The sequence below is a fragment of the Mustela erminea genome, chromosome 17 (genome assembly GCF_009829155.1).
Source record: "Mustela erminea isolate mMusErm1 chromosome 17, mMusErm1.Pri, whole genome shotgun sequence".
In the NCBI taxonomy this organism is placed as follows: domain Eukaryota; kingdom Metazoa; phylum Chordata; class Mammalia; order Carnivora; family Mustelidae; genus Mustela; species Mustela erminea.
The window spans coordinates 69,649,242-69,770,922 of record NC_045630.1 but is presented as its reverse complement, the minus strand read 5'-3'; the positions used below and the strand labels follow the sequence as shown (position 1 = coordinate 69,770,922).

The 121,681-nt window shown below is 64.6% G+C and overlaps 12 protein-coding genes across 33 annotated transcripts; 7 read left to right on the top strand and 5 right to left on the bottom strand.

Annotated features, from left to right (window-relative positions):
* Positions 1–7,476: 7,476 nt before the first annotated feature.
* Positions 7,477–14,843, bottom strand: PMVK (phosphomevalonate kinase). Its single transcript, XM_032317412.1, has 5 exons — positions 14,648–14,843; positions 13,365–13,428; positions 10,829–10,981; positions 8,597–8,726; positions 7,477–7,858 (listed from the first exon to the last, which is right to left on the bottom strand). Exons 1-5 carry the CDS (start codon positions 14,740–14,742, stop codon positions 7,638–7,640), a joined length of 663 nt encoding a protein of 220 aa, XP_032173303.1. The 5' UTR covers positions 14,743–14,843; the 3' UTR covers positions 7,477–7,637.
* A 6,033-nt stretch (positions 14,844–20,876) lies between these two features.
* On the bottom strand, positions 20,877–30,125 carry PBXIP1 (PBX homeobox interacting protein 1). 3 transcript variants are annotated; one of them, XM_032317407.1, is made up of 11 exons: positions 30,030–30,125; positions 27,923–28,006; positions 26,313–26,439; positions 26,015–26,088; positions 25,781–25,946; positions 24,295–24,534; positions 24,179–24,202; positions 23,861–23,943; positions 23,658–23,771; positions 22,018–23,204; positions 20,877–21,620 (listed from the first exon to the last, which is right to left on the bottom strand). In XM_032317407.1, exons 2-11 carry the CDS (start codon positions 27,971–27,973, stop codon positions 21,575–21,577), a joined length of 2,112 nt encoding a protein of 703 aa, XP_032173298.1. In that variant the 5' UTR covers positions 27,974–28,006; positions 30,030–30,125; the 3' UTR covers positions 20,877–21,574. The 3 variants fall into 3 exon arrangements, with proteins under 3 accessions (XP_032173298.1, XP_032173300.1, XP_032173299.1); XM_032317409.1 differs by having other exon boundaries at positions 23,888–23,943; XM_032317408.1 differs by having other exon boundaries at positions 25,781–25,937.
* Positions 30,126–30,903: 778 nt separating this feature from the next.
* Positions 30,904–34,816, bottom strand: PYGO2 (pygopus family PHD finger 2). 2 transcript variants are annotated; one of them, XM_032317411.1, is made up of 4 exons: positions 34,518–34,533; positions 34,109–34,158; positions 33,709–33,817; positions 30,904–33,578 (listed from the first exon to the last, which is right to left on the bottom strand). In XM_032317411.1, exon 4 carries the CDS (start codon positions 33,528–33,530, stop codon positions 32,514–32,516), a length of 1,017 nt encoding a protein of 338 aa, XP_032173302.1. In that variant the 5' UTR covers positions 33,531–33,578; positions 33,709–33,817; positions 34,109–34,158; positions 34,518–34,533; the 3' UTR covers positions 30,904–32,513. The 2 variants fall into 2 exon arrangements, with proteins under 2 accessions (XP_032173302.1, XP_032173301.1); XM_032317410.1 differs by lacking the exon at positions 33,709–33,817 and having other exon boundaries at positions 34,518–34,816.
* Positions 34,817–35,000: 184 nt separating this feature from the next.
* Positions 35,001–44,766, bottom strand: SHC1 (SHC adaptor protein 1). Of its 4 annotated transcripts, none has more exons than XM_032319321.1 (13): positions 44,590–44,766; positions 41,269–41,436; positions 40,604–40,674; positions 40,013–40,076; positions 39,735–39,854; positions 39,477–39,530; positions 39,256–39,307; positions 38,964–39,090; positions 38,029–38,224; positions 37,871–37,940; positions 37,658–37,792; positions 37,279–37,517; positions 35,001–36,571 (listed from the first exon to the last, which is right to left on the bottom strand). In XM_032319321.1, the coding sequence occupies exons 2-13, from the start codon at positions 41,431–41,433 to the stop codon at positions 36,443–36,445; spliced, it is 1,422 nt and encodes a 473-aa protein (XP_032175212.1). In that variant the 5' UTR covers positions 41,434–41,436; positions 44,590–44,766; the 3' UTR covers positions 35,001–36,442. The 4 variants fall into 4 exon arrangements, with proteins under 4 accessions (XP_032175212.1, XP_032175214.1, XP_032175210.1 ...); XM_032319323.1 differs by lacking the exon at positions 44,590–44,766 and adding an exon at positions 43,797–44,161; XM_032319319.1 differs by lacking the exon at positions 44,590–44,766 and having other exon boundaries at positions 41,269–43,769.
* Positions 44,767–44,994: 228 nt separating this feature from the next.
* CKS1B (CDC28 protein kinase regulatory subunit 1B) lies at positions 44,995–48,220 on the top strand. Its single transcript, XM_032319328.1, has 3 exons — positions 44,995–45,143; positions 46,575–46,702; positions 47,704–48,220. The coding sequence occupies exons 1-3, from the start codon at positions 45,085–45,087 to the stop codon at positions 47,754–47,756; spliced, it is 240 nt and encodes a 79-aa protein (XP_032175219.1). The 5' UTR covers positions 44,995–45,084; the 3' UTR covers positions 47,757–48,220.
* A 2,457-nt stretch (positions 48,221–50,677) lies between these two features.
* Positions 50,678–57,377, top strand: FLAD1 (flavin adenine dinucleotide synthetase 1). Of its 4 annotated transcripts, none has more exons than XM_032319315.1 (10): positions 50,678–50,766; positions 51,204–51,397; positions 52,776–53,520; positions 53,995–54,142; positions 54,603–54,701; positions 54,785–54,974; positions 55,755–55,828; positions 56,183–56,376; positions 56,830–56,882; positions 56,971–57,377. In XM_032319315.1, the coding sequence occupies exons 2-10, from the start codon at positions 51,317–51,319 to the stop codon at positions 57,211–57,213; spliced, it is 1,827 nt and encodes a 608-aa protein (XP_032175206.1). In that variant the 5' UTR covers positions 50,678–50,766; positions 51,204–51,316; the 3' UTR covers positions 57,214–57,377. The 4 variants fall into 4 exon arrangements, with proteins under 4 accessions (XP_032175206.1, XP_032175208.1, XP_032175207.1 ...); XM_032319316.1 differs by lacking the exon at positions 50,678–50,766 and adding an exon at positions 50,773–50,935; XM_032319317.1 differs by lacking the exons at positions 56,183–56,376; positions 56,830–56,882; positions 56,971–57,377 and adding an exon at positions 55,917–56,057 and having other exon boundaries at positions 50,680–50,766.
* LENEP (lens epithelial protein) lies at positions 56,500–56,855 on the top strand. The gene has a single exon (XM_032319329.1). The coding sequence runs from the start codon at positions 56,659–56,661 to the stop codon at positions 56,842–56,844; it is 186 nt and encodes a 61-aa protein (XP_032175220.1). The 5' UTR covers positions 56,500–56,658; the 3' UTR covers positions 56,845–56,855.
* A 5,522-nt stretch (positions 57,378–62,899) lies between the features above and the next one.
* ZBTB7B (zinc finger and BTB domain containing 7B) lies at positions 62,900–79,338 on the top strand. 4 transcript variants are annotated; one of them, XM_032319324.1, is made up of 4 exons: positions 62,900–64,437; positions 64,593–64,693; positions 75,783–76,951; positions 77,214–79,338. In XM_032319324.1, exons 3-4 carry the CDS (start codon positions 75,789–75,791, stop codon positions 77,677–77,679), a joined length of 1,629 nt encoding a protein of 542 aa, XP_032175215.1. In that variant the 5' UTR covers positions 62,900–64,437; positions 64,593–64,693; positions 75,783–75,788; the 3' UTR covers positions 77,680–79,338. The 4 variants fall into 4 exon arrangements, with proteins under 4 accessions (XP_032175215.1, XP_032175218.1, XP_032175216.1 ...); XM_032319327.1 differs by having other exon boundaries at positions 64,360–64,420; XM_032319325.1 differs by lacking the exons at positions 62,900–64,437; positions 64,593–64,693 and adding an exon at positions 69,065–69,151.
* Positions 79,339–79,392: 54 nt separating this feature from the next.
* DCST2 (DC-STAMP domain containing 2) lies at positions 79,393–88,237 on the bottom strand. 3 transcript variants are annotated; one of them, XM_032319311.1, is made up of 15 exons: positions 87,865–88,237; positions 87,557–87,727; positions 87,253–87,354; positions 86,851–87,048; positions 86,558–86,623; positions 85,947–86,160; positions 85,636–85,793; positions 85,001–85,165; positions 84,133–84,315; positions 83,902–84,002; positions 83,103–83,233; positions 82,670–82,797; positions 82,236–82,329; positions 82,014–82,154; positions 79,394–79,631 (listed from the first exon to the last, which is right to left on the bottom strand). In XM_032319311.1, exons 1-15 carry the CDS (start codon positions 88,130–88,132, stop codon positions 79,586–79,588), a joined length of 2,166 nt encoding a protein of 721 aa, XP_032175202.1. In that variant the 5' UTR covers positions 88,133–88,237; the 3' UTR covers positions 79,394–79,585. The 3 variants fall into 3 exon arrangements, with proteins under 3 accessions (XP_032175205.1, XP_032175202.1, XP_032175204.1); XM_032319313.1 differs by having other exon boundaries at positions 84,133–84,300; XM_032319314.1 differs by lacking the exon at positions 86,558–86,623 and having other exon boundaries at positions 79,393–79,631.
* A 16-nt stretch (positions 88,238–88,253) lies between these two features.
* On the top strand, positions 88,254–101,787 carry DCST1 (DC-STAMP domain containing 1). Of its 4 annotated transcripts, none has more exons than XM_032319307.1 (16): positions 88,254–88,503; positions 88,812–88,937; positions 89,006–89,080; positions 92,984–93,112; positions 93,424–93,563; positions 94,229–94,448; positions 94,540–94,683; positions 95,120–95,241; positions 95,626–95,783; positions 97,701–97,800; positions 97,917–98,012; positions 98,132–98,258; positions 98,485–98,623; positions 98,937–99,079; positions 99,187–99,300; positions 101,285–101,787. In XM_032319307.1, exons 1-16 carry the CDS (start codon positions 88,443–88,445, stop codon positions 101,572–101,574), a joined length of 2,184 nt encoding a protein of 727 aa, XP_032175198.1. In that variant the 5' UTR covers positions 88,254–88,442; the 3' UTR covers positions 101,575–101,787. The 4 variants fall into 4 exon arrangements, with proteins under 4 accessions (XP_032175198.1, XP_032175200.1, XP_032175199.1 ...); XM_032319309.1 differs by having other exon boundaries at positions 88,734–88,937; XM_032319308.1 differs by having other exon boundaries at positions 88,255–88,503; positions 98,485–98,601.
* A 71-nt stretch (positions 101,788–101,858) lies between these two features.
* ADAM15 (ADAM metallopeptidase domain 15) lies at positions 101,859–111,879 on the top strand. 5 transcript variants are annotated; one of them, XM_032317954.1, is made up of 23 exons: positions 101,859–102,051; positions 103,174–103,271; positions 103,878–103,954; positions 104,314–104,392; positions 104,526–104,602; positions 104,693–104,891; positions 106,150–106,215; positions 106,297–106,365; positions 106,441–106,610; positions 106,723–106,807; positions 107,085–107,233; positions 107,323–107,497; positions 107,665–107,757; positions 107,889–108,193; positions 108,270–108,471; positions 108,704–108,781; positions 109,159–109,231; positions 109,391–109,529; positions 109,880–109,949; positions 110,557–110,628; positions 111,037–111,108; positions 111,354–111,472; positions 111,566–111,879. In XM_032317954.1, exons 1-23 carry the CDS (start codon positions 101,973–101,975, stop codon positions 111,606–111,608), a joined length of 2,589 nt encoding a protein of 862 aa, XP_032173845.1. In that variant the 5' UTR covers positions 101,859–101,972; the 3' UTR covers positions 111,609–111,879. The 5 variants fall into 5 exon arrangements, with proteins under 5 accessions (XP_032173845.1, XP_032173849.1, XP_032173847.1 ...); XM_032317958.1 differs by lacking the exon at positions 108,704–108,781; XM_032317956.1 differs by lacking the exon at positions 110,557–110,628.
* Positions 111,880–113,005: 1,126 nt separating this feature from the next.
* Positions 113,006–116,785, top strand: EFNA4 (ephrin A4). Its single transcript, XM_032317963.1, has 4 exons — positions 113,006–113,136; positions 115,076–115,371; positions 115,740–115,808; positions 116,118–116,785. The coding sequence occupies exons 1-4, from the start codon at positions 113,024–113,026 to the stop codon at positions 116,252–116,254; spliced, it is 615 nt and encodes a 204-aa protein (XP_032173854.1). The 5' UTR covers positions 113,006–113,023; the 3' UTR covers positions 116,255–116,785.
* Positions 116,786–121,681: the final 4,896 nt, after the last annotated feature.

Here is a 121,681-nt window from a genome sequence, read left to right as displayed (position 1 = left end):
AGAACGCCAAGTCCTTGACGGGTGACCTTCAAAGAGCTGTGTCTTAGAGATGGGAGCAGGGGTTGGACTGTGTTCCGGAGCAAAGGGAGGATAGAGGTGGTACCTGCTGGTCAGCAGACAGGGAAGACGGAATGTCTGCAAAAGCCAGGGGAGAGGGGCTGCTCGAGGTGGCAAAGTCGCAGCTCAGGGGACAGGTGCGAGGGAGAACCAAGGGCAGAGTGCAGGCCAGGAGGGGCCTGGGCACACAGGCTGGGGCTCAGACCCTCCCACACGGCCACACCAACACTGTGTCTGGGGTCTGAGCTAAGGGACCAGTGTGCCCCAGAGCCCAGTCACTCCGGGGTCCCTGCCACGGCCTCCTGACCACCTCGGAACGGGCTCCAGTTCGGCGGGACCTCACGTGATGCACTACCGCTTGCCAAGCTGGTCAGATTCAGGCCCAGCAACGCCACAAAGGCGAGGCCGGGGGAGACCAACCGACAGCAGGAAACGGGAGCGGACACGCCTGGACGTGCACGTGCCCAGAGCCTGTGTGTCCGGCGCCCGCCGAGCGTGGACCTCCCAGCTCGCTGGTCATTAGAACACCACCGTGTGCTACGGCGGGAAGCGGGTCAAGTCCCAAAGGGCCCGGCTGAGCCCACGCCAGGCCGCAACCGCCCAGCTCAAGGCGGACTCAGTCCATCCGGGGGTCGTGCTCAGGGCCCACTCCCAGAGCAGCTGGCAGGAGGGCGGTCGGGAGGGGCGGTGAAAGCCAAGGCCTGCCAGACAGGCTGAGAGGGGTCCGGCCTGGTGAGTCCAGGCCAGCCAGAGGCTCAGCATCCCAGAGCGGGCCCCAGCCCTCTGTCCGCGCTCACACCCATTTCTATCTTCTGGGTTTCCCTTTACTACTTCTTCTTCTTCTTTTTTTTTTTTTAAAGATTATTTATTTATTTATTTATTTGACAGAGAGAGAGATCACAAGTAGGCGGAGAGGCAGGCAGAGAGAGAGAGAAGGAGGCTCCCCGCTGAGCAGAGAGCCCGATGCGGGGCTCGATCCCAGGACCCTGAGACCATGACCTGAGCCGAAGGCAGAGGCTTAACCCACTGAGCCACCCAGGCGCCCCTCCCTTTACTTCTTAATAAGAACTCATTTTCCAAAAATGCCAACTTTGCCCCACATACATTAGATGGAGGGATACACTGAAATTGCAGTAGAGGAGCACCTGGGGGGCTCAGTGGGTTAGGCCGCTGCCTTCGGCTCAGGTCATGATCTCAGGGTCCTGGGATCGAGCCCCGCATCGGGCTCTCTGCTCAGCAGGGAGCCTGCTTCCCCCCAACTCCCTCGGCCTGCCTCTGCCTGCGTGTGATTTCTCTCTCTGTCAAGTAAATAAGTAAAATCTTAAAAATAAAAAAATAAAATTGCAGTAGAAGTTCAAATCCAGCCCAAGCCCCGTGTCTGGCTGCAGGGTCTGGGAGAACCTGAGGGGCAGGACCCCCCGCCCGCCATGTGCAGGGTGAGCCGAGGCTCAGAGGGCCCTGACTTGGCCCCCGCAGACGCACCGCCCAGAGTCTCCTCACCTTCCTGTGTCCCCCGTGTCTTCAGTTTTGAAATGGGAACAAGACGGGCGCGATGGCAGACGTGAAAGCGGATCACCCCATGAGTGCAGGGAGTGGCCAGCACAGCGCGGCGCCCACAGCGTCCAAGCCCCCCACGCGGCGCTGGCGGTGAGAAGGCAAACACTGTGGGGCTGCAGGCGGCTCCCTGCCCGTCCCGGCCGGCGCGGCCCTTGCTCAGCAGGACCGGCTGCCTGCACGGCCCCCCGCACATCCCAGAGTGGCGGGAACGGTGCCCGGCCCTGGCCCACAGTCCTGTCCAGGACCAGCCGGCTGTGGCAGCTGGAGCCCAAGGGACCCACGGGCCACGAGCTTCGGTCTGGGTGAGCTTCAGTCTGGGTGTCACGACAGAGGGACCGTGCTGGGAACGTCCCTACAAGGCAGACACACCCTCCGCCTCCCGAGGCCCAGCCCAAGGCACAGCCCCAAAGGTCCCCATCTCTCCACTCCTTGTCCCCAGCATGCCAGGAGTGTTCCCCTCTGGGAAGTGGCCCCCGTGGCCAGCTTGATTCGCCTCCAGATTCCTCAGGGGAGCCTGGGAAAGCCTGGGAAGCAGGGACCCAGACCCAGCACCCCCGTCTCATGCCAGACCTTCTCTGCCCCCCTCAGGTAAAGGGCACCACATCCCAGGGCTCCCAAGTCCCCACCCAGGGCTTTTCTGTTTTTCTGGGGAGCCATGCTGGGTGTCGGCTACTTCAAGGCTGTGAGCTCAGGAATGCCGCATTATTTCCCAACACCTCTACAACTCTTCCATTTCCACACACTTATCAGCACCAGACAGATTCGAAAAACAGAAAACCATTTCCTGCGTGGCTCACAGGTGGTAGGGAGAACACACAGTAGGGGACCCTCTGGGAGTGACTGGTCCAAGCTCGAACCACAGGAGGGACACTCCCAAAAGAGGACGGCATGTGCAAAGGGACTGAGGCACAGATGATGAAAAAAACCCTTAGATCTGGCTTGGAGGAAGCTGTAGTGTTCTTCCTTTCTGGGCAGTGTTTATTCTAGCCAAAAAGTACACGCCTCACCTGGCCCCTCTCACAAGAATTTAGCACCAAATTTCCTTTGACTTTTTCTAAAATCCAAATCCAGTTTCAGGAGTGAGAATTTGCCATCCCAGAGACTAGTTCCTCAATGCAAAGAGCATCCAGATGCCTGGTACAGGCTACAACCCCAAGGACCCTGCGCACCCCAGGGCAACTGCCGGGGGAGGCGGGCACGTGGACGTCCGGACCATCCGGCCAGCCATCTCGTGACTCAGTCACGCTTCACAGGGACCAGCGAGCTCCACCCGTTTTCTCCTAAGATACGCCCATGTCAGGCCCTGGGGAACGCCAAAACTTGAGTTTCAAAAATGAAGGTGAAAAAAGATTTTCACAGGCCTCCAGAGAAAGGACGTGACCTTCAAAGGCACCAAAGTCCAGGCGGCCTCAGACCGAGCAACACCGACCGCGGCGGCCGGTGGAACCAGGCCACGATCCCACACCCGCCCCGGCAGTGTCCACACGGATGGGCAACACTGTGCAGGGCTGTCACACGCAGCGGCTCAGAAGAGAGCGCGCCCACGTGCCCTTTGCGAAAAAAGTCTTTGAAGGCACACTGACTGCCTGGAGAGGAATTAAAATACAAAATTCACAAATGAGGAAGCTGAGGCATCGTGGAAGGACCAAGATGAGCAGTAAAAGTTACATCTTGGAAATAAACCGTTGTTCTAAACATGTTTTAAAACTGGATGTTAACCATGCATGAGAAATCCTAGAACAGGCGACACCGTCCTACGCCTCCAGGAGGCGGGGACTAACAGCGAGGTGGTGGGAACACGCCCCTGAGCTCAGCCCACTTCAGAGCTGCCGCGGGACTTCCCCCGTGTGCCGAGTATGAGAAACAAACACAACAAAAGGCAGAAACAGACCCACAAACGCAGGGAACAAACTGGTGGTCGTGGGGTGGGGGGGGAGGGGAAATGCGGCGGGAGGGGTGTGGGGGGAGGGGTGGCCTGCGAAGGGGAGGGGGAAGGGCGGGAGAGACGGGAGGCACAGTCCAGGGCAGAGTCAGGGGTACACTCGTGCCCTGACGACACTCGTGAAGCTGACGTAACACCGAGGGTCAGACGTACGCCGCCGAAATGATTCTTGCTTTGTCTGAGACAGAAGGAGACAGCGCGCACGTGGGGGCAGAAGGGGAGAGCCCCAAGCAGACTCCTCACTGAGCAGAGAGCCCCGCGCGGGGCTCGATCCCACGACCCTGAGACCACAACCTGAGCCGAAATAAAGAGTCAGACCCGTAACTGCCTGAGCCACCCAAGCACCCTGATAAAAATAACTTTTAAAAAGATCAGTACCTTTCACTGTCATCACATCTCCGTGAGACCCTCCACACGGAGTCCGTCTCTGGGCGCAGCGGCATCTGTCCGTGGGGTCTCCAGCCTCCCCGGAGCACGGCAGCCTCCGGCCTGTCTTTATGACACTTGTCTCTATCTCACGTGCTTGCGCTACTCTAAGAGCACGACTCGTTTCCGTTTTGGCTGTCCTGTGCTGACACGACCAACACGACCCACTTTTACAAAGCGACCTCACACCCTACAGTCTTGGTGAACTCACCCGTCGGCTCGACAGCCTTCCTGGCCGTTCCGTCCGGGTTTCCGCACCAGGGACCCCCATCTAGGAACAGAGGTGGCTGCGCATCTTCCCTCCCGACCCGATGCCCCTTATTTCCTCTTCCTACGGTGCCCAGGGCTGGGACCTCCACGGGCAGCATGCAGAACAGGCCCTGCAGCGGGCACCCCGGCCTCCCCCTCGGCCACGGAGGGGGGGGGCGGGCAAGGGGCGCGGTCTTGTCCCACGAAGGGTCCCTTTGAGCAGGGCTTCTGTAGCCGGCACTCTGTCCGGCAGAGGGCACCCCGCTCTGCTCCCAGCCGGATTCGATCAGAGCTGAATGTGGGGTTTGTGTCAAATTACCAGGGAACCCCAAATAAAGTCACACCGGGACGGCCGCACTCAGACCCATCGACCCAAGCACCGGTGAGGACAGGGGCGATCGCGACCACCTCATAGGCAGGCGTGTGCCCCGCGGAAACCAAACGCATGTGCATGCAAAATCCCGCACACGGATGTTCACAGTCGCTTTACTGGTCACGTCCAAACACGGGAAACAACCCAAATCCTCGTCGAGGGGCGAACAAACCAGCCACAGGATCAAACACGGAATCGCCGCGGACCAGCAGCAAGAGGGCACACACGGCGGAAACCAGAGGTAACCTGACGGTTCTCGAAATAATTACGCTCAGCGAGACACAAGACCCAAACGAGGTTCACAGTGTAGGATTCCTTGACGTAAAATCCCTGAAAATGCAAACTTACCTACTGAGACAGAAAACAGACTAGTGGTGGCCTGGGGTGGGGGGGGGAGGTGACGGCCACGTGTGCACCATGACGGTGGCCACCGCTGCTGGTATATTCAAACGTCAACATGTACCAAAGTGCACGCGTCAACTACGCACGGTTACTACGAACAGTTCCATCTCAGGAGAGCTGCTGAGACGCGGAACAGAGCACGTGTGCACGGGAACGTCGCTGCTACAAGCCGTTCCTGGAAGACCAGACGTGTGGTAACAAGAACACTTCCTAGCAGGACAGGGTGCCAGGACCACAAAGTCAGTGAAGACCAGCCCGGCGGGGGGATCACCTCAGAACCAAAGCCGCGAGAGCTCCTGTCGCCACAGAGAATCAAGAGTCGGGATTATCCTTGACTCTGCTATTTAGACAAATATCCTTTTTTAAGTATAGAGGAACTTCAAATCCAGAAGGGACTGTTAGACACCAGGGCCTCCTGTTTTAGGACGCATCAGTGCCAACCCGTCAAAGGGTGGGGGGCGGACCCCCTGGCCCTCCAAACCTCCCCGGAGCCAGGGGCGAGGTGAGCCGCGGTCCCGGGGTGGGGACGGGGACAGGCACCAGGACAGGGACATGTCAAGCCCACCAGCCCCACCCTGCCTCCTCAATGTTAGACATAAGGATCCCCCGGCGACCACCCAGCGATCCCACTGCTGGACACGTGTCCGCAGGGAAGGGAAGCCCCACGCCGAGGACACAGCCGCACCCCACATTCACGGAGGCCAAGACGCGGAAACGGCGAACTCTCCACGGCCGGAAGAGCAGGTAAAGAAAACGGGCCTCCCGCGGGCACGACAGTGATGTGCGGTGACGGGGGCCACTAACGAGCCTCCCTCCGTGCCGACGAGCTCACGACACACACGCGCATCCCATCGCCGACACGGTGTCCCGTGGGCCTCACGTCACCACGCCAGGAGAAGCATGAGGAGCGAACCCTCTCCAGGCTCACACCCCCCCGAGTTCCGAGTCTCGGGTGCGCGCAGGGACGGCCACCCTCCCGGCGGGGCGGGGCGGGGGGGGACACAGCATCCCTGACCCTGAGGGACACGCACCAGGGAAGGCGGACACAGGCTTCCGGGACACAAGCTGACCCCGTGCAGGTTCTGCAGTCCGGGGCCCTCAGGCTGCTCCCGGCTCCGTGGGGGTGAGAACGCCCCAGTCTGTGAGGCAGACGGTGACCCTGACCACACAGGCCGCTCCACGACCACCAGGGCTGCGGCTGCCGCGCCCACGCCTCCGAGCCCCAAGTCCAGGCGGCGCCTTCTGAGCCGTCCTCATTCTTCGCAGATTCTTAAAGTGCTTGAGGGGCGCCTGGGGGTCTCCACGGGTCACACGTCTGCCTTCAGCTTGGGTCATCATCCCGGGGTCCTGGGGTTGAGCCCCGGGTCGAGCTGCTGGCTCAGCAGGGCGTCTGCGTAGCTGCCCCCACCCCCATCCCTCTGCCCCTCCCCCATCTCTCTTTAAAGTAAAAGAAATAAAGTATCTTTTAAAAATAACAAAATAGGTACGCCTGGGGGGCGCAGCTGGTGAAGTGACTGCCTTGGGCTGGGGCTGCGATCCCGGGTCCCAGGTCGAGCCCCGCGTCCGGCTCCTGGGTCAACAGGGGGCCTGCTTCTCCCCTCCCTCCGGCTTCTGGTCTCTCTCGCTCTCTCAAATACATGAAATCTTTAAAGATAAGTAACATGGGGCGCCTGGATGGCTCAGTGGGTTAAAGCCTCTGCCTTCAGCTCAGGTCATGATCCCAGGGTCCTGGGATGGAGCCCCACATCGGCCTCCATGCTCAGTGGGGAGACTGCTTCCCCCTCTCCCTCTGCCTGCCACTCCCCCTGCTTGTGCTCTCTCCCCACACGCCAAATAAATAAATTTAAAAAAAAGAAAAAAAACCTTCGGTGCCTGGGTAGCTCAGTGGGTTAAGCCTCTGCTTTCAGCACAGGTCATGGTCCCAGGGTCCTGGGATTGAAACCCCGCATCGGGCTCTCTGCTCAGCGGGGAGCCTGCTTCCCCCTCTCTACCTACTTGTGATCTCTGTCTGTCAAATAAATAAATAAAATCTTTAAATAAATAAATAACAATATAAATAACATAAAATATAAAATAAAATAAAGTAAAATAAAACAGGTCATGTCCAAAGCCCACCATGGGCAGGCAGAGGCTCGATTCAGTGACGTGACCAGCCCAGGGCCACACCACGGTTCCAGGGAGTCCATGGATCTCCAACACTGCTGTGGCTCTATGGCACCCCAGGCCCTCTGGGCACTTGCTGGTGGTGTAGCACCTGGAGCCTCTGGTGGGGCCGTCCCTGAAAACGAGACCGCCAGAACCCAAACCTGCCTCCCTCACACGCAGGCCTACCTCCCACGTGGCCCAGGCCGGGCTCTGCAGGACACGGCCACCCAGATGGGAGCCACAGCGGGGCCCACAGCGCCCCCGGCCATCCGGTCCCCACACGGCTGTGCTGGCATCTGGGGAGTGAGAGCCGTGGGCGGCTGAGTGCGCTCCAGGACGGTTTATTAGGCTTGGGAGCCCTGGGCTGAGGGCGTCCAGACAGGGCAGCCGGGTCGGCACCGGGGCCCCTCTTTGCCCTTCGGTCTCCTCCTAAAGAGGTGGGGTGGTCCTGTGCCCGAGGCGAGGTCCTCGCAGTGTCCTGGCTTGTCAGGCATCGGCCGGGCCCTCAGCCAGCGTCGGAGACCACACGTCCGGGAGAGGCGCAGCGTCCGCTGCTCCCGGGACCCGGCATGGACGCCGGGACTGGACAAACGCCACCAGGTTCTCCAGCTGCTCCTCCAGGCGCCGCTCGTCCCCGTGGTTCTCAAGGACCCAGTCGAAGGCCCCAAAGCCGTCGAGGCCACACTCTGACTCGGCATCATCAACCCCTGCGCAGGGGCATAATGAGGTCAGGCCCCGTCCACGCAGGCGGCCCCTGGGCATGCGGGCCTGCTGGCCCCAGATGGAGCTGCCCCTCCTGGCCTCCCTCGTGCCACCGGAGAGCCTCCTGCACCCACCCCCAGCTGGCCGAGCGCCCCCAGAGTGTCCACTGACTTTGCCCTTTGTGGCCACTGTCCACGGAGTGTGGATGGGTCTTCTGGAACCACAGACCCAGCGGCACAGGTGGCTTCCAGCTTACAGGAAGCCTCTGATCCCACCCTCTGGGGAGGGTCTGCTGGGCAGGTTCACGAACCGCAGTGAGATGGTGCGTGCGAAACGCCAGCACAGGCCTGCCTGCAGCAGACACCCGGGGGGCAGCAGCCTCCCAGAGCAGCGCCCGCTGGGTCCTGGGACCTCGGGCACAAAGAAGCCACAGGGCAGGACCCAGGATCGCCTGCTCCACACAGACATGCTGCTCATCAAACAACCAGAGGCAGAGGTAAAGGACCCAGCAGCGGGTCCCACTGGCCTAGAGGGGCCAGCCCAGGTAAGGGCACCAGGCCACGGTCATGTACAAACCGTCAGCCCCAAGGACACCCTCCCCAACCCCACTCCAGTCTTTTACGGGGCAGTCTTGAGCTCCAGGCCCCAGATCCCCTTACCCTGCTTGGCTCCGTCCCCCACAGCCTGCCAGGAAGAGCACAGACGGGGCATGGGGGCTGGGACAAAGGCCGTGTGCGGCTCACCTGGGGTGAACTCCCAGCCGCGCTGCTGTCGGCTCTGCTCCGAGGCCACCACGCGCACCGTCTGTGTCATAGCCCCATAGGCCTCCCGGAACCACTGGATGTCTGACAGCCTCCGTGTGTCACTCACCAGCTGCAGGAAAGAGCACAGGCGGGTGACCAGTGGACAGAGGGCAGAGGGACAGGGCCCCTGGCGGTGGCGGGAAGACGCAGCCCCCCACCCTCCGACACAAGCCAGCATAGAGAGCTAGGAGGGGCTGGCAAAGCCAGACAGGTGTCCCCCGTGACCCCACGGTCACCGCTGTCCCCCACTTGCAGGTCACCCTCCCAGTCGCCATGGACCCGCCTCATCCTGGGGCCGCTGCTGAGCTGAAGCAGAGGCTCAGGCTTGGAGGTCAGATCAGCAGGTCCAACACTTGTGTGTTGCAGATGAACAGACTGAGGCCAGAAACGGAGATGCTCCCAACACTTTCTAACACCGAAGACAGATCAACTGCCTAAACCCCTCAGAGGCCTCTCATTGCTCTAAGAAAATCTGAAGTCTACGGCCAGCTTACAGGGCCCTACACGACCTGGAACCCACAGTGTTCCTGCACCCCCCACCCACCGGACCCCTCTGGTCTGTCCCCAGACACACCACCCACGTGCTCTTGGGGACGCACGCGGCCCCTGCTGCCCGGCCAAGCGCGGGCCAGGCTCCCTTGCCGGCAGAAACCTCTGTCCCGGTGTTCCTCCTGCAGGACGCTTCCTACCACCCTGCCCCCCACCACCCCCGCCCCGCTGGGGACGTCCGGCCAAGCAGCAGGGCCCTGAAACCATCACCATCTGTTAGGCTGCTCGTCAGCTGCCCTCCCCGGAGTCCACTCCACAACGGAAGGCCTTGGGGACGCTCCCAGCAGCCGCACGCGCTCCACGAACCAGCCAAGCGGCAAACGGAGGGACCAGCGGCTGGTGCTGATGCTGACACACTCGCTCCCCAGGAGCCACGTGCACGTCACAGCGACACTGGTGTGCAGGCACTCGGCCGGTGCAGGGAAGGCACGGACCTGGTGCTCACCGCCTCAGAGCCCAGACATCAATCTGGCAGCTTCCAGCCCAGCCGTGCCATGGTGCCCCTGAGCGACACCGAGCTCCCAATCCTGTCCCCACACCTCCCCCAGCTCAGAAAACCCTTGTCTGTCAGGCTGCGCGGAGCCAAACCCTCGCAGGGCCTCCCGCCTCGCACCCACGGTCCGCAGCCCGTGCAGAGCCTGCCGCGTCCCCGCATCGGAGCCCCGGCCCCTCCACCTGTCCAGAAAGACCCGCCCCCTGGCCTCCACTTCCTCACCTGACCCCCATGCCTCTCCCCCGTTCAGGTGTCTCCCAGGAGCCCAGACCCCGCTCTTCCAAAGCACCGGCTTAACTCAGCCTCACCTCCTGCCGCTTGCCCCCCACTCACGAATTCCTACGTGGCTCAGGCCCTCGCCTCCTACAGGCCCTGCTCAAGTGCCGTGGGGTCCGGGGAAGCCTCCTCACAGCCCTGGCCTGCTTTGTCTTGCTGCTGCGTATCGACCCCCACCTGACGTGTTCTGTCTTCCTAACTCCCTCCAGCCTGAGTGATAACGGAAGTTCCCCGAGAGCAGGGACTTTGGCGTATGTTCGCAGTGACGAACCCTCCACATTGCCAGGAGCCAGGCCGGTACATAGCATACGGGCTGCCAGAACGAGGAGGTCGGAAAGGGGTTTGGTGCTATACGAGCACTGGATGGCAAGCATCAGTCCAGGCCCGGGTATCAGGGAAGGCTTCCTGGTGGAGGCGGCGTGCAAGCCAGGGTGGGGTGAACGCAGTGAGGAGGGAAAGAAGGGGCGTCTCCAGCAGGCAGAACACCCACGAAGGCCCCGACTCCAGGAGGAGGCTGACTCGCAGGACGGAGAGAAGCTGACGCAGCTGCAGCATAAGGAGCAGGGTGGCTAATGGGCAGCAGGACCGGACGGCTCAGGGCCTGGAAGTCTGTTCCGGATGTCAGTGTGGTTCAACAGAACAATGGACAAAGGTTCTCAGCAAAGCAGTGACTGGTCTTGGATTGTCCCCAAACTGCCCTTCTGGCTGCCTGGTGGGGAAGGGACCGTAGGGGACGAGGACGGAAGCCAGGGCCAGGGCCAGAGCTCACACCGCCGGTGAGATTCAGCAGGAGGGAAAGGCAGTGAAGACGCGGACAGAGAGGGCGAGTGGCCAAAGGCCGCCCAGCCACTCACCCAGATGGGCTGAGAGACGCCCTCCACGACCTTCCGGCAGAAGAAGCCTGGGTCTGCCCGGCGCTTCTCCTCCCCCCAGCGGATCATGTCCCTCCGGTAGGCCTCCTTGTAGGCGCTGGCGTCCAGGAGTCTCTGGAAGTCCAAGCCATGCTCCTGCCCAGAGAGCACAATGTCCACACCACCGGCCTCCGCCTCCCCGGTCTCTCCTGAAAGAGGGAAAGGCCATCCCCGCCCTCCCCCTCCCACCCCGCAGGGGCAGTGCAAGGACCAGGAGGCTGCCACCAAGACCCAGGTCTGCAGCGACAGGGAGCTGGAAACAGAAATCCCCAAGAGCAGCAGATGGACGACAAGCCTGGGCGATCCGGAAGTCGTTCCGGTTTAGCTTTAAAACGTGTGATGTGGCTTTTCCCTCTTGCAACAGCTTTACCTCCCCAAGTATTTCTGGCTTAAACTAACTCTGAAATGAGTCTGCATCCCGCTGGGCACCGGCTTGGCCTCCAGCAAAGCAAGAAACCTGAACACAGCGCATGCCCAGCACACACACCCCCACCCCCCACCCCAGGCTTCGTCCCCAAGGTCCAGGCTCCTCCATCTGGCTCCAAGGACTCCTGGGGGCAAGAGGGGCGGCTTGGAGCATCCGCTCAGGCCACCCTTGCTTGCATTCCCTTTCCTGGGGACACAGAGGACAGGAGGGGTCCTCCCAGGGGCACCAGGGCGGGAAGGGGTTGGAAACTCGCCACTCCGGGCAGCTTCTGGCTCCTCTAACTCGCTGCAGCTGGACCTTCCCAGACTCAGTTTCTTTGTCTGCAGACTGAAGGGCCTCGACCTTCCCATGCCCCGCTCCACAGTGAGGCTGGCCGCCACCCCACGCAGGGAAACTAGGTCCCCACGTACTCCAGAGCACGGGAGGAGCGGCCACCAGGAGCATTGTGTTCTGCTTTTCAATTACAGTCCCCGCTGTGACTTAACAAAACAACACATTAACACTCGTTCCAGAGGGTTGTTTAAAGTAGGCTCCACACCCACCGTGGGGCTCGAACTCCCAACCCTGAGATAAGGAGTCACAGGCTCCACCCACTACGCCAGACAGACGCCTCGGATTTTGTTTTTTTAATGGGAGTGGGAGATGTAGGGGTGGCTGACCAGTTAGTTACCTATTGAGGTTTTAAAAATGTAAACTCCTGGGATGCCTGGGTGGCTCAGTGGGTGAAGTGCCTGCCTTCGGCTCAGGTCATGATCTCAGGGTCCTGGGATTGAGCCCCACATCGGGGTCCGTGCTCAGCGGGGAGCCTGCTTTCCCCCTCTGTCTGCCTGTCTCTCTGCCTGCTTGTGATGTCTGTCAAATAAATGAATAAAATTTTATAAAAATAATAATAATAAATAATAAATAAATACAAATAGCCCCCTGCCCCCGTTCTCCTCAGGAAGCCCTCCAAGGCTGCCATCCTACCAATGGGTCTGTTCAGCTGGAGGACAAAGATCAAATGGAAGAGAATACGGACAGGGCGGCCGATGCATGGAAGGCGGCAGACGAATTCATTTTGTGTCGCCCCAGAAGGCCAGACTCAGGCCAACTGAACAAGGGGCCGGGCGCACAGGTCCCTGGACAGGCGCACCCAGAAGCCAGGGGCAGAAATGTAAGCAACGAGCGCCTCTCCCAGTCTGAGAAGCTGGTCTCGCCCTCACCGCTTCCTGCCTGAACACCAAGGCTCTAAGAGGTCCCGTGTGTTTTTTTACAATGCTTTTTTTTTTTTTAATCCATACGGTTCAAAATTCAAAAGATACATATTTGTTTACAGTGGAAGATCTCTCTCCCACCACTGCTCCCCTCCCTGGAGGCCGACCACATAGCCTCCTACGTACCCCACCCTGGCTTCTCACACCCCAAGCACCCCAGAAATACTTGTTATGTGGCTGAAAATATAAGCAAATATATTTACAACTTTTCTCCTTTTATTTTTTTTGATTTAAAAAAAAATTTTTTTTAAGATTTTATTTATTTATTTGACACAGAGAGATCACAAGTAAGCAGAGAGGCAGGCAGAGAGAGAGGAGGAAGCAGGCTCCCTGCTGAGCAGAGAGCCCGATGCGGGGCTCGATCCCAGGACCCTGGGATCATGACCCAAGCCGAAAGCAGAGGCTTAAGCCACTGAGCCACCCAGGCGACCCTTTTCTCCATTTCTATACAAACGTAGCGTTCTCTGTGCACGGTCCTACATCTTGCTTTTCACTTAATGAGATATCTTGACACCCCAGATGATTCAATGTCTCGGGGAAGAATCCCAGGCCCTCACAATAACCCAGCCTCAGATCAGGCAGCTCGCTTCTCCAGCCTCTCCTGAACAGGCTTTCCTGAACCTACTCTTGGGGGGTGGCCAGAAGCTTAAGGAGCAAATGTCCCCAGCAGTCACGCCACAGAAAAGCAAGAGCTGTGCACCCCCTGCCGCCAGCGCTCGTGGGCACTGTGCTCAGGATGACAGCTGGCACATGAGCAGGCTCCTCCCGACCCACCCGCCGCCACAGAGCTCCCGCCTACCTGAGCGTACTGTTCCTTGAGTGGACCCGAGAGTCGGAGGATGGCACAGACATCCTCGCCGAGTCTGCAGGACGGGCAGAACCAAACCCAGTTAACCTAGTTTCCAGGACCCTAACAAGTCCAGGGCATTGAGGTCCCCTTTCCTTTTTCCTTCTTTCTTTCTGTTTTTTTCAGGAGGCCCTACCAGGCTTGAACTCATGACCCTGAGAGCAAGAGTCTGAGTCACAGGCACTACTGACTGAGCCAGCCAGGCAGCCCTCTGAAGTCGCATTTCTGCTGTGCACCTCTGTGACTGTCACACCTCCTCCCTGACGGTAACCCTTCACCTATACGGTGGGGACAGCACTTTCTGTTGTGTCCTGCAGGATTATTGGAAAACAGGGGCATGTCAACAGTCCTGAAACTAACAAGTAGGACAAACAGGACCAGAATTCCACTGGCCATATTCCCTGGATGAGGTTACTGCAGGGCCCCTGGCCTAGTTCTCGCACAGCCAGGGTCTCTCGGTCTCCACCAACGAGGTCACCACAGCATGAATCACTCATACACTCCCCTGTTGAGTTACTCCATCGGCCATTTGTGGGGCTCGGGATCTGGACCCCGGGAACACACCGCTCCTGCCCCGTCCTAGAGGAGCTCACAGACTCTTCCACACTGACCAGGGAGACCAGCGCTCTGATCTCCACCATTCAGGTGAGGAGCCGGAGGGTGGGAACCGATGGCCCCAAAGCAACAGGGCAGGGAGTAACAGCCACCACCCCGCTCCCGCCTCTCCCCGGCGCCAAGGACTGTTCTAAGCTCTTCGCAGGCATGACTCCTGGAAGCCTTATGAGCAGCCTAGACCGATCTCCATTCGCAGATGAGGAGACTGGGACGCCAGTGGCTAGGACTCTGCAAGATCCCAAACGAGGAGGCGGAAAGTCAGGCTGCAAACCCCGGGGGTGCACCTGCACAGGTCCTGCTTCTGACGCCTACCTGACTCGCGTGTGCGGGGTGGGGGGGGGGGACAAGGAGAAATGCAGCTAAGGGAAAGGGGTTTGGGTCCCTGGTGTGAGCCCAGGGCGACCTCTGCCCGGGGCCCCCACGACCTCGTCCAGCAACTCCTCCACCCCCGGCCCGGCCCGGCATTACTGCTCCGATCACAGCACCGGGAGCTAGACCAGAGGGGACGCACTCCCGGCAGCCGCCGCTGAAGCTGTCACCTGCTCCCGGACGCCCGCGGACGCCTCCCCGAGCCCAGCCCTCGCGCCACCGGGCGCGCCTCCGCCCCGCCCCGCGGACACCTGCTCCGCAGCGCCTCGGCCACGAAATCCTTCCCCGACTTCCTCTTCCCGCTGACCAGCAGCACCAGGCACGGGACTCCTCGCTGCGGAGCCATGCGGCCGCCTTCCCGCCGCCGTCCAGGATCCCGCCCGCGCCGGGACCCCGGGACCGCGCCCGCGCAGCCGCAGAGAGGGCCGCCGTGGACACGCCCCCGCCGCCGCACGCCGACGGAGGGCGTGGCTCCGCCCGAAGGACGGTCCCGCGCGGAGCTCCCTCGGAACGGCTCGGCCCCGCCCGGAGCCTGACGTCATCCGGGCACAACCATTCTCTTTTAGGGGGTGAAGCCCTGAAATGCCGCGAGCTGAGCCTCACGATTGCGCCACGCAGCCCTGGAAACCCGGAGAGAAAGAACAGCCGAGATCAGGCCGAGCCGGTCTGCAGGCTTCCCTCCTCGGGTGCGCGCCGAGGCGCACGGACTAAAAGCGACCTCGTCGGTGCCCCGCGGTGAACGTGGGTCCTCCCGGAGGGGCGGGAGGGGGCGATTCCGGGGCGTGTCTGTGACGTCAGGCGGGGCGCGAGGGGGGGGCTCGCGGGTTTGCGGACGGGGGAGCAGCCGCTGCGGTTCTCCGCGCGGGCGGGTGGCGGGCGCTGGCCGGGTGGGACGGACCTGGCGCGCCGGCGTCGGTGGGGTGCGCTGAAGGGGGTGGGAGTCAGCCCGGCCCAGACGACCTCGTGCTACCCGGAGTCGGGCCGGGACCCTGGAGGTGCGGGGGTCCGCCCGCTCCCGGGAAGCCCGCGGCGGGAGCGGCCGGCCCCGAGCGTGGAGCGCCGTCGCCCTGAGCTGGGACCCGCCGGCCTGCTGGTCTGCGCTTGTCCGCTGCTGCGCGCCGCGAAGGCCAAGGCCGTCGGGGAGAGAAGGGGGCGTGGGCGGGGAGCCCCGGGCGCGCCGAGTCCTGGGCGCAGAAGCCCAGCGGGGCCTGGGCGCGGCCGGACGCGGAGAGAACGGGCTCCTGGAAGGTGCCGTGTTTGGTCCGGTTCGAAGCAAGCGTGCGGTCCCCGCGCTCGTCCGTGGCTCGGCGCTGCACACCGTGGGGCTCCCTTCCAGCTCGGACCCGCTCGGGCCTTGGGCGAGATCGCGGGCTGCGGGGCTGCGGCAGAGTCGCGGCGCAGTGGGGCAGGCGCTCCTTGTCCCGTCGTTCCGGGTGCAGCGCGCCCTCAGCAGGCACGTCGGGGCCCACGGAAGGCGCAGAGCCTCCTCCCCCGCTGGAAGGACTCGGGACTCCCCGCGGGTCCTTCCTCCACCGGATTCTCTCCCATCCCCGCTGCGCGGAGCGCCCAGGAGTTCCCGCGGATGAGCCCATCGGAAACACCCTCCCCGCCTCTCAGAGTCGCCTCAGTGCCCCCCGCTGCCCTCTCAGATGGAGGGTTTATCCGCCCCCAGCCCTCCTACCGCAGCACAGACTTCGGGTCGGAGGCCTCCCTCCTTCCCATGTCGGAAAACTCCAGCTCCTGCAAGGCTCCTAACCACCCGGCTGGGCGGCCTTTTCCCAGGTCAGTGCGGGCAGCCGGCAGCCCCGCACTCCTTCCGTCACAGCTTGGCCCTCGGCTCCGAGGCCTCATTGCAGGCAGGGTGACCCTTGACCTCAGGTGGCCAGAGGGTTCTTCCTCCTCCTCGCCTCAGACACGGGCTCCCCTGGAACACTCTGGGCCTTGTCCCCCGAAGCCGGTCAGCCTGCTCTGTCCCCCACGGAGCCGCCCTGCTCTCTAGGGCTGCTCACTCACCTAGTCCCCAAAGCGGTGCTTTCCTCGCAGAGACACCAACAGCCCTTGAAATTCGGGCCTCGCCACACGGGCTCGTCCTTCCTGCCACCACCAAGAGAACTCACATACGTTAGTGTGCGTGAAAAGCGTTTGCGAGCTGTGCGGTTCTGCACAAACGTGAGGCCCTCCTCCTAGGGTAGGAGGCCTGGTCTGCCAGCTGGGGGCTGGGGAGGGTGAGGCGGGGAAGAGGGGTCCACCGGGATTACCAGGCAGACGCAGCATGAGCCCAGAAGGCACAGCCCGAGTCCTGGATGGACGCCAGCCCACGCAGCCTCCTGTGGTTCCGGAAGACGGGGCTTGAAGAGGCCAGGGCCCACCTCCGATGACAACACCCTTACACCTGGGAGTCACCCCTCACTAAGAAGGCAGACCATATTTTTTTAAGATTGTATTTATTTATTTGACACCGAGAAAGAGGGAGGGAGAGAGAGCAGGCAGAGACAGAGGGAGACCCGTGGGGCTCCGTCCCAGGACCGTGGGATCACAGCCTGAGCCGAAGGCGGATGCTTCACCCACCGAGCCGCCCCGGCACCCCTAAACAAGACATTTTTAAAGATTTCCGATTGAGGGAATCATTTTTGTCCTTCTGTTAGGTGATTATGCACTGATTTCAGCTTTGGAGGTGGGGAACTGACCCCACAGCCACCGAAAGAGTCCTTTTTTGATTTCATTGCATGGTCTTCTAGTGACAGAAGCTCGCTTTTATTTTATTTAGGGGTCGGGCCGACGGGCCTCAGTCGGGAGCCATGAGCAGAGGAGCTGGGTCTGCGTGGCTCGGGCACCCCGGAGCTGCCTCCCCCGCTCCTCCCCAGCACCCCACTCTCCCTTCCCAAACACAGCGGTGACACCAGCCTGGGGTCCCCGGGACCTGCTGCGCCCACAGCCATGCACTCGAGGGGGAACGAGGGGGGCATCCTGTTGCCGGGAAGCCCTCATGCCAAGGTTTCTGCCCGCTGCCCCCCGCCCCCGGCCACGGGCTGCCTCAGTGACGGCCCGAGGCCCCCTTCCAGAGGCAAGCATGGCAAGTCTGTGTGGCCCATGGGTGCGGGGCCTTCCAAATGGGGTTGTTGCTTTCCTCTCCGTGGCTCCTGGTTTCAGTTCCCGCCTGCCCTGCGCCAACCTGACAGCTGTCCCTCTGATGGTGGCCAGGGTCTCAGAGCCGACCTTGGAGGTCACTCCCCTTGGGCTCTGTAAGGTTAAGCGTCTGACTTCTCCAGCGGGGCCCTGCCTTGGAGGGAACGGGGAGGGGGGCACCCACGTGTCTGGAGTCGTGGGTGACAAGCCCAGAGGCCGGCGCTCCCCCTCGCCCTCATCCTGTGGAGTCCAGCCCCGCTGCCCTCTCCTCTCCGCCCCACTGCAACACCAGCACCTCCTTTCCCAGCGCTGCAGGGGTGCAGGGGAACGTGGTCACCCACCTGTCCCAAGGCCGGAAAGCTGGAGTCCTTGACGCCCCCCCCCCCGCAGGTGCCCCGGCCTGGGCCCACTCAAGGCTCGTCCAGTCCGTCGCATGCTCCAAGTCAGGCCCGTGTCACCTCGCTCCTGGGCTGTTGGCGGACACTTCCCAGTTTCTCAGCTGGTCCCTTCCATCCTGGCGGCCCGCACGCAGGCCCGAGCACACCTTCCCTCACACAGGCATCCTGCCCCAGTGCCCTCGGTAGCAACCTCCCCCTTCCCCCCGCAGAGCTCCTCCGGCAGCCTTGCTGTGGGTCTGTGGCGGGAGAATCCTAACCCGTCCCCTTAGCCATCCGGCCACGGGGCTTTCCCCCTCCCTCGGGCCTGACCGCTGTCGGGTAGGAGGCCCCCTCCCCCGTCGCAAATCCTGTAATCCCTCCCAGTTCCTCCTGGTGGCTAGGCCAAGTCCTCCCGGTGGCGGGTGGAGAGGACCAGTGCGGTTCTGCTTGTCGGACTAATCCGGTTAGCCTCAGGGCCTGGGTCTGCACAGCGGCCAGCGCGGAGCTGGAGGCAAGAGCTCCTCCCACGGGCCAGCTCCCACCCTGTGTTTCGGGAACCAGCCCTTTCTCCTCTCAGAGCCCCAGCTCCCCGCTTAGAGCTTGGCTAAACCAAGAAAATGACTCTTTGTGATGGCTACTGTTTGAACCGTTTCCTGCTTGTCCGTAGTGACTGATTTCCCCCTTGGGACAACCTCTGGGGTGTTGCTCACAGTCTCCGCTTTACTGCTGGGAAAGCTGAGCCCCAAAGCACCGGAGGCCCACAGGTTGGGGGGGGGGGGGCGCCTCGGTGTTCTGACCTCAGAGCCTGCTCTGCCCCAAGGACTAGTTAGGAGAGACCTGGGCGGTCTGGGCCTCCATGTGGCCCGGAGTAAAGAACCAGTGACTGGGGCAGGGCCTACTGCGGCAGCCAAGGCTTATCAGAGAGATGGGCCATTACCTCCCACGAGGCTGGGGGCAGAGGGCTCAGACAGCTGTGCAGGAGAGCAGGTGAACAGGGGCTTCTGTGGCTCAGACAGCTGAGGGGTCAGCTGGGAGGGAGGGCCCTGTTGCTGTTTGGGTTTAGGCCCAGCGGCCACCCTGCAGCATCCCTACTTGACCCGCAAAGAAGGTGGCGTGTGAAAGGACCAGGAACACGTGTGGTCCAGAACAAGCCCGATGGGGGGACATCCCTGCATCAAGGTGACCCTGGCAGGTTCCCAAGGTGACAGCCAGCCAGGCCACGGTTGGGCCCATGGGGGCGGGGCGGGGGGTGGCTGGGAGAGGTTCTCAGGGGGAACACATGGCTTTGACCTTCAAGGAGCTCATGGGGGTTATACAGGCCCAAAGTCCACTCACCACCACAGTCTCACATGCACCCCCCATCCCCTAGGAGGGGTGGGAGTGGGAGGCAGTAGGGAGAGACTGGGGCCTGGGGACCTGGGGTGGCAAGCAGAGACAGGGAGATCCCAAGGGTGCTAAGGGCCGGCGGGGGCACTGGCGAGGGAAGGCCAGGCTGAGGGCCCCCCGGAAGGGGCAGGGCCTCGAGCCCAGGAAGGAGAGAGGCTGGACAGTGAGGAACAGGGAGGAGAGGGAGGTCAGACCAGGGGACAGAGGGGACATGGGGACGGGCCAAAGGAAGTAGAATGTTTCTACTGAGAGCAGAAGACCCAAGAGAGACACCTCCGACTTGAGTAACTCCCCCAAGTTGCCCCCCGGCCCTGGAGCCAAGCTCTGAGCTGGGGGTTCTTAGAGAAAAGGCAGAAAAGCCAAACACTTAAACGGGAAGGTCCAGGCCAGAGTCTGGAAGGCCAAGCAGGGCTGGGCAGCAGAGTCCAGTGGGCCTGTCCCCAGGGCGCCCCCCCCCCCGCCCTCAGGACAGATTAGCGGTGTGTGTGAATGAGTGTGGAAGTGTGTGTGTGTGTGTTGGGGGGGGAGTGCTGCCACCCAGCTCTACCCTCCCTTGGCCCACATTCACTTGCAGACCTGGATCCGGGGTTCGCTGGTTCCCAGTGCTGCCGCGGGTGCACGGGCTGGGGGCTGACAGGGGCCTGCTCACCTATGACCTATGACCCGTGCTCTAAGCATCACCTACCCAGGTCAGCCCAGGGACGGGGTAGCCAGCGGCCACTGGCCCTGCTGTCCTGGGCTCCCCGGCAGACCCCTTGGGTTCATGGCTCTCCTTGTCGCCCTGACTGGACAGTCCCTGAGATGGCCAGCTCAGCACGGCCACTCCCTAAGGAGCCGGTAAGAAGCGGGGCTTGGGGGCTCTTCCCAGCCTCCCTTTGTCATGCAGATGAAGGAACCGGCCCAGGAGGACCTGAGGAGGCCAGGCTGTGCCCCCTCCCTGGGATGAGGAAAGTGGCCTCCCTTCTGGCCAGAATCCCAGCCCCGGAAACCCAAGCTGACTGGCCGACTGCGAGCCCGCGCAGACTCTGAGCACCTGCGGAAGACGGGGGACTCGAACAGGCGAACACAGACCTCCTCGTGGGGGTCCCAATCCAGGCCCTTGGGCCAGCCTAGCCAGCATCCTCCCAAGGCCCCTCCAGAAGACCCGGGCCCCAGTCACTGACCCCCTGCCGAGGCCGGGGGACTTCCTCGAGTCCCTCCTGCCCCAGAAGGCTCCACCGACGCGCGGCCTTCGCACCGCCCCACACCCCCCAGACCTCACTACGCGGCCCCGCCCCCCAACTCCCGCCGTCCACCCCAGCCCCGCCTGGACCTACAGGCGCTCTCCCCTGCCCGCGGCCACACCGCGTCATTCTGCCCCTACACGCGCGCGCGGGGCATGTCCAGGGCAATCAAGGAGCCCCGCCACGATGGACGAGCCCAGCGGGGTCTGCGGCCTGGGTCTGCGGGAGCGGCCGCCCGCGGCGGGGCCGGCGGGGTCTGCGCCCAACCCGGAGCCGGGGCGCCACCTAGCGGCCACCCCGCGCCCCCGCGCCCCCTCCTCCGAGCCCCGGGGACGGACCGCTTCGGCGCGCAGGACACGGAGCAGGCATCGAGCTTCCGCCGCTTTATTTAGTCTCTCCGCCGCGGTCCAGGCCCGTTTTGAGCCTCGGAAACCCAAGGCTCCCCGGAATGAGCCGGCCCGAGATCACACAGCCGCAGGCTCACACCCGAAACCCATGGTCATCTCCATCTCGCAGGGGCCCCAAGGCTGCGAGCAGAAATGGGGAGTTCCAGCCCCGGTCCCGGGGTGGCTGGGAGGGTGGCGTGGGGGATAAGGCGGGTGCGGGGCCCCTGTGCTCGGACACCACCCCCACCCGCAGCTCCAACGCATTTTACTGGGGGTGGAGCCTACAGTGCGCACGGGAGGTGCCGCCACGTGAGCAGCACAGGTAAAGAGGGGACCCCACCCCCCGCCCCCGGGGTGGCTGCTTCAAGTCTAACGACACTCCAGGGAAAGCCCTAGGCTGGGCCCCCATCCCCGGGGACTGGGGTCCGTGCATGGAGCCAAGGGGCCCGCTGTGGGGGGCACACGCGCAAGGGTGAAAGCTGTGGCTGCAGAATGAGCATTCCGTCACACACCCCGCCACCTGCTCGGGCTGTCACGCCCGCATTTGCACACATTTGCATAGACAGCAAGGCCAAGCCAGCTAAGGCCTTCTCCTGCAGAAGTGGCCTCAGTGCTGAGTGATTCTGCTCCCCTTGGAGCCAGAGGAGAGCGTGGTCCCTGGGACCAGGGGACGCCAGGCCTCAGCCCCTCCCCGGGCTCCGCAAGGGCCTCTCCTTCTTCCCAGACCTGTGGGGAGACACGGGGTGGGGGCAGGAAGACAGCTTTAGAGGATGGGGCCACACGGTGAGACAGGGCTCCTGGGAAGGGGGGACCCTGTTCCTCTGGAGACAGCCAACACAGGAGCCAGAAGGCTACCCCTGCGTGAAGTCAGGGCGCCAGGAAGGCAAGAACAAAAAAGGACAGAACACCCCGGAGGAAAAGTCTCCCCAGCACAAGAGGGGCCGCCCAGACCACTATGGGGTGAGCTCGGGCGGCTCCCGACCTCCTGGAAGGCAGGCAAGTCTGTGGACGCCGCTCCACGGGTAGGCAGCTACAAACTAAAAGCGGCTCCAATGAAGACCCCTCCTCAGGGCCCCTGCTCCTTCAGACACCCTGTCCCCCTCCCCTGGGCCCGGCCGCCCACCTCTTCTTCAGCGCTGCGTCTCCAAAGAAGTGGCTGATGATGAAATGCTCAAAGTCATCCACCTCATCGTCATCCCCCGTCTGCCTCACAGCCACCTCCTCCAGGGTGTCCTCCAAGGCATCCACAAAGTCCCGGAAGCGGAGGCGGTCGTGGCGGAAGATGCCGTCCTCGCTGAAGTAAGCAGGTGAGAGGGGCAGCTGCTCGGTCAGGGGGCCAGCCCAGGGCAGCCGAGCCAGGTAAGTCCTCAGCAGGGAGGCCAGCTCCTCCTGCCGCACCGGGGCCAGCTCCACACCGAAGGCCCGGCCCTCCTGCCGGGCACACTCAGGCACACCCGAGCAGCCCTGGGGCGGCCGGTACTTGTGCCTCGACAGCTCTGCCCACAGGCCCAGGGGGTCCCGCCGGCCTTTAGCCCCCTCCTTCCACTGAAAGTGCTCCTGCCGCCCCGCGGGGGGGTACAGGCCCCCACTCCTCCTCGGGGGCTCCCCGGGGCCCTGCCGCTGGCCGCCCTTCTTGCTGCTCCACTCCTGGGCCCTCCCCGCGGCCTCCCTGTCCTCCTCGCCCCCCCAGCTCTTCCCTCCCTCGCGGCCGTCCTTCCTGTGCTTCCAGGGCTCGGTGTTCCGGGCCCCCCGCCCATCCCGCCACTTCTCCTTTCCACCCCCTGCCCTGGAGCTCTGGAAGCGGGCCTCGGAGGCATTGGCAGGGACCCCCGTGTGCCGGCCCCATTTCTCCAGGTCCTGTAGCTTCCGGGCCAGTCTGTGGCCCAGCGCGGTCAGGCCAGCACGCGCCGGGTCCCCGCGGCCCACGTCCCTCAAGCTCTGCTCCAGGTCCCGCCGCACGGACCCCAGCAGCTCCCGCTGTCTCTCCAGCTCCCGCCGGAACGCCTGGGCCTCGGCCTCCAGCCGCTGCTTCTGCTGCAGGAAGCCGGCGCCCGGCTCCCGCTCCCCGGGGCCTCGCTGCTCGGTGGCCCCGGCTGGCGCAGAGCCCGGGCCCCAGCTGAGGCACACCCCATCTGCGCCGCGGAGGCAGTCGCCCTCCAGCCCCTGCAGCCGGGCCCGCAGCTGCTGCAGCTCTGCCTCGAGGGCCCGCTGGGCCGCCTCGCCCCGCCGCAGGGCCCCCCGCAGCTCAGTGTTCTCCTCCTCCAGCTCCCGGGGCTGTTGCATCAGGCTCTGGAGCTCCTCCTTCTGGGCCTAGGGTGGACAGGGCCACAGGGGGGTCCCGTCAGGGCCGCCCCCCATCCACTCCAGGAGCGTGGCCACTCAGAGGCTTCGATCCTCCTCTCTGCCAGCCACAACCCGCACCAGAGCCTGCATCCCCAAATCCTGTCCCGGACCTCCGCTTCCGTATCCTTCTAGAAGGACCCTCTTCGACCCACCTGCCATCAGCCTTCTGAGACCCGCCTCCCCCACCCAGAACAGACACTATTAACTGATGGCCGCTCAGCCTTCCCTCTGAGTCCCCGCAGGTGCTGCCATGGCTCCGAACAAAGCAGCACCACCTCCAAGGGGGCTGCCAGGCATGCGGCCTGGGCCCCGGCAGCAGGAGGGATGAGACTCTCCGGTTGGAAGGTGGGGGTAACAAAGACGACTTCCTCCGAGGGAAGACGGTCAGCCCCTGGCCGAGGGAGGGCCCCGCGCACGAACCTGCAGCCGGGCCTGCAGCAGCCGCACATCCTGGTTCTCCTTGGCGAGCCTGTCCAGCAGTGCCCCCATGCTCTGTAGGCTGGGGATGCTGTCCGCCGGTCCCGGGGCCCCATCCTGAGGGCAAGGAAGACAATGACCCTCCTGCCCCATGGCCTGTGGTCTCCCTGGCAGGCCCTGCTTAGCTCTGGGCCCAGGAAGCCGACCTGCACATGCCCTGCGGAGTCCCGCACCTCCGTGTCCAGCCCCGTGTCCGGGAAGACCTGCAGGTCTACTTCCTCCGCGGGCCCTGCAGGAAAGCCACATCCAGAATTGGCCTCTGCGTACACCAGACACCCCCCTCCCGCCCACTCTCACATACACACACGCGTGCGTGCCCTCCTGCCCCGGACCTGGAGCCCACGGCTGAGAGGGCCGGCAGGGAAGGGGCCCAGGATCAGCACCAACAGCCAAAGGGTCACTGACTGCCCCCCGCAGCCTCCCTCAGACCTCCCTCGGACAAGCCAGGCCCCGTCCCCACTCACCACTGTCTGACTCTGTCAGGGCACCTGAGAACAGACACGGAGAGCTTGGTGAGGGGACGGGGGAGACGGGGAGGCCAGACGGGGCCCCAGGAGCCCGCAGGTGAGGTCCCACTCACCGGAGAAGAGGAGGGTCCCTAGCCCCAGCATCACCAGGGCCCCAAGGACACACACGTTGAGGGAGACGCCCAGCTCCCAGGCCGCACCCTCGCCTCCGGCCTGGCCCTCCGCGCGCAGGGGCCCCGCGGGCTGAGCAGCGCGAGGCTCCCGGCCCCGCCCCCGCCGTCGCCGCAGACCTTCCACGTCCACTTCCGGGTCGTCCTCGCTGCTGGAGCCTCGGGCCTCCTCCCTGGGCCGAGCTGGAGGAAGGGACGGGGACGAGGCAGGGAGGCAACCGGAGAACAGGACACGGGCCGAGACCACCCACAAGGACACGTGGGGACCCCGGGTCCCCGTGCACCTGGGCAGCCGAGAGCGGGACACTGGCCCTTCCGTCTGCAAACCCAGGGAGCCACTCTGCATGGCGCAGCCTCCTTCTGCCCACACGAGCCTCCCACCAACTCCCTCACAGCTCGGGGGCCGCCCCGCTCTTCCTGGCCTGACGGTGAGGGTGCTCGGGGGACCGGCCACCCCACCGCACCATGTCACCCCCACGCTCCCCAGTCTGTAGCCCCTGACCTGTACGACTGACCGGCCAGCCACTCCTGCCTGCCGCCCCCCAGGGACCAAACTCTCAGCGCACTGCCCTCCACGCTGGTCTCTTTGGGGGCCCATCGCGCCCCACGCCCGTTCGGAGAAGCACCCCTGCTGCCATCCGGCTGCCTGCGCCCCACCCCCTGCGTGCGCCCCACACCCAGATAATTCAGCATCACGTGCCTCGAATCTGCCCGTCCCTGGTCTTTGCACTTGTCCCCTCCAGGGCCCCGGCCTCTCCCTCTACCTGTCACCCTTCAGAGTCACACACGCTGTCCTGGGCCCCACCTCCTTAGCACAGGACAGGTGGCCTCATCCCACAGTGGATGCTACAGCCTTGGCCTGGAACCTTCTGTTCCTCCAACCCTACCGACCCAGAGCCTGGAACATCCCCCCCAGTGTGAACCCCTCCCCAGCAGTGCTCCCCCCAGCCCTTCCCTCCACCCGTCCCGGGACTAAACCCCCTCCCCGCTGAGGGTGCACAGTGATCCCACCTCAGCCTCCTGCTCTCTTGGTCTGACTTGCATTTGGCTCAGACAAGACAGCCTGCAGCCTCTCTTGCCCAGGCCATGCAGCCCCCTCCCTCTCTCATCTCTGGACACAGGATGGAGACTCATAGGGGGCGAGAGCTGAACCAAGGGGCTGGAAGAGAAGCAGCCCCGGACGAGGGGAAGACCCGGGCCCTGCCACTTCCCTGCTACGTGACCTTGGCTGCATCACGTAACCTCTCTGAGCCTCGGCGTCCTCGGGGGTAGGGGGAGGATTCACAGACACAGCGTAAGGAGACCCCCAGCTGCTCAGTGCCAGGGCCCGGACCACAGCCCTGCTCGGCAGCGAGCCCTCCAGTGAGCACTCCTTCCCCCGAGCCTGCTCGTTCCTTCCAGAAGGAGAGTAAAGAGGGGCACATCTCACCTATGTTGGGCAATGAAGGCAGGTTTCCTGGGGGGCTCTGACCCTCCGGGTCCTCTGTGTCCAGTCCCAGGCCTGCCACCCCAGGGCCCTCGTCCGAGTCTCCCTGGACCAGCGTGTCTCCCAGGCCAGGGGGCCCCCCAGCACAGCCATCGCCTTCCTGGTCACCCTGCGCAGACAGGGCCATAAGCACTCTGGACCGTACCCACCGCCCCCCAACCCGATGAGGGTCCTCACCTCGGCCACAGTCTTCTCTGGCAGAATGGGCCCAGACTGGGAGCTTTCCCCAGACTGGAAGACGGTCTCGGTCTCTGTGGTGGAAGAAAAAGTCCAGGAGACACGCCACCGCCCCCCACGTGAACTCCCTACACAGCCCTGGGGCTGCCGCAGGCCCTGCAGAGCTGGAGGGGCAGGAACACGCCAGGCCGGTGGGGGCAGGAAGGCTTCAGACCACGACTAACCCCGGAAATCAGACGAACCCAACGCCCTTTCCCTGAGGAAATGGGGCCCCCCGCCCCCAGGGGAGCCCTGTTACCTCCTCCCTCCTCAGCTCCAGTGGACTCTTCCGCAGCAGCCTTGGAGGGGCTCCTGAGTGCCCGGGGAGCTCGCTCTGATTCGGTGTCCACCGCGGATTCCGGGCCCAGGGTCTCCACGGGCAGGCTCTGGGGAAGGGGCGCAGGCAGAAGGCCACTGCAGAGCACAGATCCAGGGCCATGGCGGGGGGTGGGGGGCGGGCCTCTGCTGGGGGTCTCCGGACCCTGCCACACCGCTCAGCGACCCCCACCCACATCTCACAAAAACCTACAACACTCAGTCAGTCAGACACTCAATCAGTCAGCCGTGAGCAGAGGCAAGCTGGTGGGGAGGGGCTGGGACGTGCCCCCACATCTCTCTCTCTCTCTCTCACACACACACACACACACATCGGGTGCCCCCCACCCTTCCAAAGAAGCCAGCTGAAGCCTGGGTCTCCCGCCTCCCCACAAATGAAACCTGGAGACTGGCGGGAGACGGAAGACGGCAAGAGGTAAAGCCCCCTGGGGACTAAGGGTCACCACACGCCCCCATCGGGCTTCTCTGCAGCTGCTCACACCACGGGGTCTAGGTCATCTCTCAGGCTTCTCCGTCTGCCCCACACAGCCCTCTCCTGCAGCCCCGCCCCAGCCCCACCCCGGCTCCCCTCCCTGCACACCCCTGCTCGGCAGCTTGCCAACCGCTCCCCTGCCCAAGCTTCCGCCGCCCCTCCAAGAACTGTTCTCCACCTGAGTACGTTCTTGGCAATTTTCAAACCACTCTTCCCTCACGGCCTGCCAGGCACATCAGGAGCCACGCCCCCGCTGCTACAGGGGAGGACCCAGAGGTAAATGCCCCTCGGTTAACAAAGATACCCAACAGGAGGCAAGTGCATCGGACAGATGACAGGGTCCGCCCCTCTCCTCCCCCGCTGTGCCCCAGGCCCTGTGTCCTGGCCCAGCAGCTCCTGGAGCCCAGCCTCCTCCCTCCCCTCTGCCCCTTGTCCCCTCCGCCCCTTCCAGCAGGGCCTGACACACCAAGTAGCCGGGGCTGGGACCCTTGATGACGCCCTTCTCCCTTCTCAGGGGCTTTGGGGACACAGGCGTCCACAGCCACCAGCTGTGCTGCAGATGTTCAGAACGGTCCCCTCTTCACCTCACCCGGGGGGGGGCTCTGTCCAGGGCAATGACCATCCAAGTCCCTCAGACCCAAAGCCCTTCCATGACCCACCCCTCAGGAAGACACCCGTGTGCCTGCATCTGTACAGGTTCCCAGGCTCTGCCCCCTGCTTCATTCCAGCACAACCTAGCCCACATCTCCACCTCACTCCATGGACTGCCTCAGTCTCCCCCAAAATGGCTTTCCTGTTGTTGCCCCAGGCCCTCTGCTCACACCAGCCCCTATTTCTTGCAGCTGACCGCATGGTACCCTTCTTTCAAGGCCCAGTCCAAGCCCCACCACTTGACTCCTGGGGCCCCATCTCTGTCCTCCTGGCCCTGGAGTCCCCTCCCCTGGCAGCCTGAAGGAGGTGACACAGGTGACCGTGGGCACCAAGGAAGGGCACAGACCCAGGGAGCAGCCCAGGCCTGCCAGCACCTCTCTTCTGTGGGTTCCCAGGCCTGCTCTCCCTACCTCGGAGCCAGCCAGCACCCAGCTGTTGTCAGAGTCTGGGCAGGAAGCCATGGTTGCTGGCGTCCCCGAAGCTGCCGCCGCCACCTGCAGAGAAAAGCGCTCTTCAGGACGCCAGTTCCCTTCGGCAAAGGCAGGATGCAGAGGGCAGTCTGGGCCGGGTCCCCAGGGCTGGGCAGCAGCTTCCAGAACCAACCCTTCTAACCCTAACCTCCACTGTTCTGGGCAGTACTAGCCTTGCCCATCAAAACCTACCCACAGCCACAGAGAAGGTCCCTCTCCCACAGACCAGCGGGGCCACTCCAAAAGGTCAAAACACATGCCCGGAGAGGCTCTGGGGGTGACCGGGCCAGGGCCCTCGGGTTAGTCAGGGAAGATGAAGGCCACACAGGCTGGCTAACTTGACCTTGCCGAGGACGGGCAGCCGATGAGAGGAGGTTGAAAATAACCATCCCAGACTCTCCCACCATCACCCCTCCCCCATGGGGGCGCAGAAGACAGGACTCCCGCCCAGCCTCAGCCCTTCACGCAGTCTGGTTCGGGGATCCCCAGCGCTGGCTACCCGCCAGAATCACCCAGGCATCTGACCCAACTGGGCCTGGGTCCTTTTTAAAACCTCCCCGATGGTCCTCATGGCCGCCAGGCCTGAGAAGAGCTGGCAGACCCGTCCGTGGGGACCCTTAGTGAGGCTCCTTGTCATGCTGACTCTCCTTCCCAGATTCTTTCCGTGCTCTGTGATGGGCAGAGTGTCACCTCAGGGCATGTGAAGGCCACGGGGAGAGGTTCTCGTGACCGCTCTCAGTTATAAAGACTTCACAGTTTGCAAAGCAACGGACAGCAGAGCTGTGGGCCAACGGTTCGATAATCCACTCTGCCCTGGCCCGGCGGGCTGGGAAGTGGCTCCAGCTTCCAAAGCCTGATGAAAGACGGCTAAGAGGAGGGAGACCTATCCCGTCATCACTTGGGCCCAGGACTGTCGCCTCCGGCTGGGAGCTGCAGCTAGGACCCAGCATGAGACAGGAGGGGCAGAGGAGCCGACCCCCCAGTCTTGGACCTAGTCCTCCAGATGATAAGTGGCTGTTTCCTGTGGGGCCAAAAGGTCGGCAAGTGGAAAGGGCTGACAGCAAACCCGGGAAGGGAAGGTGGGCTTGGGAAGAAGTCTGGCAGTAGGACTCCCCCTCTCGGCCCCCTTCTGTCTGAGCTAGGGTGAGACCAGCATGCAGCCCGAACGACCTGCGGCCCCTTGGGATCCACGGCTGGGACAGACACTCATGGTGTCTTCCCCACGCCCATGCGTCCCAGGCACAAGCAGCATCCCCAGGACACCCCGGCCAGCTTTTGCAGCGTCCCCAGAGCGGCGGCCCCCCCACGCACTGGGCTGTCATAGTCCCCTGTCCCCAGCTGCTGCGTGTGACTGCTAACAGGTGGTGGCAGGAAGGAAGTGCCGGCAGCTTGGGCTGAAGTCCCCGTTTATCCCTGGCTGTGTACTGCCTGCTCCGGTCCTCCAGAACCAGGCGCCATGGCAACCAGGGTGATGTCAGACCCGCCATCTCCACGGAAACCAGCCCCGATATCTGGGTCAACAAGACGGACGCTCGGGAGACCCGAGAGGAGACAGTCCGGAACCCCCGCACTCGGGGCCTCCCACTCGGGCACCTCTCTCCCCCGGCGGAGCTCATCCCAGACGCCACCGGGGAGCCCCGCTCTCCCCCGCCAGCGTCGCTGGGCCTTATTAGGAAGTCCCCCGCCGCTCCCCGCCGCCACCCCTCCGCACTCGCAGGCGGGCAGGGTCCGGCCCAAACACACTTCCAGGCGCGTCGGGCCCTTCTGCGGTGTGGAAACGGCAGCTAAAGGGGGGCCTTGCCCCTCCGACTCGCTCAGCTCGGCGCGTCCAGGAGCCGCCCCCCAGCCCTCTAAGGCGGGGACCGCGGCGCAGCAGGAGCCTGCCCGGGGCCCCAGCGCCAACTCCGTCTCGGGGACGGACGCCCGGGGCGCCCCCCGCGCCGGCCCCGCGGCGACACGCAGCGCCCGGTCTCCGGCGGAGCGCACGCCCGGCTGCGCGTCCGCGTCCCGCGGGGGTCCGGGGACCCCAAGCCCCGTAGGGCCTCACCTGACCGCGCCTTCGGACCCGCCGGGACCTGTTGCTGCCGCCCGGGGTTTCCAGTCCCCGGAGGGAGGGAGGGAGGGAGGGAGGCGGAACCACGTGACCGGGACCGGCCAATGGGAGGCCGGCGTCCCTGAGGGGGCGGAAACTTCGGGCCAATAAGGTCTGGAGTTGGGAGGCCGGGCAGAGAGGGGGCCTGCTGGGGTCCCGGACCCCCGCCCCCTCCCGGGGCGAGCGGCGTGAGGGGCGACCTCCCCTCTTCCCGGCGTCTAGACAGCTTCTCTGGGGAAGAGCCGCCGCTGGAAGGCGGAGGGCGGCACCTCCCGAGGCAGCAGGGGCGAGGGGCAAGGTCGACCCTAGGACGGACGGACACAGCTGCAGGGTGGGGGAGGGGACACGGCGCGCCGAGGGTTGGAAATAGCTCTCCGGCCGTTCTCCGCCGGCCCGGGTGCCGAGGGAGGGTTCCACGGCTACTCGTGCCAAAGGGGAGGGGTGGCGCCCCCAGATGGAATCTGCTAGCCCGGGGCCGCCGCTTCCCGCTCCGCTGGACCGCTAGCGCCGGCCGGGGTGCGGGAGGGAGCGCTGAGCCTAGAAGCACTCAACGGCACTTGTCTCCGTCCCCGAGGCGCTGGCTGCCCGCCTGGCCCAGGAATGTGCCCAGAAAAGAAACACGTTCTCCCGGCGGGGACGCAGGGGGAGGGGTGGCGCGCTTGGGCGTCCCTCGGCTCCTCGACTAGGATCAGCTCGGGGCCCTCAATCTCTCTGCCAGTCCCGCTGCCAGGAACCCTGGGCCACATACCCATCCTCCCCCGGCAAGCGTTCCCGCCGGGGCGAGGTTCACTCCAACCTTTGTGCCCAGAAAGAGCAAGGAATCCTTGTCTGCGTTTTCAAGTCTTTTTATTAACCCAACGGTACAAAAAAAACCCATCACCACATCTCTGCCACCCCCCCCTTCCTTCCAAAAAGTACTGGAAAGGGAGAGAATTGAGCAGACCCCGTCCCCCAGAAGCCACTTACAAAAGGCAGAGATGGGAGGCAGGGGAGGAAGCACAAAAATAGCAACAGATGGAGGAGGGCAACAGAACCACAAACACAACACGGGGGGAGGGGGGGGCGGGCAGACACTGGAAGAGAGAGGCCCAGAACCCCCTCCCCTCTTTCCCACCGCCTCCACGCTGCTGCCCACCTGGGCAGGCAAATGCGTTCTGCAGTACGCTGGCTAAGTCTTCCGAGGGGACCTGGGGCGCCTCTCCGGGCCACAACCGTGCCTGCCTTCCCCGCCCCACCGAGGAACGTGCCCTCGAACCGCAGGGAACCGGGGCGCGGGGCTCCTCCGTGGGCGCAGGGCCAGCTCTGGTAGGCGGTGCAAAAAAGTAGAATATGAACACACAGAGCCCAGTGCCAGCCTCTGGGAACGAAGGGATACTGCCAGATCTCCCGGGCCCAGCAGATACACAGAAAGGCAGGGAAAGAGAAGCAAAACACCAGTCTCTGGACTGCATCTCAGGACCACCGCCCTGACCACTGCCCACTGCATCTCAGTGACCGGCCCGCCACCTCCCTTACCCACGCGGGGACAGAGATCCTTCTGTCAGATGAGGTATAAGTGGTCTGTGCCTGTCCAAGCTTTCCTTCGAGCCAGGGAGCCGGAGGAATACAGACGCCAAAAGCGCGAGACCAGCGCCATGGCCGCGCTGCCAGGACCACGGAACAAACGGGCGAGGCAGGCAGGGCCGGGCGAGCAGGGTCCCTGATCCAGGGCAGTCTAAACTTCAAATATCCTGATCCGTTAGACCGCAAAGCCCAATTTTTGGCAAAAATATGGTCATTGGGAGAAAAGCCCAAGAGAGGCTGAGAAAGGGCCAGTGGCTTTGGTATGAGGGACACACATGTCCGGACAGCGTCTCTTACCCAGTCTTGAAGCCCCGAATCACCAAGAAACCGCCCCAGCCAACAGCTCTCCTGCTTTCTCAAGCTATTTGGTTCTCTGACGGGGGTAGGAGTTAGGTAGGTCTTGGGAGGAAGCGAGGGGAGATTCCCCATCGATCCCCTACAGCTGTCTCCTAAGGCCCACAAAGAGGTTACTGCAGGGCTGGGAACCCACTCCTCTAGCCAGAACCCTTTAACAGATCACTCCAAACACCAAGGCCACGGGGAGGGGTGTGTGGCTGGCCAGCATTCATGGCCTGCATGGGGGAGGCCCCTGCCCTCCAGATCCTCCTTTAGCCCCTTTTCCCTCACAGCCACACCCCTCGGCCTTCAGGACTGGAGCCACCACGATACTCAGACGGGCTTTGGTTCCCCGGATCTCTGTGGATCTCAACGTGTCCGTGTAGTTTCCAGAAGGGTGAGTGATCCAGGCGCTTCTGCCTGCCCACCTCGGTTCCTTCTCTGGCCCCAGGAGCCACTGTGTTTCTGCCCCACTGGGACGGGAAGCCAGTGGAAACAAGGACCGAGAGCCAGACTTGGAGACCACGCCCCTGGCTGGCGTCACCCATCGTTAGCAGCCACCAGCTGCCCCACACCCTCGCGGATGTACACAGACTGGATCTCCTTGGTCTTGAGGCAGAGATCGCAAGCCCAGACGGCAGAGGCCTCGGTGGTCAGCAGCCCGTAGGCACTCTCCGTCATGCCGGTGCACTCGCGGTGGAACCACTTCTGGCAGGAAGCCTCACACAGGATGGCGTCCTGGTCATCGTTCACCTCGCTGCGACAGGCGCCGCACGGATACACCAGGCCCGGGGGAGGCTGAGGCCCCGAGCCCCCACCCACCTTGCTGGGGGGTGCCAGACTGTTGGCATCTGGGGGCCCCCCACCCCGCCCACTGCTATCTGGGGGGAAACTGGGCTGATTCCCATTCACAGCAGCAGCTGGGGAGCCTGAGTGAGGCTCCTGGGGAAAGGCAGTGGGAGCAGGTGGATTCAAGGGCTTTCCCCCATCCTCACCACCGGGGCCAGGAAAGCCAGGGTCTGGGCCAGGGAAGGGACTTGTGTTGGGGGGCAGGCTGGGGAGCCCCGGACCAGATCTCTGGAGAGAAGGGCCAAAAGGTGCTCCTGGCTGGGTAAAGCGTTGGGGAAGAGAAGGGGGGCCCAGCTCTCCTCTGGGAGGTTGACCCATGGTAGGTGAGATCATGGGCCCAAATCCCCCCACTGGGCCTGGCATCATCTGCCCACCAGGAGGGCTGAAGTTCTGACCCAGAGGCTGGTTGAAGGGCTGGCTAGGAAAGTTCATGTTGCCTGGGGGTGGGTAGCCAGGGCCCTGGGGCGGCATGTTGAAAGCAGGGCCCATAGGGTTGGGAGGAAAAGGGGGGGGCTGTCGACGAAGAGGCTGGGGGCCCCCTCCACCCCCAGTGCCATAGCCTGGGGGTACCTGGCCTGCCATGCCCCCCTGTACACGGAAGCCTCCAAAGGGGACAGGACTGCCCAGGAATGGAGGGGCTGCACCCCCCACCTTAGGGGCTCCAAAGTCATCCTCAAAAGGGTTGGATGCAACCAGGTGGTCCACCATGGGAGTCGGGGGTGGTGCGAACTCCGTCAGATGTGAGTATGCAGGGCCCTAGTGGGGAACAGGTGAGGGAAGGAGGGTCACAGAGGGAAGCACACAGCCACAAAACCACAGGAGGGCAGCGAAAACCGCGTGTTCTGGACGTCCCGGACGGCCAGCTCAGATGTAAATGGGGACAGACCTCAGACTGTAACAGAGCAACAGAACCGGGCTGAGTCCTCGCTCTGACAGCCGGTAAGCTCGAGACCCCTAGGCGGGTGTTCCGCTTTTTAAGGTCACGGATCCCTCCTCTGTAAAACGGGGACGGTGCCTATCTCCCCAAACCGTCAAAGCGTCAGGAGCACAGAGGGCCGGAGAAGTCACCGAACACACCTCGGTAAGGGGGAGGTGTCGCCTGCCAGGAGGGAATCGGGACAGGAAACGTGCAGGGCGAGGAAGCCCGCTGGCCGGACCGGGAAGATCGGCGGCCCCCCGGCGCCCACCCCCATCGGTGAGGAAGCGGAGGGACAGGGCGAGCCTCGGAGCCGCCGTGCTCCCCGCACCCGAGGCAGGTGCGCGCACGGGGGGGCGGCACCACCCACCTGCGTGCTGGACTTCCTCCGCTTCTTCTCCGGGCTCTTCATCTGCAGACCTGGAAGCGCAGCACAGGGCACACACAAACGCGTTTCCCCGGGGCTGCCCCACCTCCAGGGTCCCGGACGCGCCCGGAGGGGCTCCTCCAACTCGGACAGGCGCCCGCTCCCAGACTCGGTACGAACAAAGGTGCCACACGAGACACGCCGCGCGACCGCACTCTCGGCCGCCTCCTCCCTTCAACGACAGACATGCCCTCCGACTCCCCCGGGGCTCCGGGGTGCCCCATCCGTGACGCCAGACCCCCACCCCTCCCGCCCGAGCCTCCCTTCGGGCCCCCGGAACCACCCCCCGCCCCCCGGCCCCGGCCCCCGGCCCCTGGAGTGCTCGGCGGGCCCAGCCCCTCGGCGCTCTCACCGGCCTTGCCCTGCTTCCTCCCGGTGCCGGGCGGCGCAGGGGGCGGTGCGGGGCCGCCACCTCCCTCCAGCTTGTCCGGTGGGGGCGGCGCCGAGGCGGCCATGGGGCGGGGGGTGGGGGCCGGGGTCAGCGGCGGCGGGGGACAGACGCGCGCTCGGGCAGCACCATCGCCGGGAGCGGGGTCGGGACGCCCGCGAGGAGCGGCCAGGCCAGGCGGCGAGGCCCGGGAGCGAGCGCAGCGCCAGCCGCCGGCCCGCGGCCACAGCAGCAGCAGCGGCGGCGGCGGCGGTGGCGGCAGCGGCGGCCGGAAGCGGAAGTCGGCGCGGCCGCCTCCACCGCGCGGCGAGGGGGCGGGGCGGGGGCGGGGCCACCGGGCGGCCCGGGCCGAGGGTCGCTGCGCGGACGCGTGGGTGCGGGAGACCCCCACCCACCCCCCGCCGACGGGGTCGCGGACGGGCAGCAACAGGGACCACGAGGCCGAGGTACAAGAAATAGGGACTTTAATGAAGACGATTTCCCTTTGGTATCATCGCGACCCGTGGAGACGCGCGAACGACACGGAAAGGCCGGGACAGAGACCGCGGAGACCCAGACTCGCAGCGGCTGGACGCGCTCCGGGCGCTCCGCGAAGGGCCGGCGAGGCGGCCAGGCCCCGCCGCTGCACGAGTGAAGCGGCTCGCACCCGTGGGGCCTCCCCGCCTCGCTGACGTCCTGGCTCGGGACCCCTCCTGGAGCCCTGCGTCTCTGCCGGAAAGGAGATGCTGGGGGCCCAGCCGCCGCCCAGGCCGGGCGGGAGGGGGAAAATGCCGATCATTGTAAAAGGCTTTGAAAAGTCAGAGGTGACGTGTACACGTAATTGATTATTGTCATTTGCCACGGAAAACACATGAGGAAAATAAATCTACAGCCCTAAAATATATGCATAAAAAATAAAAATAAATCCCTTCCCAAGTCTACAGATGGTATTTGGGGATTGTCCACTGCTTTCTTCTCAACGGCCCCGTTCCTGCCTCCACAGATGCCCCTGGGAAAGATACCAGGTCAGGAGGGCTGAATCCAGTCCCTGCCACCGCCCCACCAACACCTCCCCCCACCCCGAAGAGAGGAGGGTTGTAGGACCCAGGGCTATGCTTTGGCTGTAGAGTGTAACATGCATGCAACATGGGGGAGGGGGGACCAACGACACAGACTTACGAAATGTATGTACAGACCCCTTGGGTGAGGGGTGCCCCCTGGCCAGGAGGCACTGAGCAAGGGAGGGGTCCATCTCCCCGCTGGCCAGGAAGGGGGCTCTGAGGCAATATCTAAGGGTTGCCTGTCCCCGGGCAGAAGGGACAGCTAACATTCCTGCCTCTGTTCTCCCAACCTCAACTGGAGGGGGGTCCCAGAGCCAAAAAGATGTCAGTACCCCCACCCTCGACCTCAGGGGCTCAAGAACTCTTTGCATAAAATATCTTCAGACCTAGGAGATGGTCAAAGGCACAAAGTTTAACCACTGGGAGGGAGGGTTGTTGAAAGGGGTCTGGGGTACCCTGAGCCCAGGGGTAGACCAAAGGTGTGATTCATTCCCCTTCCTTGGAAAGGTGACTGCCCCCATTAAAGCCTTTCTCACTTCAAGGAGACACACTGCCCACGCCTCAAGCACCCACCTTCTTGGGAAAGGGGGTATCAGATTGGCACAGGAAAGGCCCAGGGAAGGGAGCCACTCTGTTCAGTAATACTTTGGTAAGGTTCTGGAAGAAACAGGATTCTACCCCCAGCTTCTGACAAACCCTCTCATTCAGTGAGTGCTGAGCCATGTCCACACTATCCCCAGCTCCAGCACAAGGCCAAGCCCACGGAATGCTCCCACAGGAGGTCCTGAGAATCAAGGAGTAGGGGAGAAGGGGTGGGAGGGCCCCTTCGGGGAGAAAGCACTGCGATGGTCACAGCTTCCGCTCCACGGGCTGCTGGAGACACAGTTCACTGCCCGCAGAGATGATGGGCAAGTGATTGTCCACGTGGTAGCTGATGAGGTGACTGACACTCTCAAAGCGGTGGTCCTTTGTCCGAACCTGAGCAGCAGGAAGGAAGGGGTTAGTTCAGGCGCAAAGTCAAAGGCTGCAGAAGGGAGACAACTATACTGCGGGATGAGGAAGGGGAAAAAGACCGGGAGGACTGTCTGCCCAGGCCCCTGAGACTTCTCGAGAAGGGGTCCCACAGCTAGCTCTGGCAGCAGGCCGAGAGAACATCAGGACCAGAAACGGAGAAGCTGAGGGATACCGCCTCTCCTGACCTGTTAGGTGGCCCGTCTCAGAGGAGGACACCCACTCCGAGAAACCTGGGGCAGGGAGACGGACACTGCTGTGGAGAAGAGCCCAAAGTCAGGAGGGACAGTGGGCTGGCGACAGGACGCCAGGTTGAGCCCTGAGTCGGGAGGGGCTCCAGAGACCCCTCCATCCTCTTGCAAAAGGAGATTTGGGGTTTCTAGGCCCCAGGCCTCCGACGCCGGGCGCCTGGCACCACCACCTCTCTGGGAGGGTTTCCTCGTTTGTCAAGATGGGCTCGGGCAGGCCGAACAGCGTCGAGCTCAGATGGAGAACTGAGGGCCGAGAGGAACAGAGCTCGGGCCCAGGGCTGCATGAAGAGAAGGACACCGTCCCGCCGGGAAGGGGGCTGCACAGGCGAGCCACACAGGGAAAGGGGGCGGCAGCGAGGGGGGACCGGGGCTCCGCGGGAGCGCGCCGCAGCGCCCCCCAACACGTGGCCCCACGCCACTCACCACGCCCTCTGGGTCCACCAGCAGCAGGTGCTTGGGCTGCCCGCTCTGCAGGCCGGTGAGCACGTACTGGCCCGGACTGCTCGCGCTCTCCCGCACCAGGAAGTCCCCGTGCAGCTGCAGCAGCGCCTCGGCCTCCCGCCGGCTCAGCTTCCCGTGGAACCAGGCCTCCCCTCGGAGCTGCTCAGCCATGGCCACCGCCTGGGGGGGCGGAGGCACCCGAAGGGCATCTTCGAAGGGCTCTGGGGGTTCAGAGAGAAAGGGCTGAGAGGGGCCACTGGCCCAACACAGGCCGGGATGCACACCTTCACGGAGGGGAGGGCAGAAGAGCAGGAACCGCGGGGTAAGAGGGAGGCGCAGAAAAGGAGACAGGAGAACTCACTCATGTCAAAGAGGTCTCGGGGCGTGCTGCCATTGACCGCGGCACTGGGAGGCCCAGCCCCACCCCCTGCCTGCCGGGCCTTGTCCAGGTTCTGTACGTTGACGTAAGAAGGATCATCAAAGAGCTCTTTCCCTGCTGAGGAAGGGCAGCGTCACAGTGGCCCCAGCCCCGCCTCCTGCACCCGGACTCCGCCCCTCCCAGCTCCCTTCACACCTGGGCAGGGTGGTGGAGGTGGCATCTGTTTGCGGGTTTCCGGGTCTGCCGCCACAGGCTGCCCCACCGGCTGCGGGGACAAAAATAAGATGAGACCAGAAGCCCGGGCCGGCCACTCCCATCCTGGGCCCCAGCCCACCTCCACCCCAGCGACTCACCAGCGTTGCTCCCAGGTGGCTGGAGGTCTGGCCAACAGGTGGGGGGGGTCGAACTGCCCCGGGGGCTCCTTCCCGAAGCCTCATGTCCACCACTCCCCCAAGAGGGGGTTCCTTTCCCGGGAAGTCATTATAGTACTGGTGGCCAGGTGGCTCTTCCTCTTCCTCATCCCAAGCCGAGCCATCAAAACCGGCCATCCTGAGAGAACAGGTGGGAGGGGCACAGGCAGTGGCCACGGGCCGGGCACTTCCTGCAGGCCAGGCCTGAGGTGGGCTGTTTCCTATGCACAGTCGACCCTCAAGGTAGCCCCACAAAGTGGCTGTCACTTCCCTCTCCAGTGACAGAGCGGAGAGATGAGGGTCGGAGGTGCAGAAATTTGCCTGTGGTTTCCCAGTTAAGGGTGATGGACCTGAGCTGCAACACCAGATTTGATTTTAGGGTTCATGGCCTCGATTATCGTGCTGCCTCCCCAGACGGAGGGGAAGCAGCAACACAAGAGCAAGAAGAGCCGCGTTCCAGAGCGCCAAAGTCTCCTCTAAATGCTCCACAGCTAGCGGCCTCGAGGGGACAGAGAAAGGCAGAGACCTCAGGAGGAAGACATCCTCCCTCTCCCAAGTTCGTGATGGCTCCTGGGGGCAGGAGAATGAAAAATTACGGATGGAGAAATGGGCAAGAGAGGCCGACAGGCCGGCAGCACAGGAGCGCGGGCCGCGAGAGGAAGAGTGGGCCTACAGCAGGGCAGGGCCTGGCCAGACTTTCCTGCCGGCCGCAGGAAACGTAAGAATAGCAGGAAGGGGGAAACGGGCCTGCAGGTTGCCCCCGACACTCGCCGGGCCCCCGACCCTCTCTGCTCAAGTCTGGGCAGTGGAGCAGACCCGCTCTCTCGGCCGGGGCCCCGGGGCTCAGGGGCTGCCCCGCCCCCTCCACACCCACTCACCTGTCATGAGGGGTGACCAGCTTGGGCGGGTTCCTGAGGTACTGTTTGAAGCGCAACTCGAAGGCCTGCCCGATGGTGCTGATGACGTCCTGAGCCAGCCCCTCGGGACACTCCAGGATGTGGCAGGCTGGGGACACAGCGGAGGTGGCCCGTGAGCCCCGAGGCAGACCACTGGGACGGGCACTGCCGCGGGGCCCTCATCTTCCCGGCCGGAGCCCCCAGTTAGCTCCCCGGGTCCTGCTCACCTGCCTCCCGGACAGCCGGCCCCACCCAGCTCCCCACCATGCCTCACCTCTCTGATTCACCGGGTCTTTGGCAACATAGGCGACGTACTCAGCTGTGTCCTGGGGTGGGCAGGGTCAGAAACAGCCCCTTAGCTCAGTTTTATGGCCCACCTCGCCCCCGACCCCCAAAAGCCCAGGCCCTCCAGACACTGCCTCGACCCCAGCGTGGCCTCTTCTCTGGCCGCCGCAGGCCCTGCTCTTCCCCCGTCCACCCTGTTTCCCAACTCACCGGGTCTCCACCGGACGCAAACGAGATAGACTGCATGTGGTGGTTGGCGATGATCTGAGGGTCAGGGCAGGGGCCAGGGAAGGGACGGGTCAGGCAGCCTCGGGGCCCAGCTGGGTGCGCCCAGCCCCGGCCCAAGCCCCGGACTCGTCAGACCCACCCTTCCGGCTTCCTAGCCCTGGCGCTCCGAAGCTCCTCCTTCCTGTCTTAGCTCCTAGCCCTCCTGGCAGGGCTTCTGGCCCCTCGCCCGACCCCACCAACCTGTTTGCAGTCTGCGGCCATGAGGTTGAGGCTGCTGGTGGAGACGGTGAGCGTGATCGGCATCCCGGCAAACTTCAGGTTACTCCTCCCCAGGATGGAACTGAGCGGGCGGCTACAGGGCTAGCCAAAGATCCGAGGGTCTCAGAAGCCGGGGGTTCCCCACACCAGAAACCCCCACCCTCTGTCTTTTGACCTTGTCCCCACACGTCCCCATGCCTGTCTTCCCCCACTCCCCCACATTTCCCAACAGCACCCCCAGCCCCATTGGCCCCAGGTACCTTTCTCCTCCTCGTCGCCCCCTTGGCACCGGGCACAGCATCACACACCAGGCTGATGGCCTCCCTGGCGAGAAAGGGGTCCTCAGACGCAGAGCCTGTCTCCCGCTCCGCTGGGGCGGCCACAGGGCAGGGGGAGGGGAGGACCAGGCCAGACTCCAGGGGCACTCCAGGCTCTTTGTCGTGGTGGATTGAATTAAGGGCCTTTAATATTTGATGACACGGAGAGGCCACTTCCTGGCTGATTGGGTTAGGGCCTCCATGGGTCTGGCCCCACCTCCTTCCAGCTACCAAATGAATGTCCCGTGGCCTTCCCAAAGCCAGCAGCAACCTTCCATCCACCCCGTCCGTCCGGCACTCAGGCTCCAGCTGCCAGCTGCTCTGCCGCCTCCCCCACAACCCACAGGACTGGAAAAGCGAGCGGGATCCAGACCAGAGGCGCCTCTTTTCATCCAGACTTAGACTCACTCCCCGAACTCTCTATCCCCTTTACCTAAAGCTAAGCCGTGGCTAATAAGCCACCAAGACCCACTCCCCTGCTCCCCTCACTAATCCAGCGCGCTCCCCCCCGCCCCGTCCCCCCTGCCCGCTAACCTGGTGACCTGGGTGCGGGTGTTGAAGTCCAAGGCGCGCATTGACTGCAGAACCTCCACGCAGCCCATGTACTGAGGGAGGGACGGAGGGGAGCAGTCAGCCGCCTCCCCCCACCCCTTCACAAAAAGCCCTGGGCCTCTTCCCTACGTGCTCCCTAAAGGAAGAATAAAGACCGAGAAGTTTTGCCGCTGCTGGCAGCTGCGCCCCACCACGCCCCACAACATGCAAGACCGCAGGAAAGGAGGAGCGGAGAAGAGGGCAGGCTGGGAGGGCCTGGGCACCTGGGAAGAGACTGCGGAGGGCAGTGACAGGCAAGGGGGGGGGGCGGGGGCGGGCAGTGACATCCACAGAGCGGGGAGGCTGGAGCACGCGATCGAGGCTCACTCGTTCCCACACTAAGGGCCAGCGCGTGCTGGGCTTTGTGCTAAGCATGGCAGGGGGGGTGGTCACCAGAAGGAAGGGGCCCGGGCAGAGCTGCAAGGGGGGGTGCGCAGAAGCGGAGAAGGAGCAAGAAAGGTATGAGAAACAGGACCCTGAAACCAAGGGCGGTGCTGGGAAGAGCAGGAACCAGAGGCTCCAGAAAAGCCCCAGTGAGACAGAGGGGTCTGGGAGCGCGGGGGGGGGGGGGGGGGGGGGGGGGGGGGCTTGGCCGGACGTTCACTCACCCGAACCAGGTAGGAAACCCCGGGTCCCATGACTTTGTCGTTGGGATGCAGCCAGCCCCGTGTGGGCTTATTGACAAAGCTCCCGTGGCGCGTCCACTCCTCGCCCCCCAGCTGGCCGCCTTCCACCCGAGTCCTGCGCCCGCCGCCGCCACTCAGCTTGTTCATGTCCTGGAGGAGGGGCGGGGGGCCTGAGTCCGGCGCGGCCACCCCTCCGGGCCCCTCCCCATCCTCAGCTGCCCTTCCTGGCTCCCCCTTTGGCCCCGGGCGCCCCCCGGCTGGGTTGGCCAGCTTCAGGTTGCTCATCCGGGGGAAGAAGGAGCACAGGGTAGTGGGACTGTCATCCCCGGGCAGAGGTGGCAGGGTGGGCCCCAGAGACGAGGCTGATGGGGAAGGCGGCTCCTCCAGTGGGGAAGGCCCTGAAGCCCCCTCCTCCAGCGATGACAGAGACTCGTTCCGGAGTGGGTTGTACTTGGACTTGGGGGGCAGGAGATCCATGGCTGCTGCTGGAGGGAGGCTGCTGCCCAGCCCGGCCCCCCTGCCAGTCCAGGCAAGGGGGCCAGGCAGGGGGCATCCCCAGGCCCTTAGTCTGACCGGACCTCTAGGGCCCAGGGATCTCAAGGATCCTGGAGAGGGAGAGGGACAAGTGGCGCCAGCGCCCCCCGGCTCAGACCCAGAGAGTTTCCGGCCCCATCCCCGCCCAGCGTGGAGCCTCTTCTCCAGCTGCAGACAGAACAGGCTGGACCCGGAGCTGCCTTGCTCCTCCCCAGGGGCGGAGCGCTAAGGCCGGAGACCAATCCCGGGGACAGTGCTGACTCACAGGCTGGACGGGGCTAAGCCCCCAGCACAGCCACAGCCCCAAACTCGGGCTGGGATGGAGCTCCCTCCACGCAACCCCCACCCCGCCCCGCCGCTGCCCCCAGACAAACCACCAGTAATCTGGGGAGGAGGAAAGTAGGGGTGGGAGGGAAGGATGTGGGAAAGAGAAAGAAAGGAGGGAAAGAAGAGGAGGTCTGGATCAATCCACACAGGACGCCGGCAGGCCAGAGGGAGCAGGAAGCTGCAGGAGGGTAGGGGGAGTGAGAGAGGAAACAGGGAGCTGGAGGTGGAAAAGGGAGGGGACCCCTGAGCTCAGCACTTCCCTTCCTGTCCTGGTGGAACACTCAAACGCCCCCTCCTCCAGGCCACCCCCCCAACACACTACCGCACGGTGGGGGGGGGGGGATTGGCCCCAGGGAGTCTGGGCCATTAGCACCCTCTGCTACTACAGCTGTGGGCAGGAGGTTGGGAAAATGGGAAAGGATGGAAGAGGTCCCAGCGGACCAGAGAGGGGCCGAGAGGAAGAGCAGAGCTGGAGAAGTGAGAACAAAGTCCAACCTGGGCGGTGCACCCGGGCAAAGCTGGGGCAGAGGACAGGCTGATGGAGCCCTCCCACAGCACCCACCAGGCCAAGGAGCAGCAGCCCCCAGGCAAGCACTTCTCTGTGGCCCCTTCCACAGGCCTAGTCAGCAAAGCAAGCTGGCAGGGGCGGCTGGCTGGTTTGCGCTCCTCCTCCTGGAGTGGGGACAGGGGAAGTCGCCTATGTCCACCACGGAGCACAATGCCCCCCAACACCAGGGGCAGAGTCTGGCTGGAGGAGGCGGAAAAGTGAAAGTGTTCTCCAGGAGAAGTGGGGGCTGCAGGCCAGGAAGGGACAGAGGGAGCAGCAGACAAGGCTGTGCCAGGGAGGCTGGGGCTGGACACGGGGAACAGCATCCCCTCCACACCCGGCTCCCAGACACAGCTCCGCTGGAGGGGCCATGGAGGAACCAAACAATTAGTTGAAGATACACAAGACCCCCTGGCTCATCTGGGGATTACCTCCTCTTAAACTGCAGAAGATACAAAGATGCAGACTACAACGACTGGTAACACTAACACTTAAATGGTGTTAGATACACAGCTAACTCTCCCCTGGTCTCAGTCACTCCATTTCCTCAGGCCTTCAGCGCTCAGGCCCCGAGAGATGGAAGAAGGGGTTCTGCCCTGGCCTCGCATGCCCAGCACGCAGGGCAGGACGTCCTCGGCCTGCGGGAGCCGGCACGGACCAGTCAACAGGTGTGGGCGTTCGGAAGTCGGGCGCTTTAAATCTGCATAGGAAAGGGGACTGGGAGTCGGGGTGCCTGGGTGCGGGGGAGAAGCTGCTCGCGGCAGCCGGGCCAGCAGGGAGGAGGAGGCAAGTAGCAGGAAATGGCGAAGGCCTCAGGAATGTTTCCAGAAGGGAAGGCTGGGCGAGCGGGACCAGGAGGAATGCCCCGGCGAGCACTCTGGATGGGGGGAGGGGAAGAGCCAAAGAAACGACGGAGACCGGGGAGTCCAAGAAAAATTAAAATAAAATAAAAATCAAACAGCAAAAAGGTCACTGTCCCCTCCACCCACGCCAAGCCACCGTTTTCTGGCAGCAGAGAACTTTCGCTCCTGTCGCACCCGCGGGTCACACGCCAGCAAACCCACGGCCCTACCAGCTCCCGAGGTGCGGGTGTGAGACCTACAGCTGTCTCTGGGGCGGAGTCGGTCCTGGGCAGGGAAACTCCGGGGCCGGGCACCCAGGAGCAAGCCTCCGTCCCCCTCTAGCGCCCCACCCCAAGTCCTGGCAGGGGGCAGGGGAGGCGGAGGTCTGCCCCGGCCCTCGCGCCGCTCAGAACCGGGGCACCTGGACGTCCCACCCGCCGGGCCAAGAGCGCTCGGGACAGCCGGGCCCGAGGCCCACGCGAGAAAAGGGAACTCTGTCTGCCAGGGCCCTCGGGGCCCAAGACGGCGCTTCTGAGGGGGCCCGGGTCCCACTCGGGGCGCTCCCGAGGGGGCGTGGCCCCAGGTCGCGTGCACCCGGGACTTCCCGGAGGCCAGGCTCCCGCTCGGCCGACGTGGTCGGGAGGGGGCGGGGCTTCGGGCGGGGCCCTGGGGGCGGGGCCTCGCGCGCCCGGCCCGGCGGCCGAGGGGCGGGGCCCTGGCCTTCTGGGAGTCAGGCTTCGGGACGGACCCGTGGCCAGGAGGCGGGGTCTCGGGGAGCTGGAGGCACTACCGTCAGGTTTCCCGCAGTAGGGCTGGGAAGCGTGTCCGGGGGTGGGACTTCCAGGAAAGCTGGGCGGCAGGGTGGGGTCGTGGACAATAAACAGAAAACAAGTCGGGGTTCGGGGCGCCCCCCTGAAGATGGGGGGTGGGACTTCCGGGGAGGGGGTCGTAGGGGGCGGGACTTACAGGTCCATACCGGAAGTAGGGTCCCGGGAGAGGGGTTCCGGGGTGGAGGAGTGGGTCACCTAAGGAGAGGCAGAAGACCCAACTCACCAGGGCCTCATGGAGTCTCCGCACCGCACCGCGGCTCGATTTGGTTCCGGATCACGCCACTGCCTTCTCAGGGGGCCGTTCCAACTTTCTCCCCGGCCGGGCCTCCCTGAACAAACTTTATTGCACTCACTTCCGGCCTCACTAACCCCTGACCCTGCACTCAGCGTCCCTCCTTCAGCCGGCCCACTTTCCCGAATCCGCCAATGGCAGCGCGAGAACGCGCACGGGGTGGGAATAGCCAATTAGAGGCGTCAGTTTTACCTACGCTGGTTCTTCACGAACGTTAGGCGTCCACTCCAATAAGGACTCGAGGAGAAGCAAATCTAAGCCAATCCGAGGCTGGAAGGTGGAGACGTCCCGCCTTAAACCAAAGGGACCAATAGGAAGCGCAGGCGGCGTGTTTGAAAGCGAGGCCAAAGTGGGTGGGAGCGCGTGCTGCTGGGAGTTGTTTGGAGGTTGGCGGCGCGGGCCTGACGGTCCTCAGACGGAGCGACCATGTCGCACAAACAGATTTACTACTCGGACAAATACGACGACGAGGAGTTCGAGTACCGGTTAGTGCCGGCGCGGGGGCCATAATGAGGTCGCGAACTTTGACAAAGGAGGGCAAGAGGAGTTCGTCACCGGGGCCGAGGCGACAGGACCGGCGCATGCGCGGGAGACTCCCGGGACGCGGGCGGGGAGCGCAGGGCGCATGCGCGAGGGCCGGGCGGCGCGGCGGCGCGCGGACCCGGGGAGCTCCGAGTCGGCCCTGAGCTGGGGAGCGGGCAGGGGGCGTGGCTCTTGCGGGAGGCGGACCCCCCTTCCGCCCTGACGGGGCTCTGGAGCGTTCTCGAGCGGCCCCCGGCACGTCGAGCGTGGCCTTGCGGAGCCTGCCGGGGAGGGGGGTGCGGCGGCGGCGGCGCTGGAGGGGGGCGTGGGCGCGCGGCTGGCCCGGGAGGGGGCTGCGAGGTCGCCCGCGGCGTCGGAGCCCGCAGAGTCGGAGCAGAGCCTGCCGGGCTTCGGGGCGGCGGGGCGGCCGCGCGGGGGCCAGTGGCGCTCGCCGCGGGCTGGCGTCTGACCGCCGGGAGGTCGCGAGGAGCGAGGGGCCGGCCCGAGTGCGTGGCGCTTCCCGCCGCTGCCCGGCTGGTGTCTGTGGGAACGTGCCGGGCTTGGGTTTCCTTTCCAGCCGAGTGCGGGGCTCGGGGCGCGCTGACCCTGCGGGGCTAGCTAGGCGGTGGGGCCTGGCGGTGCTGTCGCGGTTTAGGGCCGGGGGAGGCCTTGGGGGTGGGTTTGTGCGGCCGATCCGAGCGCGTGTGGAAGGCAGCCCGCGCCAGGGGCTGTCGGAGTGGAAGCTGCGGTCCTGTGTTGGGCCTGGAGCGGGGCCTTTGCCGAGCATCGCCGCCGCTGCTTCTGGCGACACGTCTGGTGTGTTTCCACGGAGCCTGGGCGAGTCTGGGTCAGCCCAGCTCGTGTCGGAGTAGTTTTTCGCCACGAAGGGGGTCTTCCCCTGGGTTGGGAGAACTTGGGAAGACGTGTCCTGGCTGCTCTCCTCAAAGCAGGGAACGAGATCAGGGGTAACGGTGGAGGGGAGGACATGGCCATTTCACGCCACTAGTGGTGGCTCTTCACGGGGCTCTCCCCGAGGCTTTTCTTCCGCAAAACCAGTCCTTTTCAAAACTACTTTGAGTTATTGGCTGTGTGTGCCCTGAGGCTGCCCTGATGTATTCTAGAGTAGCCGCAGCCTGAGCCCCAGGAAGGCAGGAAAACCGTGCCCCTTTCCGTGAGTTACTCGTGAATGTGTGCTTCTTAACCCGCTCTGGTGAGGATTTACATAACTGGGCTTTATCTGTAGCTGCCTCCACCCCACAAAAAGTTGCATAAACTCCCTACGTCAGAAGCCCGTTTTTCCTTCCTGGCCTCTCTGCTTCGTGCGCAAGCTCTCCTCGAGCAGACTGCACCCAGTACTGACGTGAGTCAACCCCCTTCCCATGCTTCTGTTGCAGGCATGTCATGTTGCCCAAGGACATCGCCAAGCTCGTCCCCAAGACCCATCTGATGTCTGAATCGGAATGGAGGAACCTTGGTGTGCAGCAGAGTCAGGGATGGGTCCATTACATGATCCACGAACCAGGTTGGTGCAGCGTCAGAGCAACCACGGAGGGCTCCTTCCGTGGGGGAAAGAGGGAATGATGAGATCGTATAACCCAGACAAATGGGGTGGGTGGCAAGGGTGCTTTATTGGTTCCTCACCAGCCATCTAGAAAAAGTGGAGTGACCAGGGCGCCTGGGTGGCTCAGTGGGTTAAGCCGCTGCCTTCGGCTCAGGTCATGATCTCAGGGTCCTGGGATCGAGTCCCGTATCGGGCTCTCTGCTCCGCAGGGAGCCTGCTTCCCTATCTCTCTCTGCCTGCCTCTCTGCCTACTTGTAATTTCTCTCTGTCAAATAAATAAATAAAATCTTTTAAAAAAAAAAAAAAAAAGTGGAGTGACCAAAAATAAGAGGAGCGTATCTGTGAGGTTCAGAGACGACCTGTCCCTGAAAAACCTCTTTTCATCTCTAGTTCAGTCCGAGTGTACCCTTTTTTTTTTTTTTTAAAGATTATTTATCTGACAGGCAGAAATCACAGGTAGGCAGAGAGGCAGACAGAGAGAGAGGAGGAAGCAGGCTCCCCGCTGAGCAGAGAGCCGGATGCGGGACTCAATCCCAGGACCCCGAGATCATGACCTGAACTGAAAGCAGAGGCTTAACCCACTGAGCCACCCAGGCGCCCCCGAGTGTACCCTTTTTTTCCTAAGGCCACATAGATCCTGGTAGAGGTTATGGTCCCTGCATCATTCTCCATCAGCAAGTGAATTTTTGGATGTGTTCCAAGTAAGCCAAGAAAGGTAAATTTCTTGATAAGACACCAGACCCCAAGCGGCTGAGCAGAACTAAAAAAGGCCCGCAGGGCTGTACCAACAGCAGAGGTGCCGATGCTAACAGTTCTGGGCTCTGCTGACAGCTTGGCGCGCGGGGCTGTGTCTGCGGCCGACGCTTCCGTCCGCCTTTAGTCGGGAAGGTCTGAGTGGGTGACACCTGGGAAGTGCAGAGACCGGTGCGAGCGCGTCCCTTAGCTTCTCCTCCCTCTTTCAGAACCTCACATCTTGTTGTTCCGACGGCCGCTGCCCAAGAAGCCAAAGAAATGAAGCGGCTGCCGCTTCAGCCTCGAGCTTCGCACAGCTGCCCTCGCTTGCCGACATCTTCCCGACAGCATCGTTATGTCGCCTTCTTGTTTCTTACTTTGATATTTAAAGGACGTTCAGTACACTGTTTGAATGTGCTGCTGACTGCTTTGCTGGAGCAGAGCCGACAGCACCACGGCCCGGCCAGGGCAGCACGCGGTCTTCGGGCTGCGGCCTCCGCTGAGCGTTACCCCAAAAACCATGCTGAGCTCTGTACCCGGCGGCACACATGTGGTGGACAGAGGCAGCGTCCGAGGGTGAGGCCGTGGCTGCCACAGGGATTGTGTAAACTTGCTGTTTGGTTTTGTTTCCTGCCAGGTGTTACATGATGGTGGTTTGTTTCAATGTATTGGAAACTTTTCATTTTATTCAAGAAATCTGTTCCATGTTAAAAAGCCTTGATTAAAGAAGAAGTTTTTATAATCTAATTTTTTAATTGTGAAGGTTTTCTGTTCTCTCAGGGTGAGCATTGCACTCAGTACCGTGTTTCTGATTATATTCCCTTCGGTTGGGTAATGCAGTTCAGCTCTTTGCTGGTAATGAGGTTTATTTCAACATTCAGGTAACTGGTTTTTAATCTACTTTAGCAGACTTTCTGTCAAACTTCTGAAATATATGTAGCTCTGTTAGCCTTGGGTAGAGGTTATAGAGAGACGTCATCTCATCAAAACAAATCAACTTTCCTACGGTCAGGGATGCTGCCTTTACCTCAGTCCTGATACTTGATGGGCACAAGAGGGTAAAGGGAGGAGGCTATAAGGCAGAGGGTGCACTTGCGCTCCTCTTCCTGCCCAGCCTAAGGCTTGGGCCTACCTGTGGCCTATTACCTGCTGTGGTGGGGGATGGGGGGGAGCCGCCGGGGCTGTTCATTGTGGCTAGTACTGATGCCTAAGTCATTACTTAGTGCCTTACTTGGTCTGGGGTGTGGCCTGGATGTGGGGATTTCTAAGCATTTTTATGCAGGTAGTTGGAGTATTAATCTTTGAGAAAACAGGTATAAGCTGTAGTTGTTCTAGAAAACATGCCTCCCGGGGGTACCAGGCTGGCTCAGTCGGTGGAGTGGGCAGAGTGGATCTCAGGGTTGCATAGTTGCTGCCCCATGTCGGGTGGAGAGACTGACAGTACTAATCAAGGAGGTGAATCTTCTCCCTTCTCCCTTAGTTCATTTGTGTTCCCGGAACCAGCAGTATAGGCCACACTGGGATCTTGTTAGAGATGCAAACTACTGGGCTCCACCTCGACCTTCTGAATCAGGAGCTCTGAGGGTTGGGCCCAGCAGTGTTTGCACCAGCTTTCTGGGTGATTCTGGTGATCACTCAGGCTTGAGAACCCACTGCTAAAGAATTGGACCAGAGCCTTTTTGTGGGAGGGGTGGTCAAATGTTACCGGCACTACTAGTAAAGATAATGGGTTGTGTGACATACCATTAGCTGAGTGGGACTTCTGTTTTGCCTTTAAAAAAAATTTTTTTTCAGGAACACCCTGATGGCTCAGTCAACCCCAGGACTCTGAGACCATGACCTTCAGCTCAGGTCATGATCTCAGAGTTCTGGGATTGAGTCCTGGGTCGCATCGGACTCCCTACCCTGCAGGGAGCCTGCTTCTCCCTCTCACACTCCCTCTGTGCTTTCGCTCTCAAATAAATAAATAAAATCTTTTAAAATGAAAAAATAAAGGGGGCACCTGGGTGGCTCGGTTGGGCATCTGCCTTCAGCTCAGGTCGTCATCTCCGGGTGCTGGGATGGAGTTCCGCATCAGGGTCACCACACAAACAGGGCTTACTGCTCCAGAAAGAATGGTCTAGAAGCGAGGCTCTTCCTCACTTTAGTGTTTTGTGGTTGCTGTGTGGCACTCCTAACTTTTCTAAGCCTGTGGCCCATCTGTAAAATGGGGATTGTCTGTCTTGGGCCTTAGAGTAAAATGAGGGTGGGTGTGGTTCAGCTGTTCAAGTGATGAGTGAACTCCGAGGATTTGCTGCAGAGAGCAGTCTAGGGACCGGGAGCATCCGCAGGACCGCAGAGCTTGCTAAATGCAGACCCCAGGCTCCCACCCTAACCCTCCTGGATGGGAGAGACTAAACCAGCCTATTGAGAAGCCCCAGCGGGAGCGCCGGCCTGCTCAGTCAGTGGAGCGCGACTCTGGACAGTGAGCTCAAAATGCACCTTGGGCATAGATACTCCTTAAAATGAAACAATTTTTTAAAAGGTCCCAGATCAAACATTAAAATTTAAGAAACTTTTAGACCAAAGGCAACTGAAACTCCGGGATGACATGAGAATCCGAGGCGGACACGCAGCACGGCCTGTGAGGCTGCCCTCAGTGGTACCTGCGAAACCAGTGATAGGCAACGGTGACGTTAAACTGAGCACTCGGGGGGGGGGGGGGGGGTGTTGTCAACAGGAGACGCACAAGCTTATGGCTTCATCGTTCATAACGGAGGTGAGGGAAAGTTCCCCCCGAGATTGTCCTACCCCGGGCAGTGCCCACACCGGGTGTCCCCGCAGCTGGCTGCGCTACGTTATGCAACCCTCCGGCTGCAGCCCCGGCGCCCGGAGTCAGGCAGTGCCGGACAGCACGTGCCCGCGAGAACTCGAAAGCAGGACAGCAGCGAGAGGCACGCCTCCCTGCCCTGCCTCCGCCGACAGCGCACCCCAAGTCCTCGGAGCACCGCCCACCACCGCCCCTTCCGCGGCCCGGGCCCGCCCCCGCCCCCGCGGCCCCGCCCCCGCAGTTCCGGGGGCGTGGCCACGCGCTTGTCACCAATGACAACCCGGCGCTCCTCCCGGCGGCCCCCCCCCGCTAAGGCGGGCGAGCGACAGCCAGCTGCACCAATGGGCCCTTGGAACTCGTGTGAGCGACAGCCGAGTGGCCAACTGCTGTGAGCAGGTGCGGGTGTGAGGCGGGACTGCGTGCGGCGGCCGCCCGGGACGTGCGGGAGCTGAGGGCGCGAGCCGGGCCGGGCCCCGAGAGGCAGGTGGGGTCGTGGGAGAGCGGGGCGGGCTGCGGCGAGGCGGGGGGACGGGACTGCAGGCCGGGGAGGGCGCGGGCGCGTGCGGGAGAGGCGCCTGAGCTCCGGGGCGAAGCGGGCAGGGGGCGTCTTCAGGGGTCGAGGCGCTCGAAGGCACGGTGCCCCGCGAGAGGAGGTATTTGCAGGTGCAGGCGCCGAGCTCGGCGCGCAGACCTGTTCAAAGGGGCGGGTGCCGGGAGAGCAGGACGTTTTGAGACTAGAGCCAAGCCCAGAAGACATGTGAAGAGGCCGGGGCTGGGGTTTCTTAGAGGCTGGGATAAAGGACTCTCTTACCCAGCGCCTGGCGAGGTCTTCCTTAGAGAAAGGACGGGCACTCCCGCTCTCCCCCGGTGCCCTCTCTGGCTCCTCCAGGCTCCCTTGACCCCAGACCCCCCTGTTTTCAGGCTATGGCCCCCAGTGCCCTGTAGACCTGGCGCGACTCCCGTGCTTTCGACCCCTTTTGGGGGCCCTGGGTGGCTTCTGGAGGGCCTTGCAGAGGGGCAGAGAAGGCAGGACCATGGCATCTAGGGCCTTTGACCCTCCCCCAGGGCGCAGCGTGACGGCGGGCATCATCATTGTTGGAGATGAGATCCTCAAGGTGTGTCTGGGACAGGAGAGGGGGGAGGGGGTGGCAGCCTCCCATCCCTAAGCGCCTGCAGCCCTTCTGTTGAGGGGAGGCGGCGTGGCAGGAGTCCCCTTGCCGCAGTAGGGTCCTGGCGTGAGTCCAGCGTATTACAGGGAAAGTGGCCCTCTGCTCTTTCAGTAACTCCGTTGAAAACTTGTAGCAAAGTCACTGCAATTTGTCAAGGGGCTTATAGAGGTAGGAGGGACCTTACAGGAATGACAAGGAGTCCAGCAGGTCAAGGAGGAATGGGTGCATGTGCTATCGCGGAAGTTCTAGCCAACCTGTTGGGAAAATGACCCACGGCATTCAGCAGAGTGAGTAAGCAAAATAGAAGGAAAGTCCTAGATGGGAGAAATCCCTTCTGAACAATCCAGAAGTCTTTCGAAAGGTCATGGTAGGTTTCAGGTTGGAATAGCAGCACTGACCCTGTTTTCTGAGGGGTTTACTAGGGCCTGGCAGCACGCTGAATATATCACATAGGCCATCTTACTAATCCTTAGAACATTCCCACGAGGTTTGATACTTTTACTATAAATCTGTTAATAGATTACGAGACTGAGAAGCTTGCCGGAGGTAGCAGAGCTCGGAGTGGTAGAACTGGGATTCCAGCCCGATTCTCTCTTCCTCCGGGGTAACCCTTACCCACTAAGCCCCCTGCAGAGAAGTAGAAGGAGACGGGGCTGGGAAAGAATATGGGCTACACACCCGCGACACAGCGTCAAAAATTCTGCAAAGGAATTTGAACTTTATTCTGTATATGGCTGGAAACAACACATGGGTTTTGAGCCCAAGAGTGGTGCAATCCCAGTAGCATATTAGAAGGGTTAGTCAGGAGGCCCCGGCAGTCCACACTGGTGGCTGGGAGCCTTGCCAGGGGCTGTCGCCACCGTCCAGATAAAAGGTGCCAAGGGCCTGTCTGGTGGCAGTAGGGACACAGAAGAGAGCCAATGAGAGGGAGACATGGCAGTAGGGGCGACGCGGAAGGGCCCGACGGGCTGCGGACAGTGTCTGGGGCTGCCACTGACCAAAGGGACAACCGCCAGGAATGTGCGTCCATGGCGGACCAGGGGACTGAACCGTCAGGGCTGGTGTGGAATTGACCACAGACTCCATAAGCATAGATGAGGTCAAGGTGAAAGTATGGAGAAAGAGGCCCAGGGCAGGTCATGCTGTCCCTGACCCTTCAGACGGATTTCCTCACTCCGGTGCCCAGTCCAGGCTTTTTGGCGGCCCAAGGCAGCGTCCCCCAAGAGCGCGGTGCCCCGGCATCTGCGGACGTGGCTTGTCGCCCCGCCCCTTTGCCCTTCGCCCCCGTGGCATTGACTCTCATGGTCCCCGTCTCACCTCCCAGGGACACACCCAGGACACCAACACCTACTTTCTGTGCCGGACACTGCGCTCCCTAGGGGTCCAGGTGTGCCGAGTCTCTGTTGTCCCTGACGAGGTCGCCGCCATCGCGGCCGAGGTCACTTCTTTCTCCAGCCGCTTCACCCACGTCCTCACGGCAGGGGGCATCGGCCCCACTCATGACGATGTGACCTTCGAGGCAGTAGCACAGGCCTTTGGGGACGAACTCAGGCCGCACCCTGAGCTGGAAGCAGCCATCAGAGCCCTGGGAGGGAAGGGCTGGGCCAAGCTGTGTCTCGTGCCCTCCTCCGCCCGCCTGCATTACGGCACCGATCCCCGCACCGGCCGGCCCTTCAAGCTGCCGCTGGTCTCCGTCCGGAACGTCTACCTCTTCCCGGGCATTCCGGAGCTGCTGCGAAGGGTGCTGGAGGGGCTGAAGGGGCTGTTCCAGAACACTGCTGTGCAGTTTCACCTGCGGGAGCTCTATGTGGCTGCCGACGAGGCCTCCATCGCCCCCATCCTGGCCGAGGCCCAGGCCCACTTTGGGCGCAGGCTGGGCCTGGGCTCCTACCCTGACTGGGGCAGCAACTACTATCAGGTGAAGCTCACTCTGGACTCGGAGGAGGAAGGGCCCCTGGAGGAGGGCCTGGCCTACCTGACCGCCCGCCTGCCCCCGGGGTCGCTGGTCCCCTATGTTCCCGACGCCGTGCCGCAGGCCAGCGAAGCCGTGTACAGACTCGCCGAATCAGGTAGGGGCCTCCACGGGGAGGGGTGGCGCGCCGTGCGCTGGGCTGACTCCCTGGGCCTCGGGAACACGGGGGCTGTCGGGGGCTCCCGCGCACAGAGACGGCGTGGGTGCCCTCCAGGGCACGGGGCTGGGCAGCTCGCCGGCACAGTCGTACACCAGGCCCTTCTGGGCCAGTAGCGTGACAAGAAAGGTCCCCAGGTATGACTTGTCGCTGACGAGGGGCCTCCGTCCGCGGCAGGGAGGTCAGCCCAGGAGGTGGGCGAGAGCAGATGATGTGGGAATTCAGGGAACAGAAGGAAACCGGGACCCGTAGAGGGCAGACACCGAGGTGGGGCTGCGGGGCACGGGAGTCCGGACAGTAACCGACCCACTCTGGGGAGCCACGGAGGCTTGAAGCAGGCGGCCTGCTCCCATCCCCCACCCCCGCCCCCCACCGGCTGCGTGCATCTAGCTGGTGGCTTCTGTCTGCTCGCAGGGTCTTCTCTGGGGGAAAAGGTGGCAGGAGCCCTGCAGACCATCGAGACGGCCCTGGCTCGGTACGACCTCACCCGCCTCTGCGTGGGCTTCAACGGAGGCAAGGACTGCACCGCACTCCTGCATCTCTTCCATGCCGCCGCACAGAGGTGAACCGACCTCGGGGCGCGAGGCCTCAGGGGGCCCGTGTGCCCTCCTGTCCAGCTCCCTGTGTGAGGCCCGAGGAAGCCAGAAGGGAAGGCGTGGCCGGCGGGTGGGGTACGGGAGGGAGGTGGCCCTGGTGGCCTCCAGTTCTGTTCCCCACTGCTTACTGAGCATCTGACATGGTGTGCCCGGGGCATGGACCTGAAGGTCATCATCCTACACCGGGACACAGGGAGGTCACAGTCTTGTTGGGGAGGTGGCAGTTACTCACCTGACATAGGGCTGCGTGCTCCAGATCTGAGAAGGGAGAGATCAGAAGGGGCTTCCCGGAGGAAGTGGCTCTGGTGGATAGGAAGGACCGAAGAGCCGGGAACAGGAGGTTGTCCGTCCAGGGAGAACAGTGCGAGTTCTCTGAGAGCCTTTCCCGGCCTGCCCGGCAAGCCTATGCTTTGTTCGCCTGCCCAGGAAACACCCCGACACTCAGGAACTCCTCCAGATCCTGTATATCCGCAGCATCTCCCCTTTCCCCGAGCTCGAACAGTTCCTACAGGACACCATCAAGAGGTACTAGGTGCCCAGAGGCTGGGGCTCCGGTGGGGGGAGCGCCGCAGTGCCCACTTCTGACCGCAGCCCCCTTCCTTCCCCAGATACAATCTACGGGTCTTGGAGGCTGAGGGAGACATGAAGCAGGCCCTGAGCGAGCTGCGGACACGGCACCCCCAGCTGGAGGCTGTCCTGATGGGCACCCGCCGTACGGACCCCTACTCTTGTAGCCTCTGCCCTTTCAGCCCCACTGACCCCGGCTGGCCGGCCTTCATGCGCATCAACCCGCTGCTGGTAACGGGGTAGAGGCTGTGCTGCCTCTGGTCTCCCCATCCCTATCCCCCGTGGGGGAGCGGTTGGAGCCTGGGGCTCAGATGCAGAAACACCCGCCCGAGGGAGGCTGTGCCGTCGGGTCCTCCGGCCTGAGCGCCGTCCACTGCACCCTGAGAGCAGGCGCGTGCTCTCTCCCGCTAGGTCTGTGCTGCCCAGTGTGGGGGCCGCTGGCCACCCACTTACACTCAAGCTGCAGTTTCCTAAAATTAAATAACTACTAAAAATAGGGCTGGTGGGAGGAGCGGGCCCCCTGAGTGGGGGCTGGCGAGCACGGGGAGAGGGCCAAAAGGGCGGCTTAGCCGGCACGTGCCCACCTGCGGGTGGACGGTGGGGGAAAAAATAAAGGAAAAAAAAAGAACTACTAAAACCAACCAAATGGGGGCTTTAAAAGGATGAACTCAGTGGCCTGCGGAAAGTCAAAGTTCTGTCCCTGACTTGCGCCGAAGTCATTTCAGGTGCCCCGTGTCAGAAGGCACAGCTGGGGCCCACCATTTCCACCCCTGCGCAGGCCGGCCTGCTCCCCGCGGGCTCACACAGGCGCGGGAAGGGGCCGGGGCCAGGAGGCGGGATGAAGGCTTCTCTTCCACAGCCAGTGGCCTACCCGTGTAGGTCGGTGAGCCGCACCAGAGAATCAGCTAGGGGCCCACCCTCGGGGACCAAGGAGCAGCCCCGGGTGGGCTCCTCCCGGGTGGCAAGGGGTATGTGAGGGAGGGGACCCCTGACTCGGCTCTGACCTCCCAGGACTGGACCTACAGAGACATCTGGGACTTCCTCCGTCAGCTCTTCGTCCCCTACTGTATCCTGTACGACCGCGGGTAAGGGGTTCCGGAGACAGCGGGCGTGGGGAAGACGGGGTGCTGGGGGCAGCGAGCCACCCCCACACTCGCCTCCCTGCTCCCCCAGCTACACCTCACTGGGGGGCCGGGAGAACACGGTGCGGAACCCAGCCCTGAAGTACCTGAGCCCCGGGGGACAGCCGGCCTACCGCCCCGCCTACCTGCTGGAGAACGAGGACGAGGAGCGCAACTCCCGCACCTGACCCGCGCCTGACCCGCGCCTGACCTCGCCCCTGACCGCAGTGGGGGACTGGGGGACGGAGGTGCCGCGGGGTGTCAGCTGTCAATAAACTGTCTCTCCTGTCCCGCCCCTGCTGTGTCTTCCTGCTCCAGGGGATGGGAGATGCCAGAGGGGACCGGGCAGCTCCCTGCAAGGGGGTGGCACGCGTGCGTGCGTGTGTGCGTGCGTGTGCACGCGCGCGTGTGCAGACTGAAAAGGAGCTCTCGGCACAATTCCCAAGGCCCGCCTCAGCAGGAGCCCCCCAGAGGGCAGGAGCCCGGAGTTGTGCTGGGCACTGGGGGAAGAGGTAACGCAGGCTTGGCCCCAAGGTCTGGAGACCTGGGCTGGAAGCCGAGCAGGCCTGGCTGTGGAGGATGGAGGCTGGGCCGGCCGGACTCGCCCTCCCCCTCCTGACCCCAGCCTCCATCCCTGTCCGCAGAGGCTGACTCAGCCCGTTCTTGTGCCCAGAAGCTTCCCTGTGCTAGACCCTGGGGGCCTTTGTCCGTAGTCATGAGGCATGAGGGGGTGGGGACACTGCTGATAAAAGGCCCCAGAGGCGGCTCCCACTCGCCCCAAAGCTGCTGCCCTCATGCAGCCCCGGATGCAGCCGCTAGCCCAGGCCCTGCCCTTCTCCTTCCGGAGGGCCCTTCGAGACACTGGGCTCCGGGTGCCCGTCATGAAGGTGGGCACGGGATGGGAGGGCCTGCAGCAGACCCTGAAGGAAATTGCTTACATTCTCCTGTGTTGCTGGTGCATCAAGGAGCTGCTGGACTGACGATGGCCAGGGAGGGACCTGACCCCGGCTCAGCGCAGGTGGGCAGGGTAGGGCAGGGCAAACAGGAAGCACAGCCGCTGCTTCAGGGCCAGAGCCCGCCTCTCAGCCTCCTGTTCTCTGCTCTAGCGCCCGGCCCAGCCCCCATCGAGACCCCTGGGGCCCGCCATGCTCCACCATGGAGGGGCCCCAGACACCGCGGGAAGTGCGGATCTTGCTTCTGGTGTGCCGTCTGTTGGTCCGGCCTCTCGGGGCCTCCATTCCCAGCCCCCACCTCGGGTGGACCTCCGGGGCCCAGGAGCTCGGCCTGCTGGCTGGGACCCCAGGAAGACCGCCGCAGGAGCTGGCATTTCTCCAAGCCTGGCACAGTGAGCCCCCCAGCCCAGATGGTTGATTTCTCGATGCTCTCTTAGTGCCAGGAAGGGGCTGCCCCCGATCTCTCTGCTTGAGAGTCACTGAACTATGTGTGTGTGTGCATGTACATAGATGCATGTGTGTGTATACATAAAATAAACAGGCCTTGGGGCCTAAAGTTCTAACTGTCTGAAAGGGAATCAGAAAAACTCAGCCCTGGAGGGGTCTTGGAGCTAGGGTACAGACCAGGGAAGAAAGGTTGTCCGGGACAGAACTGAGATTAAAAAAAAAAAAAAACAGCTGTTCTGACTCCCTGATGCCTGGGCGGGGAGGGTTGGGGCTGGAACCATCAGGTTCCTCCCAACCGGTGGAGAGGGAGGGGTCCAACCTGGGTGGGGTCTCCTTCTGGGAGACGCTGTGCCTTAGACTGGAAACCTAAATAGAAGGGCTGGTCTGATCAGCTCCCTGCCTCTGAAGATCTGGGGCAGAGTGCTGGGCCTGGTGGGTCCGCAGCTCACAGAGGACCTTGGGCCCTGCTCCTCTGGCTCACAGAGGTGGCTACGGTGAACCGCGCCTGTGCGGCCACCCAGGCTCCTGGGGCTTACTGCTGCACGGCACAAACGGCCAGAAGGAACAGAACTAACTCCACTTCCCCTGGCAGCCAGCGATGCGTGCTTTCCCCCAAGTCCCGTGACTCCACCGCGGACAGCACCTTGCTCACCCTTGGTGGCAGGCCCACTCTCAGGCCCCCACAACCTCAGAGCCAGCCCACCCTGGCCCCGCCCTCCCCTCCTGGGGCACAGGCCTAGAGAAAGTTTACGGGACCTTCTGCTCACTCCCAGTGACCAGCCTTTCTGCCGACGTGCGAGTTCAGTCCTTGTTCTCTGGGCCTGTAGTGCCACTTGTGAAGGTAACTGAGACCCAGAGTAAGGAGCTGCGCTGGTGGGACGTGACCCTCCCTCCTGGCCCCCATCCGCCCCCGGCGCTCCTGCCGGGAGCCGGTCAGCTTTACCCGTCCTTTGGAGAGCATTCCAGAGATAGTCTGTGCACGAGCTGCATTCGCTCCACAAATGTCACCGAGCCCCCGCCCGACGCTGGGTGGGAGGCTTTAATATGGCGGTGATCCCAACGGGCCCCTGTGTACTCGGGGAGCTTCTGTGCTCGGGGGCAGGCCCAGGAAATAATGACCAAAGAATAAGTGTAGTGGTGTTATTGGGGGATAGGTGCTCTGGAGAAGAGAAGCTGAGGTGGGGTGGGTGTGGGGCAGGTCGCAGAGGGCCACACAAAGAAAGCTGTCGCGGGGTCTTCACACTGGCTGCTGCGTGAAGAACAGACTTTGGGGCGCAAGGCTTGGACAGGAGAGCCTGATCTGTAGGCTACAGGCACCGTCTGGGCCCGACGTGCCGGTGACTGAGAGCAGTTGAGACAAGTGGCCGGCCTGAACGTGTACGCGTTCTTTTCCTTTTTTTTTTTTTTTTTTTAAGATTTTCCTTGGTTTCAGGGCACCTGGGTGGCTCAGTGGGTTAAGGCCTCTGCCTTCGGCTCGGGTCATGATCTCAGGGTCCTGGGATCGAGCCCCAAATCGGGCTCTCTGCTCCGCTGGGAGCCTGCTTCCTCCTCTCTCTCTCTGCCTGCCTCTCTGCCTAGTTGTGATCTCTGTCTGTCAAATAAATAAATAAAATCTTAAACACAAAAAGAAAAAGATTTTCCTTGGTTTCACATAATCTCTACACCCGACACAGGGCTTGATCTCACACCCCTGAGATCACCACCTGAGCCAAAACCAAGAGTCAGACTCTTAACCAAGTGTACCACCCAGGCGTGCCTCAAGATGATTTTTTTTAATAAATTTTATTTATTTATTTGACAGAGAGAGAGATCACAAGTAGGCAGAGAGGCAGGCAGAGAGAGAGTGGAAAGCAGGCTCCCCGCAGAGCAGAGAGCCTGATGCGAGGCTTGATCCCAGGACCCTGAGACCATGACCTGAGCCGAAGGCAGATGCTACAACCCACTGAGCCACCCAGGCACCCCCTCAAAATGATTTTTTAACCCAGCAGCCGGCAACCCTCTCTAGGCACTAGGCATCCACATGATGAGCTCAGTGCTCTTACCAGGCCCCTCCAACCCCGACTGCACCCCAGGGCACAGCAGAGGGAAGCGGGGAGGTCCTGAATCCAACCACAGAAAGGCTGGTGGCAGAGAAGGACATAGAAGTCACCTTCCCGCAGGAGTGTGGGGCTCCCAGGACCCCCCACAATAGCCTACACCTGCTTGGTCAGCCCCTCCCTGACTCAAGCTCTGGCCTTCTGCCTCCCTTTCCTTTCTTGGGCCCTGCTTCCACTCATCGGGGACGGTGCACGGAGGTGGACCCGGAGTCTCAGAGCTCTGAGCTCCAGGGCCTTTGCCAGGGGAGGGGGTATCTGGCAAAGACCCCCAGGGGAAGTGGTGGATGGATGGGAGGGCCCAGGAAGTGAAAAGAGGAATCTGAGGTGGCCCGAGGCCAGTGTCAGCTATCCAGAGAGCCCTGACGGGTAAGGAGGGAGCGGGGAAGAGGTGGGCGCCCAGGGCAGGCAGCCCGAGAGGCGGAGGAGAGGGAAAGCTTGCGCACACCCGGAGGGCCCACTGCTCCTGCGCACACCCGGAGGGCCCACTGCTCCTGCGCACACCCGGAGGGTCCACTGCTCTCACTCCAAGTGTGCGGAAACCCACACAAGCCCACCTGAGCAGCAGACAGGGCGGTGGCGGTCCTCCCCCGCTAACTGGAAGGAAACGGGCCCAGAGAGGTGGCCAGGCCCCTGGAAGGTCAGGCCCATGGTGCGCTGCAGAGGGTCGTCAGCCTGTGAACCGTATTTTCTCATCTCAGCCCCAGGGCTTCTCTGGACCAGCCAGCTCCCCTGTTTTGAAATAGTACTGTGGGGGGCAGGCCAAGGTGTGGAGAGGACCAGAACCCACCCCCCAGCTGCACCCGCACACAATTCCCACTCCCACCCCCACTCTAGGCAGCTCTTGTTCTTGCTTTCCGAGGGCTCCTCTGGGGGTCCCAGCTATGCCTTTTCTGCCTGAACCACACAGGCCAGGACATGGTTCCCTGGTCTATGCCTCCCCGCTCCTCTCCAAGGGAAAGAGATGCAGCAGCTTCCCCACAGCGTTCTGGGCTCAGCTGGAGCAGGCTCGGGGGTTGAACTACTGTCACGGGGCAGCAGAAGCGGGGAGTGGAGGACCAAAGGGGACGAGGAGGGGCATCTAATTTCCCCGGGGTGCCCAGGGGCCCTCCGGTGGCCACAGGGGGTAGAGGAATGGACGGTAGAGCTGGGAAGGAGCCTTGCCGAGCTGCTAGGGACCCCACAGGCCACAGCCCTGGGAGGAGCATCCTGACACCCAGGACTCCTAGCAGGTTAGTGGGATAGAAGACCCCAATGGCGTGCGAAGGGCAGGTGGAGGCTCGGGGTCCCAGAGAAGGGGTCTGGGAGCCTCGCGGAGCACAGCGGACTATTCCGGTAATGATCTCGGATGGGGCCTGTGTCTTCCCAGGAACACTCAGAGGCGGACGGGAGGAGGGCGGCGGCCGTGATCCCGCAGCGGCGGAGCGCAGACCCCCAAGGGCACAGGCTCTTCCTCGCGTTCCCGTTCGCGTCTCGTTTGCACCGCTGCCTCTCCCCTCCGAAAGGCCCCAGCCCCCCTCTCGGGCGCTCCACGCCGAGCACCTGCTCCGGTCCTGGCCACCCTCGGAGGCGTGCCCGCTCGTCCCGCCACGCTGGGGGCCACCCGCCCCCCCCCCCGGCCGCCGCCCCCGGTCCCTTCCGTCCCCGCCGTCCCTCCCGGGAGCCCGACACCCGCGCCGCCTGCTGGCTGCCGGGAGGGCAGAGGGGTTCCGCGCCGCCTTCTCTGGGACGTGGAGTTTTGGAAAATGTTCCCCGAGCTTCCTGAGACTAAATTTATCTCCCCGGCCGTGAGGGGCGCAGAGATCCCGGGGACGATTAGCTCCGAGGCGCAGCCGGCACCCGCTCGGGGCCCGGAGGAGGCGCCGAGTTATAAATAGTGCGCCCGCAGGTGTGGGGGGAGTCGGCGGGAGGGGCAACCCTGGCAGCCACGGCCCCTTCAGGTGGGTTGGGCGGTCGCGGTGGGGGCGCCGGCGGGCGGGGGGGCGCGCTGCGGTCTGAGCGCCCCCAGCGGTTTCCTGGGCGGCGGGTTTTTCGAGGGAAGCGGGGGCAGCCGAGGCAAGGGGGGAGCGGGGAAGAGGTGGGCGCCCAGGGCAGGCAGGCTGACGCTCCGCTTCCAGCTCAGCAGCACCCCCCAACCCTCCAAGCCAGGACCCCAGACCCACTCATTCAGGACCCCGCCCAGACAGAGCCTCGCCTTTCTTCCGCCAGCAGCCCTCTCCCTCCAGGCTCTGCAAGCGGCTAACTTGTGCAGCTGCCCCGGAGCGCACGTGGCCCGGCCAGTCCCTGCACCTGGCTGTCGCGCAGAGTCGCTTCCCCAGCCCCAGCACACCCACCCGCCTAGGACGGACTAACTCCCAGCCCGGGCTTTCATCCCCCGCCCTGGTCAGGCCCATATAGGCCCATATCACTCCCCCGATATCGACCCACCTCCCGCCACTCTTCCCCTCACCAAAGTGCGGTCCAGCTGGTGGCCCAAGACTTATGTCTGAACCTGCGGGTCTGGGTTGCCACGCTATCCCCAGGAGGCCCCCGCAGGCTCCACACCTGCCCTCCAGACCCCAGGGCCAGTGCGGGCCTGGTGGCTGGGCAGGGTTGGCAGCGGGCCCCTGGGGTCTGGCCCGGGCTTGGTGGGAGGGGGCACAGGCCCCAGGCAGTGTTTCCCAGCCTGCAGGCTGTGGTTTGGCGCGGTGAGGGCCAGGAGCTGCGGGGGACGCAGGAACTTCAGGTCAGGTCCCCGCTCCGCTTCTGAGCCAGGAAGGGAGCCTTATGGACCAGAAGAGAAACCTGGGTAGTGGGGGAGGAGGGCTGTCCCTGAGAAACAAACTGGAGGTTCCAGAACTGTCCAGAGAGTGGAGAATGGCACTCCTGTTGCCTGCAGGTCCAGACTGGGTCCAGCAAGAGTCCGGAGGCGACCCTGAGAGGGGAGCCGCGGCGGGCCCGAGGCACCGGGCGCCTTTCGTTTCTCTGAACCTGGGGGCCGGTGCCAAGGCGCCCGCCCTCGGACGGCCTGTGGAGGCCCAGGCTCTGCCCTCCAGGAGCCGCCTTCCCGCCCTCCCTCCCGGGGCCATCACGTCCCCCCACTACGAAGCAGCCCCCTTTCCGGTTCACGTGCGCGTCGGGCCCTGCTGGCAAGCCCCTGGCACGACTCTTGCCCCGCGCGACCCCGACGGCTGGAGAAGGGAGGGGAAAGCCCCGGCCTGCCGCCCCCCCACCCCCCCGTCGCGCTCCTGGCCCTCTCCGACCAGACTCTGCCCGGCGGGGCCGAGAAGAAAACCCGGAGCCCTGACCCGCCGCGGGGCCCAAGGGGGACAGGGACGACAGGAAAACCCGGAGCGGATTCGGCGAGCGGGAGCGCCCCAGGCTTGCTGGTGCCCCCTCCCTCCTACAGCCCCTCTAATTCTCCAGTGAGATAATGTCTGAGGTGGGGGGCTGTTTGGCTTGGCCTTGGCCCTCAGGGGCGCCTCACACTTTCCGCCCCTGGCTGGGGCGCAGGGCAGCGGCTCCGAGGCTGAGTCACGGCCGGAGAGGGAGGGAGGGAGGGACCGGGACTCCGCCCCTCCCCCTGCGCGGGGATCCCGGGTCAGCCCGGGTGAGGGCCAGGGCCCCCCTGGCGCCGCCCACTGTGGTCCAACAGGTTGAGCTGGTGTCCCGCGGAGCCACCTGCTGGAAAGGGAAGGAGGCCCCCTGCGGAGGGGGCTGGGGAGGAGAAAGCGAGCCGGACCCGGTTCGGCCCGGCCGGCCTCGGGGAGCGGAACCTGGCCCGCGGTAGCCGGATTTGATTCCGTTTTACACCAGTGGGAGGGGCTCCCCGGGGTGCGCCGCGCGGCAGGCCCCGCTGGAGATGTCCCTCGCAGGGAACCTTCCTCCCTGGCGGGGGCACTGAAGCACGTATCCTGCGCCCCCGGCCCGCACACGCATCTGGAAACACCCGGGCCCCCCGGACCCCCTGGGTCTCCGGCCGGATCCCTGGCCCGAGGTTCCCACCCTCGCGGAGACTCAGTTTCTCCACTTAGGGCCCAGGCGGGATGGAGGCGGGGTGCGGGAGCGAGAGCGCGCCTCCCCTCCCCCTCGCGGCCCCGGCCCCTCCCCTCCGACAGTGCCAAGGCCGCAGCGGGCACCGGCTGGAGCGCAGAGGCTGCCTGCCCAGGGCGCCGTTCCCTCCCCGCGGGGCGCCGTCACGCGTGGGGAGGGACGCAGGGTGCCCGCAGCCTCCACTCCCCCGCTCCCTCAGCGTCGGGGTGGGGCGTAGGAGCTGGAGCTGACGGCCTGGTGGCTCCCCTCCCCCTACCTCCCGGGGCACTGACCTGATTATAGCCCCTCACGGGACCCCCCCCTTCAATCCTTTAAGTCCCCGCCTCACCCCCACTTGGCCTATCCTTAACCTCTCATACCCTTCCCTCCCGAGGAGGTGACCGTACAAAGGCCCCGCATGGAGACCGAGAGCCCTTGATGGGGGCGCGGGCTCCCGGGCCACTGCGGACACTGCCCCCTCCCCCTTTCCCTCCTCCAGGTTTCAGGCCAGCCCCTCGGCTCCGCCCCCTCCCTGGCGGAACGCGAGGCAGGACCTGCTTGAGATGGGCGGGTGCGCAGGCCAATGGGCGGGCAGGGCGGTGGAGTGCAGGGGGCGGGGCGGAGCTGCCGCGGAGGGCTGGATGGGGGTTGAGGGCGGAGCCCGAGTTAAGGTGGACTGGGAGAGATAGGGGCTGGAGGAGAAAGAGGGAGAGGGAGGGGGAGAGGGACCGCGGCAGGTGGAGGGAGAAAGAGACCGAAGGAAAGAAGGAGGGAAAAAGAGGAGGGTGGGAAAGGCTCGGAGAGCAGAGTAAAAGCTCGCAGGAAGGGAGCTAAAAGGGAGGGAGGGAGCCATCTGCGCCCTGCAGGGACTGGGTGGACCGAGGGGTTGAAGTTTATATCCTTATTGGGCGGAGGGAGGGGGACCTGGGGGGGCGGGTGAAAAACCAGGAAGTGACAGAGGGTGTTGCTAAGGATTGGGGGGGGAGTTTGGGGGGTGGCAGGGGGCGGGGGGAGGGAGGGGAGGGATGGGGGGAAAGCCAGCGGGAGGACAGGTGAGACAGCAGGACAGGTGAGGCGGGCCCTGAGGGGGGGCGGTGGGAGCCAGGTGAATGTACGGTTCTCGGCGGCCGAGGGGGGGGCGGGCGGCAGGAGGAGGCCGAGGGCTGCGGAGGAGGAGCCCCCCAGCAGAGAGCGGCGAGCGACTGACCGCGGCCTTCTGACCAGGACCGGAGCAGGGCCCCAAGCCCCCGGGCCCGGCGGGGGACGCGCTTCTCTCCACACCCTGTGCTTCTGCAGTTCCGGCCCGCGGACCCAAAGGCGGAGAGGTGAGTGTACCCTACTTTTGTCTCCGGCTCGGGGTCCCCCAGACGCGAGACTACTGCAGTGTCCTTCGTCCGTCCTGTGAGTGGGACCCCCCCACGCGCACACACACGCACGCTGACCAGACTCCCACCACTCCCCTTCCCCGTGCCTTCCCGGCACCCCGGGTCTCTGGAACGGATTTTAACCGCGAGGAAAGGTGGGCGGAGGGTCCCCAGAAACTTTCTCTGCACTTCTGGGATCAGACAGCCCGGCGGCCCCGGGATGGAGAGGGGGTGAGGCGGCGCCGAGCGCTGCCCGGGTCTCCGCCGTGACTTGCGGGGAGACCCCCGACCCGCCCGCGCTGAGGGAATGGAAACGCTGACGGACTCTAACTAGGACAAGCGCGCCCCCCCGCGCCCCCTGGCGCGGTGGGCTGGACCCGGGCCAGTGGCACTGGGGGCGGGGGGAGCGCAGGAGGAGCCGCGGCTGGGGGGAAAGTTACCGGCTGGACTATTCGGTTTCCTGCGCCTCCGGAGCCGCGCTCCCTCTCCAGTAGTGGGGCTCGGCGGCGACCTCCGAGCGACACAGATCGACCCCTCCGCCCCAGTCCCTTCCTTCGGGCGCCGGTCCGGTCGCCACCCTCCCCGGGCCGGCTCGTGCCCCCAGAACCCGAGAGCGGGGGCGGATGACCGGGAGGAGTTCTACCCCCACGCGACTCCCCCGCAGGCGCCCGCGCACCTGCCCCTCCACAGAGTGGGGGTCGCTACTGTGTAGTCGTGGAAGCCACTGGGAGCGCCGCTGGCAGAGGGCTGCCATTCAAAAGGGTGGGGGGCGCCGCTTTCCACTCCCAGCTTTCGCTCTCTCCTCCCACCCCACCCCGAGTAAGAGAGCGACGTGTCCCGGCCACAGCGGTGGGGGGGGGGTGGGAGTGGGGGGGCGGCGTGGGCAGCGGGTTGTGCCCGGACACGTGCCTGCCCAGGCGCCCCGGCCCTGCTAGTGTTTGGAGAGAGGGCGGGTCCCCTGCCCCCCGCCCCGCACAACCCCCACGTATCAAAGGGCGGCTGAGACGTGGTGAGACCTCGGGGCGCCCTGGGGGGGGGCGGGGAGCCTGGGTCCGGAGCAGGGGAGGGGCAGAGGCGCGGGTGCTAGCTGACCCACAGGAAACGAGCGCCGCTGACCTAGTTTGGGACACCGGAAGTGGGTGCTGAGGAGAGGGGGAGACCAGCAGGCTGTCCCGGCTTCCGGGCCAGGTGGAGGGCGTTCTTGAACTGACCCCCGCCTGAACGCCCTGCAGACCCCCAGCTGCAGCTGGGAACGGGAGTGAGTCAGCGCAGCGCTTCCCCTGCCCCCAGCGTATTCCTGAGAAGGGAGGCAGCTCCTGGGGGCTGGGGGAGCCAGACTGAGCGGTGAGGGGTTAAACCAGGATGGGGACTCTGCTCCCCGGGGTATACGTGTGTGCGGGGGAGGCCTGGAGGACTGTGGGGTTGCCTCCGGGTCCCCCCCACCCCAGACACACACCAACTGGTTTGGTCACCCCTGTACCTGCCTGGCACTGCTGGCCGAGCTGGCATGGAGTGGGCACCAGGCTGGGGGGGAGAGCGGCCGCAAGGAGCGTTGTGCAGGGCTGGAGGGGGACGTATTTGCGATTGAGTTTGGGTGGCAGTTACTGTTCCTCGTCGTCGGTGGTGACTGGGGAGAAGGGCAGGGGGCTCCCCCTGGAGCAGCTGATGAAACATGAAGAAATCTCTGTCACTGTCTCCTGCCCCGGCCCCCGGGGCCTCGGCTCCCCCAGCGAGCCTCCGCGCCATGGTTGCCGCGGGCACAGTGCAGTCTGCTGGCACCCCCAGACGCTGTCCCCTCCCTCGGGGACCACACCCCCCAGCCTCAGCACAGGGGTCAGAAAGGGGTCACTGTCACCCGAAAGGGGCTCTGGGGAAGGAGGAAGGCAGTGCCCACCGGGTCCAGGTGTCAGGGCCAGAGGCCTGCTCCCTGAGAGCCCTCTCATCAGCACACAGCTCTGGCTGACACGGACCCGGTGTCTGGGGGACAGGTGTTGACCTGGTCCCCCTTCCCCGCGGCGCCCCCTGGCACCCAGGGTCCCCAGCTCCTCCTTGGCCTAGTGCCCGCCCCGGGAGGGCGCGGCGGGCAGCGGGGGCTGGGCTAACAATGCACCATCGGGCCCTTTGTGTGCTTGCACTTGGCACCCTGGGGAAGGGTGGGGGAGGGGCCCAGCGGGCATGGGGGGCGGAGCGCCTGGGGTGGGGACGGTGAAGGCTGGGGGAGAGAAGCTGAGAATGAAAGCAGGTGGGGAGGAAAGGGAAGTAGGTCAGATAGGGCGCGGGCCCCCCATTCCAGGCCGAGGCTGAGAGGACCAGCCCCTGCTCCTACAGCCTCCCAGGTGGCACCACGCTGCCTGAGGCACTGCCTGGGACCCGTCATTTGGGGTCAGAAGTCACTGCCCAGGGGACTGCTCACATGGAGGAAGCCTGGCCTGGTACTGCCCCCTTCTTGGTGGCTGAGAGACCAGTTCTGGTCCAAAGCCAAGGCCCTATGATGGGTAGTAAATGGGCTCCAGGCAGGGCACTGCCCTCTAATAGGGGCCTCTGGACCTGCTTTGGGGCTTCCTGCCTCTGGCCTGCTTGGTTCCGTGACCTTCTGAGAGTTGAGACTACCCTGCCACCAGGCCTTGGGGCCTATGGCTGTTTTGGCCTAGGGCTGAAGAGGAGAGTCGGGGGAGGAAGGTGGGGACAGGAGACGGATAGGACCCTGGCATGGGGTGTGCCCGCTCTAGCCTCTTCCCCCTCCTTCTGCTGAGTAAACTCGTGAGTAAACTTGACGTTTTGCCCGGACAGTTTGAAGTTGCCTTGCTACCCCCCCACCCCCAGTCCTGCCAACACACAGGCGGCCAAGCGCCAAGGCGGGCCTGGGGGACTGGGGGGAAGGGGTTAGAGCTACTGTAGTCCACTATCAGGGGCTTTGGAGGGGCAAGGAAGCCCCCCCCCCACCCCAGCCAACAACACTCAGGTCTTGGCAAGAATCTTAGCTGAGGCCTGTAAGAATCTGTCTCAGAGCCTTGGGGAACCCGGGGAAAGTGGCCTCGAAACAGAGCCTCTCCCCACTTGTGACCTCCACCCCCACTAAGGAAAGGCACCCAGCTGCCGTCTGGCCCCTTGCATTGCCCCCTCTGATGTTCACAGGCTGCCTGGCCCAGAGGGAAAGCCACCTTCAGCGAATTCCCCGGGGAGACGGAAGAGGGCCGCCCTCTCCACTGCAGCCTGTAGTTGAGGTGGGTGGGAGGCCGGGGCCTCGGTGACGTGGGCCCCTCTGCACTGAGGCCCCCCAGCTGCCATGGAAGGCTGCACCCTCAGGGGCCCGCACGATTCCTTGGACTCACACCTGGGCCTAACACCACACCTAGCTCCTTCCCCCGAGCTCCCCGTCGTCGGGCCTGGCCCTGACTCCCCCAACCTCTTCCTCTGCCTGCGAGCATCCCAGAACCAAGTCAGCCTTCAGAGTTCTGCAGCGAGCAAACAGGTGGGGGTGCCCCAGGCAAAAGAGGGCTTGTGGTGGCCAGATGGACCCAGTGAGCCCCCCACGAACGCACCAGTTTGCTGCCAGTTGGTATCCCTAATTCCTTAGGCCTTCCCAGTCCCTGCCAGGCTTCGGAGTGAGGCGCTACCAGGCCTCTGCGTTCGACCTCCTGTCTCTGGCTTCGGTTTCCTTCCTGTTCCCCCCCACACACACCCATATGCCCCTTTCAACAGACGTCCTCATCTCCTTCCTTCCTCCTTTCCTCCCCTTTGCCTGGGAGAAGGGGTCCTCTTCCCCTCCGCCACAGATCTCCCAGCCTTTTATCTCTTCTAAAAAGGAGATTTCTGGCCAGATCTCCAGCTCTGCCCTCCTCACCTGGTCAGCAAGGCTCTGCGGAGGAGAAGGCAGGACTTCTCTTGGGAACTACAACTCCCAAGGTACATGCAGAGTCACTGTGGTGCATCCTGGGAGTTGTAGTCCTCACGCTCTCAATTTGGTGCCTTCTGGAAGGGTTGCTTGATGGGAGTAAAAGCCAGGCCTGGGGTGAATTGGACATGGATGCCCTCTGCATCCCACCCACCCCGCTTCACCCTGTTCTCGCCGTCCTGTGCCCATGTAACACCACGTACCCACGACTAACCTCCCTCCTCTGCTGGGACATGCTGCCATTCTTACCTTAGCACCCCACCCAAGAGATGCCCCACCCTGGCCTGCTGCCCCTGGCAGGGATAACATTGAGGGGCCCCATGAACCCCTTCCCTGCCCCCTGCCCTCCAGGCTGGCTCCCTGCCTTTATGGGGATCAAAGGGCAGAGAGCAGCCCCACCCCACTCCCTTGCAGGCTGCGGGCACCAGGGCTCTCAGGAGTTGCGGGGACTTTGGTGCCCAAGCAGATGCTGAGGCAGAGGGAACGCTGGGAGGCTGGCACCCACCCTGAGGGACGAGCTTTCAGTAAGTGCTCACAGGGCCGTCCACAGGCTGCTGGGGGCCCTGTGTAGGCCCTGACTTGCACTGAGCCTCTAGGGGCGATGGCTGGAGAACAGGGTCTTAGGCCTTATCTGTCGGACCTGGGGACTGGACCCGCCTGGCTGGCACCAAGGCTCAGGGGTGGCCCTCCCCCACCCCAGGCCCACAGTTGGCATGGGGCGCTGGGAGCAGGGGGCAGGAGGGAGAGGAGGGCAGGACTGCCAGCATCCTGGTGGGTAGGTGCCAACCGGGCCGGGAGCTGGTGAGGGGCAGCAGGCCAGCGGCGTTGAGCCAGCAGCTGTTGGGGGGAAAGGGGAGGGGATGTTTCGGGGGCATTTCAGTGGTCCTCCCAACCCAGGAGGACTTGGATGGGCCTCATGTCTGGGGAACATGAGGGCACCCCTTGTTCCAGGAATAAGGGACCCTAGGAGTTGTTTCGGTGCAACTGTGTGGCCCACCCATCTCTGGGCTCAGAGCCTTCCTGAGCTGCCCCTCGGGCCCAGGCGGGTCCCACCCAACCGGCCAGGGTGGCGGAGGCTTGCGCAAGGGGTGGGGCTAGGCGCTTCCCAGCAGATGCCCCCTCCTGGCTCCTTCCTCTTTCGGTGCCCACAGCTCCCCCCATCTGTCCACCCCCCTCAGGCCAGCTCTGTCCCCCGGAGCCCCCTGGCCACTGGGGGCTGGCACATGGGCTGCCCCCTAGCCTGGTTGGCAGGGGCTGGCGCCCGGGCAAGGAACTGTGGTATGTGAGTGGGTTTGGGGTGAGGCATGGGGAGGGCGGGGTGCTGCCTTGCCCAGCCCCCGAGGGCCCCAGCCCAGGACAGGGTGGGGAGAATTCGGTCAGCTCCCAGGGGTCTCAGGGGCCCACTGGGGACCGGAGTGCTTCCCTGTGGCCCTCCACGGTGCCACATGCCCTGAGGGGCCCGGACCTGGGCACCTGTCAGCCCTGGCACCGTGTGTCCAGGGTTCCCCTCCTCCCTCCTCTGGCCACCGCCGCTGCCTGTCCCCTCCCCTCCTTCCTTCTCGCAGTCCCACCTCCGGCAGCCTCTCCCGTGGCTCCTCCTCACCTCTGTCCTCCTGGACTGTCCCGGCTCCTACTGTGCCTACACTCACCTTTTTCCCCTTTCAGGACTGAGTAAGGCCGGGCGGGGGTGGGTACCGCCGGGGCTTTGGGCACCACAGGCAGAGACTTCAGGCCCTCTCCCACGCTGCCAGCCCTCTGGTAACCCCTCCCCCCAGCTTGGAGGGAGGGGGGACAGCACCCAGAGGGTTAAGGCTCTAGGGGGGAGGGGCTGGGCCAGGTCGTGGGCGGCCCCTTTGAAGGAGGGAGCTGGAGCGGGGAACAGCCACCCCACCTCCCCCCCCCCCAGCAGGGCCCTCCCCCACCCCTCCCAACCTGCTCCCCCCAGGGGCCAAGAGGAGTTGCCGGCAAGGCCCCTCAGCGTTCAGGTGAGTAGGCCCTGCTCCGGCTTGGGAGATCAGGCCCCAGGGGCGGCTTGGAGGCCTAGAATTGGCCAAGGGTCAGAGAGGGACTGGAAACAGGCTAGGAAGAGGGTGTCCAGACTTCCCCGGGAAGGTGGAGGGGGCTGAGGGTATGAGGCGCGCTTCAGCCCCAGGGGCCCCAGGAGGACCGAGGAGCAGAAGGGGCCTACAGGAGCCCAAGGACTGCTGGGCCAGGACAGGAGGCTGGACAGGCTGGCAGGGAGCCGGGCTCCGGGGATCGGGCTGGGGTGTCCTCTGGGGCTGGGGGGCTCAGGTTTCTGCCTGCGGCTTGGCGGGTGTGGGGTTACCAGGCGGCTCGGTTACCCAGCCTGAGACGCTCGGCTGGGGGGAGGGGGTGGGCACCGGGCAGACCCTGGCACCTTATGCCGGCTCCTCGGGCCCTGAGGGGAGAGGGCATTGCCTAGGCAGGTCCCGCTTAGAGCCCTGACGGTGGGGGTCTGTCCAGGTGCGGTCGCCTGGCCAAGGGTGGGTACCCTCTGGGGAAAGCCCAGCAGTTCCAGGGCTGGAAATTCTGACGGGCAGAGAGGCCTAGGTTGTCCCCCCTCACCCCACCCCACATCCGCTCTCCGTACCAGCACCCCCCCACCACCACCATCCTCCCCAACTGGCCCCCAAATTTCGGTCCTGTGCTTCTTCTAGAAGGGTGGCATGGGGTGCCCTGAGTGCGGCCATCCTATGGCAAGACCAAGCCTTGGCAGGCAGGCCTGGCTCCGTGACTCGATTCCCCGGGGCCCTCTCTCTACCTGCCGGCCCGGGCAGAAGAGAGCAGACGCTCGGAGCAGGGCAGGATGGAGGAAGCCCGAGAGGCTGGAGTGGAGACCCGAGGGTAAAGCAAGGAGCGGGCAAGGCGGCTCCTGGGGGCCAAGGGCCACGGATGCCTAGAGCGGAGGCAGGAGGCTGGCCAGGGCTGAAGGAGGGACAAGGATGCGTGGCGGAGCGGGCACTGGCTGGGCCGGTCAGCAAGGGGACTGGAAGGGGAGGCCACGGATGGGGCGGGGGGCCCCAAGCACGGGGCAGGGTCCCCCAAGCGGAAGGAGGATTTGCCCCCTTCCCTTCTCTGCCATCATTGTCCCTCCCAACCCCCAGAGTGGCCGGGGCGGGGGGCATGGGCTAGAGCGGGTGTCAGGGAGAGAAATGTGGAGGCGCACTGAGAGCTCCCTCATTTCAGGGAGCACCAGGAATTGGGGATTTGGAGGGAGGAGAGGCTTAACCCCCACGGCACCGGGAAGCGGCCGACTCCCCTGGCCTCCTTCCCCCTTCGTGGCTTGCGGTCTCCCTTCCCCGCCTGGCCCCCAGGAAGTGTGAGTGCTGGGGGTGGTGAGGTTAGGAGGGGGGAAGCGGCATGTGGGGGATGGGCAGGGCACGCACTTGCTCCGAGGGCCTGGGGTGCGGACCCACGGGCTCTGTAGGCGCCAGGGCATCCCCGGGCCTGGGGCTTCGCCTTCCAGGCCCAGACTGTCCTTCGGGGGACTCCCTCTGCCCCTGATCCCGCCTTCCCGACTGGGCAGTCCAGGTGGCTCCAGCCCCTGGGCTCCAGAGGCCCTGGGAAGAGGAGGAGAGCTGGGGAGCCAGGATTCCTGGGTCCCTGAGGACTTCGGACTGGCTGCCCCACTTCCCCACCCCCCTGGTCCGGCGGCCGAAGCCGCTGCTGCCCGCTGCTTCGTGCAAACTGAGCTCCAAAAAAACAGGAAGAGAACGTGAGGCTGGAGTTGGGGCGGGGGTGGGAAGCAGAAAGGAGAAAGAAGTGGGGGGGGTGGCTAGCCAAAGTGGGGGGTGGGCGCTGGGGAGTGCCCCAGGCCCCCATCACCTGGAAGGGGGCTGTCCCAGGCGGACCTCACCTCCCTTACCCTGAGTAGCTGCACCTGCAGAAGTCTTTTGGGTGGGGGTGTCTGTGTGCCTGGGTCTCAGCCCCATATCTGTTCTCTGCGCTAATCCCAGCTCCGCCCGCTGCCCCCCACACTAAGCCTCACTCCCCTAATCCCCAGGGTGTGGGGAAGGGGGGCCAGCTTCACTCATCTGCCCCTTGGGGGCCCGATCCCTGCCGCATCCCTGTGTCAGGGCTCAGGTGCCCCCGGGACACTGCCAGAGGTCAGCACCTGGAAAGACTTCCGGGCTCCTTTCCCTTCCCGGTCAAGGCCAGTGCTCTCCACCTTTTGTATCTGGGCTGGGGACACACCCCGCAGGTGCCTGAGGACACCGAGGAGTTGGGGGTTTCGGGGCTCCTGCCTTTGTCCCCTTCCTGCCTTTCCCACCCAGAGTCTTCCCCCCACCAGAGATGGGGCAGGCTTGACTCAGGGCCCAGTTTCAAGAGAGCTGCCCACCTGCTTGGCCGGTCTAGCAGGCCTGACAGTGAGGGGAGCCTGGGGGGGTGGCGGGAAAGGGGGAGCGATGGGGCGGGGCCCCCAGTTCTTCCCCCTACCAGGCAAACAAACCAAACAGACCTTGCCTGGTTCCCTGGCACAGCGGCCCCCCCCTCCACACACACCCATGCCCACAAGGCCTTAGCAAGAGGGGGCATGCCAGGCTGGGTGGAGATGGGCCGTCCTCATGGGGCGTCAGGGGGCTGGGCCCTTGGGGATACAGATGTGGGAAGGGTGCCCAACGTGGGGTGGGCATCCTGGCACCGGTGCCCCGCCGCCTAGATGATGGGGCTGTGAGTGCCCCCTCGGCCTGGTTGGCAGCAGCATTGTTCTCGGCAGCATCTAAGTTGGCCTGGGCGCCAGAGCCCTGGTAAGGGCTGGGGGAGTTTCCCCGAAGCTAGAGAACCTTAGAGCACCTCCCCTTCCTACGAGTGTCCTCCGCCTCTCCCTCCTTCGCTGCTACCTCGTGGCCATGGGCACTGGACTTGGGCCTAAGGGGTTAAACACCCACCCTTGCCCAAGCACCCGGTGTGAGTTGCAGGCGCTGAAGCAGCCTAAGCCCGTGACCTGACAGCAGGGTCAGCCAATCAGCACCCTGCCACGCCAAGTTGCCGCGGAGACCGGCCCCGGGGTGGGAGCAAGGAGGCGGGCCTAGCGGCAGGAATGGGTGGGGTGGGGAGGGAAGGAGGGAGGGGGCTGGGGCAAGCCACGTGCCTGCGGGTGCCCAGCTCCAGGCCAATGGCCAGCGAGGACAGCCCCACCCATCCCCCTCGGGAGGGACAGGATCTGCCTGGGCGCAGGAGGGTGCCCACTGCTGCCACTGCCCACCCGGTTTTTGTTTGTTCCCAAGTCCTGGGGCCATTTGCCACTTGCTCTGTTTGTGAAGTGTGGGCAGGGAAGCAAAGGGAGCTGGGGGTGGCTCCCAGGGAGAGAAGGGGGAGCAGAGGGCTTGCTGACGGCGCCTGGTGTCGGACCGGAGCAGGGAGACCCGTGGGTGCTGCTCCCCGAGGGTGCCCTGCAGGAGTCCTGGCGTCACAGGGAAGGTGACAGGCAGAGACAATGCCGTTCTTGTGTTCGGAAGGGGAAATCTGTGGCTCTTGCCCCCCCCACCAGCTCCCCGAAAAATCCTTTTCCGTCCGCGGTGGGGCTGAGCAGCTGTTGGGAGTGGCAAAGAAGACACTGACCAGGGTCAGTGGGACCCGCCCTCGGGACCACATTGGTCAGCCTTTCCTATTACAGAGGAGGAAACCGGCTTCCTGGGGAAAGGAAGTGACTGATCCAAGGTCATGAAGCTCATAGTAACTTGACTCTTTGGGGCGATTTGAGGCAGGGAGACCCAGCTGTCCCCAAGCCAAGCCTTCCCAGGAGAGGCCATTTGTGGAATCTGCCCCGGGCGAGGCCTCGTTCCTACCTCCCAAGGCCAGAATGTTTATTGCCCCCCCCCCACGTGGTCTCATTTACCCGATGTCCCCACAAGCCTCCGGGTCCAGTGGAATTACCCGCAGAGTAGACTAGGAAGGAGGCTCGGAGACCGTGTGTTTAAAGTCAAGGAACTCCTCAGCCACAGGGGCAGGTTTCACTCTCAGGCGGCCGACTTCAGAGCCACTTTCTTTCCAGGCCCCCCCTGTCTCCACTTGCTTCAGACCCACCCTCCCAGTGTCAGGCCCGAAGGGCTGAGCTCTTGGGACCTCGCTCTCACCCGCTCCTTGTCCATTCCCGGAAACACACGCCTGACAGAAGGGACTGGCCCAAGGTCATTCGGCAACCTGGCCACAAACCCAGGACTCAGGCAGCGCTCCTCACTCCCAGGCCAGGCCCACCTGCCGCCCTCCTGTCCCCCCACCAGCCTCCGGGGTGCTGGGGTGCTGCAGCGCCTCCCTTGGAGGGGAGAGCACCTGGGATAGAAGAGAACCCTCTGGGGCGCGTGCTCTCCCCTCTCCCGAGGCCGTGGATGCGGAGGGAGAGGTGCCGTGGCAGCTGTGGTGGGGAGCGGTGAACTGGAACTTGGCCTATTGGCAGTGGGGGAGGGGGCGGGGACGATGCTTATCTGTGCGGGGCAGGAAGCACCAGAGCCAGGCCTCACCCCGGCAAAGGGTGGCTGCTCCTCAGCCCCCTGGGGGAGGGGAGGATTTGGGGGGAGGGATGCTGGGAGCAGTGTTTCCCTTTTGGCCTGGGGGGGGGGGCCGTGAAATCTAAAAGGGGAGTTGAGCTTTTCGTGGGGGCGGAGGGGAGGAGGAGGAGGGTGAAGGTGCCGGGAAGCTGCCTGGTGAGTTTGCAGAGCTTCTGTGGAGCCCTGAACCCTTGTGGGGTCACTTGGGTGGAAGTGCCCAGAGCAGACCTTGGTCCAGTGCGAATCTTAACTCTGTCCTTGGCCTCGCTAGTGCCATCAGAGGCTGTCACCCCACTTCTCAGATGACTGAGCCCCGAGGCCTTCATGAAGCCTGGGCCAGGACCCCAGAGCTCCCTCCAAAGGCATGGGGAGTGGGGCAGGCAAAGCGGCAGGGCGGCCAGAGCAGCTGGGAATAGGACTGGGGGCCCGCCGCCTGGGTCTGAACGCGTTCTACCCCTCAAAAGTTGGACATCACTTGCCCTGTCTGCGCCTTGGGTCCCCTGTCTGTGAGATGACTGCTTCTCAGTCCGGGGAGGCTTCTGGAAGATCCCCTGGGTCTGAAGCACTGGGGAGCCGGGCTGGCAGTCTGCCGGCACAGGAAGTGCGGGCCGAGCGCCTTTCACCTGCCCCTGTCCTCCACCCACAGGACAAGATGGGGAGCCCCGAGGACGACCTCATCGGGATCCCTTTCCCGGACCACAGCAGCGAGCTCCTGAGCTGCCTCAATGAGCAGCGGCAGCTGGGCCACCTGTGTGACCTCACCATCCGGACGCAGGGCCTCGAGTACCGCACCCACCGGGCCGTGCTGGCCGCCTGCAGCCACTACTTCAAGAAGCTCTTCACTGAGGGCGGCGGTGCGGTGGCAGGGGCAGGGGGCGGTGGCGCGGCGGCGGGGGCCGCCGGGGCTGGCGTGTGCGAACTGGACTTCGTGGGGCCCGAGGCCCTGGGTGCCCTGCTGGAGTTCGCCTACACGGCCACGCTGACCACCAGCAGCGCCAACATGCCCGCCGTGCTGCAGGCCGCCCGGCTGCTGGAGATCCCGTGCGTCATCGCCGCCTGCATGGAGATCCTGCAGGGCAGTGGGCTGGAGGCCCCCAGCCCCGACGAGGATGACTGTGAGCGGGCCCGCCAGTACCTGGAGGCCTTCGCCACGGCCACGGCCACGGCCTCCTCGGGAGTTCCCAACGGAGAAGACAGACCACCCCAGGGGCCCCTCCCACCCCCGCCCCAGCCCACGCCACGGCCAGTGGCCCGCCGCAGCCGCAAGCCCCGGAAAGCTTTCTTGCAGACCAAGGGGGCCCGGGCAAACCACTTAGTGCCCGAGGCACCCACGGTACCTGCCCACCCCACGACCTATGAGGAGGAGGAGGTGGCGGGGGGCAGAGTGGGCAGCGGCACAGGCAGCGGGCTGGGGGACAGCTACAGCCCTCCAGCGGGGACTGCTTCCCCCCCCGAGGGGCCCCTGGCTTACGAGCCCTACGAGGGTGATGAGGAGGAAGAGGAGCCGGTGTACCCTTCTGCCTACGGGATGGCACAGGGAGGAGGACCCCCGCTGTCCCCAGAGGAGCTGGGCTCGGACGAGGACGCCATTGACCCCGACCTGATGGCCTACCTGAGTTCGCTGCACCAGGACACTCTGGCCCCAGGCCTGGATGGCCAGGACAAGCTGGTGCGCAAGCGCCGCTCCCAGATGCCCCAGGAGTGCCCGGTCTGTCACAAGATCATCCACGGGGCCGGCAAGCTGCCGCGCCACATGAGGACCCACACGGGGGAGAAGCCCTTTGCCTGTGAGGTCTGCGGCGTCCGCTTCACCCGGTGAGCACTAGGGGGCCGGGGACCTAGCAGGGGGGTCCCCGCCCAGAACGACTGGGGGTGTGGAGGTCCCCAGAGCCACTGGAGACACCCAGATTGGGAGGTCGGGAGAAAGGTGAGGGAGGTGGGTTTGGCTCAGGACAGCTTTGGGCTTGGAAGCCCCGGAGGGGGTGGTGGTGGTGGCGCTGCCCACCAGCGGTGGAGTGGAGGGGTTGGGGAGGGGGTGGTCCTGGGCCTGACCGGCGCCCCTCCCCCTGCCCGCCAGGAACGACAAGCTGAAGATCCACATGCGGAAGCACACGGGAGAGCGCCCCTACTCTTGCCCGCACTGCCCAGCCCGCTTCCTGCACAGCTACGACCTCAAGAACCACATGCACCTGCACACGGGGGACCGGCCCTACGAGTGCCACCTGTGCCACAAGGCTTTCGCCAAGGAGGACCACCTGCAGCGCCACCTCAAGGGCCAGAACTGCCTGGAGGTGCGCACCCGGCGGCGCCGCAAGGACGACGCGCCCCCGCACTACCCGCCCCCCTCCGCTGCCGCCCCGGCCACCGCGGGCCTCGACCTCTCCAATGGCCACTTGGACACCTTCCACCTCTCTCTGGCTCGGTTCTGGGAGCAGTCAGCCCCGCCTGGGCCCCCGGTCTCCACCCTGGGCCCCCCTGATGATGAGGAGGAGGAGGGGGCACCCAGGACGCCTAAGGCTGAAGGTACCATGGAGTCCTCTTAAAGAGGGCCGGTGGCCGTCCCCAGCAGCGCGAGGCCGGGGCGCCCATGCCAAGCAGCGGGGGCACGCGGGCTAGACAGGGCCGGGGGCCGGGCGCTGGGCTCCCTGGCTTCAGCAGTCCGTCCCTGTCGCCCAGGAGCCCTCATTCCAGTTCCAAGCTGAGAAGGCTTTGGGGTCGGGGGCTCCCCAGATTGGGGTGAACTCCTAAGGAGTGATCCCCATAGTACGTCTCCATTTCCAGCTGTTTGTTGTGAACGGTGGGACCCTGTCCCCAGCCGCTCCTGGGGAGTAGAAGCAATAATGTATTTCTGATTTGTGGGGTTCCTCTTCGGCTATGCGGGTTTCTAGGGGGTGGGGGGCTTGGGACCAAAGCCTTGCCCCGCCCCCATGCCCCCAGGGGTTTGGCGGAGTCCGGGGGTGAAGGACCGCCCCTCCCTCCCCTTCTGAGACCCCCTCCTTCCTGCTTTCTGTTCCCTTTCCCCGGCAGAGAATTATGCAAAGGGGGCGGCGAGGAGGGGTGGGTGGGGGGAAGCGAGGTAGAGGCTGGAAAGCCTCGGGGATTGGGCCCGCAGGAAGGAGCCATCCTCCCGCGCCGCCCCCGCCCCCCCGCCGCCGCATCCTCCCCACCCCCCCACCCCCCGCACCTCACCTACCCCCCCACCCCCGCCAGGCTCCGGGCGCTGAGTCACGGGGTCCTGAAGGAGCAGGGGGCGGGGTGGCCTGAGCGGCTCGCCCGCCCCTGGGGGCAGCGGGAGGGGCCGCTCCGCTCGGCTCTCCGCCCCGGCCCTGCCCTCCCCTCCCGCGTCCCCGGGCAGGGAATGTCTTGTTCCCGCCGCTCCCTCCCCGGGGCCAGAGGGCAGGGCGGGCCGGGTGGCTCCTACCCTCCTCTCCTGCTCCCGCCCAGGTGCGAGCCGGAGCCGCCGCGGGGCCGCCCCTGACTCACGCCGCCCCCAGGCTGGCGCGGCGCGGGCTGCGGGACGGGGTGAGGGGCTGCGGGCTGCGGAGCGCGCGGGCGGGCGCCCCCTGGCGGCCGTTCCCGAGAGCCGCGGGCGCCCGGGCGGAGGTGGGGGCGCCGGCTGGGGTCCCGCTGGGTCGCGGAGAGTGACCCCCACTGTTCCCTTAGGACGGAGTCCGCCCGGGTCTGTACATAGCCTCTTCTGTCGGTCTCGATGAAATCTAGTTTCAGATTTTTAACTACCCGATTCTGCTGGGGGGGGGGGGTGTCCGCCTCCCTCCCTCGCTGGGTGCTGCCCCCCCACTTTGCGGCCTGGGCTCTGCCTTGCACTATTTCCCCTCCCTGGCCTGGCGGCCCCTCCCCCTCCCTAAAAGGGGCAGGTTAAGGGGCCCGGTGCTCTCCCTTCCTCCCTGCACCCTCATGCCCATTTGCACAGCTGCCCAGGTACCCCCAGGAGTGAGGGGGTGTCACAGGGAGGGGGTAGCGGGACCAGTCCCTGTATCTATTTAAAAAGTGATGATGTAATATATTGGGGTTGGGGGAGGTCGGGTTGCCCTGGGCCTCATCTTAGCATTTCAGGTGATGGGGGAGACCTGGGGCCCAGCCCCAGAGAGTGAGGACAATGTGACCTCCCCCCTCCCCCCTTGCGGCTTCTCCACTCAGTGCCTTAGGGGGGAGGCAATTTCCCCCCCTCCTCTTCCCCTCCTCTTCCCCTGCCCCCACCTCGGGTGAAAACGACAGGAAGAAATAATAATTTAAGACTCACACCCGCGTCTGCTTTTGGTTCCTTCATTTGGGGGTGGGGGGGAGGGATCAGGGGAGGGAGAGAAGAGGGGGAGGGGCCAGGCTTCTGGAGCTGGAGGGGACTGCGGTGGGCAGAGGGTTTGGGAGGGCAGCCGAGGGTGGGCAGAGGCAGGGTGGGAACCCGAAAGACTGGGCGTCCGGTCGGAGCCGCTAACTGTGTGTCCTCTGCCAAGGCCCCTTCTCCTCGTCCAGGTCACTAGTGAGGAGGGCGAGGGAGTGGCGCGGTCAGGGACGCCGTTTCCACAGGTGCACTCCTGCCCTGTCCAGACTTACCAGCCTCCGCTGCTCCCACGGTCCCCACAGGATCTCAGCCTGTGGCTCGAGAGCCCCAGTTTTAGGCTGGTGCTGACGGACCAGTGGGCAATCCCTTGCCCAAGGTCACATGGGCAATAAGGACAGAACCAGTAGTGACCTTGGTGGTACACCTACATGGTCAGGGATCAAGCTTCCCCCATCCCCACGGCCCCGCTTTTAAGTTCAGGGAGCCCCCAGGAATCTCTGAAAATAAAGCTTCACTTCTCCCCCGCCCCTCAGCTTACCATTCCCCCTGCCCGTTCACACCAGCCCGTGCCCACTGCGATTTGTATGCAGGCCTCCCAAATGAAGGCTGCTCATCTTTCTCAAACCTGCTGGTACATGGGATGTTGCAGAGGTCCTGCCAGTGGCACCTGCCCCCCCCCCCCCCCCCCGGGCCACAGCTATCTCCCCAGACATCTGCTGCACCCACCCAGGGGCCGGCGACCAGACCAACTGCTTATGTGGCCCCACCCTCCTCACCTCTAGCTTTGACCCCATGGCCGCAGAGGCCTCTGCTCCTGCTCCTACCAGAACGACCCCCCAACCTTGGCCACCCCTGGATTTATCCCAGAACTTTCCCTGACCATGACCCATTCTGTGTTCCTCTTGCTCTCACACCTCAGGGAGACAGGGACCTTGGACTTCCCCAGGGAGTCAGCCCCTTTTCTACCCCATGGCCAGTCCTATCACACGCTTCCTGAAGACACCCCCGTTCTCTCCCCAGTGTCCTTCCCCTGATCCACCCAAAAAAGAGCCTTCAGCCCTCGGGTCCTGGTCCCGAAGAAAGCCACGTCACCCAGCACCCTGGAGTTCAGTCCGGCTGCGCCACGCGCGTGCAGTGTCCGCCTTTGAGGCCCCCGAGCCCGCTGCTCCCAGGGCACTCCCAGGGCAGGTATTTTGCCCCCTAGACCCGGTCCTTGCAACCGTCCACTCCCAGCCCCTTCCTGGCGCTCTCAGCAGGGCTCCCCGTCCTGCAGGGAGCGGCAAGGCCAGCGGCCTGGAGGGCACTCACTCCGCTCGGGGGATGCCGCTCTCCGGAGGCCGCCGGGCCACCTGGCCCAGACCCGGTGCCTCAGGGGCCCTCCGTCACCTCCGAAGGGCTCAGCTCTCCCCTTCCTGGGGAGCCCCACATCCCCTTGGGTCGGCTCCCCAGCCTGCTCTGCCGCTGTGCAGACGCGGACTCCCCGCTCCTCCCCGACTAGCTTCCTTGTTCGACTCCCGCCCTGACGTCCCCAGGGACAGGACCGAGCGTCTCGGGCTCTGACACCGAGCCACGCACGGCTTCCTTCTGGGTCTTCTCTACCTACTGGCCTATGGCCCGTTACGGTCCGCTCGGGACCACGAGAAATGTCCCACAGCCACGCCAGCGGCCTCACCCCCACCGCCGCCGCCTCGCCTGTCTTGGCCTGACGACGCTGGGCCCCCGGCTGCTCCGGTCTCTCCCCCACTTGGTTTGTGCCTGAGCCCCTCAGGGTTCGGCCCCTGTCCCTTCACCCTTCCTGCCCTGCCCTCACCCCCCTTCCCCGCTGTAATAACTCAAGCCTGGCGCCACAGGCCCAGACCCCAGGCCTTTCGTAGCGGCCCCTGGGCCGCCAGCTTCCCTCCAGACAGCCCAGAGCTCCCCACCCGAGCCCTCCTCTTCCCCCAGAGCCTGTCCTTCTGCTCGGCTGGCGCCACGCCGTCCCAAGCGCCCCCATCCTCAGCACCTCCGTCCTGAGGCCGCCCTGGCTTCCCACCGTCTTCTCAGCTCAGGCTAGAACACCGCCAGGAACGAGTGGGGCCATTTCCCGGGATCTTCAGACGGCCTCCAGGGCACTCAGCCAGCTCTCTGCCCCTCCACTTCCCAGCTCATCCTGGCGCCCCTGACTCGAGTGACACACACACAGCCTCCCAAACGTCTCCCATTCTCCAGGCTCCCCCCAGGCTCCTCGCCCCCCATGCTCTCCTCTGCCCCTTGGCTCCGCAGACACCCAGGTTACCCCCGAAACCACTCTTTTCCACCTGCTCCCTGAAGCCCTCATTAATTCAACCCCATCCCAACCCAGCTGTTCTGTCCCCTGCCTGACCCGGCCGGCTGCTCTCCTGGACGGGGACACCGGCCCGCTATCACTCCCCACCGCTCCATAGGCTCGTTCAGGGCAAGCTGGACGGGTCCCCCCCCCAACTCTGCCACAAGCCCTTCAGCTGTCTCCAGCCCTAGCACAGGGCCACGCAGCCCAGGAGCCCACTGCACACACGACAGCTCAGGCCTCCCCGGCCCCGGGTGCTGCTTTCTGCTCACCTGACCTCAGAGCTGGACTCCGAAGCAAGGGTCCTGCCCAGGGCCTCCTGCAGCTGCTGCCGCAGGAAACGCTCCTGCTCAGGGTTCTTCCTCCGAGCGGCGGCCAGCCAGAGCCGGGGGGCCTCCTCGTCACTGGAGTCCCTGCGAAAGCCTCCCATCAGGCGGCAGCTCCCACCGCCCCCACGGACAGGACTGCGGCCACCGCATCCCCCGGAGACTCACAGCTCCAGGTCCAGGCCCCCCTGCTGGGAGAGGGGCGCCGCACACACGGAGCAGGTGTTGTCCAGGAGACGGAAGCAGGTGGGGCAGAAGAGACCTGCAAACACCAGGAGGGCAGGAAAGGGTGGCTGAGCTAGTCCACCCACCCCGCCACCAAGCTCCCCTCGCCTCCAGCCCTGCGGGGACTGTCCTCCCAGAGGGACAAGCCAGGGCCCGGCTGCAATGCCACTTGCGAACCAGTGGTTACCACCAACAGAATTAAGGCAAACACGGGGAGAATGAGCTTCTCACGGTTCTCTGTAGACAAGAACATGGGGTCACGAAGGGAGGGGCCTAAAGCGTGAGTTCCAGAAGTCCACAGAGGAAGGACCATAGCCAATTGTCACACACGACTGTGGGGAGTCCCCACAGGGAGAGGTCCAACCCCGGGGGCTCACCTCGGCAGCCCGGGGTGCTGCAGGACACAAAGTTCTCCGTGTCCTCGGGGTCGTGGAGCTGCCCACAGCCCAGGCAATAATCCTGGAGCGGCCAGAAGTGGCTGAGCACGGGGCCCAGACAGGAGCACCTGGGGAGGAGTCCCAGACGCTGACGCGCCAGCCCACTCCACACCCAACACCGCCCACCAGCGGGGCAGGCCTCCCTGCAGCCTGACCTCCCCCCTGCAGCAACCTCTGTGTCCTGTCCGCCTCCTCCCCCCACTGCCCACCGCCCGGAGTTCTCATCCCTGTCTCCCTCTTCGCACATGGATCACAGAGAACGGGCCCCCTCTTCAGCCAAACCTCAGGGACTTAAGAAGGGAGCCACTGTGACCTCTGGCTCTTTTTCTGTCCCCTCTTGCCCCACTTCTGCAAGGGAGGACAGTGGGCCCACCGCCTGGCCAGCTTCTGGAGGACACTTGCGTGGCCCTGGTCCGCTGCCCGCCGTCTCGCTGCTCGGTGCACGGTCGCCGGCAGATTGGTTCGGTGGCTCAGAAGTAGGTTGTAGAGGTAGGAGATCCTCTCCTGGTGGAGGGGAGATCGGGGCGGGGACCTGCCTTGATCCGGTCTCTTCCACCTGGAGCGCCTTCTGCCCCCCGTCCCCACTCCCGGCCTTTGCCTTCTGCCCACGCTTCTGAATCCGTCTAGGCCTGGCTCCGATGCCCCCTCCTTTGGGAAGCCCCTGGGCTCCGCTAGGTGGGGTGACCTAGTCTGTCCTCTGGGTGTTCATTGCACTTTCTTTATTTCTGCACAAAAACACTTCTTCCTTGTAATATCTGGTTAAAAGCCTGTCTGGCCTTGAGACCAGGAGCACCGGGCGGGGTCGGCTTCATCCTGGCACAGGGTGCGGAGGGCTCCGCCGCACGCTCCGGGACTGACTGGCAATCGAGCGCCCAACCGCTGCATTTCCACTTGCGCCTCAACACGCCAGCGCGGACCCCGGCGGCCATGCCCTTCCCCACACTCTGGGGACGACAAGCTCCTTCTCAGCCAACGCCCCCCCAAGAGGCACCCCTGCTCTCAGCACCTCTGGGGCCCGGAGACCCGCCGTCCAGGTCATGTGCCTAGCGGGACTTCAGCCAGAGGAGAGAGGACTGGTGCCATCGAGGAGTCGAAGCTCCCCAAAACCAAGACAGACGGCCGCGGGCTCCGAGCAGGCAGGGGTGGGGGCGGCCGCGGCCGTGGCCGCTCACCTGCTCCCGCGACGGATAGTAGGAGGCGCAGATGGCCCGCCGCAGCCTGCTGACGTAGTTGCCGAACAGCGTGACGAAGAAACTCAGGCCGTACAGGATGCCTGGGGGGCGGCAGGGCCAAGAGCCGCCGTCTGCGGGTGCGGGCCGCCAGCCGCCCCCCACCCCGGCCCTCACGCCCTCTGCCACGCCTGTTCCTTCCCCACCCCGTGCCCTCACTGCCGAGGCCGGTACCGATGACGATGTAACCGGTGGCATCTGGCTCCGAGGGCCTCAGGAGGCAGTGCCGGGACAAGATGCTGATGTTGCTTTGCTGCAAGACGTCGAACGCCGACACCAGGTCCCGGTAAATCCTCCCAGTGTAACCGGTGCCTTCCACGGTTATGGACACTAGCACGGGGCCTGGCACAGCGCACTCTGTGAGGGCCGGTGCCGGGGGGCGGGTGGTGGGACAGGGCAGCTCGCGGCCCCACCCCCCAGCCAGGGGCCTCTGCTGCCCCAGGGCCCCACCAAGCCCCTGCCCCCCAGAGCCTCTTTGAGAGGCCTCGATGCTCCGTGAGTCCGTCCCCGTCCCCACGACGGCCCAGAAGCATTCGCTTTCAAGCACTTGCTAATGTGCCCCGTGTCCAGCGTGTGGCAGGCGCCGGACTGAGTGTGCCGGTGACTGTGTTGGGCGCTTTCTAAATGCCGCCGGCCTCTCGCACAGGATGGGAGTCATTACTCCCTGTGGTCCCCGCACGCTCATCAGCACGGCCTCCCGGGCCCTCCCACACAAGGCGTCCTGGGCCCCTTCAAGCGACCCGGGGGCTGCGCCCAGCATCCCAGCTCCGAAGAGGCGACTGAAGCTCTGGGGGGTTCGGGAATGGCCCGAGTCACCGCCGCAGGGGGCAGGCTCCCTGACTCCAGGTCCTGTGCTTTCGACTACTCCGTATGGTGGACCCAGGACGCGAAGGCAGGGGTCCCAGGAGGAGTGGAAGGCTGGCGGTGGCAGGATCGGGGCTGATGAGTCACAGTGACCTAGGGACCTCCAGGCAATCCCCGGGACCCAGGAGGCTGGGGGACGCCGACCAAGGGGACCACAGCGCGAGGCCCGGGCACTCACTGCGGGCCACGATCTCCCCCTGCAACTGGTACCGGGCCAGGTCGAGCACCCAGAAGACGGCGTAGTCCAGGAAGACCAGGGCCAGCACGAGGAGGAGGTGCCGGGCCAGGCTGAGGATGGCCAGGGTGTAGAACATCTGCTCCCACCTGGACAGGAAGACGGAACCTGCGGGGAGCGCAGTCAGGAGGCCGCTGCCTGTTCTCCCGGCGGAGCACACCCCCTTCCGAGCCAGGGCCTGTTTGCCCATCTGGTGTGGAAGCTGGGCCGGTCCCCGGACGAGGCTGGGAGGGGCTCTGAGGCTAGAGGAACCCACCCTCCTGGGCAGCCCAGCCCCAGCCCCCAGGCTTCCTCTCCATGTTGGCAGGTGCATACTTCTGGCCTCACCCCCAAAGCCCCCCTTCCCTCAGCTGGCAGCCCCTCCCCACCTACACGTCCTTCTGTCGGGATGTCCGGGGCCCCGGAAGCTTCCTCTGCCCTTCTTTCTGTGTCTGGGTGTCTGGGTGCCGGGAGGTCCCCCCTTTGGGACCGAGGGCTCCCCAGAGACAGGGCTGTGCACAGGGCCTAGGGTCAGGGCTGGGGTGAGGGGAGGCCCTGGTGTCCCCCTGGGTCTCGGTCTCCAATCTTGGGGCCCTCACCAGGCTGGATGTAGCGTCTGGCCTCATGGGCGCTGAGGGGCAGCACCGTGGGCAGCCCCGCCTCGGAGCGGATGGCCTCCATGCGTAGGAACCGGCTGGTGATGTACACGTTGTCATGACCGACCCAGTTCAAGTAACAGTACCGGTAGAACAGAGCTCTGGCAGGGTAAATGGAGGCCCCTCAGCTCCCCAGCCCACACCGACTCCCGCAGGGTCCCACGTCCCCGGCCCCCAGGCTCCAGCCTTCCTGGAGGCCCTGGGGGCGAGCTGGCGCCGCGCAGCCCAAGCCCCCAGCTGGGGCCCTCCCTCACTGGAGGTACAGGAGCGAAAGCAGCAGAGGCGTGGTGTAGCCCATCAGGGCCAGGGCCTCTCGGACACGGTGCAGCTTCAGGCTGACGGCTTCATGGAGGTCCAGGGCCACCTGCGACAGGCTCCGAGAGGCATTGAGGTCCACGGAGAAGTGGTGGGCGGCCGTCACGTTGAACTCGAACTCCTGACGCACCCGGTTAATTAGGTTCCTCACAGCTGGGGCCAGCAGGTGCAGGGGAGCCGGAAGCCAGGAGAATTAGTGGGGGCAGGGCCTGGCATAGCTCGCAGACCAGCCGGGACCCCCCCAACCCGAGGAGGAGAAGACCAAGCCCCCGCGGTCCATGCTGTCACCACCAGGGGCCTGACACCACGGCCCCTCTCTGTGCCCGCCCAGCTCAGTGCCCTGCCCTGGGCTGGGAGGACCGAGGAGGGGGGCGGGGGGGTAGGAAGCCTTGGTCCTCTCTCTGCTCCAGCCCAGGCTGGGCCTCCGGCGTCCCTGCCCGGCACCTTTCCCCCCTCCTGCATTCTCACTGGGGCCCGGGAGCACCGCCGGCCCGGAGAGGGGAGAGTCCCCAGGAGTACCCCCGCAGCAGCGCTGGGAGGGGCCACTCACGGGTGCCAAGGGTCTTGCGCAAGAAGGGCTGGAGGTACTTGGGGATAATGCAGAACACCTGCACCACTGGGACCCAGAGACCGAGCGTCAGGGGAGGCGGAGGCCTGCGGCCCTCCCGGGTCCTCTGGCTTCCCTCTCCTGCTGCTGACCTCCACAAGGGCTCCAAACCGGCTTCTCCCAGCGCCCCCAGCGCCCCCAGCGCCCCCAGCGGCCCCAGCGCGGGCCCGGCCCCGGCCCCGCCGACGGACACCCTGCTCACTGGCCATGCCCCGCGGGCGCTCGCCGGCCCTCACCGCTGGCCAGTCCGCACAGCGCGAGCTTGAAGGGCATGAGCACGTAGCACAGGTGATAGGCCCAGGGGACAACGTGCATGCAGCGGTCCTTGGCGTCGTCGAAGACCCGCGCACACTTGAGGTAGGGGTTGCCCAGCTCAGCGTTGCACACGTCGCCGATGTGCAGGAGCCAGTACCACACGTTGCGCAGGACCCTAGCTGAGGACAGCGGCGGGGACTTGGGGACCCCAGGGCAGCACCCAGCGCGGGACCGCGGTCAGGGCCCTGGCTGCGCCGTATCCGGCGGGGGCCAGTCAGCACCCGGGAGGGGCCCTGGGCCGTGACGTGGGCACGGGTGAGGAGACAGGGTGAACTGTGAGCCCCGCCCTCTGGAAACACCCCGGCCGTGCTGACTGTGCTGACCTACGTGCTTCACGCCGTCCATGATGGACCGGAAGAACTTGCGGACCCGGTCAGCCACCTCTTTGGCCTTCTGGGCAATGGCTTTAATCTTGTTCAGGGCACCTGGGGGGCAGGGGTGGACGCACTGGGGGGCCGGTTCTGCCCGCTGCAAGGGGGGGCGGGGGTGGGGAACAGAGTGGAGAGGAGGCTGCCCCCCAGGGTGTGGGGAGATGCAGCGGGCCAGGGAGCCACGGGGAGGGGTCCGCAGCCGCAGGGGACGGAGCGGGGCCACAGAACGCACAGCCACGGGCCCAGGGGGCCTTACTGACAAGGGGCTGCTTGGCCTGCTCCAACACCTGGGCGGTCTGGTTCAAGGCCAGCTCGGCCCCGCAGGCCACGGCCTCGCTGGCTTGGGTGAAGTTACGCAGTGTGTTGGCACAGGGTCCCTGCAGCACCAGCCCGAAGGCCGCCACCAGCAGCAGCGTCCGGCCCTGCCCTGGGGGAGACGGCTCCATGGGCCCAGGGCCCTGGCTTCGCGCACGGTCTCGCGGAAGCCTCTGGAAGATTTCCCTCAAACCGCCCCCACCTCCTGTAAGATCCCTCCTGCCCCCTCATCCCCTACCCGGCACTCACTGGAGAAGGCCTGGGGCAGCAGCAGCAGGACTGTGACCCGGACCTGGCGCGAGAACCCCATGCCCAGGCTGAGGAAGGCAGCCAGAGTGAGGGTGCCCACCAGGCAGCCCCAGGGGCTGTGTCCTTCCACCAGCAGCTGCAGGAGCCCATAGGCCGTGGCCAGAGACATGCCCAGGCTAAACCCCCCCAAGCTGCGGACCATGGCCCGCGCCACGCTTGGCTCCTCCGTCCCCAAGGGGAGCACATGGTCCTTCATGAGTCTGGGCATGACTGCTGAGACCCAATGCCGGCCTGTCTCCAGGAGATGCCCGCCAGGTTCTGTGGCCCTTCCAGGGCCCTGGAATCCCTCGCCACATTCTCAGGTTCCGGAAGCTTGTATTGTGTCTGTCTCCGAGAGCCTGACCGGCTCCAGGACTGGAGACGGGGACACAGGTCTCTAATCTCCTTCCCCAAGTCTCTGAGCAGAGCGTGGCTGCTGTCCGGCTGCGCAGACAGCAGAGGGGATAGAAGGGGACCTCTGTGCCCGAGGCCACCTTGAGGACGTTTGTGGGACAAGGGAGGGTCCCCCGAGCTGACTCATGGCCATCACACTTCATCAGAATGGAGCCAAGGGGGAAAGAAGGAAGCTCCCCCACACCAGTGAGTCCGGCCCTTCCCAGCACCGGCCCTCAGGGCATCTCATCCTTGGGGCCCCCATGCCTCCCCCCCGTGGGTCTCCAGCTATCCCCCAGTGTTCCCCTCCAGCCAAGCCCCTTCCTCTTCTCTCCCTCACATCTGTCCTGCCTCCCCAGGGTCCCCCATCCTACTTCGGGATGGCCCGCCCGCTCCCACCACGCCTGCCAAGGTCTCCCCTAGCCTCTCCCCCGTAGGCCCCTGACCCCAATGAAGCGCATCCCACCCAGAAGAGCGGGCTGTTGGCCCCAGTGTGTTTGCCCCCACCCCCGCAGCGCTGCAGAGACTCCTGAGCTGGGGGCTGCCTGTCCCCTGCAGCCGTTTCCTGCAGCGACAGCCCCGCACGTTTCCTGTTGCCGCCTTCCTGCTGGGCGCAAGCACCGGCGGGCTCCTGGCCATGGGTGAGTGTGGGCAGAGCCCGGGGGGCAGGGACCCGCCTCCTGATCGTCAGCTTGACCCGCACCCTCAGGTCTGTTTCAGCTCCTGGTGAACCCCATGGACATCTACGAGGGTCAGAAGATGGTGGCGTTGTACGGCGTGGTGGGTGAGTGCTGGCTGAGGACGGGGACCCTCGAGAGGCCTGTGGGGCAGGCCTGGGGAGTCCCGGCCCAGGAACGGATCTGATCTTGTTTCTTGTGCACCGAGTATCCCAGCCCCAGCCTCCTCTTGGGCTTTGAGGGGAGATCCCAGGAGAAGGGGCCCCAGTCTATGGAAGAAACCTGACCGGTCCTTGTCCCCTAGGGGCCTCCCCAACCGGAAGGACTCCATGTTCTCCACAGGGTGCCCCATGGCTCCCAACCTCGCTGGCCTTGTGTCTTGCTCCTCCCAATTAATTCTGTTGGTTCATTCATTCACTCACACCTCCATTCGTTCATTCAGCCCTCTCGGGGCCCCCGTAGCGGCTTCTAAGGGTGCGAGGTCGAGGGGCCCCCAGTGGAGAGAGAGAGGGAAGAAGGAGCCTTTCTGGGGATGACGAGGAGGCGTGATGGGAGGATGCCGGGCTGCGGGAAGGGGCTGGTAGTCAGGGAAGGCTTCTTGGAGGCGACACTGGGGAGGGAGCCTCGTGCGGGCGCTGCGGGGCCGGGAGAGGAGCCCATGAGCAGGTGGATTAGCCACAGAGAAAGCCGGCTGTCTCCCGCAACAGCCACTCTCAAGGCCGAGCAGTCTTTGGACTTTGGATAATTCAGCCCCAGTCCACCCCCCACGGACCCAGTTTCCCTCCCTGTTTGGCCTGGTGGCCGCTGGTCTTCAGGTCACGCAGGAGCGGCCTCAAGTCCAGGCATCTCCTCTTCAGCCATCGATGCTGGAAGACGGGAACATTCCTTCTCTATGTCTCCTTTAAGAAAGAGGAAAATGTTCCCGTCCCCCCGGCCAGCGTCGCCGCGCTGCCTGTTCCAGGCCGCCCGGCAGGGCCCTCGCCCACTCACCCCGGAAACCGACCTGTGTGGGCAGCCCCAGGACCACAACGGGCCCCGGGGAGGACCTCTCCCTCCGACCCTTCACTTGCTGCCTATTTTCAATACGAGATCCTGTCTTGCTTCCGCGAGGGCGACTGTTTCTCGGGTTGGAAGGGTCCAACCCAGGCTGTACCCAAATCCCACCTCGAAGCCCTCTCCAGCGCCCCTGCCCCCAGGCCCCCAACTGCTGGGGGTTGGGGTCCCCCAGTGACGGGGGCGCGGCCGCCCTGTCCTTTCCCTGCTTCCTTCCCTCCTGGTTCTTCTGCTGTCAGAAGGGATCAGAGGAACGGGGCCAGAAGCCTGAGGTCGTCGGTACCGGGAGAGCCCCACTGCCTCCGGGTGGCAAGCCGTCCCCCCCCGGGGCCTCGGGGCCCTTCCGTGGGGTCCCCAGGAGCTCTGTGAGGCCCTCGGAGGTCCGGCCTCCTGCTGAGAGTGGTTCTGTGCGGCTGACGTCACCGAGCTGCCGCCGCCCGCACGGGCTGCCCTCGGAGGGGAGGAGCTCCCTGATGGCGGGAGGCCTGCTGCCCTCCAAAAGGCCCACTCGTCCCCGAGAAAGTCCTCCATCCTTGCCCTGCCAAAGTAGGAGAGCAGGCACCTTGCCGCTGCCCCCTCCCTGCCGGGCTGAGAAGTGAGCAAGGCTCCCGGGGCACGTCCCCCGCCCGCCCCAGAGGCCCTGCCAGCGCCCAGCCGGCCTCGCCTTCCACGCCGGACTCACGTGGCCACGCAGGGCCACCGTCCCCTCCGCCCCGTCTCTCTGGGGTCCCGTGAGGCTCGCACTCGGCCTGGAAGTGAAGCCCCACCCTCTCCTCAGACCACCCCCGCTATGTCTGCCTACTCCAACTTCTTCTCTTCTAGAAAGTACTGATTTCTTTTCTTTTTTTTTTTTTTTAAAGATTTTATTTATTTATTTGACAGAGAGAAATCACAAGTAGATGGAGAGGCAGGCAGAGAGAGAGAGAGAGAGAGGGACGCAGGACTCGATCCCAGGACCCTGAGATCATGACCTGAGCCGAAGGCAGCGGCTTAACCCACTGAGCCACCCAGGCGCCCATGATTTCTTTTTTTTTTTTAATTTATTTATTTGAGAGACAGAGAGAACCAGAAGGGGAGGGTGAGAGGGAGAAGCGACTCCTCGCTGAGCAGGGAGCCCGATGCGGGACTCGGTCCGGGAACTCAAGGACCATGACCTGAGCCAAAGGCGGTTGCTTAACCAACTGAGACCCCAAGGCGTCCTAGAAAATTCTAATTTCTGGCCTTGTCTTTGTATCTACTGGTTGGTAGAGGGCCAGAGACGAGTTTCGCCCTGCTGGTGAGCCCAGAGAGGGCGTTGCAGACCCCCGGAGCTCTCTGGAGAACCAGGGCGACTACTTGCCAACTCCCTTAGCTTGAATCCTTGGCCAGAAGGCCAAGACCATGAAACAAACCCCCCCCCCTTTTTTTTAAAGATTTTTATTTATTTGACAGACAGATCACAAGTAGGCAGAGAGGCAGGCAGAGAGAAAGGAGGAGGAGGCAGGCTCCCTGCTGAGCAGAAAGCCCGATGTGAGGCTTGATCCCAGGACCCTGGGATCATGACCTGAGCCGAAGGCAGAGGCTTAACCACTGAGCCACCCAGGTGCCCCGAAACAAACCCCTTTTGATGTCTATTATCCCATGATTGGGTGAGAAAATCCCGATTTCCCCCAGGGGCTGGGGCAGGGACAGGTGGCTGGCCTTGAAGGAAACTCCAGTTGTGTTAGCCAGGAAGAGGGCAGACCCTCGGGCGGGCGCAGCAGACAGGGCTCCCAGCAAACCTGTGTGACCAGGTAAGGCCAGCCAGGTGAGGAGCCACACTTCGGGCAGAGGCAGGATGAGCTTGGCCTGTTCTAGGGCTGGCCCGAGGCCTGGGTGTGGGGGGGGGTGGACGGGCAGGCCATGGGCTGAGCAGCCCTAAGCCAGCAGGGGCTCCATCAAGGGGGTCCGTGGACCCCACTAAGGGAGCTCGGACTGGACCCCACCTCTGGTGGAAAGTCCATAGCTGGTTTGAAGCAGAGAAGGGACAAAGTCAGAGGCTGTGTGTACAAGACCACTCTGGCCACCTTGTGAAAACCCAAATACAGAGGGGAGGCAGGGGACCGGTTAGGCCCCGCGAAAGGTGACGGGGACCCCACAAGAGCTGGGGAGACAGAGGGAAGAAGCGGGGACTTGGCTCCGACGATGGCCAGCGCTCCATCGCACAGGAAGCCACTGGGTTCCCTGCCCAGCTCTGCCGTCCCTCTGGCCTGGAACGCTGTCCTGTCTCCCAACGACACGTCCCTCGTCTTCCGGCCCCCGCCGACCCGTCAGCCGCTGCGTCCGGCCTTCGCAGACCCACGCTCCGCACAGAAACGCCGGCTCCCGCCGTGCCCCCACAGCCCTGGAGAAGGGCCTCCCTTGTGCACTCGGGCCGTAGTCATCCGTTAACTCGCTCACTCTCTCCCTGAATTCTGAGCTCCGCGGAGCTCTCCGTGTCCTTGCGGGGACCACAGGGAGACACCTGTGAAGCTGTTAACACCACCAGGAGGTCCATGATTAAGCTAAAATTAGAGACGGAGATAGTGATTGGGATGGGGTCAGAGCACGGGAACAGGGAGGCGGCTGTGAGCACGAGTGACGGTTTCCAGAACTTTCTCTGGCACTCCCTGCCCCCTCGCCACCTGGGTAGTGTGTGAATCCAGCCTACCAAAGAGGGAAGAATCCCCTTCCCACACACACACTCGACCCTCCATCACTGGCCATGGCTCTTGGACCTCCGGTGTCCCTCCACGCCCCTCCTGAGCCGCCGTGCAACGGAGCTTGGGAAAGGGCTGTTCACATGAATGAGCGGCCTCCAAGGGCGATCAGAGCCGGTGCCCAGCGTCAAGAAGGCAGTGCGGTTCTGGGAAGAACCTGGGGGGCGGGTGCCATGCTCAGCCTGGTGGGTCAGGCTGCACCCTCACTCCCCCTCGCCACCTGCTGGTCTCTCCCGACAGGCTTGGGAGCTGTGGGCTGGGGGACCTCCCCTCACATCCGCTGCGCCAGCCTCCTGTTAGTGCCCAAGATGCTGGGCAAAGAGGGCCGGCTCTTCGTGCTGGGGTACGCCTTGGCGGCCATGTATGAGGGTGAGTGTGTGTCCCTGGGGATAGTGTGTGACTGGGCGGGCCACCCGGCGAGACCCAGGTGGGTGAAGGGGAATGAGTGGGGGCCCGATGGTAGCTGTGTGCCTCTGAGAGTTCCTCCACGTCTCTGGGCCTCCTCGGCTTACACGGGGAAAATCAACCCAGTGATGAGCCGGCTGCCCTCTCCCAGGCTTCGGGGCCCCCTCATACAGTTCTAGAAGGCGGTCACCCACTGCACACAGACTGGGGGTGAAGGGGGCCTCTGGAGAGCAACTAGCTCCAGAGGGAGACCCACGAGGGCACCTTCCCGCCAGGACCTGTGACCAACCTGCGCTACAACCTCAATGAGGTGGTCGTGTCGCTGGGCTGCACAGTGGAGCTGCAGGTCAACAACACCCGGGCGGCCTGGCGCGTCTCCACGGCCCCGCTGCGTGCAGTGTTCAAGGACCTGCTGGTCAGGACCCCACGTGTGGGCAGGGCCGGGCCCCTCTGCCCCGGGGTGCCGGCATGGCTGCCTTCAAACATTGCAGGACGTGCCCTGGGCACTAGACAGTGGGGAAAGCCCCTGCCCCCGGTCATGGGACCTGCACCCCCCCATTTCCAAACACCTGGGCAGGTGGCACTCTGGGTAGCTGAACTAGAATGTCAGGAAATCGGGGGCCGTGGCCTTGAGCACTCAGGAAGCCTGGAGGCCCCGGGGATTGCGGAATGGGGCTGTGGAGGCCTGGAGGCTGCGGGCGTGGGAGAATTGGCGCGTCGATGAGCTGGGGAGTCAGGTGACATCGGGGACACTGGAACTGAGGACCCTGAGATGGCATAGTGGTCTGGGAGGCTCATGCGAAGCCCCAGGGCTTGGGGAAGCTTCCGTAGCTAGCGGGGATCTGAGACAGAGGCCGGTGGAGGAGCTGGGTGGGGGGCAGAGCAGAGGCCACTGGTCGCAGGGAAAGGTGGTAGGGGGCTGTCCCCAAGACTGAACAGTGGAGCATGAGGTGAGAGGCTGTCTAGGGCCTGGGCTCTGCCTGGGCCTGAGGGAAGAGCCCAAAGTTTAGCCAAAGGGGCAGGAAAGGCTCCTTCCTCTGCAGCCGCTCCTACCTCCCTGTCCTCACCCCCCAACCTCAGGGCAGCAAAGATTCACTGCGAGCCGGGACTCAGAACATCTCCAAGTCCTTCGAGGAGCTGGATGCCCAGGTGAAGAGTGACGCGGGGTTCGTGCCCGAGGACGCGTCGGGCTCCGACCCCACAGCCCGCAGGGGGGCGAGCCAGGGAGCCCTTCCTCCCCGGCGGCGCGCACTGTCCACCCAGAAGATGTACGAGCTCAAGACCAAGCTGCGCTGCTCCTGTGAGGGGCGTGGGGGGGCGTCGGGGGCGTGCCGGGGGCGGGGCTCCAGGCAGGCCACCAGGGGACCTCACCTGCCCCTGCCTTTCCGCAGACGTGGTGGACCAGGCCATTGCCAGCTGCCGCCGCTGGTTTGACCGGAAGCACCAGCAGTGCCTGCAGCGCATCTGGGTCCCGCTGCTCCGGGACCTGCTCTGCCTGCCGATGAAGTTCAAGTTCTTCTGCAGCATCGCCAAGGGTCAGCGGGGCGGTGGGAGGGCGGGCGCAGGAGCCCAGTCCTCGGGGACACTGGGGGGTGCAGGCGAGCCTGGGGGGCAGCCTCGCGGCCATGGGGGGGACCTTCCCAGGGACCTCTGCTTCTGCCTCTCTGCCTGGAAGACGGGCCTAACGATAGCCTATGAGGGGGCTCCGAGGTGTGAGGGAAGAATACAGGAGCCGAGCTGTGCTTCCCTGTGCCTGTTGCCACCCGTGTTCACAGTCGGCGTGGTCACATGGTTACACACCGACGAGCCGGATGAGGGGAAGTCAGGCCTTGTGCCCAGGACGCGGGACTCACGGAGCGTGGAGAGGGGTGGACAGGCAGCCGGGGCAGATGGGGTCCTCAGGCCCTGGGGGCGAGAGGCGGGCACAGGCCCCTGACCTCCCCCCCCCCCCCCCCCCGCCATCCCCGGTAGCGATGGAGGTTTGGTGTCGTCACCGAATCCCCGTGGAAGGGAACTTCGGGCAGACCTACGACTCCCTCAACCAGTCTGTTCACGACCTGGACGGGGACTTCTCAGCCACTATCGAGCTCAAGGTAGGAGGCAGGGGGGTGCCCGGGCTGGGAGGGAGCGAGGGAGAAGGGGCGAGGGCACAGGCCTGCGGAGAGCAGGTGACAAGAGGACGGAGGGGCACGAGGACGGAATGTGGTGGTGCTGGGGGACGGGGGGGGGGGGTGTGCTGAACCTGGGTGGGCAGGGACCTGCCTCTGAGACCCGATGGCCAGCCTGGCCAGAGAGGGTGTCGGCCCGGATGGGCGCAGGGGAGCAGGACCACGGGGAGGAGGGGGCCGCACCTAGCCCCCTGCGTCTCCTCCACACGGGGGGTCCCAAAAGTCCTGGGAAGAGCTGGGGGTCACGAGCGGGGTGCCGGGGCAGAGACGCCCAGGAGGGCTGTGTCTGCCCTGTGCCCCTCCCCCCAGGAGGAGAAGCGGGCCGCAGTGGTGGGCGCCGACACCAGCTGGGAGCACGTGAGCACGGAGCTGCGGGGCTACGTCCGCCAGCAGGAGGCCCGGCTGCAGTGGGCGCTGGGGCTGCTGCACGTGCTCTTCTCCTGCACCTTCCTGCTGGCACTGCACGCGTGAGCCCACCGGCCCGACGCCCCTTCCTCCCGGGGTGGCCCCGGCACGGGGGACGCTGGCCCGCCCTCCGCCACCTGGAAAGGGAGCCAGTCTTCACCGAGCTGCCTCCCTCGGCCTCCGTCCCAGCGCTGACTGTCCCCTGACGGCGCTGCCTGCCGTGTTCCCCTTGGTTCTGACCCTGCCCGTCTCTACCGCCCACCCTGCCCGTCTCTACCGCCCACCCTGCCCGTCTCTACCGTCCAGCCCTGCCCGTCTCTACCGCCCGCCCTGCCCGTCTCTACCGTCCAGCCCTGCCCGTCTCTACCGTCCAACCCTGCCCGTCTCTACCGTCCAACCCTGCCCGTCTCTACCGCCCGCCCTGCCCGTCTCTACCGCCAACCCTGCCCGTCTCTACCGCCAGCCCTGCCTTCATTTCCGGCCTCACTGGCAGCTACTTTCCCTCCATTTGGACCAAAGTCCTCAACCCCACCCAGCGGGGCGTCCAGCTGGGCAGTCCCGGGCCTCACTCTGTTTCCCTGCTGACCTCTGGACCCTCCGTTTCCTGTCCCCACCCCCAGATGCCGGAGACAGGCAGGGGCTGGGCAAGGGCGGCCACAGGGGGCTCCGGCCCCATCTGCCCCTTCCGTGGGGCAGGTGAGCGCGCCGTTCGGTGTGTGCCAAGGGCCCCGTGGGAAGACAGAGTGAAGGAGCCTTCCTCTTACCCTCAAGACGCTGGTGGTCTAGTGGAGGCCAGAGGGGCACTCACGGGGCACCCTGTGGTGGGTCGGAGGGCCGTGCGAGGGCGGGGCTCCCGGAACGGGGCGGGAGCTGAGGACAGGCCCCTGTAAGAGCCATTGTCAGTGGGGAGCCAAGGTCAAGGCGAGGAAGACTGTTCTCTTGGGCAGGGACCAAGGCTTCTGTGGGATGTGGAGGGCAGAGGCTGGGCTGAAGGACTGGGCAGGCGCAGGCGGGGCCCCGAGAGCTGGCCAAGCCCTGCAGGCTGGAGGCCAGGAGGCTCAGGTGGATCGGGGGTTAGAGGGCCGCGCGGGGCACGGCAGGACGCCGGCCTGAGACGGAGGCAGGAAGGGGAAAGGTACAGCAGGTCTCCGGGGCCGGCTCCGGGAGGGAAGGAAGGAGGCACTGAATCCGCTTCCCCGCTTTCGACCTGGCGAGGTCGCTGGCCGGAGGGGCGGGGAGGGGGGTGGGCATAGCCGGCCAGAGGGCAGGGCCAGGCAGGGCACGGCCCATCTCCCCACACGGGGGCGCTCACAGGCTGGCCTGCAGGGGACTGCTCCCTCCGCCTGAGCCCTCCCAGAGGGTTTTGACAGGGTCTCAGAACCCCTGAAACTTAGGTTGCACAGTTGACGGGGCTGATTTAGAGTAACGCGGCTTTAAACACATCTCCGATAACGAGCATGTTTCCTTAGCAAACCAAAGCGCTACGTGGGACTTGGACTTGGGTGTGCACAGAGGGGTACTTGTGTACAAAACAGAAAACAGCCTCGAGGGTGTGTTGGGGAGAGGAGAAATGCAGGTGGGGGCATGCGTTTTGCTTGAAGTGACCCCCAGGAGATGTTCTGCGGCTCAGGCGAGAGGCAGATGTGGGAGTCAGGCGTGATGGCTGGTGGCTCTGCAGCCTTGAGGGCCTTCCCACCTGTCTGTGTCTTTGCTCCTGCTGTTTCCTCTGCTTGAAATCCATGCCTGAGACCCCTCCCTTCCCAGCCAGGCATGCGACCCAACCCCCCGCCGCCTTTTCACCCGTGTCTCCTCGCCGTGGGGTGCCCGCCCTGCCCCAGATGGCCCTGTGTCTCCACCTGGGACATACACAGCATTCAGTGCAGGCTGGGGGGTCTGGGGAACGCCCCAGCATCTAGGAAGCCCACAGTGGGGGGTGGTCGAGGACAGCCTGGAGGACACAGAGACGTCCTCGTACACAGGTGCTTCTCCTACATGGACAGTTACAACCGCGACATTCGCTTTGACAACATCTACATTAGCACCTACTTCTGCCAGATTGACGAGCGCAGGAAGCAGCTGGTGAGGGGGCCCAGCCCCGGCCAAGGGGGCCCTGTTGCGTGTCCTCCTGAAGCAGGAGGGCAGAGGGCCGAGGGGAGGGGATCCCGGTGTCCCCCACCAGCTGGACATTTTACCAGGGCAAACGGACGCTGTTGCCACTCCGCAAAGCTGAGGAGAAAACTGTCATCTTCCCCTGGAGTCCCTCCGTGCAGGCCTCGGAAATGAGAAACCTGGTGAGGAGGCCATGGGGGCAGGTCTGGGGGCTCCAGCCGCAGCCCAGGGCACGGGTCCCGGAGAGGGCCCGGGCAGGGCGGGCGGCGCCGCCCAGCTCAGGCCCGCGGCTCCTCGGCAGGTGAGGGAGCTCGTGGAGACGGTGCCCGTGCTGCTGCTGCTGCTGCTGCTGTGCGGCCTGGACTGGGCCCTCTACTCCATGTTCGACACCATCCGCCACCACTCCTTCCTGCAGTACTCCTTCCGCAGTGAGCCCTCGCCCCTGCCCCTGCCCCCGGCCGCCACCTCTTCCAGCCCCGCGTGGGGTCCGATCTCGGGCCTGCTGGCCTCAGTTTCCAAGCCTCCTTTATATCTGCAGCAGGGAGGGGTTAGCGCTCAGCGGACGGAGGGAACCCCCCCCCGGGACCCCGTCCTCGTCCTGCCCCAGCCTCCTAAACTGCAACCCTTTCCTGACCGCCCCCACCACGGCCTTAGGCAGCCACAAACTGGAGGTGAAAGTCGGGGGGCGCTCCATGCTGGCCCGGCTGCTTCGGAAGACCATCGGAGCCCTCAACACGTCCTCGGAGACGGTGATGGAGTCAAACAACATGCGTGAGCGACATCCAGCGTCCGGGTTAGAGCAGCTGCGGGGGGGCACCGGGCTCTTTCCGAGGCGTCCCAAGAGGGGCCCTCGGAGCAGGAAACATCAGGTGGACCCCGAGTTGCTAGAAGGTGACAGCTTGGGGTCCGACGGCTGGAGGATCTGGGGCCTTGGCGACAGAGGGTGCCAGCGCCCCGGAACCACGCTGTCCGACAGAGTTTTCTCCCGCATCTGTGCCCTGTCAGGGGACTAGCCTCAGGAGCCGGGTAGCCCTGGGCTGGAGAGGGCGGCTCCGCAGGGAAGAGGGCGCAGGCCCGCGGAGCCCTGACAGGCCGCCCTGCCGCAGCCTGCCTGCCCCAGCCCCTGAGCCTGGACGCCTGGGCGTACGTGAGAGCGGCGCTCCCCATCGGCCTGCTGCTGTGTCTCTGCGGGCTCCAAGCCTTCGCCTACCGGCTCCGGAGGGTCATCGCCGCCTTCTACTTCCCCAAGGTACCCTCTCCCCAACACCCTCAGGCCTGCATCCAGCCCCCCCCCCGCCCCCACTGCAGTCTGCAGGGGGCACTGTCCTGTCCCTGACCCCCTGTTCCCGGCCCCAGCGGGAGAAGAAGCGGGTCCTGTTCCTCTACAACGAGCTCCTAAGGAAGAGAGCAGCGTTTACACAGCTGAGGAGGGCTGCCATCCTGAGGCAGGCTCGAGAGCAGAAGGCTCCGGTAAGTGCAGGCCTCCTTCCCGTGGCTCCTGGGGTGGTGACGACCCCGCGGCAGGGGCCTCTCCCCTCAGTCCATCCAGCCACAGGGCCCTAGGCCCACGGAGCCCAGTGAGTTCTGACGGGAGAGGTGCCAAGGGCCCTGGTCATCCAGCTCCCGGGGGTCAGGGCTGAGTCCACCTCTCCCCCAGGATTCGGCCCAGCCTGAGACACTCAGTGGGCCGTGAGGACGCAGGCAGAAAAGGGGAATCCGATTTGAGGTCTGGCTAAAAGAAAGCAAGGGGGCTCCATCGGAAGCAATGGACTGAAGGCAATCCACAGGTTCTACTGAGTGTCTCTGGGGGAGGTGGGGAAACTGGGGGGCTCGGGGTGCATTCCAGAAGGCGTCAAGAAGGGCCACGTGGGATAAGGAGAAAGCGCAGAGCCAGAAGAATTGGGTTCCAGTTACACTTCCTCATTATGCTGGGCGACCTTGGCTATGGTCCCCACCAGACCTCAGTGTTCCCCTCTGAAGGTCAGGGAGCTTGGAGAGATGTGTGAGACCTGTGCAGTGATCAGCAACAGTGTGGCAGGGGCCGCAGGCTGCTGGCGCGAGAGGGCCTGGATTTCAATCCTGGCTCCCTTCTTTATCGCCCTGACAACTGGGATCTGGAGTACTTGCTAATTGCTGGGCCTTGGTTTTTCCCTTCTTTTTTTTTTTTTTAAAGATTATTTATTTATTTATTTGACAGAGATTGATCACAAGTAGACAGGCAGGCAGAGAGAGAGAGGAAGGGAAGCAGGCTCCCCGCCGAGCAGAGAGCCCGATGCGGGACTCGATCCCAGGACCCTGAGATCATGACCTGAGCCGAAGACAGCGGCTTAACCCACTGAGCCACCCAGGCGCCCTGGTTTTTCCCTTCTGTAACCCGGAGTGAGCTGCCACTCCATCTGGTTGTTGTAAGGACTGAGGGAGTCTCGGTCCTGAGGAGCCGGCATCTAGCAAGTTCCATGCACAGGCTAGTTGTCAGCGTGTGACCTTGGGCAAGAAACAGCCTCTGCGAGCCGTTTTCTCATTTGAAAAAGAAACGATGATGACAATGCCCACCTAACGGGGTTATTGTTGGAGTGAGCTAATTTATTTACCCTTTCTTAGTATGGGACCCAACATCAAAAAAAAAAAAAAAAAAAAAAAGGAAAGAAGAAATAAAAAAGAAAAAGAAAGAAGAGAATGACAGCCGTTCTTAGCCCGGCAGAGCCCCTAAAAGTGAGAGAGACCCGCTTTGCCTGACTTTCCCTCCAGGGCCTAAATCCCCCAGCCCACATCACATAGAGGCTAAAAGCCTATGAACAAGTGGCTGTGATGCCGTGAGAGGTCGTGACGTCAGCCGGCTTTCGGGGGTGGCAATGAGAAGGGCATCCGTCCCAAGCTAAGGGAATAGAATGTGCGAAGACTCAGAGCCCAGAGCGAATGTCAAAGGCCAGGGTCAGTCTGAGAGGCTGGCGCAGGAGCTGCCAGGCTCGAGCTGGGGCAAGTCCGAGCAGAGGCTGGAGGGGACCAGAGCATGGACGGCCCTGCAGGCCAAGGCCAGGCCTTCTGCCTTTGCAGGGGACCTCCTCTGCGGTTTCCAGAGCGAAGGCCGCCCTGATAAGGTGGCCTGCAGAGGGGAATTCCTGGTGACTGCGAGGCGAGAGGGTGGGAGCACGGTGAACCAGACCTGCGTTCTGGAATGCGGGGACCGGAGCCAGCCAGGTTGGCTGCTAGCTCTCTGCGCGCCTGGGGAACTCACTGGCCGCTGTCCCGCCCGTCGAGGGGAGAACGCGGCAGGGATGGTGGCGGGCGCCCTGCTCCCTTCCCGGCCCACTGGGACGGCCAGATAAGGCGGCTGGCGGGGAGTGGGAGCTGCGCCCCGAGTCTCCATCCCCGAGCGGGGGAGGGCCGCGCTGGGCACGACCGCCCCGGCCGGCGTGCGGCGCCCTCGCAGCCCTCTCTCCGCGCCTCCCGGCAGCGCCCCCGCCTGACCGACGTCCTGCACCGCCGCTGCCCGCTCGCGCGCCGCTGGCTGCGCCGCCGCTGCGTCGTGTGCCAGGCGCCCGAGACGCCCGCCGCCTACGTGTGCCCGACGCCGGACTGCGCGGCCGTGTACTGCCGGCCGTGCTGGGACGACGTGCGGCGCCGGTGCCCGGCCTGCACCCCGCGCGAGGAGCTCTCGTCCTCCGCCTACAGCGACAGCGACGACGACGCCACCTACGCCGAGTGAAGGCGCGTCCTGCCCACCCGCCCCTGCGCGATGAATAAAGGCCCGCACGCCCCCGACGCCCGCGCTTCCCAGGGCTCTGACCCGCAGTCCGCAGACCCCGGCCGCCGACGTGACGCGGGAGGGCGGCGGGGCCGCGAGGACCGGTCCGGCCCCGGGAGACGCGCGGCGCAAGCGGGTCGGACCCGGCCTCGGCTCCCTCCGCGCGCGGCAGCGGGGAGGAGGCGGGGGCGAGCGACGCGGGCTGTCCGCGGGCGGGGCCGGGCCCTCCGGGGGCGGGGCCGCGGCCTCCCTGGGGGCGGGGCCTGGCCCGGAGCCGCGGGGCGGGGCCTGGTGGCGGCGCGGCGCGGCGGGGTGCGCCAGGCAGACCCGGCGGCCGCGGCTCCTCGGCGCGCGGCCCAGCACCTGCTGCCCTCGGCCGACCCGGGGCGCCGCTGCCATGCGGCTGGCGCTGCTCTGGGCCCTGGGGCTCCTGGGCGCTGGCAGCGCTCCGTCCTCCCGGCCGCTCCCCGATGTCGGTGAGTGCCCGGCCCGCCGTGGGCGGGGGCGACGGAATGGGAGGAGGCGCAGGGAGGTCGGGAGGCCCTGGGTTCGGCTGGAGACGGGCGGAGACCCCGGAGCGGAGCGTGGCCCGCCCTCTCTGCGGTCCGGGCCTGAGCGCCCTGCGACTGGGCGACTGGGTGCGGGAGTGGAGAGAGCAGGAGGGGGAATGCCGAGCCCCCTGCTGCGCGGTCATCCTCTGCTCAGTCCCCGCGGACACTTCCAGGCTCCGGTGCCCGGCACCGAAGGCTCTGGCCCAGCGCCCCCTCCGGATGGTGGGACAGGGTCGTGGCTCCCCAGGACCGACGTCTTCGCTCCTCTGGGGCCTAGCGGGCCATTGCACCCGGTGCCAGAGCGCCGAGTCGGGGAGAGGATTCTTCCTGGGCGCCCATCCCTGGGCCTGAGCAGCCAACGCACCCCTCACTCGGATGCTGATGCCACCAGAAACCCGGCGGAGCGAGCGGGCGGGAGCGCGGGAGGAGCCAGGGGAGGGGGGACTTGGCCGGGAAAGAGGCTGACACCAACTCCTCCTCGGGACTTTCACTTCCCGCCGCGGTCTCGGGCCAGGGGCTGGGAGGGCAGGCGCGGTGGGCTGGCCGGAGGAGAGAGAGGGCCATTGTGGGGACGGGGGTGCTCGGGGAGGAGGCTGGGCTGTGGTGAGCGGGTGTGCCTGACCGTGGGGGGGTGTTTAGGGAGGGGTGTTCGCACTGCGCACCCAGAAATGGGCGTTCCCGACAGCTCCGCTGTGAGGACAGGGGAGGGCAAGTGGGCACCGGGCCACAAGGCTTTGCCCAGGCCTGAGTGGGGGCGTTCCTAGGGGGGGATTGCGAGGGACTAGGAAAGGGGGCTCCCCCGAGAACCTGAGATTGGTCTGGGGGGGCCAGGGAGGGGCCGCAGGCAGGCTGTGCAAGGTGGGGTGCTGGGATGAAAGCTGGGAGCCGAAGCGAAGACCCTTCCCTTCAGAATTCTTTAAGTCCCAGCATGCAATGCAGGAGTTCTTCAAGCAGAGAAGGGCCTGGATGCCCAGGGGGCACCAGCTGTGCCCAGCACTAGTGTGGCTTCTCTCAGCATCCCCTCGGGGTGTCCTGGGGGCCCTGCAGGTGACATTGAGAAGCAGCAGGCAAGGCCAGAGAGAGCCCTGGGCGGACCCTTGGAGCCCCGGATCCCTCCAGACACCCCCACACTCAGCCTTGCAGAGGTGAGCCTCCCTCTCCCCTCGAATGAAGACATACACCCCTGTCACCCCACAGAGCAAAGTACGGCTGAGGACCAGGGCCATTCTGGGGCAGGCCGCCCTCCTGCCGCACACCAGCACCTGGCTTCATCCATGCCCTCCACATCTGCCGCCACATCTGCCAGCCTCTGCCCCCACCCAGCCACCCGTCTCCGTGGGGACGTCCCAAGGCCAGGCTGGCCTTCTTGGTCTCATTCTGTCCGTTTTCTCCCCAGGGGAGTCGGGGGGGGTGCTCGGAGAAGGTCAGGGCCTCACCAAACACCCCCCTTCCCCAATTCCAGAGCTGAGTCAGAGGAAGGGCTGGGGCCCGTGCCGGGTCTTCCATGATGCTTCCTCTCTGGGCAGGAAGCCGAGAAGGGGCGGCTCAGATACCTTCCTTGACCTCCTCACACAACCCCCCAGAACAATGCCCCAAGCCGGGCAGGGCTTCCTGGCCCCTCCCTCGGGACGCCCCCACCCCCACCCATGATCTAATAGTTGGTGCTCTCCGAAGGACCTGAAGGCTTCTGGGTAGAGAGAATTGGAGTTTGGGGCAGGGCCGGGAGGTGACTGGCCCTGTATGGCCCACAGACCCAGCTGCCTGAGGCCTTGCAGATCCCGCTGGAACTGGATGGGGAGAAGCACGTTCTGGAGCTCCTACGGGACAGGTAAACACGCGGCATGACGTTACCGAAGCGGGTAGCATAGCCGGCCGTACAGCACCAGCGTGCACTTGAACTCATGACCCACCCTCGTGACAGCCCGCGGGGCAGGCACCGTTCACTACTGTCCTCACATTATATATGCAGATGCCAAGGCCCAGAGAGGCTAAGTAGTTTGCCCAAGGTCACGCAGCTCAGATGTGGTCAAAACCAGATTAGAACGCAATAGCCGGGCAGTTTGGGACCCAACCACAACACTCTGCTGACTCTGGGGGAACCCCTCCACTGCTCTACCACGTCCAGGCCTCAGGCTGTTGCCATGCCCACAGGAAGGCGACAGTCACCGCCCTGCTTTCTCTTCCCAGAGAGCTAGTCCCAGGCCGCCCGAGCCTGACGTGGTACCAGCCTGATGGCACCCGTGTGGTTGGTGTGGGCCACAGTCTGGTGAGTCCTGTGCCCTGCTTGTGGCCTGCAGGAGGAAGGCAGGGCCCCCCAAGGGTGCCATCCCTAGAGGACAGCCTGTCGTCACCAACAGGCCAGCCTCTTGGCCTTCAGCACCGCTGTCTCTCTGCTGTAGGGAAACTGCTGCTACCAGGGGGCCGTGAGGGGCCACGCGGGCTCCTGGGTCTCTGTCTGCACCTGCTCTGGGCTCAGGTACTGAGGGCACGTCCTGTGGGGGTGGGGGCAGTGAGGGTGCGCGAGGCTGGCAGTTGGGAGGCCTTCTGACTTGTTGGGTCTTCCCAGGGGTTTGGTGATGCTGTCCCCGGAGAGAAGCTACACCCTAGACCTGGAGCCTGGGGACCTTCGGGCGCCCCCGAATATCTCCCGGATCCAAGACCTCTTCCTGCCAGGCCACACTTGTGCCCTGAGCCAGCGAGCGCCCGCGCCCATGCAGGTCCCCCCGGAGCGGCCCTGGGGACAAAGCCACAGCCACGCTCAGCGGGTGAGGATAATCTGCTGGGCTCCCGGGGACCAGGCCCCAGACCCTCAGAGCCCTGTGTTTCCAGGACCTCCTAGGCAGCCACAATCCACACCCTTGTGTGAACATAATCCTTTCCTCTTCCCAGCAATGCTGGGAGGTATGGGCTAGATCCGTGGCTCTGTTGGAGGGAGAAAACAAGCCTGGAGAGGTTAGTGACTTGCCCAGGGTCATTCCACTATGAGTGATAGAGCCGCCATTCACATGCCGGTCCCTGCCCCAAACTCCCTCCCCCAGTCTTGAGATCCCCAAGGCAGGGAAACTCACTCGGCCACAGACAATACAGTTACCAGCCATGGAGCAATATGAATCCGATCTCCTGATTTATAAAACGGAGACAACAGGGGGGTTCAGTCAGGGAAGTGTCCGCCTTTGGCTCAGGTCCTGATCTGAAGGTCCTGGGATCGAGCCCTGGCGGGGAGCCTGCTTCTCCCTCTCCCTCTGTCCCTTCCCTGCTTGTGCTCTCTTGCTCTCTGTCTCTGTCTCCAGTAAATAAAATCTCATAAAAAAATCAAACCAACCACCACCCAGGGATAATAAAACGACTCACTTCTCAGGGTTAGGGTTAGGGTTAGCTGAATTATCTGTCCTGCGCACAGTGCTTGGAACCGGGCCTGGGGCCTGACGCATGCAGGACGGCGTCGCTTGTGACTTATTTTTTTATTTTTTAATCTTTACAGCCACTGTGGGGCTCGAACTCATGACCCTGAGACCAAGAGTCCCAGGTTCCACTAAGTTAGCCAGGCGCCCCTTTTCTTTTCTTTTCTTTTTTTTTTTCAAAGATTTTATTTATTTATCAGAGAGAGACTGGGGGAGAGAGCGAGCACAGGCAGACAGAATGGCAGGCAGAGGCAGAGGGAGAAGCAGGCTCCCTGCCGAGCAAGGAGCCCGATGTGGGACTCGATTCCAGGACGCTGGGATCATGACCTGAGCCGAAGGCAGCTGCTTAACCAACTGAGCCCCCCAGGCGTCCCTCTTATTTTCTTTTTAATTTGGAAAAGGCACTGAATGTGGAGCCAGGAAAGCAAGGCTCTGCTCCCAGCTGCGTGACCACCTCCTGGGTCCGCCTTGGGCGCGTCCCTGGCCTTGCAGGCGCCCCGTGGTGCATCCGTGAAATGGGCTCTTTGCTCTCCTCCGTTCGGCCGCCCAGGGTGGGAGCGGGCCCTGTGGGCTGCTGGCCGAGAGCCGTGGTGAGCCCGCTGCCCCCCCTTCTTGCCCACAGCGGAGGCGGGACGTGCTGACAGAGACCAAGACCATCGAGCTGGTGATCGTGGCCGATCACTCGGAGGTGAGCGCGGGGCCCCGGCACGCCCTCCCCACCCCTCCGCCACCTGCTGCGGCTTTTCCTGCTCACGTCTCTGGCCCCCAGGTCCAGAGGTACCCAGACCCCCAGCACCTGCTGGACCGCATGCTGAAAGTGACCCTCCTCCTGGACACCGTGAGTGCTGGGCGAGGCTGCACCCTGGGGCCCTCTGGCCGTCGGAGCCCCCCTCCTGAGCCCCGGGTCTTTCAGTTCTTCCGGCCCCTGAACGTGCGGGTGGCGCTCGTGGGCCTGGAGGCCTGGACCCAGCGCGACCTGGTGGAGATAAGCCGGGACCCGGGGCTCACGCTACACAGGTTCCTCCGATGGCGCGAGAGGGACCTGCTCCCTCGCCTGCCCCACGACAGTGCCCAGCTGGTGACGTAAGCCCCCGCGGGCCCTGCCCTGGCTGGTGTCACACCCCACTCCCGTCTGAAGCCCTGAGGCTCCGGCCCCCTGGCCTTGGGCCTGACCTCTGACCTCATGACCCCACAGTGCTGCTGCGTTCTCGGGGCCCACGGCGGGTGCGGCCATTCAGAATTCCATCTGTTCTCCTGCCTTCTCGGGGGGGCTGAGCATGGTGAGTGCTCTCAGGTCTCCCCCACTTCCAAGTCAGGGCCACCCAGTGAGAGGGCCGCGGAGTCACCGAAGCCCCTACAGAGTGGCCAACCCCAGAGCTGGGGGCATGGGGGCAGGGCTGGATGATGTGGCCACTGCGGTGGTGGCCCCTCCCGCGGCACCCCCCGTGGCCCCCTCCCATGGCCAACAGGTGAGGAAGGAGGCAGTGCTGAAGGCCCGGGGGTCAGAGGAGCACTCAGGCTGCTGCCGGACCTGGGGTGTCCCCTCCCCAATGCCAGGACCACTCCACCAGCGTCCTGGGGGTCGCCTCCTCTATAGCGCACGAGCTGGGCCACAGCCTGGGCCTGGACCACGACTTGCCGGGGAGCAGCTGCCCCTGCCCAGGGCCGGCCCCTGCCAAGAGCTGCATCATGGAGGCCTCCACGGAGTGAGTCCCTGCAGCGTGGGGGCGGGGCAGGGGAGGGTCAGGGCCTGAGGCCACCCTGCAGCCCCCACCTTTCTTGCCACCCTCCCCAGCTTCCTGCCAGGCCTGAACTTCAGCAACTGCAGCCGGCAGGCCCTGGAGAAAGCCCTTCTGGAAGGGATGGGCAGCTGCCTCCTTGAACGGCTGCCCGGCCTGCCCTCTCTGGCCACCATCTGCGGGAACAAGCTCGTGGAGGCCGGCGAGCAGTGTGACTGTGGCTTCCCGGATGTGAGCGCCTCCCCCAAAGCCTGAGCCCTCGCCCTGGCTCGCTGCCCCGCCGTCCCCTCTCCACGGGGACAGCAGTGTCAGCCTCCAGCTGCAGCTCATGTGTGTCCTCCGAGGGCAGGGGTGGGCTCTCGCCCGGTCTGCTCTGACCGTGGTTCCACCGCCCTCAGGACTGCAGTGACCCCTGCTGTGACCACTTCACCTGCCAGCTGAGGCCGGGGGCACAGTGTGCATCCGATGGGCTCTGCTGTCACAACTGCCAGGTAGGCGCAGACGGGACCCGCCCTCCACCCACAGCCCACCTGCCCGGGGTCGGGGTGGAAAGGGGGTCCTGGCTCCCGGGGGCCTGGTGGGACCCACCGGCGGCCACACGCACACTCCCTCGCCCCCGCAGCTGCGCCCGGCTGGCTGGCAGTGCCGCCCTACCAGAGGGGACTGTGACTTACCAGAGTTCTGCGAGGGAGACAGTGCCCAGTGCCCTCCCGATGCCAGCCTGGGAGACGGCGAGCCGTGTGCAGGGGGCGAGGCTGTGTGTGTGCAGGGCCGTTGTGCCTCCTATGCCCAGCAGTGCCAGGCCCTCTGGGGACCCGGGGCCCAGCCCGCCCCGCCACCTTGTCTCCTTGCTGCCAATACTCGGGGAGACGCCTTCGGGAGCTGTGGGCGCAGCGCTAATGGCAGCTACGTGTCCTGCGCCCCAAAGTAAGTGAGGCAGCTGGGTTCCCCTCTGGGGGCGGGGGAGCCTTGGCCTGACCCGGTACCCTCTGCCCTACCTCAGAGACGCCGTCTGTGGGCAGCTCCAGTGCCAGGGGGGGCAGGCCCGGCCTCTGCTGGGCACCGCTCGGGATCTGCGCTGGGAGGTGCTGGAAGCCAGCGGGACCCAGCCGAGTGTGAACTGCCGCTGGGTTCACCTGGACCTGGGTGACGACGTGGCCCAGCCCCTCCTGAGTCTGCCGGGCACCGCCTGCGGGCCTGGCCTGGTGAGCGGTCCCGTTGGGCGCGACCAGAGGGGAGGGTCTATACGAGCCGTGCCCAGACCCCGGGGTCCGCCTGTGGGGGAGGCACGGACTCTCGGGGGTCAGACGCGTGCTGCCGACCGGGCGGCGGCCTGTCCTGCCGCAAGCCTCGGTGTCTCGATCTGTAAGAGTAGGTGTGGCCTCTCAGGGCTGGCAGAGGTTCTGACCTTGGCTTTCCCACTGCATCCTTGGGCAGGTGTGCATGGACGGCCAATGCCAGCCCGTGGATGTCCTGCGAACCCAGGAATGTCGAGGCAAATGCCACGGACACGGGGTGAGCGGGCACGACAGGCACGGAAGGGGGCAGACGGTGCCAGGCTTGGCACACACACCCCTAATCTGTCCTGCTTCCTCCCAGCTGTGCAACCTGAGGCCCGTTACTAACCCCTCTGAGCTCAGTTCCCTCGGCCACCCAGTGGGGCGTCCTGGGGTCCGGTAGATGAGTGTGAGAGGGTCTAGCCCTGTGCCCGGTGAAGGCGCTGGTGGTGGGTTCGAGGTCATGTCCTGGAGCAAGGCCACAGGCCCCCTGTCCGGGCGCGTCAGCCGGCGTACCTTCCCGCCTCAGACAGAGAAGACACCCTGAAAGGCTAGGGACGGGGAAACACGGCCCCAGCGCGTAGGGTCCCTCATTGCTCAACCTCTGCCCCCCAGGTCTGTGGCAGCAGAGGACACTGCCACTGTGAGGAGGGCTGGGCTCCCCCGGACTGTGCCAACCGCATCAGAGGTAGCGGGGGGCAGCGGGCCAGGCCGCGAGGAGGGCAACGTGGCTTACCCTTCACCGGCGCCCCTTCTCTGACCCCTTCCGGTCCTCTGAGCGCCCCACCTCCGTTCCCCCCACCCCTTCTTCGCCCGGCCCGCGCTCACACCGGCCCTCGCCCCGCAGCAACCAGCGCCCTGACCACGGGGCTGCCTCTCAGCCTCCTGCTGTTGGCGGTCCTGACGCTGCTGGGGGCCAGCTACCGGCACCGCGCCCGCCTGCGACAGCGGCTGTGTCAGCTCAAAGGGCCCACCTGCCAGTACAGGTATCGGCCTCCCTGACCCCAGGCCCTCCGCAGCGCCTGGTGCCGGGCCCTGACCCCTGGTGTGTACACCTCGCTCCCCCTGTGGGCCCCGTTACCCCTCACCTCGCACCCAGACCCACCCGGAGGGCAGCGGGAGGCCGGGTCCACGTCTGCCCAGCAGCCCTGTGTCGAGTAGATGGGGCGCTCCCCCAGGCTCATGAGCTGCCTCCCCTACTTCTGACTGGGCCTCAGCTACCCTCAAACCGCTCTGCCGAGGCCTGCCAAGGGTGAGCCGCACTCAAGGGCCACGTGGGGAGGGAGAGCTGGTCTGAGCCTGGGCCCTCTCCCTCCTTGCCTTTCTCCGTGTTCAGGGCAGCCCAGTCTGGTCCCCCCGAATGCCCAGAGCCCCCGCAGAGGGTCCTGCTGATGCCAGGGACCAAGGTAAGTATGGACGCCAGAGGAGAGCGGCCCCACCTCCCCAGGCACCCAGCGTGGGCCCTGGGGTGGGGGTATGGAAGGCCCTAGACTCAGAGAAAGGCTCCTCTTGCCCAAGAGTCCGTCAGTGGAGCCAGAGCCAGCCTTCCCTCACAGGCCCAGCAGCGTTAGCGGGGAGGGACAGTCACCTAGAGGAGGGGCTGCTGAGCTTTTTGAGCTGTGGCCATGCTGGTGGCCATGAGAGATGGGTTCCTGGTGCTCCCAGAAGGGGACCTTGGAGGACAACGGGGGTGGTGCCCAGAAACGGCCTCAAGGGGCCACGACCCGATGAGGCCTCGGTCAGCACGTGTGGCAGGGCCAGCGAGTGCCCCCTGAGCCCCTGGAGCTGATGACGGATGGGGGTGCGGGCGCAGGTGACCCGCATGCTCCCCCCACCACTCGTCACCCCTTCTCTGTGCCTGCAACTGAGTAACCGCGGGCGCACACAGCCCCGCCCCCGGCCCCGCCCCGGCTGCCCCTCCCCGCACTAACTGCTCTCTGCCCGCACCTGTCTCTGTGCTCCCGCCGCCCCCCACCCCGTCCCGCCTGTCTGCCCCTCCCGCTCTCTCGGCAGCCTAGTGTTCTTGGCTTCCCGGCACCCCCTTCCAGGCCGCTGCCTCCTGACCCTGTGCCCAAGAGACTCCAGGTAAATCCAGACCAGGCCCCGCCCTGGCCCAGTGGCGGTGGGAGGCTTGGTGCCCCGCTGCAGTCCTCACCCCTGTTCCCTGCCGGTGGCGCTCTTCGGTCGGGGCTGGGGTGCCCCTCGGCCTCCTGACACTCTGAGCCCCGCCCTGCGGCAGCAAAGTGTGAGCCTCCTGCCTTGGTTTCTACCACCACCTGCTGGTCAGTGGCAGGACTGCAGCCGGCCAGGGGCCACTGTGACCCCCCCCACCCCCCACCACCCCACCACCCCGCCTTCCTGCGCTGCGCATGTCCCCATCCTCGCTTGCCCCCGGCTGACTTTGCATGTTGAACTGAACCCCCCGGAGAAAACCACTGCACGCCCCTGTGCCCCCGGCTGTGCTCCCACAGCGCTGCCCCTCTCTCTGTCCAGGCTGAGCTGGCTGACCGGCCCAATCCCCCCACCCGCCCTCTGCCCGCTGACCCAGCGGTGAGGCGCCAGAAGGTAACTGTGGGGCGAGAAGGGCGCAGCCTCTCCCCCTCCCAGGGCTGTGCTGCTAATAGTGAGATGGTGAGATGCCCCCTCTGAACCTGAGGGCCCGTACCCTGGTGTCCGTTAAAGGTGACAGGTTGGTTCGGAACAAAGGTGACCTCTGGGGCCAGCCCCACAGACTGGTGCTCCCCAGCAACAGGGGTGGGCAACACGACACCCCCTCCCAAGCCAGATCGCGTGTTCTCTCTCACTCTCAGGGGCCTGCCAAGCCCCCACCCCCGAGGAAGCCACTGCCTGCCAACCCGCAGGGCCAGCGCCCTTCGGGTGACCTGCCCGGCCCAGGAGCTGGAGTCCCGCCCCTAGTGGTACCGTCCAGGTAGGCGAGGAGGGGTGCGGGGGACGCCTGCACAGCACCGGCGGTCTGGGGAAAGGGGACCTCTGAACTTTTTCTCGATTTCCCGCACCCCAGGCCGGCGCCGCCGCCCCCAGCAGCGTCCTCGCTCTACCTCTGACCTCTGCTGAGGTTGCCCGCCACCCGGACTTAGGACTTCGAGAGGCAAACTGGCCCCTGGAGTCCCCCACGATGACGGAAGGAGCCAGAGGCTGGACACGGCGGAGCAGGCACCTGAAGACCGCGGGCACCCCCACGCGCCGCGGGGCAGCACGCTCGGGACCCGCGCGCGCAGCTGGAGCTGGGGCGGGAGGGAGCGGGCGCCGGACGGAGCCGACGGAGGCGCGCACAGCCTGTCCCTGTTCGGGTGCAATAAACGCGACGTCTGGGGAGCGCGCTTGGACTTTGTCCACTCCGGGCGGGCCGCGTCGCCCCGCTGCGGTTCCAGGTGTGGCCGCCAGGAGGTGCTGCCGCCTCGGGCGAGGGTCCCAGGCCGCGTCCGCGCGTGTGTGCGCGGGATGCTCGCGGCCGGTTTCTGCCCCGTCCGGGACGACTGCGCAACCCAGTACCCCAGGACGCTGTCAAACCCCGTGCCGCCCCCCGGTCGCCAAGTCCTCGCCCCCGTGTGCGCGGCCCCCAGAGGCGGCGCCCCCCTCCCCCCAGCCGGCCCAGCTGCGCCGGCCCCACCCTCCGGCCGGTGGCTGGGAAAGTGGATCCGGCTGGTGTTCTCGGAGCCCCGGAGCCGGGGCGGAGCGGGGCGGCGGCTCCCACGATCCCAAGGCCGTGCACCTGCCTCCTCCCCCTCCCCTGCCCCACCTGAGGGCTTGGGAACAAAGGTGCTTTGTACCGGCCGCAAACACCTCATCACTTCGACTTCGGGAATGGGGCCGCGTGGGCCCCCAGCCCGGAGAGAAGGTGCGGGGCGGAAAGGGGCAGGCGCCGGCCCCCAGGTGGGCACGAGCTCACCACTGAGGCTCCGTAAGGGGTGGGGGGATCCCAGGAGGCGATCTGTCCCTTCCACTCGCGCTATCCCTGGGTGGGCAAAAGGGGCGATAAGCTAAGGTGGCGCGGGACGGGCTCCGCGGACCCTCGCCGCGCCGCACCTCACCTCTTCCTCTTTCTGGCCGAAGGCGGTGTGCCCCGGTTTCAATCTTCCAGTCTCAAGTAATAAGGCTTCCTGCCTGCCCGGTACTAGCGCGGACGCGCAAGACGCGACCTCCCCCGAGACGGACTCCCAGACAGTGGACTGCGCCGCCCGTGCCGCCCCCTCGCGACGCGGGGCAGCCCCGGGGGGAGCGTGGCGAGCTTGACGTGCGCCTCGGCGCACAGAGGGTTAACAGGAGTCGGCTCCGAGTGGGGAGGCGGGGGCGCGCCCCCATTGGTGGAAAGTTACCGGGGGCGTGGCCTGCGAGTCTCGGCGCCCCACCCCCAGTTCCGCACCCCCCCACCCCCCCACCTCCACTTTGTACCTTTCTCGCCGCGGCAGCGAAGCGGGCCGGGACCGGCCGGACCAGACCAGAGCGGACCCCGGGGGCGATGCGGCTGCTGCCCCTGCTGCGGACTGTCCTCTGGGCCGCGCTCCTCAGCTCCCCGCTGCGAGGGGGCTCCGGCCTCCGCCACGCCGTCTACTGGAACTCCAGTAACCCCAGGTAGTCGGGCCGAACCCGGGGACGGCGGCCCGGGCCTGCGCGCTCCCGCGCCGAGCGCGCGCCCCACTCTCGCTCTGTGCGCGGCGCCGCCTGCGCCCGGCCGCGCGCCGGGGCTCCTTTGTTTGAGCCGGCGGGGGAGGGGGAGGGGAGGGGCGAGGCGCGCCCGGGGCTCCCCCCGCCCGCACGTGTTGGGGGGCGGGCGGAGGACCCCAGCTCCGGAGGCGGGCGGTGGGATCTCGGAGCCGGGTGCCGGGGGGCCCCCAGGCCGGCGCTCCGAGCCCCGCCCCCTCGCTTCTCCCTTCTCGGCGGCTGTGACCCCCCCCACCTCCGGCCCGAGCTGGGGCGGGCGTTCTGGAGAGCGAGGGAGGGGGCTTCGCTCCGGCGAAAGAGCGAGGTTTGCTCTCCTGCTGCCTTGGCCGCCTGCTCTCGTTCGCTATCTCTGCGTTGATCTCCGTCATTCTGGGCCCTTCTATTTCTGTCCAGTCTCGGCCCTGCCCTTCCAGCGGAATCACCTTCGGGCAAGTCGTTTGACTCCCTAACCTCAGTTATCTCATCTGTAAAATGGGCTAATAACACCTGGCACCCTGGGAAATCAGGCGGGCTGAGCGAGGTCACGTGTGCGAAAGGAGTGCAGGCTGTGCAGATACAAATTATTCTCTTTCTCCCCAGCCTTTGAACCTCAGTATTTTTTGACCGTTTTCATTTTCCTCCCCAGTTCTCCCTGTCTGTCTGCTTTCTCCATCTGTTTGCCTTTCTGATTTTCTACTTGAGACAATCTGTGACTCTGTTCATTTGTTCACTCCCCAACAGTTGTTACGCAGGACGTGTGCTAGGATCCTGGCTACAGACAGATGAGACCTCTGCTCCGGCCTCTGGGAGCCCAGAGACCCCCCGGGGAGGGCGGGTATCAGGACAGGTCCTGGGGACGCCGGCACCACATGATAAGAGCTATTGTCCTCCTAGTTCCAAAGCCCTCTCTCTGTTCCAGACCAGTGCCTCTGAATCACTCGGAGAACTTGTTAGAAATGCAGCTTCCTCGCCCCCAACCCTGAGGTTTCTGGCTCGGCCATCCAGTCTGCAGATATCTGTTGAGCCTGCGAGCAGGACACTTGCCCAGGCGTGGAAGATGCTGTGCAGCAAATCACAGCGAGGCCCCGCCTGGGTTCGGTCGATCCCAGCTGAGCCCAGGAATCAGCATTTCTGACTAGCCCCCAGACGCAGCTGGTCCTTAGACCACCCAATGACGGATAGTTAGAGGCCTTTCATCCGGTGTAGAGTGCTGTCCGACAGCCTGCCCCGGGCCCTCTCTCCTGTCCCGGCCCCCACAGGCAGCTCCCAAGAGGTAGTGAAGGGAGTCCTGAGTGGGCCAAAGGTGAGCTGATATCTGGAGGGGCCCCCCCATCTACTCCCTACCCCCCTTCCTTCCTTCTACCGTGGCCTTCTTGGTGTCGCACTGAGATCCAGAAGGCAGTCTTCCTCTCTCGGCCTGTCTGACGCAGATTCTGTTGCTGGCGGCCATCTCTGCCGCCGTAACTGTGCTGCGGGCCCAGATTTGTACCCCTCACCTCTGTGCCCCAGCGTCTTCCCAGCAGCCACACACCTGATACTCACCGAGTCCACGGGGCTGGGCCAGGCCCTGCATCGGGCCCGGGGCTGGTGCGCGGGTCACAGCTCCAGCCTGTGCTTAGGCGCGCAGAGTGGCCGGCTCGGACTTGAGCCGAACGGTCATGGGCCCTATGGTCAGTTCGGCCCCCTTCCCCTCTCCCACCTGTTTCCTGACTCTGTCTCTTCGGAGCTGTCAGGCCGAGAGACTCCGGCCTTGCCGAGCTGCTCCCTCCCCAGTGGCTGGGGGAGAGGCCAGCCCTGGCCCCTGGGACCCTCCCGGCCCCCCGTGAGCCGTACCACGTGCCTTCGGCCCACGCTGGCCTTCCGCCCGCAGGCTTCTTGGAGGAGACGCCGTGGTGGAGCTGGACCTCAACGATTACCTAGACATCTTCTGCCCGCACTACGAGGGGCCAGGGCCCCCTGACGGCCCCGAGACCTTTGCTTTATACATGGTGGACCGCGCAGGCTATGAGGCCTGCCAGGCCCAGGGCCCGGGCGCCTTCAAGCGCTGGGAGTGCGCCCTCCCCTTCGCTCCCTTTGGCCCTGTTCGGTTCTCTGAGAAGATTCAGCGCTTTACACCCTTCTCCCTTGGCTTCGAGTTCCTGCCCGGAGAAACCTACTATTACATCTGTGAGTGAGTGGGGCTCCCCGGCTGTCTGGGGGGCGGCGGGGGAGGAAGGGGGCGTCCTACCCCAGCCACAGGTCCAGGTGGAGAACCTGAGGTGGGGGGAAAGGAGGGGCCTGGGAGGGAAGATGGGGGGACCCAAGTGTAATCCTGAGTAGGGGCCATCTGGGGAGTGTGCGGAGAGGAGGAGAAAGCAAGAAGAGCCCGGGGACACGATGTGGGGCCCGGCCGAGGCCTGGCACCAGGGCGTGGCCCGGAAGCAAGGGGAGGCTTTCCAGGGAAGCAGAGAAGAGGAGCCGGAAGGGTCCGGAGGGGTCTGCGGCGAGGAAACCAGCCGGTGCTGACTTCTTCCTCTCGACCCCCCACCACCCAGCGCTTCCGGCTCCGGACAGTTCTGGCAAGTGCTTGAGGCTCCAGGTGTCCGTCTGCTGCCGGGAGAGCAGTAAGTGGCTTGGGGTGCGGGGAGCAGCCCTTCTGGCGGGTGTGGGGCCCTTGGAGGGAGGGAGGCCTCGGGGAGAGACTCGGAGACACCCTGAGGGGTCCAGGAGGGGCCTTTAGCTATGGCTTCTGCTCCCCCTGTATCTTTCTGGGAGCTTCCATTCCAGCCCTGTATGCTGGGCCAAGAAAAGGGCATCTCCAGCGCGGTATCCTTCAAGGCCTCCGCCGAACCGGGCCGGGCGTGAAGAGTCCAGGGCAGGGCCCGAAGGGGCTGCTGAGGCGGGGGTCCCTCAGCGCTGCCCCTCCCTCACAGAGTCGGAGTCCGCCCACCCTGTCGGCAGCCCCGGAGAGAGCGGCACCTCAGGGTGGCAAGGAGGAGGCGCTCTCAGCCCCCTCTGTCTCTTGCTGCTGTTGCTGTTTCCGATTCTGCGTCTCTTGCGAGTTCTCTGAGCCAAGCAGACCCGTCCTGCTACACCCCTGCCGCTGGAGCATCCCACCAGACAGACCAATGGAAGAGTGATGGGGAGGTCGGAGGGTCTGTGGTGACCCTTCCAGGGGCTGGCCCCTTCCCACAGGCTGAAGAGTTGCCAAGGGGGTGCTGCACACGGCCCCTGGCGCCCTGGAGCCCTAAGCAGGACAAACGCGGGCTGTCAGCTGCTTTGATGTTCTCATCCTGTCCCCCCCAGAAAGACTGGGATTTGGTGGGGCTGAATCCTTGAGTCTTTTGGGGCCAAAACCGAAGACCTGGGGACAGGTGGATTGCCAGATCAGGGCAAGGAGGAGGTGGCCAGCCTGCCTGCCGTCTGTGCCCAGCACCCTGGGGGCCTCTTCCCTGGGGCAGCGTTCTCCCCTCCCCAGGTGGTCACTCATTTGTCTTCTGTGAAGACGGACTTGCTATGAGGTTGAATATCATGCCAGTTTGTATTTTTATAAGTGTCTGGACCAAGCCCTCAATAAACCACCTGACTTCTGGTTGCTGTCCCCCCGCCCCACCCTCTGGGTCTTTCCTTGACACCAGGACTCCCTGTGGCCTCTGCTCTGGCTTCACTTGGCCCGCCCTCCGTGCCAGCTGCCCGCAGGCCGTCCACTCCAGGCTGCCGGGGGTGCCCCTCTGGGCACTGTGAGGTGGGTGCCAGCAGCATCTGTGGCGCTTGGACCCTCTCCCACCTCCTGAGCTGGCTTCCTGTGCCACCAAGGGGGCACAGGCTCCTGACAGCCCACCCACCTGGGGCACGGCCCAAGTCTGGTAGCACCAAGCAGGGCGCTGGGGCAAAAGCTGAGGCTTTTAGAGAGAGGGCACCCGAGTTTCAGAATGCCCGGGTCCCTGAGCTGGGCATCCCTCCCCCTCCCCAAGGGCAGTCTGGGCCGTGCCTGGCCTAGAACTGGGAAGGTGGGGTCAGATCAAAGCTTCCTTCCCCAGCGGCTTCTTTGTTCTCCGCTTTTATAAGGAGGAGGGGGTGGGGCCGAGAAGGGAGGGCCCCCTTTGCTCTCAGCCCCACACTCTCTCCCACCGCGGGCCGCGAGCCTCTGATCCCCCCAACCCCAAGCCCAACCGGAGCCCTCTTTCCGAACGGTGTCTTGGGTGGAGCCAGGGCGAGGGGGTGCCCCTTCCCCTGCAGCTGGGCTCCGCCCGCCCCGGTGCCCCGCAGCCTCCCCTGGCACCGAGCCGGCCCGCCTGGCACCGGGCCAGCGATCGATAGGTGGATGTTGTGATTAGCTCGGCCGGGCTGCGGCAGCGAGAGGCGGCGTGTGAACACGCGGTGGGCGGGCCGGGGCGGGGGGGGCGCCCGGCGGGGGGGGGGGGGGGAGACTGACAGACGCCGGAACTCCGGGCATCGCGGGCCCCTCCCCCAGCCCTTCACACCCCGCTCGGACCCCGCTCGCCGGAGGGCTGGAGGGCGGCGCCGCGGGCGGGGCAGACGCCCGTCGCCCCCTCCCCCCATTCGAGGCCGCGTCCGGGGAACGCCACGTCTGGAGGTGCACGTGCCTGCGGCTGGGCTCGTCCGCGCCCTCGGCATCGCCCCTGCCCCCCGCGCTGTTTAGCGCACGGGCGGGGGCGTCGGTGCTGGAGGAGGAGCTCCGGCCCGGCTTCAGGGCCTGGGTTCGAGTCGCGTCTCTCCTGCCATCCAGGAGGGGGGGGTCAGTCTGTCGCCGCGGAAACGGGGCGCTGCAGGCTTCTGCACCGTTCCCCTCCCCCAGCCGTCGGCGGGGCGCGCGGGGGCGACGGGCGACTAGCCCCCGCCCTCCACTGAGGACCGTGCAGGTGGCACCCCGCGGCCAGCGGCCCCACACCTCCCTCGGCCCCCCAGCCGGTCGTCGCGCCCAGTGTGCGGAGCAGGAGGGGGCGGGCCCGCGGAGGGGCCCTCGCCGGCCGCCTGCTCCCGGCAGGTGTCTACGCGGACGCCTGGGCGGCTGGACTTTGGCGACCCGCCAGCCCGCCCTTTTCTCATGCCTGGCCCTGCGCATTCAGCCCGGCCAACCCCGGGGCGCGCCCTGTAGAGGGCCAGGTCTGCTCCCCGGGGCCGAGGCAGGCTGAAGGTGCCGGGCGGCCTTCCGCGACTGGGCCTGACCCATGAGAAGGCCTCCAGGCGCGTTCCGGGGCGCGGTTCCGGGAGGCTGGGCAGGCCTATGAGTTTTGGGGCGGCACCGATCTCCCCTAAACTCAGCGGCGCTAGACGGCCCAGGGTGGGGCTCTCAATTCGCTGGGCCCGCCCTAGTCTCTCCCCAGCAGATGCGAAAACTGGTCATCTTTGCCTCACTCTGTCTCGTCGTCCCAAGAGCCTGGCAGACTGTGCGGGCGACCCGGGTCCTGCCCCACACTTTGCAGGGTTGCAAATCACCCTTTTCCTAGAAGCTAAACCCTGAAGTTTTGGTCTTTCTATGTGACCCCTCCCTCTTTTCTTCTCTTTCCCTCCTTTGCTTATTCATTCATTCATCAAATCGTGAGCTCCAGCTCGGCCTGCTCTCAGCAGGCTACCGCAGCCGGGGTACCGCAGCCGGGGTCGTGGGGGGGGGGGGGGATTCCCAGCAGTGACGCACTTGGACTGGGCCGCTCAGGCTTCCAAACAGCCAGTTGAGTCCCCAGCCTGGGGCATGAGGTCATAATTGGTGATGCCCATTGGTTCAGGCCTGGAGGTGGGGAGGGGTCCCCATAGCAACCCGAAGGAAGGGTGCGACCCCAGTAACCTGGAGAGGAGAGTGGTCCTGCTTGAAGCTCCAGTGGCATCTGGGGGCGGGGGGCGCAGGTTGGGTTGGGGGTGGGGAAGCTGGGGTGGAGCTCAGTTTCCCAGGTCCCCGCAGCCCTAGCCCAACCAAGCTCTTGTCATTCTCGAGGTCCTTTTCTCACTCCAAGTAATGGTCAGTGCCGCTTACCCCAGGAAGGTTAGGGGAGGAGTCCTGGCAACAGCCTTGGGGTCCTGGGTGCCAAGCGGAATGCTAATTCTGACATCCTCCTGGTCTTCTGCATATCGTCTGCATCTCATTTGCATTCTCTTCATTTAAGGTCAAATTGAGCAGACATCTCCACATCCCCAGCCCTGTCGCTTGTCTGTATCCGACTGTATCCTTTAGCAGCTCCGTAATTTCTCTCTCCTTTCCCCATTCCTGACCCCACCCCTCTTCTAGCCCCCGGTGTCTCCTCCAGTGGGAGGGGGCGCAGCCCTGCTGAAGCAGAAAGGAGAGGTCTGCCTCTCCCTCTGGATGTTGTTGACAGATGGGGAGGGCTGGCCTGTACTGTCTAGAGATGAAATTGGCAAAACAATGGTGGGGGGCGGTGCCCCCGGCGGGGTTGAGGGTCTCCAGGGCCAAATCACCCACATGCCTGGCAGGGTGCTGGAGCCCAGCGATGCCTGCCCACCTGTCTGGTGCCAGGCCAGCTTCCTTCCTCCAATTAAATACTAATGAGGTGTCATTAACCCTTAGCTTGCCTGCCAGCCCTCAGGGGAAGCTCAGATTCGTGGTCTCCCACCGCACCAAGAGGGAGGCCCTTTGAAGAAGCTGAGAAGTAGTGGGGCCCTAGGGGTGGGAGCAGCAGCCCTGATCGTCCTGTGTGCTTCAAGGGTCTCTAGACATGGGTGTCCCCCCTGCCCCGTCTGAGGGCACCTCTTTCTCTGTGTATCAATCCAACAATGATTTGAATCAGCTTACCTGTTCCTCCTAACTCAACACCAGGCTGCCTGCTGCGTGCAGGGGTAAGCACTTGCATCAGACAAGGTCCTTTCCCCTAAGGAATCTGCAGATTACTCGGGAAGGCAGAGTGGCCAGCAAATGATTATAATGCCAAGCGCGAAGGCTACTCTAGAGCTATGTAGAAAGTTCTAAGGGGGCACGGGCTGTCAGAGGAAACTTGCGCTTGAAGGACAAAGTTGAGGGCAGGGACGGGGTGCGCAGACCGGGTAGTGCCTGTGCATGTGGCTCAGTGTGGGCCCGTGGTCGGGCTGTGTTTGCACTCCCGTCTGTACGTACGTGTGAGTGGGTATGGCTGCTGTCTGGATCTCGCATTGTCTGGAGTCCCTTCTCCTGAACACACACTGTGGTTCTATTACAGATCAATGTTTGCTGTGAGGCTCTGTGCAGATTAGCCTGGACCTGCCCAGCCCAGGGGAGGGGAGTAGAGAGAAGGGCTCTCTGGGAAGGGGTGGGCAGGCACCGGCTCCACTTGGGGGCCCAGACTCTTGGCTCCCCAGTTGGCAGTGGCTGGCCAAGGGAGGCATAGGGCTGGGCCCCCGGCTGTGGCAGGGTGTGCCCAAGCCATAGTCCCCTCTGGCCCCGGCTCCCCGGAGGAGACAATAAGGGGGTTTAGAGTCACCGCTCCCCCCCAACTAGCCCCCTCCCCCAACCTGTTCTGTCTGCGGAGGAGCAGGCCAGCTCAGACCTGTCTGCTGGCTCTCTCCTGCAGGGAGCAGATCCCTTCCAGAGGACTCCGGAGGGCTGGGGAATGCCGGAGCCTACGAGGGAGGGGACCCGCCCTGTATTCCACCCCCGCCCTTGGAGGCTCCCTGCAGCCTGCCCCCCCCCCAACTCTAGGGAGCCACTTCTATGGGATTCTCCCAGACATAACAATCGTGGCCAGGGAGCCTCTTAACCGTTAAGCAGAAGGTGGGGGCTAGAGTCCTGGCTATGAGGCGAGGCGGGGCGGGGCGGGGGTAGCTGCTCAGACCTCTGCCCCGTCCCCTCTCCTTGAAGCCACTGGCTTGAAAGCTCAATCTTGGTGTCTTGGTGGCGGGAAAGGCAACAGAGTCTGGATGCAGGCGGAGTGTTAGCGGTTAGGAGACTGCAGTGTGTGGAGGTCAGAGACCCCGCCGCCGTCCACACCGTCAAGGATAGGGACTTCCTGGTTGGGGCTGAAATTGCCCCTTCCCTGAGTCCGTCGAACTGTTTCCTGCCCCATCCCACTCCCCAGACAGCGGCTCTGCCCCGCCAGCTGTATGGAGAAGCTTGGCGAGCAGGAGAAGGAATGGAAAAGCGAGTCCAGGGCTAGTCTCAGTGGGCAGACCTCAGGAGAGGACCCCTTCATAATAATGGTGTTGGGGACTCCCTGCTAGCTCTGCCAGGGGAGGTGGAGGTGGGGCCTGTGAGTCTCATGGTTGTGAGTTCAAGCCCCATTATGCTGGATGTGGAGATTACTCAAAAATAAAGTCTTTAAAAATAAATAAATAAATGGGCGCCTGGGTGGCTCGGTGGTTTAGTGTCTGCCTTCAGCTCAGGTCACGACCTCAGGGTCCTGGGATTGAGCCCTGCATCTGGCTCCCTGCTCAGCGGGAGTCTGCTTCTCCCTCCCCTACGTCCCTTTGTGTTCCCTCTCTGGCTGTCTCTGCTAAATAAAATCTTTTAAATAAATAAATAAACAAATGAGGCACCTAGGTGGCTCAGTGGGTT

Bases quoted from the DNA above. Each gene is read 5' to 3' on its own strand.
- PMVK (XM_032317412.1), bottom strand. From the start codon at position 14,742: ATGGCTCCGCAGCGAGGAGTCCCGTGCCTGGTGCTGCTGGTCAGCGGG. The intron at 13,429-14,647 runs GTGTCCGCGGGG...CCCGTCCTGCAG, and splicing joins GCCGAGGCGCTGCGGAGCAG to ACTCGGCGAGGATGTCTGTG. The intron at 8,727-10,828 runs GTGAGTGGCTGG...TCTTTCCTGCAG, and splicing joins GCGTCTCTCAGCCCATCTGG to CTGGTGAGTGACACACGGAG.
- PBXIP1 (XM_032317407.1), bottom strand. From the start codon at position 27,973: ATGGCTTCCTGCCCAGACTCTGACAACAGCTGGGTGCTGGCTGGCTCC. The intron at 26,440-27,922 runs GTAGGGAGAGCA...CCCCTTCCCCAG, and splicing joins GGGTGCTGGCTGGCTCCGAG to AGCCTGCCCGTGGAGACCCT. The intron at 23,944-24,178 runs GTGAGTGGGGAC...GCTTTCCTGCAG, and splicing joins CCTGACAGAGTCAGACAGTG to GGCCCGCGGAGGAAGTAGAC.
- PYGO2 (XM_032317410.1), bottom strand. From the start codon at position 34,620: ATGGCCGCCTCGGCGCCGCCCCCACCGGACAAGCTGGAGGGAGGTGGC. The intron at 34,159-34,517 runs GTGAGAGCGCCG...CTGCGCTTCCAG, and splicing joins GAGGAAGCAGGGCAAGGCCG to GTCTGCAGATGAAGAGCCCG. The intron at 33,579-34,108 runs GTGGGTGGTGCC...GTTCCCCACTAG, and splicing joins GGAGGAAGTCCAGCACGCAG to GGCCCTGCATACTCACATCT.
- SHC1 (XM_032319319.1), bottom strand. From the start codon at position 41,763: ATGGATCTCCTGCCCCCCAAGTCCAAGTACAACCCACTCCGGAACGAG. The intron at 37,941-38,028 runs GTGAGTCGCTGG...TTGTCCCCGCAG, and splicing joins GCCACCTGGGAGCAACGCTG to CCGGTGGGGCAGCCTGTGGC. The intron at 36,572-37,278 runs GTGAGTGGCGTG...CCTGCTGCTCAG, and splicing joins TGGTGGACCCAGAGGGCGTG to GTTCGGACAAAGGACCACCG.
- CKS1B (XM_032319328.1), top strand. From the start codon at position 45,085: ATGTCGCACAAACAGATTTACTACTCGGACAAATACGACGACGAGGAG. The intron at 45,144-46,574 runs GTTAGTGCCGGC...CTTCTGTTGCAG, and splicing joins GACGAGGAGTTCGAGTACCG to GCATGTCATGTTGCCCAAGG. The intron at 46,703-47,703 runs GTTGGTGCAGCG...TCCCTCTTTCAG, and splicing joins TTACATGATCCACGAACCAG to AACCTCACATCTTGTTGTTC.
- FLAD1 (XM_032319315.1), top strand. From the start codon at position 51,317: ATGGCATCTAGGGCCTTTGACCCTCCCCCAGGGCGCAGCGTGACGGCG. The intron at 51,398-52,775 runs GTGTGTCTGGGA...CTCACCTCCCAG, and splicing joins TTGGAGATGAGATCCTCAAG to GGACACACCCAGGACACCAA. The intron at 56,377-56,829 runs GTAACGCAGGCT...TGGTGCATCAAG, and splicing joins GCTGGGCACTGGGGGAAGAG to GAGCTGCTGGACTGACGATG.
- LENEP (XM_032319329.1), top strand. From the start codon at position 56,659: ATGCAGCCCCGGATGCAGCCGCTAGCCCAGGCCCTGCCCTTCTCCTTC.
- ZBTB7B (XM_032319324.1), top strand. From the start codon at position 75,789: ATGGGGAGCCCCGAGGACGACCTCATCGGGATCCCTTTCCCGGACCAC. The intron at 76,952-77,213 runs GTGAGCACTAGG...CCTGCCCGCCAG, and splicing joins TGCGGCGTCCGCTTCACCCG to GAACGACAAGCTGAAGATCC.
- DCST2 (XM_032319311.1), bottom strand. From the start codon at position 88,132: ATGCCCAGACTCATGAAGGACCATGTGCTCCCCTTGGGGACGGAGGAG. The intron at 87,728-87,864 runs GTGAGTGCCGGG...CGTCTCCCCCAG, and splicing joins GCTGCCCCAGGCCTTCTCCA to GGCAGGGCCGGACGCTGCTG. The intron at 79,632-82,013 runs GTGAGCAGAAAG...CCTCCTCACTAG, and splicing joins GAGTCCAGCTCTGAGGTCAG to TGACCTGGACGAGGAGAAGG.
- DCST1 (XM_032319307.1), top strand. From the start codon at position 88,443: ATGGCCATCACACTTCATCAGAATGGAGCCAAGGGGGAAAGAAGGAAG. The intron at 94,684-95,119 runs GTCAGCGGGGCG...CATCCCCGGTAG, and splicing joins CTTCTGCAGCATCGCCAAGG to CGATGGAGGTTTGGTGTCGT. The intron at 99,080-99,186 runs GTACCCTCTCCC...TCCCGGCCCCAG, and splicing joins CCGCCTTCTACTTCCCCAAG to CGGGAGAAGAAGCGGGTCCT.
- ADAM15 (XM_032317954.1), top strand. From the start codon at position 101,973: ATGCGGCTGGCGCTGCTCTGGGCCCTGGGGCTCCTGGGCGCTGGCAGC. The intron at 104,892-106,149 runs GTGAGGATAATC...TCTTGCCCACAG, and splicing joins GCCACAGCCACGCTCAGCGG to CGGAGGCGGGACGTGCTGAC. The intron at 111,473-111,565 runs GTAGGCGAGGAG...CCCGCACCCCAG, and splicing joins CCCCTAGTGGTACCGTCCAG to GCCGGCGCCGCCGCCCCCAG.
- EFNA4 (XM_032317963.1), top strand. From the start codon at position 113,024: ATGCGGCTGCTGCCCCTGCTGCGGACTGTCCTCTGGGCCGCGCTCCTC. The intron at 113,137-115,075 runs GTAGTCGGGCCG...TTCCGCCCGCAG, and splicing joins TGGAACTCCAGTAACCCCAG to GCTTCTTGGAGGAGACGCCG. The intron at 115,372-115,739 runs GTGAGTGAGTGG...CCCACCACCCAG, and splicing joins AGAAACCTACTATTACATCT to CGCTTCCGGCTCCGGACAGT.